The 144,179-nt window shown below is 43.4% G+C and overlaps 2 protein-coding genes across 2 annotated transcripts; both read right to left on the bottom strand.

Moving 5' to 3' along the window:
- Nucleotides 1–25,330: 25,330 nt before the first annotated feature.
- TTC17 (tetratricopeptide repeat domain 17) lies at nt 25,331–75,955 on the bottom strand (the record flags this gene model as incomplete). Its single annotated transcript, XM_088525929.1, is given in 26 exon segments — nt 25,331–26,373; nt 28,935–29,078; nt 31,245–31,364; nt 33,135–33,218; nt 33,696–33,855; nt 34,193–34,313; nt 34,966–35,128; nt 35,887–36,140; nt 37,368–37,541; nt 48,347–48,533; nt 50,735–50,959; nt 53,146–53,223; nt 53,760–53,934; nt 54,398–54,513; nt 54,949–55,089; nt 56,280–56,392; nt 56,684–56,844; nt 57,051–57,190; nt 57,570–57,714; nt 59,233–59,342; nt 59,997–60,128; nt 61,274–61,385; nt 62,297–62,466; nt 63,627–63,716; nt 75,661–75,877; nt 75,879–75,955. Coding segments are annotated over 26 exon segments (3,741 nt in total), but the record flags the coding sequence as incomplete, so codon positions are not given.
- A 1,099-nt stretch (nt 75,956–77,054) lies between these two features.
- On the bottom strand, nt 77,055–89,713 carry API5 (apoptosis inhibitor 5). The gene is made up of 14 exons (XM_088525716.1): nt 89,612–89,713; nt 86,714–86,875; nt 85,678–85,771; nt 84,744–84,809; nt 84,262–84,413; nt 83,943–84,149; nt 83,328–83,432; nt 82,560–82,649; nt 81,917–82,098; nt 81,615–81,708; nt 80,166–80,222; nt 79,339–79,415; nt 78,857–78,993; nt 77,055–78,169 (listed from the first exon to the last, which is right to left on the bottom strand). The coding sequence occupies exons 1-14, from the start codon at nt 89,678–89,680 to the stop codon at nt 78,090–78,092; spliced, it is 1,572 nt and encodes a 523-aa protein (XP_088381842.1). The 5' UTR covers nt 89,681–89,713; the 3' UTR covers nt 77,055–78,089.
- Nucleotides 89,714–144,179: the final 54,466 nt, after the last annotated feature.

The raw sequence follows: 144,179 nt of genomic DNA on the forward strand, positions 1-144,179 counted from the left end.
GACACACACCCATGTCGAGACACAGCTATATCTGCCTATGACCTACACAGTGCAGAGCCATGCACGCTTACTGTACAGCAGACCTAATCCTGCAATGTTCATATTTCAGGAGAATGTTTAAGGCTTTTTGTTTTGTTTTGTTTTCTCTTTTTTTTGGGGGGGTGGGTGGGTGGGGGTTTTTTTGCATGAAAGAAACTATTCAGGAACAGAGGCACTGTGCTAGACAATAATAATTTGCAAGATCAGGCCATAAATAGGGCTCTCACCCTGCAAACATTTCTTCACGTGCCAAGTGTTAAGACTGTGACTAATCTAATTTGAAATCAAGGGGATTACTCATAGTAGTAACATTAAACTCATGCATGTTTGCAGGATCAGGGCCTAAATGATTAATCACCACTGCAGCTAGGCACTATTGGGTGCACCATCTATTACTTAGAAGACTTCAGCACTGTGTGCATTCAGAGCCACCCCAAGGAGTGTGGATCACTGCCACAGTGAACATGGAGCACGAGATGCTGCTTAAAGATGAAGTATGCAACACACCTCAATATTAGCGTTTGTTTTTTGAGGCTGATGAGCCTTGCAGAGGTAATACCACTTGGTGCAAATCCTGGGCGAGCAGGTTGGGGTACTCGGCCCACCTCCCACGAGCGTTTCCTGCTCACCTGGCACTCGGCACAGACGTGTGCAGAGCCTCCACCCTTAGCTCCGAGGGGAAAATCTGCAGGAAGAACCCAAGCACGGCCTTTATATGAATAATTCATTAATTCCTCCACATATTATTGTCACTGATATTGTTTTGCAAAAGACAGGCTGACACTGTTCAGACTGGCCTGGGGTCTGGTTTCCTCCCTTGCTTGTCCCAGTGAGGACATGCTGCAGCTTTCCTATATAGAGTGTTTCCATTCAACTAGGGACGAAGCCTCAAGTCTCCCGGTCTGTTGAGCCCTTTCCCAATGCACAGGACCCAGCTGGGGTTGGAGTTTGGCTCTCATGCCTTGTCCCTCCAGGCTGTGGTGGTACAAAAGTGCCATGCTCCTCTTTCCCCACAGGTCTCTACAGCTACTTTGAGTATGAGGGAAGGAGGAGATGCCCGTGGGGGAGCGTAAGAGAGCTACAAACAGAATGTGTACAGAGAGGAAGAGGAGGGTGTTCAAAGACACAAAGATACAAAGAAAAGGCGGTGAAATAGAGGGAATCTCAGAGGAGTTGGAGCACCATAAAGGAGTGAAAAGAGCTGGAAAAAAATCTGGATAAAAGCAGTGAAGGGGAATGGGAAAAGCTGAGCAATTGGGCCCCACAGATTTCACAACCAACACCCATACCTCACAGGGCTCTGGGGTGCTTGTCTCCAGGTCCCCAACACGTCCTCCATGGCCCCTTCATGTCAGTCCTCTTCACCTGGTGACGTGTGCTTGGTGGCTTCAGACTGCCCTGGAGCTGCTCTCATGGGCTGGTGCCTGCAAATGCAGGAAGATGGAGGAGGGGGAAGCAACATAGCAAACAAAATGCACAGAGGCGAGATGAGCTCTGGACTGCCGGGGGAACCAAATAAGATTGAATGCTCCAAAACTGTGCTGGTAGGGGATTTAATTTGCTCCTTTTCCTTTCAGGAAGTAAAGAAGCAGGGAAGGGCTGAAAGAAGGTGAGGAACCCCAGGAGAGGCAGACCTGGGCTTACAATGCAACTTCAACCCTGCCCCGAGCGCTATAGCACAAGGTGCCACCAACGGCCCCGTGCCAGCTCACCCGCTGCCGTGCAGCGCTCTGGGGACGAACACACACAGTGCCTGGACAGAGCCCAAGGCCTTCCCTCACCCCGGCGAAACGCAGGCCATGGTCCCACACGGCAAAGAGGAGAAAACTAGGTGTTGGGCCTGCTCCGTGCTCAACACCCTAAAAGTTCCCTGGACTTCTCCCTGTCTACACAGACTGCTTTTGCAAGATGGTTTTCCTCACCTCTTCCGACGTCAGGAGATGACGGTGACATAAAACCCCGGGCTGCTGCTGGTGCTCACAGCAGGCGATTGCTGTGGGCCCACCGGGTAAACCTCTGCCCACAAACCAAAGAGCACGTACTCCATCTCACCACCTAGACCTCGCACCGTAGCATGATATCAGCTTCTCCAAACTGCTCCAGCTGATAATCAATACAGCTACAGACAAGGCAGTTAATACACCTAGAATAGATGCAGATAAACGCTGGGTTTCCAGCCTGTTGTCTGTGATTCTAATAATAGCACATCCAAAGACAGTGTCTCAGGTCTATTCATTAGGCTCCTCACTTTTTGCTGTGCCGTTCCCAGGAGCTAATGCCAGCAGGACACAGTTAAGGTTGTGCTGGGGAGTGATATTTCATTTAGCATTTAATTCCTGGCTTCTCAGACATTACAGTTCTGCAACCATCAGACTTTTCTAGAAAAGCAGGGAGACACCACACTAACTGCACAGCAACAACTGCTCTGAGCACTAAATAACACTTAGGGAAGACAGTTCAGTACACCTGGTGCTTTATGGTCAAATAGAGGAGACCATCCTGGACATGGAAAGACTAAGGTCTAAAGGAGACCTACCAGAGATAAGAGTGACCCAAAGAGGGGAGGGAGGATGGCCAACACGAGTGCTAATCCACAGGGAACGTGCAGATCCTGTTGTTTTCTGCTTCCTTGTCTGGAGACCACCAGGAATCCCTTCAGAAGGTTCAGCCCTGGGGGAAGCTGCTGCAGAAGTGAGACCTATCAAGCCCTGGCACGTGGGTGACACGGTGGGAAGTGGCCATCCTGCACTCTCGTCATCCACACGTCCCAAGAATGAGTTGTGCTTCCTAGGTTCCCGCCCAAACCTCTGACCATGCTGCACATGTAATGTCTAATGCAATGAGCGCCATGAGACAGGAATATAATTTCTCACAAAAGAGCCTTATGCAGCAGCCTTAGATACAACATCCCAAGCCTGAGCTTATTCCAGGCCGGATTTATTTCTGCTGATCTCCCCAATATTTTATAATGCAGAAGCATCGCTGTTGCATCAGAGCATTTTTTCAGGCTAGAAAGCCCTTTGCAGGTTTATTTCTACCTCTGCCACTTAGCAGCTCAGAGTCACGGACAGGCCATTTTGGGCAAACTCGTTCAAGAAGTCTATCTGTTTGGTACTGCTGGTGCAGCCTTACCCCTCTTGCCCTTCAGATACAACACTACGGTGCCTATAGAGAGAGAGGGCGAGATTACCTTCCCATGGCCTGACCCACATGGCTGGGGCTAATTATCCTACAAGCAGGATGAAGGGGTTTGAACCCTGAAGTTTGGAAGCTCCAGCAGGTGCCCGTAGGCCCAGCGCTGCCCTGCTCGCTGCAGGCAGGCCCCTTGTCCCAGCGCGGGCGGAAGGCCGCGTGCACGTGCCTGGTACCGCTTCGGGCCGTGCCGACCACCCTCTTTGCCGAATTCCCCCGGGCAGGCTCCACGTGGCTGCTGGAGCGGCAGGCAGTGAGTGGCGAGTTTGATTCACATCCTGCGGAGCTGGAAAGCGCCTTCCTGCACATCTGGCTCCATTTTGGATCAGCAGGAGAGGACTCTGGAAAAAGCCAATAAAACAACCCTTTACCGAGAGGCTCTGCCCTCCAGCAGAGCACCCATGTCCCCAAGGCCCGTTTCACCAAGGGATAGCAGGCACCAGGGAACTTACCACTATGAGGAAGAGAAGGAGCAGAGCGGGTACGAGAGAGACACACTCCCAGTGAGGTTGCTTTAGTCTGTGCAGGCAGCTCACTGGCCCTTTTGGAAAATTTTCAAGCCTCGTGAGCTTTTATGGCACCCTCTTTTACAAAACGGGTGGTGGTGCAGCAGAGTTGGTCCTGGGCATGGCAGCTCTAGTGCACCTTGCAGGGAGATAGGAGGAATTGCCTTGCTTGCTTAGAAATAAATATCCTGCGCGTAAATATTCCCCTTGGCCGTTAATCTCTCCTCCCATCTTCTTCAGAGGAGAATTAAAAGAATAAAGGCAGAGGAATTAAAAATGTTTGGTATCTGAGCACACTTGCTACAAATAAATAAAAATAAATAAATAAAATAAAACAAAACCCAAAGCATATCCAGAGCCACCGACGGCTCCAGCCCGTGCCTGTCGCTACCCACCCCAGCGCTGCTGCCGCTGGCACTTGCAGGGGAGTTTGGAGGCAGCGTTAGCATCTCTGCTCTCCCCCCGCCATGCTCCAGCAGCGACAGCGAGTGGGCACGGGAGCATTTGAGGACATCGCTGCCTGGCACGGCGCTGCGCCTCGCTCCGTGCAAGCCCCTCCACCACGTTGCACTGTTGCTCGCGGTGTGCTCCCCGGCAGCGTTAACTTATGCGCGCACCATTCACCAATTGTTCAGCATTTTTGTCAATGAATCCACATTTTATGAATTAGAATGGAACATGCCCCCTTGTGGCTCGACTCAGCTCCCTTCCCTGCGCCGCAAGCCCCCTCGGCGCCCGCACTGGGGCAGCTCTCGTGGGGAGTGCGTCTGCTGTAACCCACACATCCCTTAAAAATATTGCGGAGCACAAAGAGAGATGTCCAGGGTGCTTGAATGAGGTGGTGAAAGGACAGCATGCAGGGAAGGGGAAAAAAAAAAAAGCTGCTGTATGTGGAGAGAAGGGATATTTATTTCTAAATGTCTTTAAGAAAGGTTTAGCTAATTTAATCAAGCCGAGGAGCAATGTTGCCAGTGCGTGCAGGGTGCAGTGCCTGCCCGCACGTGGAGCAGACTGGGCAGAGCCAAGGGCTCCTCCGGACACGTGCTGCTGCTGCTGCTGCTGCTGCTGCTGCGCGGCCTCGTCCCTCCTCACCCCGTCTAGTCCCAGCGAGGGGTTTTCTAGGGTCGCTGGTGGTGACCGCTTAATTGCGTGCGCTTTGTTTTGCTGGGAACTGACATGACCCCACGGCTCCATCCGCAGAGAAGATCCCACAAGAGAGCCCGCAACGGCGCTCTGATCCGGGGAGCGAAAGCACGAGGGGCACCCGCCGGGGGAATCCAGCACTGCCACCACCGCACAGCCCGCGGGTGAAGCCGATGTACGGCCAGGGCCGCGTCCTGCGGTCCCTATTCGCAGCAAAAACCAAGGCAGCAAAAGCAAGGGCTGAGCTCCAGAGGCAGCAAGGGCTCTGGTGTCGGAGCTGCGTGACAGCCGCCCCGGGCAGGCGGCCGGCAGGCCGGGGCGCTCGCCTTGGCCACCCACCGCTCCTGTCCTGGGCAAGGCTCCGTAAAATGAGTGGTTAGCTCTCCACCTCCTGGGGGCTGTGTGGCTGAATTATTGATGGTAGAAGGTGAAAAGCAATAAACCAGAAATCAGCCAAATTGCTAGCATGAGGGAAGAATAGGTATTAATATAATTACAAAAAAAAAAAACCACCCAAAGTCTCAGTTCCTACGAATGCAGGAAGGAGTGCAGTCTAATGGCTAAAGCAGAAAGGAAGAGGCAGGACCTCTGGGTCCCTTGCTGGGGTCTGGTGGAGGCATTTGGTGGGTCTTTAGGTTGGCTGTTCTTGGGTCAGAGACCTCCCCATTGCTTTCCCCAGAGCACCTAGAGCCTGCAGGCAATGTTAGGGAGAGAGATGATTCCAGACATAAAATACCTCCATACACATGTGTTTGTATCTATTACCCATTGCTCATCCCTTCCCTGCACCACTGTCTACATCATTAAAAGCACTTCGGGTGGCACCTTACCCCAGTGCCTGTACATGCAAGGATGTTGATCCTTTGTAGGGCCTCTAAAAGAGGACATAATGGGAACTTAAAAATACATATGGCAGTAGATGTTACAAGTGACCCTTATTTCTTCTGCCTTAGACAGAAAGCCTTGTTTTCCAGTAAGCCTTGCACAGTCTCATGTAGCTTGTGGGATTTTTTACTTTATAAGGCCATTTAAAACACTTGGGAGGAATATTTAACTTTAATGCTTTCTACTTTCTTCTCTTGCTCTTTGCATGAACCAACACAGGCTTCTTCCAGCTGAGCAGAGTGTCTCTCATAAGGAGTATGGCAACTGGTTCTTTTGAGTTCTTCTCAGGTTTTGGTTCAAAATATTCAGCCTTACTGAGAAAGCCCTATCTAGATCTATAGGAAGATGCAGAGCAGTCAGGTAACTTGATCATTTCTCTTTCCCCTTCAGAAAAGCAAAAGAAAGCAAGCAGCTTCCCAAGATGTCTCTCTCTCGACCAGGAATAAGCTCTGCTTGCTCCTAATAAGAAATGAGTAGTCCTTGGAGAAAAATGGAGGAAATTACCAAGATTCCAACCCGGAGCCTCAAATGTCTTGAAGGTGCAATACAAGGTGCTCTCCAGGAGAAGGGAAAGATGATCGTGCCCTGCTGGTTCGTTGCTCCTGATGGAGCTGTCTGGAGAGCAACTTCATTTAACGAAAGCATCCTGAAGCCGTGCTATAGCCCCAAACATCTTTGGTGCATCATGCTATAAAGCTATCAGCTCTCAAAAGCCCCTTCTCTCATGCCAAGTAGTGAAGAAATTGTAAGTTGCCTCTGCTGAGACACAGCTCTGCCCTGATGTTGCCAATAACTGAACCTGCCCTGTTTGCTGGAAGAAATGGGAGCACAGGAGAAAGCTCAAGGGACTTTCCTAGAGCCCAATTTAACCTAGAGCTCATTTTCTTACTTCTTTGGAGGAGGGAGCATCTTTCCACCTGGATTTCCTGCTTCCCAGGCCTGAGCCCCATAGGATGGATTGCTGCAGCGCGTCTGCAGCAGACTTAGGATTACCCCAGAGGGCACAGGGAGCACCATCAACACTGCTTGTTCGCTTGGTGCTGTCCCTGGGCAAGGGGTCAAACTCCAACACCGGTGGCCACCACCAGTTACTTCCAAGAGCCATGCAAAGGTTGCTCGGGCTGGCTAACCATGTTCGTTTTGGTGTGAACACTGTGTGGGCATCAGGGCACCCCGCTCGCTCTTTGTGTGCATCAGTAGGGAGGGCTGAGGTGAGGGTCTTTGCCAAGTGCCCTTGAGCCGGCCTTTTGCTTCACCCTGTCCCACGGCACCTGCGGAGGTGGTGGAGCTCTCCAGGTCTTTGCACTGATGCAGATCTCAGCCAGGAATGGAGGGAGCTGTAGGCTGTGCAGCTCTTCTCAGTGCTGTTACTCCTGCATCATGGACATTATGAACCCGGACAGTTCATATGTCTTGGACACAGAGCGGATGATGAGAAACCACTGCATAAACTGGAGTGAGGAGAGAGGAGAAAAGCTGCATGGCCCATTGCCTCAATGGGGCCAGCTGTGGGCTGGGGGCCCGACTGAGCCAGCGTTTCAGGTTCCCCCTGCTCCTGCTCAGCTCCCCATTGCTGCAGTGCCGACCCTGCCAGGCTGAGCACAGCGCGTGTCCTTTGGTACCCAGGTGCCGGGTGGCAGTACCCCAGGGAGCCGGTCTGCCCCACAGCAAGCAGCATTTCTGTGCCCCGAGCGGGGAAAGCCCCCGCTCCGTGCAGCAGGGCGCCCAGGCCTGCGCCGGCAGCCCGCGTGCCCAGGCCGAGCAGGGCGCTCCTGCTCGCGAGTCACACGTGGGCGCTCGGCGGCGGCGCGTGGGCGTGCGGGGGTGGCCAGGCCCCCCGCGCGGAGCGGGGCCGCCGCTCGTGCCCCTGCCGAAAGCAGCTGCAGCGCTGCGCCGGCCTTCCCTGGGTTTTGTTTCTCTCCTCCGTCCTCCGCTCGCCCCGAGTTGTGTAGTAGCCCTGAATTAGCATGTCACGTGTACGGCATGTGGAAATGAATCAGGCGCATGTGAGGAGGAGGAGGAGGAGGAGGAGGACGCCCGTGTCTGTGTTTGCATCCAAGGATCTCCTCTCGCTCGGTGTTTGCGTAGGTGTCTCGCTCCCTTCTCCCCCCTCCCTCTCATCCCTCCATCTGGCCAGCCCCGCGCTCCCTGCCAGCTCCAGCGCTGCCTCCAGCACCAACTGCGGCTTTTTCCCCGCACCCCCTCGGTAACCAGGAGGGCCCCGGCCCCGGGGGGAGCACAGGCAGCCCCGCTCCCCACCACACCTCCCCACAGAGAGGCCCCCAGCTCGGGCACGGCTCTCCCTGCACCCTCCAGCACTGCCTTTTATTATTATTTTTCTTTTTCCTTTTCAGCTCTGGCTCCACTGGGACACCTCTGTACCCCCTAGGCCCCGTTTGCGCCGTCCCAAACACTGCCCCACTCTCCAGGGCCCCCAGCACGGGCTGTCCTGAGGCACTCTCGTCCAAGCCCCACCGCTGCCACCTCCTCCTCCCTCCCTGCCCCACAGCCTCTTCCCACCTCAAACACCCCCATTCTCCTTCCCCAAGCAGCCTTTCCTCCAAGGGCAGGAGGGAGATCCCCTCTATTCATCCGTTCATCCATCCGCCCTTCATCCCCCTCCCTCCACGTGTCCTGCTTTCCCGCCCTGCCCTCATCCCCTTGGCTTGCTGGACACCCGGGCAGCCCCATGGGGTAGCCCGGCCACCATCTCCATGTCCCCCCCAGGGGCTGCTGCTGCCAGCAAGGTGCAGCAGGAGCCTATAAATAGCAGCATCGACCCCGCTCGGACGGAGCATGGAAAAACAAACAAAGGAAACTCCGGCTGAGCGGCAGCCGCATTCCTTGCGCTAAATAATAGCAGATTTTCCACACGCCAAGGTGTGTGGGCAATGCACAGATTGGCATAGGAGGGAGAGCAGGAGGGAGGCAGGGAGAGGAGAGAGCAGGAATTATACACACCCAGTGCACGTCAATATTTTGGTCCCTCTGATTCTGCCCTGTAGTAGTTAAGCACACACAGACTGACTATATTTAGAAAGCAGCATATTTTTAAATACTCCGAGATGGAGATTGTTTCCATTAATAATGGTGGAGCACACAGGCAAGGCAGCGGACCTGGTTAAGAGCTGTCGGATGTTGCTTTAGTGACATATAGAGGCCTGAGAGATAAAGGACAGGGCAGGAACAGAACAAATATTTTGAAATCAGGCAGCAATTACCCTGAAGTTTGCAGTTGCGTTGCTATTTTTACACAGGGGGCTGTTTGCACTGGGAGATTATTCACAGTTCCCTGGTGCACAGACTCTGGCGGTGGGAGAAGCATTATATTATCAGGGGGTTATTTTATTTTGCATTTTGCTTTCCCTAACCGAGGACAGAGCGTGTTCCGCAGTAGAAAGGCTCAGCTCAGAATCACTAAGAACAGGGATGGACATAGCAAGAAAAGAGAAGCAGCATTTGTTACCGGATGCTCCAACGCTAGCCCAGCCCTACCTGGAGAAGGCAGTGTCTGCATTTTAGGAAAATCCCCCCTCCCTTCTGTCCTTCCCAAAATAACCTCTCCCAAACCCAGTATTCCTACAGGAAATTTAATGCTGATTTTTGCTTTATATGAGGGGAAGAGGTAAACAATTAAGGAAAGAGCTCTACCGTATCACACTAGGAGCTGGATATGGCCAGCAGTCAAAGACTGCCCCAGAAGCTTCACACCTGGGTGGAGGAGAAAAAGAGGAAAAACAAGGATAAAGAGCACTGAAAGACTCCACACACATTTAGATTTGGGCGAGTGCAATAGAGGTGACTCACCCCAGGCTACAGAGCCCGTCCACGGCATCGCGAGGAGCCCACGCCAGCTCTCCTCCCTTAGAACAACTCTCACTGTATGATCAAGAAGATGCTTGTTTTCCTGCTTGCCTCATACGTTTCTGTTTGGAGACTTTGCAGGCAGGGGGCTTTTCAGAAGCAGAAATTCCAGTAGTTTCCCTACTACCAGGCCCTCCTAGCCCTGGGCAAGCAAGCGCCTTGCTGCTCCGCTGGCCCCAAAGGCGCTTTTGGCTTTTGCTCTCCCTGCCCAGCCCAGGCAGGAACTGTCTTCCCCTCCTCGGAGGGAGCCAGCCCTCCCCGGCCTGGGCAGGTGCCTAATGATCAGATTTGCATATGCAAACGTGCCCCTGCTCCCCAGCAAAGTCCGTTTGGGCACCAGGCTTTACTCGCACTTGTGTAAACAGAGGAGAGACATTGCCTCGTAGGTAGGAAAGTCTCGGGAAGCGGCACTGCCGGGGCTTTTCCTGCCAGCCTGACCCAGCTAAGCCATGCTGCCTTAACCAGTAGGATAGAGCGGGAAGAGCCGGGGAAGCCACAGGCTAAGGTTAATTAATATCTCGTAAATGCTTTTGAACTCCGGGACAGAAGATGCTGGAAAGCTTGGGAACGTGGGGGAGCTCCAGACTGGAGGCAGCTCTGCACATGCAGCCCATGCTGGGCCCCAAGTGCACAGCCGTTCCCTCGCCTGAAATTTGGCCTTATTAATATAGGAGTGGACCTCAAGATAAGAGTTCACTTGTGAGGACCTTGGCTTTTCTTTGTATTCTTTTAATTTTTTTCATAGGAAGAAAAGTGGTAGATAATGCTTACCATTTCAAGCAAAGCCTACTATGCTTACTAAAACAAAAAAAAAGCCTTCCTTTAAATATATACGTGTACTTAAAATATATCTCCAGCTAAATGTTAGAATGAAAAATAAGTCAGCAGCCTCATTTGGACCCACCGCATCATTCCCTTGCTTGTGTGGGAGCTCCTGCATTACTGCCATGCGAAGCCACCAAGAGCAGCCCCCATCGGCTGCTGGCGACTTCGTTTCACACCACGGAATGGGCTCAGCTCTGTTCTGTCCACCTCATGCCAAACGGTTCTCCCTCCCACACTTTCCTTCTCAAAGGAACGGGCTGGTTCTCCTTGGCTTGGAGATGGGGGTGACTTAGCGCGCATGCTGTGTCAGCCGCTTGCAGGCTGGCACCACGAAGCGGGAATTGAATGAATTTGACCTTTTAATGCAATACAGCTGCAACATCAGAGTGCTGGTAAAGAACAACATCGAATAGGAGACCAGCTACAACTGGAAAACTGAGCTTGCCCTCCGAGCCTCCCACCAGTCTGCTCTTCTTCAGTGATACATGGTGGGATCAGATGGACCCTGGTTTTGGTTGCAGCAGGGCACCGACTGCTGCATTTCTGTTAGAGCTCCATCTACACAAGCAGAGGCTTGGAAGCACACCAGTTTACTACAAGCTCTCTTCTCAAAATGCCAACAGCTCTTGCCTCCATTTTAGGTTGTGGTTAAGATGTCTCATCCACCTAGCGGTAGTGGGGGCTGCTCTAAGGGGGCTGTCACGGAGCCACAGAGCAGAGGGCACCTGTACTGCTTGCCCCATCTCCCCCGCTAGCCAGAGCGGGACCAGCTGTGACCAGCGCCATTCCTGGCAGACGTCACCTCAAACTTTCTCCAGCTGGCCTATCTTCACACCACTTAATTGGGAATTCTTGACCACATATTGGATGGTTAAACCCTGGCAATCTGCAACCAGCTCCTTCAGGAGAGTAGAGAAACACGAAGCCAAGAGCAGGAGGACCCTACACCACTGAGCTCTTAGATCTGGGGGCGATACAACTGTAGGAGGAAGAGAACCAAGTACTTAATCTGACTATTTTCAAAATCTGTTTGGATCATGAAAGTAAAATTGTGGCAGGATATAAAGGCAACCAAGAGACATAAGCTATGGAAGAAGGTTCTGAGCAAGAGAGTCATCCTAGGAGGCTGCAGTGTAGGGTGACTCTTATCTGAACACCAGGACTAAGATTTCTATTGGCCTTAATGACAAAAAGGCGCTAGCTGACAATGCAGGCTGCTGTTATGCTCTGATATATCTACAGGGACAGTGGCAGCATGCCAGCCATGTGTTTTATTCATACTTTGCTACTCTTATAAAGATAGGCTCAAGTGACTCATATGTCAGTGGCCACACACCATACATTTAAACTCATTGTCATGGATTTGATTTCTGGGGGATAGGTCATCTTTTTTTTTTTTAATCTTAATTTCTTTCCCTCTACTCCTCTCAATTTAATCATGATTCTATAATCTGAAGATCGGTAAGGCTCTGTTGTGACGTCTCTGACTATCAAGTTTCTATATTCATAATTAACAAAAGGAGACAACAAGAGGAGCCGTTGGAAAAAAACAGGTTTAACTTAAGATCCTTGAGAGAATCTGTGATGCTGTGATCTCATCACTAACATGAGGGACAGAGGAGAAAGCTTCTAGGTTTCAAGACAGTCACTTGAGAAAATTTGAAAACCAGTCTTCGCTGGACTTTCTAGAAACATATAAATATTAAGCACTGAAGGGATTTTAAACCTTCCTCTACATTGTTCAGGAAGCACTGACCTACCACGATGTCTGTTCGATCTTAGCTGAGGAGCTCTCAGCTCTGGTCAAGCACCTCTGGGCACTGGTTTTTGAGCAGCACAATCCCAAATTAGTTTTTATTTCCATGTTTTGATTGTTGGCCACGGCTCCCCCCGTCAACCCCCTCATGCTGCAGTGAGTCACTGAAATCAGCCAGAAACTTCCCGGCACCATACTCCATATATGATAGTGATTTTACACCATACAACACCTTAATATCACATTCCTGACACCCCAACTAGGCATCTTCAACCTAGTCTTAGCCTATTTTGGGATGAACTCCAAATGTAGATTGAAAACTGGATCACCCCAGAATGAAGGAAAGCAAGAAGCAGTTTTTTGGGGACAGATGTCAATGAGGTGACTGGATACAGATCATCAACATTTCCCATTTCTGGAACAGATATACAGACATAAGGTACTGTCCACAACAACTCCTGTCTTTCTAAGGACCCATTTTTCCCTCTTTCTTTTGAGGGAGAAATTTAATTTGTGATTTCTTTAAAATCCATTAGGGTGAAAACAGGCAGATACCTTACACTTGAATTTCTCCAAGAAAACGTTGTAGCTGTTATGACCTCCCTGTATCCAAGGATAGCCCCTCTGCCATAGAGGTTTTGCTGCCATCTCAGATGCCATCAGGTCCCTCAGGTTCTGTTCTATGCCATGGTGGCTGGTGATCATGGAAAGAGGAGTCCACATGTCTGCCACACAGTTAGGTGTTTTGAGATACTCATCATACCTAGGCAGAACTGAAATCAAAAGAAGAAAGAGAACTCAGACCTTGTTGATTATGGTGAGAAGGAGAAGCTTCTTTAGGTGATGCCTCGCCATAATTACTGGGGCAATGGAAAAGCTCTCATGTGCTGCCCGCAGCTTTCCTTACTGCAGCCACAGCTGAGACCTTCTAGGTGGGGGGCCTGTGGTGAGAGTTTTAATTGCCTACAGGTGCAAAAGAAATGTGAGTAAGACCATGTGGCACATCAGGAAAATCATCAGACCTTCTCATGGCATTTAAGCAAGGGATAGATGCAGGGACACAGTACCTGAAACAAGTCTTCTCTGAAAATTTTTCTCCACAGCATCGTTGCTGCATTACACAAGTGAAGTATAAAGCAGATAAGCAAAAATGTGAATCTTCTGGTCCAACTTCTGGCAACAGCAGCCTCCTGGAAAGGCAGGCGAGGCTGGGGAGGCTTGCAGCATCCACATCCCTCTATTTGATGGGGTACCAAAGAGGGCAAGAAAATTGAGGTGTCCATCGAGCACTTGGTGCTGCTGTGATCTGGGTATGAGCAGGAGGGAGGCTGGCTTGAAGGATAAAGTCAAACCAGAGCATCCCACCACTTAATTTCTCCTCCAGGCATTACCTGGTGGGTGAATTTGCATGAGTGTCCTCTGTGGCTCGCTGCACTTGTTGGTGTAGCAGGGTTAGCACCACCAGCCATCCCCAGGCAGGGTGTACGGTGTGACAGAGTGAAGCAAAGTGCTTTAGGAACCTTTGCTAGGGGTGAGGACAGCAAAATATCAGATGGTTGAGAGCAGACATGCAGCATCTTCCCTTCTGCCTATTCAGTACAGGGAGGCAAAGGGAGCAAATGACTTTGAGAGCCTCTCCTTTTCATTTTGCTTTAGACTTTTGCTGCCTCTTTCTTGTGTCTGCTTCACGGGGGAGCTTTCTTTGCCTTTGTCACATAGGCAAAAAAAATCCTTGATGGGGGTTCTTATGGGTGCAGGCAAGTGTACACAGGTGCAGAGCTGATACCTACCAATCCCTCTATCTGGCCAGATTAAATACATTTATAGCACACAAAATGCACTGCAAAGTACAACTAGAGGGCTATCTTTGCTGGGCAGGAGAGAGTTAATCCCTATGGGGTGCTCATGTACGTCAGAGCAGGTTCCTGTCTGTGCAGTGCTCAGCTAGGATTGAGAGCTTTTGTTCCTTGTTGTTTTTCATGATTTCTTTGCATTTAATAGTGTTTTTTTAAATGCATTTTAAGAGCATTTCAAGCTAGCAAATGGAGGGCAGAGTGAGAGCCCCACAGACCATGCCCCCCTCAGTGTCCCCAAGATATTTAAAGGTGGTTGTGGACACAGGCAGGACAAGTGCCCAGTGTGGCCCTGGGTGCTGGAGCCTCCAGGCTGTCCTCACACGCTGCAGGGGCAAAATCCACTGCGGCGCCTGCCACTTGCCTGGGTGCAGAGCGGGGACACACAAAAGCTGGCAGGATGCAGGGGCTGGTGCGGGCCCCACCGCTGCCTCCCTGTGCCCCAAGGGCCCCTCCAGGCAGAGTATGGCAGGAGGTTGCAATGGATGGAGGGCTTCGCCGCAGCCCCGGAGCCGGGAGAGGAGAGCAAGGAGCTGCCGGAGGCAGCCCCGAGCTCTAGAGATGTTGCTGCCAACCATGGGAATGGCCTGCGGAGGTGAGACCCTGGCCTTGGGAATGAGCCGAGGAGGAGCGCCTTAGGAGGGAGGATCACCCAAATCCATGAAAGATGCATGGCTTAGGCTAGCGGTGCTTACTGCAGGGGCCAACATACCAGTCAGTGTAACAGTAGGGAGAGGCAAGGGAGACCCCCAAGGGCAAGAACTGGCGAGAGCAGCCCACCTTCGGCTGGGCTGGCTAGATCAGCAGGGGAAAACTCCCAGTGCAGAAAACGTGAAAAGTGCAGACCTTTCACTTGGAGAACGCAGTGCTGAGCCACATAAAACCCCTGTGACATGATGTCGTGCTGGGAACAGCCTGCCTGGAAACAACCTGCCCAGAACAAGCGTGTCCGCAACACCCGACTGCCGTCCACATCACTGGGTCTCCACGGGCCACCTCACACCTCAGTTTTTAGAGGACCTGGGCGTTCCCACTTCAGGAGAGCCCCCCATGGAAACTGGGCTTTGCTCTGCCGGGGCTCCTGGCTGCCCAGCAGCTCCCAACCCTAGTTTGGAGAGTCCCTTTCACCGGATGCCCTCCCGCGCGCTCCGCTGGCTCCTGGGCACAGGGCAAGGGCCCCGGCCCACACACACCTTCCCCCCACGCTTTGCAGGGGTTCGTCAGTAAGGGATGGGAAAATGATCAACATCACAGTGATGCTGGCAAGATAGGGACACAGCAACCTGCAAAGACAATAGCCACTTAGAGAAAAGCCCAGTGATTTCTCCCAGTGCCAGGGAGAGCATCCGGGTGGGAAAAAAAATCAGAGATTCCCCAATGCTGCTGCCAGCTCCCTTGCTTGCCTTCACCTACTCTTCCTCCCTCCCCACAGATGGTCGAGAGTCCGAGGCAAGGACGGGCTGCTCTGCTTCACTGAACACTAAGCAAACAGCAAGGCTCTGCCTTAGCGAGTGGGGCTGCAGGGTTTTACATACTCCAGAGCTAATATGTAGATTCATAGCGTATATGCTCTCCCATCACGGTGGAGAGTGGAGCGTGTTAGAGCTGACACACGCATGGAGGCTGTTTCTGCTCCACCTGAAACACAGCTATTCCTGGAGGGGGACGAAACAAATGCAGCTTGCAGGAGCACCCAGAAAGGGGAAAGTCGTCCCTCAGAAACACCAAGCAGAGCCTAGCTCTTCACAAGGATGCCATGGAGTCTTGGTACCAACAGAATAGTTAGCAACAAACCAGAAACCCTGACCTAAACAGCCCTGAAATTCAAGGGGGCTGAGCCTGAACTGAGACTGGCATGGTCTGGTGTGCACACAGAGCAACCACCATTGTGTTTTTTCCCACTTTCCCCATGGAAGGAGCCACTTAAGAACCTGTGATAGGAGCAGAGCGAGGAGAGCTGGCAAAGCCAGAGAAGGAAACAGTGGGAAATGGCTCTCCCCAGAAGACGTTTGGGGCCAGCGATGGAGACCAATGGCAAACTCCATAGCTGAAGGTGCATTCCCGATGGACGGCTTAGATTTATTTCTCTCTTTTCTCCTCCTCTGCCCAGGCGTGTGGAAACCAGGCGCTCCTTCCTGCGGCAGTCGCGCCTCTCCACACGCGTGACCCCGGGAGCAGGGGGAGCACCGGGCTCCTCTCCTGGTTACCACCTGAACCCCACGGGGACACGGGAGCTGCAAGGCGGCCTCCCCAGCGCTCCTGCGCTCCCTCCTGCCCCGGGGCACAGAGCCCGGCCATGCCTGAGCCTGCCTGGGGCAAGGCTCGCCCACAGCGGCAGCCCTGGGCACCGGGCAGGAGAAGGAGCGACGCCGGCCTAGACCCCAGAGCCCTCACAGCACTTGGGGAGCGGCGCTCAGCCCCTCGCTTTGGGACGGGGTAGCGGGAATTCAGAGGACACAACCCTACATCACCCCGCGTTGCTGGAGCTGCGTGCGGGGGCGCCGCAGGGCGGCGGGCAGCGCTGGGCGCCCCGCGGGAGCCCGGCCCGGCCCGGCCCGGCCCGCAGCAGCGGCGATGGCGGCAGCGCGGGCTCCGGCCGCCACCTGCCGGCCGCGCGCGGGCACGGCCTCCCCTGCCGCCCCTGCCCCGAGCGCGCCGGGCACCCCGCGCGGGCACGGCCTCCCCTGCCGGCCCGGGGGTTCCTGGCGGGCACCCAAGGAGCGGAGCGGGCTCAGGCCCCGCGCCGGGCCTCGCCGCGCCGGGTGGGAGAGACGGTGCTGCGGGGCCGCGGAGGGGGGTCCGCGTGGGAGCCCTGTGGGGAAAGGGAGGGTCCCTGAGGGTGCAGCTACCTCTAGAGCTGCACGTGTGCTGGTGCAAAGGTGTTGGCCAAAGCTTGCCGAGAGAGGCTGACGGGCCAAAAAGTGGGATATGGAAACCTAAGCTGGTGGAGAAGGAGCCCAGGCAGTGCCAGGGCAGGAAACATGGTACCCAGAAACCTGCTGCTCCCGCCAGCACTGATGGACAGCAGATCTGCCAGGGTTCATGGCACATGGGATAGGCCACAGCATGGCACAGGTGCTGGGATAACACAGTCCTTACCTGCTCCTGGAAGGACAGACCCTCACTCCAAATCCAAAGCTGGCCAGTTTGGCCGGGAGACACAATAGTTTTGTCCTTGTCTGCTCCTCATTTACACTTCAGCTGCCCACTCAGTAGCTCAGAGGTATCAGGAATAAGGCAATTGACAGGAGTGGAGTGCTTGTCATCAGTAACTTCTCTTTTCCTGGCATAGGAAAAAAAGGTGGAAACACAGAACAAGGTAGGGGAAACAGGGATGGGGGGGCTGCCGCCCCGGCCAGCTACCTGCACCTCAGCCCTGTGGGCCCCCAGAGAGGCGGCGGCGGCAGCAGGACGGCTGGAGGGGCCGCGACGGGAGCAGGCAGCGAGGATGGGCTCAGCCCCAGGTGCTCCCTCCGCCCCCGCCTCCCTCCAGCTGCTGGAGCTGCTCTTTCCTCCCACACAGCTGCAATAACAGGCTGGAGGAGACAGTAGGGAGAGGGGGAAGCGCTTCGAGGATGACGGCTGCTGCTGCCTGGTTTATTTCCCGAACTCCAACTTCCCTTGCCTTCCCCATCTCCCGCTTTTGCCTGGACCTGGCACAGGGGCCACGAGGGTGGGCAGAGCAAGGTGCAGGTGCCCCAGGGCCACAGTTTGACCATACGTCTCTGGAAATAAGTGATTTTCCTGTAAGGGAGGACCAAGAGCAAGAGTCACTGCTAACTCTTCCAAAAAACGAGATGTGCCGCCGAGGATCTGTTGCTGGACACCTCAGGAGTGATCTGTAAGACTGTGAGATTACTCGTGTATAGTAATCAAGGACTGCCAGAGGAGCTTCAAAAATAAAAGAGCCACAAGGATGAAATCATTCCCATCATGTCCCCTGCGCCCACGTGGTTTTGTTCTACTAAATATCAGCCCTTTGCTAATACAGTAAATTCATGGGCACTTCTGACTCTCTTCTCAACCTTCCCAGTACCACACTGACAATATTAGGAAGACTCATTCTCCTTGCTCGCTACTAGAACAGTTAAAAGTCAAAGCCTTGGAGGGCTGCATGTTGAACAGACAAATCACTGCAACCTGATATGCTGGGACATGCTACCCAGACTGAAAGAGCTATAACTGCCACTCAGTTACGGCAAAAAGTGAGGCAAGGAGCTCAGGGCTAAGCCAATAAATAAAAAGTCAGAAAACAAAAGCCTTCTACCCAGATTCAGAGAGCTAATGGGCAGACTCTTCTCTGCCTAGCACTGAGAAAGGCTTGAAGCACAATTAGCTCAGAAGGGATTTGTCCAGGCTGCTCTTTGGAAGAGTTTCTAAGGAAACTCCCCATCTTTTTTTTTTTTTTTTTTTTTTTTTTTTTTTTCCCCCACCGCTTGCAGGTCCTCCAGTTTTAAGAAAACCCTGCCTGTACTAAAACGTGTCCAGTTGTTTGTTCCTCCGGTCAAAGTGTCTTTAATACATTTCAGGGGGGAGTGGTTCATAAGACAAAACACTCACGGTTTTTGGAAAACACAGAATATCCTATTCATGAAAGAGGGCATGGGGATCTTGGTCAGGCTGCCGGCACCTATGCAACACTTACCTGCTGCGCTCTGAGGAAACACGCTGAGCTGATGAAGCTGGAGAGGACTTTGGTCAGGTTGTAACCACCCCATCATGTAAGAACTTTCAATGGTTTATTCAGTGATTCTCTTTAGAATAATTATTTTATGTGTAGGGGGTCACTACAAAAATTCAAAGGACGGCCCATGCAAACTTACACGGGACTAGAGCACCCTTGTAGAGCTCTTGGAACTCCATGCTGACCGAGCTGCTGCAAATAATTCCAATTCCCTGTGATGACAATGATGACAACCAAGGATTAATTAATGAAGGTTTGGAAGCTCCTTCAAATCACCTTTACTTGCTTATTGAAAAAGACTACAAGACACTACAGTAATCAACAGGTAACGTATAGATTATAGAGGTTGTAGTTCCCAAATTTGTTATGGTGCTCCGGTAGTTAATCAAACAAGCTCAGTGAACAGGCCTGTGTGATAATTTTATACCCCATGGTCACAACCAACCACTGGACTGTTTTTCTCAGTAGCAGCTTAATGAATTCCCATGCTGGGATGCAGAAATGCTGATGCGCTAGGGCAGGAAGATGAGCCTAGTGTTAAGCTTTTCAAGGAGCATGAACTGTGATTCTGCTGAGCTTATATGCGTGATCCACAACCTGGCATCCATAGCCTGGTTGCATAGGGCAAATCTCACACCATCCTTGTTGTGTGAACGTGTGTGTCCCTCCATGGGTAGATACTTCCATGCCATTATTCCATCAGTTCGCATAGGGAACTCTTCCTTGAGTGACCGACACACAAGCATGTCCCTGTGTCACGACTAGATAGAGCCCTTCTTGTGGCTGCAGGACCCTGAGAAATGGGGTGAAATTTAGTAGGCCAGAAGATGCCTCCTGCATGGAGGCTGCCAACTGGCTATCCCTGTGTTAACACCTCAGTTACCTGAGTCACGTCTTGATCTTTTCCAGCAGTACTTGGCAATCCAAACGCAGAACCAGGGAGAGGAAAAAAAAAAAAAAAAAAAAAAAGGCAGACTGCAGATGCTGTAAAGTTTCATTATAAGAAGTTAGTTTCTTACCAAGCATTCTATACTCCCAAACAAGAGTCACCAGGCTAAAAGCCAAAACAAGTCTAGTCAGGCCTCAGCTTAGTCAACAAGGTAGGTCTTACATAAGCACATAACAGAAAAGGAGAAAAAGGAACAGTTTGTTCACAGTCTCTTCTAACACAAGATCTAGAGGGTATCACATAAAACTAGCAAGTTTTTTTTTTTTTTTTTAAAAAAAGCTATTAGGTCTTCACACCACATGGAAATAAACTTTGGAATTCCTTGCAGTGGGTCTTTACACCAAAGTGTTGGTGAGTTACTAAATGGACTGACAAGTTCTCGGGAGCCAAGCAGTACGCAGCGGCACTCGAGCAGGTCGATACAGCGACGCGCTGGTACGGGAGGGCAGCCGAGGCGCTGAACGCGCCAGCCTCGGCTTGGAAGTTTCCTCAGAACCAGCAGGCAGAGGGTGTCCTGGGGATGTTTCTGTGCTTGTGCCTCTTCCCTCAGCATCTGCTCCTGAGCTGACTAGGGACGGCAGCTTTCCCAGGACTAGGAGGCTGGGTGGCACATCCCAACAAGCAAGTGACCACCTGCCAGTGCCCAGTCCCTCCTTCTCCCGCAATTCCCTCCCAGCACCAGCTCACAGCTTCTCAGACATCTTTCTGCTTCGCCTCTGGCTGCTCCAGACAACTACCTGGAAGATGCCATCTATTCCATCCATCTTTACCATGTTTCAGTCCTTCTTACCTCACTTCTGGCTGCAGGATCAAAAAAATACTCCTGCTACAAGAGCAGGCTCTTGGGGTTTCTCACTAACATGTGGAATTCTCTCTCCTATGCTCTGCGGAATGCCACTACTGGAACCCAGTTACCTTTTTCTCTTGAGCACTGTTTCATAGCTTAGCTTCTGGTGTGGCAGTTGGATAAAACTGACTTCTGGACCTCTGCCATCCTTTTATTTTGTCTGGAATGTATCTGCCCACAAGTTGGTATCTCTTAACTACTTTTAATTATCACTCCTCTGTTCTTCAGCACATGGATCACAAAGCAATGTACAGTAAAAGGCACTCATAAGACATAATGATAGCTCACGCTCGCATACTGCAATTTGTAGCTCTAGCAGCTCTGGGAAATAAAAAAAAATAAACCAACAGTAGAATTTGATAATTATAGCATGCGGACAAGGTTGAATTTAAATCAAAAAGAAGAATGGTCAAAAAGGTAGGCTGAAAGTTTTCCATTATTGTATTAGAATGATTGCTTGACTTGGCAGAGTACTGTCTTCTGTTCAGATAAGTGTGGATTGCCGGAATTTAAAAAATAGCAGTGATGCTCATGTGAAAGGGCTACCCCTGGAACACCTGAACCAAGAGCCATTTAATGCGTGACCATGGGACAAACTCCACAGACGCAAGCCTGGAACCATTCCAAAGTTCCTGCAGGCTCATGCCTCTAGCTGTTCACTCTTCACAACAGACACTGTCTTTTCCATGAAACATCAGGCATGGTATGGGCACAAATAAATATGAATAGCAAAACTCTATCAAACTACTACTAACATGACTCTGAAGGCCTGAACATGGAAGGAATAGTCTGAAACCAAATAACAATAATAATATCAAAATATCAATCTTAAAAAATGTCTCTAGGTGGGATATACCTCAAAGCTAATTCATGATCATTCTATTTGAATCTGCTCCTTTTGTAGCATTCTTATGATATTATGCAACTTAGATACAACTGTTCTTTTTCTAGAACCCAGAAGCAGATAACTAGGATAAAGGGTGAAAAATCAAAACTTTATAAAAGCTTATTCTAATCAGTCCTGATCCTATCAATACATTAAAAAATTGAGAAAAGCTTTAAGTATGAGAAGTCACTCTTAACTCAGCAAGACCCCTCACTTTCTTAACCTTACATGCATGCAGTATTGGTTGAATCAACCTTGGTCCGATTTCCTGCAGAAATACAGCATGCAAGCTCCCTGTCCTCTCCTCTTAGCCATTTGCAGGGATGACCCACCACCACAGACTTCAGCTACAAGACCACGTTGGAAGTAAGGTCTCACAAGTTCCAGTGTCCAGCAAACCATGTTCTTTTTTTTGAGTCATATCTGGGACACCTGAGTATGTGCAGAAAATGAAAACAGAAACAACACAAGCAGCCTCTCAAGTGAGAAACCTTAAGTTTTTGGGACAACTGGCTTTCAAAAGCTTCACTGACCAGCAAAGCAAAGCATGGCCAGCTGTTCGTGTAAGAAATCAAGGTAACCTGCAACACTCCAAAAGGACATCTCTAGTGATGCTTGAGAATGGAGGATCATCTTGAACCTTCCACACAACATCTAGTAATTATGAAGAAGAAAAAGAGCTTGCATTTTTCCAAATGCCAAGGGAAGTTCTTTAAAAGCATTTTTGCTCTGAATGTTGATAGAGTGACTATTAAACTCTTCCCATTCCCTGCTTCATAAGTCTCCACACAGTTGTTTTTAATTTGTGCTGTTACTGTTTGTATTTTCTGGCACTACAACTGTTTCTCATATGAAGACATAAACAGCAATGATTCCAGCTCCAAAAAACCCATATGTTCTAAAAAGACATCAGACAAAGCGTAGGAGGAAAAGAGGTACGGATAGAAGGGGAAATGTCTTCCCTTAAGTCATGCAGAAAGGACAGCAGCGGGGCTAGGAATGTTACTATTAATTAAACAGGCCTAAAACTAAGAGGTCCTGAATTGCTAATTTCTACAATTACATTGCAAAATCTGTTGTTTGAATCCTATGTTATGGTCCCAGTGAGTGCCAACATGCCATATGAGGGTAATTTTTTTGGTATCAGTTGTGCTGGTCAGGACGACACTATTTGATCAATGATGAATCGAAGCCACCATTACTTAGGCAGAAATATCCGATTCTCTTCCATAAGTTTTGCCTTCAGACAAAAGCCAAAGGGACATGTGGACACGAGGACCAGAACACTACCTGAAAACAAACGGACTTTTCTCCACTTGCACTTCATTTAAATAGCAGTATTTCTAGGTACATTTGAAGAACAGCAGAGATGTCCCTCATTCTTTGGTGGCAAAACAAAGCAGGCTATTGGCAGCTGAGGCTGTGGCTTGTATTTCTCTGAGAGGACAATATGCTGATGCCTCTTGAAAGTCCAAATGTCTAATGCTGCATCCTTGAGAGCTTGCAAGTTCCTTTCTTAGGAAAGACAGGATTTTGCTACAGTTACTTTTGCTTCCATCCCAGATTAGGCTACCTCAGTGATTAATACGAATTCCTAAGCCTCATTATTAGAAATCACATTTGCATTTGTGGGCCCTTAGTACAATACCTTAGTAGCCAATGTGCAGGAACTGGCAATTCCAACAGGCAATTTCTCATGTTCTGCAAGAAGGAGGGTGGGTCACCCTATGGAAATACCATCTTTTTCATTTACTAAAAATGAAGCCAGACAACCAGCTTAGAAAAACAAAACAAAATACTTATTTTAAAACAGCTTAACTGAAATGAATTTAACCCTCATCTAGCTAGCTCATCTCACAAAGAATATCACACCTTTGCTCCATAACATACAGATGTCCTGTTCGACACGCTGCCCAGCTAGTGTAAGATCAGTGTGATTCACTGATCTCAACCCTAGCACTACAACACAGTCAAACCATTTTTTTAAAAAAACATTTACACAAAAGGTTTTAAAACACAGAAGACAATTATTCCATTTGTTCATCCCCTCCTTGGATTCAACAACAGATGAAATCTTTAGGCTCTATTGCTGGCTTTGGGCAACCTGCTTTGATTTCATGCACCGCTCTTTACAGCAGTAGCTTATGGAAATCACAGCACTTAGAGGCAGTACCCAAGATTTATGAAAAAAGACAGTTGAGAAGGAAGGATGGGTTATTCCAAAACTAGTTACGTGGCAGATACAGCATACAATATCTGAACAAACGAACAACTGCACATACAAATTTGATGAGAGTACAGCAGAACGAGTTTCATTAAAGTACTGAATGAAGCTTCAGAAAAGATTACAAGAAGCCAGACTTCCACAGAATGGCTTGGAGGGAGCGTTTACAAGGTATGAGCTCTCTGAAAATGCAGACTGACTGAGAAGAGCTATAGCTCTGCTCTCTGCTTGATGGTGATACCAATTTAGGGCATGCACACAAGACTTACTTTTCCAGCCTTTTGTAAGATGTCTCTGTACTGTGTGGTTTGCTGCGTTTCTTCAAATTACTCGTTAATACTCATGTCAGTTTACATCTTGCCTATCAGCTTTTTTTTTTCCGTCTTTTTTCTCCCCTCTCAAGTGCCCATCCATATCTATGAGCATAATACTTGGTGAACCAGAAAAGGTCTATTTTAATTCCATCTTCGTCAAAGCCAAGACTGACCATCTGTGCTCCACATATTGCTGCTTTAGGTTCTTATGGACCTGCCTTACTCTTCACTTAAACCCCAACATCCCTCATCAGCAGTGAAACAGATGCAGCACAAAGAATTCTACATGTGACAATCTCTTTGTTTGACTTAGACATGAGGAAGATCAGAAATAAGCAGGATCTCCTATCCTAAGTTTTAACATTTTACATTTAACACAAAAAACAGAAGATTCACCCATGTATTTAAACAACTCTCAAGAATTTATCATTCATTAAAAAGGCAGGGTAGCTCAGTACAGAAGTCACTGAAGGCAGCCTCTCTGCATGTTGTTTTAGTTCAAGACTTCTGCTATTTCTCCAGCAGAATCCTTCCATGTACTTCCATTTGCCTTACTGGGCTCCCCACCCAAACTAGACCACTACGTGAGAAGTTTCTTGAATTCACTACCCCAGTCCTTCATCTTAGCGATGTATTGGACCTTCTAGGAAATTACCTTTTTCTCAACTTAGAGATTACTGTATATGTAGTTTCCTATCTTCATGCAACAACTGCCAACTTCCAAGGAGCCTCAGGAAGAGAATAAAATCTGACATGCTGCTGGTTGACAATCAAAAATTAAAAACATTCACCCATTTTTTTTAAAAAATCATCTACCCAAGCGTAGCACTTGTTCATACTTCTATCAGGCTTTCTAGATGAATAAAAATTACTTCCAGTAAAACAGAAGTAGGCATTCGTATTAGAACCGCTCATCTTCAGTTCTATATAAAAGCATTCAGGGATCCTTTTATGAAGTAAATAGCTACAGTATTAAAAAAATGCGTTAATGTCACCATTTCCATCACTGCCATCCTTACTCTTAATTTGTGTCACTGAAAAGGGAAAAGATTAAAAGGAAAGAGGTAAGTTCATAAACATTTTTAGTTCTTAAAAAAGAATTGCTAAGCAATACGTTTGACATGGAAAGCTGGAGGGCAGGTTACATGACAGCCAACTGATGTAGTTAACTTCCCGCTATTTCCCTCTGCCACAGAAATGGAGTTGGGCACAGACGTGTGGGTAATTTTCCATGGACACGCAGACAGTCATCACCTAATCAGGAGCATTAAAGGCTTTCCCAGCTCTGCTCCTAAGGCGAGGCTGTAGCTCCCTCAGCCCAGGCTCTTTCAAACAGCGCAAGACAGAGACATGAGAGGCTGTGTTTTGTTCATAAACAATTTATTTTGTTTCCAATATGTGCCCTTGTTGATTCAACAATGATGTCTGGAGAATCACGTCCTCCACCAGCCAAAGAGAACTGATTTGGAAATATTCCACCCAACTCATTTGTTGTGATACCTTGACACCACCTCTCCTCCTCAGCAGCTGAAAGTCCTTATGGCTCAGAGAGAGCATAAACTTGCACCTTATTCTGAAATGGCTAGAAATACAGTGAAGAAAGAATTAGTAAAACGACGACTCAGGGAGGCAGAGGGCTATGAATATACAAATATAAAATAGCTTATTGGAATTTTTGCTTTGACTTTAGTGTCCTGGTATTCCCTTTCCTTGATCCTCCTTCATCCTCCAACAGAAATAAACAATTGCAAAAATGTGATGTTCCTAAAATACATTTTATAAACATTTGAAATCCTGTCTCCCTCCTTCCAAAGCTAACTTGGAGCAGGTAATATGTATGGACTGAACAATACTGGACAAAGCATGAGTTTCTCATGGAGGAATTACTGATTATATCTTCTTGCTATCTGGTAAGGTGTGTGCTTTGCATTTCCACTGACTTAGACTATAAAACATGAAGTTATTTTGGATGCTGATGCCAATCTGAGCATTATGGAAAACCAGAGGTGCCTGAGACTTGGTACAGGTGGTCATGGACTCATGGAAGTTTCTTGGTTTAATATTTACAGAGATGTTTTAAAATTATGGTCTGTGAAATGTGTTTCCCAAGATTCTCCCATATCTGAGAAAAATAAAAAGAACCTTTGATCCAATTCCTTTTTAAGACTTTTAACAGTCTTTTAAAAATTGATTCATCAATTTATCTTAGCACACTTAAAAGCAGAATAGTGAATAATGACTTTAAAAAAAAAGAAAAGAGAAAGATGCTGATCTCTAAGGAGACCGTCGCTCTTTTTTCATAAGTAAATGACACTGGATGGTGCGGATTCGATTCTTGGCTGGGGCAAACTCCGGCTGAAGTTTTAATGTTGACTCATACCATTTCATGGCCTTCTCAAACTCCTCCTATAAAAAAAAAGGATAAGATCACTTGAAATCAGTTTCTAAAAGCACTGAACACTAACATTTTCTATTCCTTTCCTGGCCTTAGCAGTCAGTTGCATGGTATAGTGTGTACAGAAGTAACTGAACCAAGTCTTATTATTTTTACTTTCTCCCAAATATATTGACAATACACTGTCCCAAGTCTGAACAATATATGAAAGGAATCAAATCATGGATAAGCATCATTAACCAATTCTCCTTTTTTTTTTTCCTTCTAATTAGTACATCTTAGCATTCTTGATTTAAAAATAACTTTGAAAAAAATGATTTCAGTCAGAATTTACATAAATCTTTAAAGCTTTAAAATCTTGGACACCACAAAAAATGTCAACCTTGCTGAACAGCCACTTTTACAAACAACTTAAAAGTAGCATTAGAAGATTATTCAAAGTTAAAGGAAGTCTAAGTAGTAATACTTTTAGAGCGTACAGCAGCCAGACAATTTCAGCTGACAAGCTGGACTCTGGAATGGCATAAAGAAGCATTCACACTGAAATATCATCTTTTTTTTTACTACTGAAATCTATGCAGTTATACTACTCCACTTTTTATTAACCAGAATGTGCACTGACATGCAGTAATATATTAGAATGAAACATGGGTATTTTGAGGGATTTTGAGGTTGCTTTTTCTTTTCTTTTCTCCTGGTAAGAACAAAGGTACTTTTATGATATATTTTGGAATTCTGAAGATACAATGTAAAGTACCCTCACCCCAAATACACTAAAATGAACCACTAAAAGATCTTTAAAATCTAAGGGTGGATTTAGGCATCTTCTCTTTCAAGCAGCAGTGGTTCCTAGGGCATGCCTGTGATGAATTATTGTTAACAAGCTAATATCTTTATGTGAAAGCAGACTGCATGCTACAGTACTTCATTTATGGACTCTTGATTTTTGAGCAAATAAGACAGATCTTTGGACAGATCTAACAGGATCTCATTCCGGCATTACCTCAACTTCAGCTCCTTTTCTCCGTATCTTTGTTTGTGCAATATAGATATCTACTCTTAGTCACATTGTTGACACTAACTAGATCAATGCTCAAGTCCTTGAGTCTTGAGTTCTAAAAACTATATTTGAATACAGTTCCAACAAATTATACAGGTAATCTTGGATTAGTCTGTGGAACAAACAAAAGCATGAATAATACTGTTTTCAGATATAATCATTTACATTTATATTTTCAGCGATCTGATTTTACCTTGATGTTCTTTCCAGTTTCCTCCTCACAGCAGTAGTTTCTACAGAATCCATACAGAATTCTCACTCTAAAATTACTGCTTTCATTTATAGGGCAACTGGCTGCTAATCCTTACAAATAAAAAAAAAAGTTGGCCTCTATGATGCTATAGTATTAATTAGAATGACATCATCTACAACTTACTGGTCAGATTTAGCTCTCAAATATAGCAGATGAAATATGAAATAAATTAGCCACTTTTAGTATAATTTGATTCAGAAGATGAATTTTGTCCTATTGCTACACACATTTCAAATAATGAATATATGGTTTCCTTGAGAAATCTCTCAGATCTGGGGAAAAGGAAGTTATCCATAGACAGACTTAAAAAAAAAAAAAAAAAAAAAAAAACACACACACTGGTAACTCAACCATCCAGCTTCTACTTCATTTCTTTCAAGCTACTGCCACAAGAAATACGTTAATAGAATGAAGTCATGCCTGCCTTCAGTTCCCATTGTGCATCTGACAGCACTGCACATTTTACTCTTTTCAACCCTACTCCAATAGCCATAATACACAATTACCTGCTCAACCTCCCCTGTAATCATTGCGATCCCCTCTACAAGAGGAGCAAAACATTAAGCACAAATCTATAACAAGTGCTAAAAGAAGAACAGAGGTGCAAAGGAACAGCTACAACTGAAAATACTTTTGACGTACAAATATATCAACTATGTCTCAGTTTAATGGTGTCTCTTTTATCCTCCCAATATATTGGACCTGGCCTTGCTAGTGTTAAGAACGAAACAAGCAGGAGCCTGTCCAGCATTAGTTAGATAAAAGGAATGAACATCGTGGGCTCAGAGTAAGTAACTGAAAACTATATTGTAGATTAAAATACATAGACAGTAGGAAGAAATTTGAATCTGACCTGTAAATTTTGGGTGTTGAGCAATCAGATATTAAAACTAAACTAAACTTGTGTTTGTTCATGGTAATTGTGAACTGTTTTACTCATTATGCTAAATTAAGCTCTATAGGCCAGATACTCAGTTTACCATCAGTTTTCCAGTATTATAAAAGTATCCTGTGTTTAGACAGGTAGCCAACCAAAATTATCAATTGTCTGCTACTGTCTTAAACAAAGCTCTGCTGACAGCGTTGTGAAGCCAGCTTATAAAAAAAATACTGCCCTTCAAATATTAAATGAGTAATAAGAATTGACACTCTCCAAAAAGCACATTCAGAAGAAAATTCTTGCTTGGTGACCTTACCTCTATTTCTTGAATGCTGCTTGTACCTAAAGACAGCACATGACTGGGTGACAGCATACTCACCATTGCTACATAGACATTTGCCAGGGTGAAATGATTAACCACGAAGTGTGGGGCTATTTCCACTGCCATGGTAGCCACGATGATGGCATCATTCCAGAGTTTTGCATTGTGAAAGATGTTTGCGAGGCTGATTAGTGGCACATCCTAGAAGAGAAGAGCAATAAACACAGTGTAAGTTCTTTCCTTTGAAACTATTTCATGGTCAGGAAGACTGCCAGAAGACTCCACCATCTGGTCACTCCACTCGATCTCTGGTCACTTGGAAAGCAATGAGTCAGACTTTTTATTTTTATTTAATTTTTAATAATAAAATGATGTTTGGACCCAAGTCATAAATAAAAAATCTCCTATACATGCATCTGCTCACAAGAGACATCTATTACTCAACTGATTGTCTTGCAGAGATAATAATTTAAAAGTTAACTCACTAGTGTCCTAGCGCATACATTTATTTTAGGTATTATTATATTAGTTTACCCTCCTTAAAAAAAAATAATAAAAATAAAAAAAAAAAAAGAGAGAGAGAGAGAGGGAGACGAGATGTTTCCTAAGAAGAGATAAGACAAGCTGCTTGTATAACCCACCCTCCCTTGGCTATTCCATAAAAGTAGAAAAGTGGAAAAAGAGGGCCTAACCATTAGCACAACCGATGCACAGTTTTTTATCCTGCCTCTGCCACAGAATCCCTATATGATGTTGGCCAACGCTTCTTAATCAAATTTTCCCAAGTTGCCCTGATGGTAGTTCTTTATTTTCTGGATTTCCAGTCTGTATCCGTGTCAGACTGACTAAGCCCTGACACTTGTAAAAAAGCCTCTGGGAGCTGGACTTTACACCTACAGAGGACAACATATTGTTTAGTATCAAGTCTTAGATGCCTCAAATGGGACAATTTTGGATGCATTTGATCCCTGACTTGCTGATATCTACAAGGCAAGGAGTCCCTTTAGAATGCAAGTCATTCAGGGTTTATAAGGCAAATATTGTGAAAGTCAGAAAGACAAAAACAGCCCACAAGAAAATTAATTCTCTCTTATCCAGATGAGAAAAGGTAAGAGAAAGTAGAGAGAGTGGATAAGCCATAGAGGAGGATAAAGAATAATATAAAACAGCTGTTCAGAAAGTGCTAACTAAGTTCAAGTTGCAGCTGCATCTTTACAAACAAGATGTACAGGTTTTCTTTGGTGGCCACATGGTTGCAACATGGACGACAAAAACAAGGCACGAGTTTGGAGCACAAGCCAGCAGCACTACACCAAATTGCCAGATAACAGCACCACAGTACCATCATTTTAACAAACTGTAGTTTCCAATCCATACTGCGGCACCTACCAGTCCTACAGCTAAGGGCCCCATTTCTGAGGAGCCATAACCCTGTTAAACAGGAATACAGCAAAAGAAGCCAAAGGTGGCTGTACTCAACTTGCACGCCAATCCCTATCCTGCTTTAAAGGACAAGGGCAAAGAGACAGGACTACAGGACATGGACACAGAAAATGTGGAGTGGAATACATAAACATGCCTTAGTTGAGGCTCTTACAGAGTTAATGGCTAAATACTCCTAATAATATCCTGACAGTGTAAACTATGTTGTCTCCCATTTTTCTGATAAAGATTTAAGACACTGACCCAAAAAGTGGTTTAGTGCTACCCATTTTGGCTCTCTGGTATCAAAATGAGATTTGCAGTGTGGAGTCAGAAGTCTATACCCCAATCACCATATGCTGCAGGGGGAAGCTTTGTATCTAACACAGATATTATAATGGCCAGCGTACCACATGGCAAAGTGCAGGCCACTACACACTTCAGTCAGCTGCAACAGTCAACGGAAGGATTAGATTCAAAATATTGTGCCTTCCACTAAACTGATGCACAACATCAGGCACTAGAGTGCATGTAAGATTCGCAGCTCAAAACCGTTTTTTAGCATTTAAGTTACTCCTTTAGATATTGCTCTTTGAAAGCATAACAAGAAGACATCCCCCCTTCTTACCCCCTCCATTTTAGATCGAAGACCTGTCCAGACAAAGGCTGACTAAGACTGAAAGCCCCATGCGGTGAAGGAAAATTCAAGCCTGCATTATGCAGAGAGGTGTCAAACCCACTGAAACATTTTGCAGAATTTCTTAAGAAACGGCCCACACCAAACAGGTAGCGAAGAACTCCAAGTCCCACCACAACCAGTGAGCACCTGGTGCATTACACACACTCGTCACACACCACGGCTGGCTTTAATGGTACCTGTGCCACCGTGTGCCGCGGTACCCGGGGCAATCGGCCCGCGCGCGCGGCGAGCGGATGCGCACGCACCTTCATGTGGTGGGGGGCGTAGTGCAGCGCCTGCCGCAAGCAGTCGATCGCCCGCTTGCCCTGGCCCTTCACCCTCCAGTACAGAGCTGCCATGCTGGAGAGCACCCACGACGTCTGGTTCTGGCAAGAGAAGGCGAGCAGGAAAATCAGGCGGGCAGACCTGTAGTGAACAGACTTCCTGTCTTCCACTCTCTTTCAGCTTACTCCACAGTTTGGTTAGAGAATGTTACATTTAAAAATAGCATTAGACTACTCCAAAACAGTGAAAGTAGTTTCTTATCCAACAGCATATATGTAATACCAGCCCAGTGAGATTGCCAAGTGAAACACAAGTCTCAAATGCAAACACCATCTTCTGAAGAAGAGAATAGCAGCTAAAAAGCTTTACACAGTAATGACAGTTCCAGCAGCCCCAACAGTTTCTAACCAGCTGCCAGCTGCTGAACATCTGGGTGTGTACACACACTAGCCAACTAAGGCACCAAATTTAGCTAGCTAAGCTAGAAGCCTGGCCTCCTTAGGCTCGCTGTAGTCACTGTAAAGAGAGGATTCTCTGGGAGGGAGCTCACAGCAGAAGCCTGGAACGTCTAGCTGATTAAGCTCGGTGTCTCTAGTTGGCTGACTCCATGCCATGTACATATGGTGTACAGCTGGAGCAAAATTCAAATGGAAGATACTACATGTTTCAATTCTGTGGACTCAGATAAAGTAAATGAATGTTTACACTCACATATGCAATTAGATAAGTAGCCATCTTGATTTGTTTGATTAACTCTTGTGACTAATGAATGAAATTGGTATACTGAAGAACTGCATTTTATTTCCAACAAATTCTCCTTATTGGGAAATCTGTTTCTGGTCTCTTAGTACCAGATTTTCAGCTCATGTGAATAAAGCCTGCTGACTGTCTCCAGTGAAAACAGTAGCATTCAAGAAGGAAAAAGTTACTGTATTATATGGAGGCAAAATATACTACATCTTACGAAGTAAGTATAATGGTAACAGCATTTCTTTACAGGAATGACAAAGCTATATCGCCTTAAGTGCCAAAGCTCGGTGAGTTCTTCAGAAAGCTTCACAATAGGCCCATGGTACCAAGCTAATTTGCTTGAATCCTCTTTTCTCTAATAGTATGGAATATCCTTCTCACTCTTGGTAAGCATGTAACATACAATCCCTCCATCTTATCTACCTAGATCAATCCTGGGAAAAAATGTGTCCCTCTACCCTTGTCTCCAGCTCCAGGCTTCACTGGCCTCAATCTAGCCAGGAGGTCTGGTTTTCTGTGGGCAGAGCAGGTGAGCCTTGCACATGGTGTCCTACAGCTGCCCAAATGGACATGCCCCTTCAGCTCAGCACTGCGCATGGTAAAAGGAGGTAGGTAGAAAAGAGGCAGCTGTTGCCCACCTGACTGCTGCACACTGAGACCACAGCCACTGGCTTGAGCTACAGCTCAACTCTCACTACCCATAAGATCAAAATCAATGTTCAAGTCTGTGCTGCTTTGAGAGATACCACAACAAGGAATAGAAGAGCAGAAAGGTAAAACAGTGCTGGATTTCAAGTTTTTTGGGAAACTATTACAATAGTTGAATACATATCAACACGTGTATTCAAAACCCTGCTTACTATAGGGGTGATGCCATAAGGCTAGAAGTATGAGAAAATTGGAGAAGCTTTGATTTTAGTAAAGAGGTATGCAAGATATTTGACAGACGAGACTCCCATCCATAGGCACAAGACATAGTCCAATGGCCTGCAAATCTCAAATCCAAATACTAACACAATTCTAGACAAGAATTTCAGACAGACAGTTTGAGATGGGATTGACTCTCAAGTCAGGTATGAGCACTAACTCCAGACATCATTCTTTTCCTCATTCACACATACCTTTTCCAAAGCTTTGGCTATTCGAGTACCAACTTGTTCTAATGACTGTGGCGAGTATCGGTCTTTGCCAAGGTTCTGTAGCACCTAGTGAAGAGGAAAAACAAGAGCTCAGAGGATGGAACCTGGTAAGAAACACCATTTTCTTGACTGCCTTTTTCCTCAGCTTTTTAAGAGATACTCCAAGCCATTCCAACATAAACATGACTGTGTTTCTTGGGCCAGTATCATCTTCACATATTGCATCTCCATGCCACAGGATACTGTGAACATCGAAAGCTTGTGTATGTTCAAACTTCTCTTTCACCAACTCCTCCATTAAAGGCTGTATCTACAAAGATACTAACACTATCTTAGGATTTCCTTCAGACAAAATCACAGAAGTCTGGGAAAACATCCTGGAAGCTTTCAAATTTACAGTTACAGTTTCCACTGTTCTTACAATTTTCTCTAGGTGTCCACTCACTGAAGGTCACTTTTGGAGACAGGGCAATGAGCTAAATGCACTTTTAACTTGCTGTGGTAGGAGCATTTTTTGTGTGACAGCCTTTAATTGTGGCATACCTCTTTCAGCTGACTCTCTCCAGTGTAATGCAGGCTTGCCCGACCTGAGACGCCTTGCAGGTGGTCCAAAGTGTGCATACTGGCAGGGAGGTTGGGGTTGCAAAGGGGCTCCACAGCTGGTTCTTGCAGCTGAGTGGCAAAATCGATGTGTTCTGTAATGCTAGAAAGGTAATAAAAGCAATTGAATCAGCCAGGAAAAGGAAAGGGAAGAGTCATTTCAAAATTGCCTAGTGAGGAATTTGCCCAGAACCTGTTGGAATCTCATGTGAGTAGCTTGAGAAGCCCAAGAAACTGGATCTTCAGTCTAGAGTTGCACTCTTCTTGGCAAGCCACTGATTCAATGCCACATAATGGTTTCAAAATTCCTTAAAATCCTTGCAGAGTTCCTACTTACTTTAATAGAGCACTAAAATTTTCAGTTTACACACACCCAAAACCACACAACTGCCTTCCTTTTTGTGAGTGATTTAGTTAAGGTTCACATACATAATACTTACTCAATATTTTTAGCAGAAACAGCGAGCCATGTGCTTGCTACAGTTGTAAGCTCCACTCTACGGAGTTTCAGACATTCATCAGGACTAGGCCAGCCCAGGCTACGATAATCATGCCTTTTTCCTGGAGCAAAAAAAAAAAGTTGTCTAGAAGCAAAAGACATTGCACTTTATAGTGATTTACAAAACACCTTATGCTAGCAGATACATTTCCTAGATTATAAAAGGTTTGCTGAGCCAGGCTAGAAATCAGAGTATTAAAGTCTTTTTCATTATCTCTTCTGGAAATCCAGTCTTCTGGAAGTCAGTCTCTAAACTTTCTTTTATAATGTCATCAAATCAATTACAGCAGTATACATGCCTTTTTTATTATTATTAAACCATCTCAAATTTACTACTCTTATTTCTAAATTATGTCTTTTATTTGTGTCAAAGACCACCTTCTCATCTGATAAATTTCTCTGCTTATCCAGTTTTAAAGAAATATAACTTAAGAAAATCTCTCCTTTACTACTTGCTCTGCACAATGTCGGTCACGCTTGCTCTATTCTTATCACTTAATCACCAGAAGTTCTAGGAATTAATTACAAATTCTTTATTCAACATATAAAGTCATGCCTTTTTTCATGAGGAAGGTGTTGATGGAAGAGAATCCTATTTTTTTCAAATAGTCATCTAGAGGGCCTATTTCATTATGTAGACATGTTATGTATATTATAAAACAGTGCCAAATAAAAGCTGCAGAGAATCTGTTTTTTCTAGAAGCAGCAGTTTACCTATTGGTCCTGGAGCAGGTATCTTTGGTCCACTGATCTCCAAGGCAGTTCGGTAAAAGTTCTCATTTTCTCCATTAGTTCCTTCTCCACTTCTCCCAACAGGCTCCTGTAAATCCACGCTTTCAGCTTTTGGTTTCTTTAAACGTTTAACCTGGAAAGTGATCTAGACAAGAACCATACCAGCAAGGTTATCAGTAAGAACCATCACAAATACAATCAATTTCAATACATAACTTGTTCTACCCCAAAGAACCAGTTTCAGAGCTGTTACAGATCAGCTCAAACCTCTCCCTCCTGCTTTCCTCCTGGCCCCCTCCCAAGCCATTCTCTAAGCCTGCTCAGTCTCTCTACATCACACCATGCAAACACAACGATTTAACTGCTGGAGAACTGAAGTCTATTTTGCACCATATGTTTTGTTGTTAACATGATGACAATAAATAATTCGTTATTTTTCAGGTAACAAACTTTGGGATAAATGCTTTCCCCCCCCTCTGTATATAACTGCATGCTACTAGAAGAAAAATGCAAGGTCAGTTAAAGAATAACAACGATTATTTTAATTTTTTAAAAATTAGACTGTCAGATGTGGAGGTCCTAACAAAGCAAGCTGTGCTTACACAACATGCAAAGATTTGGAAAACATACTGAAGCTCTGCTTGCTTCCTAGCTATAAAATCAACTCCTTTACTGTCGGCCAGAAGTTTGGAGGCACCCAGCATCATTCAGCACCTAAACTCTCTTGCTACTTCGGTGATGTGGAAGCCTTTCCATTAGGGGGTGGAAAGTACCCAAGCCATTACCTAGTTCTTTTAGGGAGACACCCCTACATATTCCCACACGAAACCCACTAACTGTCCTAGTCTTTCCCTCCATAAAAACAAGGTGGTACAAGATTTAGGTAAACTGAGCCAAGCTTACCCATTCAGCTTCATCATCATCATCACCGCAGTCTCCAAAACAGGAGCTAGCCAGTCCATCTGGAGACCCCTTCTTTAGGACCCGGATTCCCTGCAAGTCCATCCGACGGCCTTTTACCTCCAGTGCCCCCTCAAAAGCTTCCTGAGGCCAAGAGTTTTCAAATTCATCCACCAAAGCCAACATCTCTTCAGACATCTGGTTGCCTTCTAAACCTTCCACTCCTTCTGAGCCATTGCTTTCTGCAACAACTGTGTCTAAAAGGAAATACCATAAAACCTCACCAAAAATTCATATCTTGTTGCATCCACAAACCATATACCATTTTTTTTTGAGTCTTAACTTTTCCACTTGCACAAATCAGTCCTCACCAACTACTCACTGCACACTGCAAATAAGAGAGGGAAGCTGGAGTCTTTGCAAGAATGCGGACTTCCCCACTGCAAAGAAGCATCAGCTGTTTGTTCAGAAATGAATACCTCCAGACCCTTGTCAAGAGTTTTCTTTCCACAAAAATGTTCTGCCTGTTTGAGAAAGTAAACAGGTGCTGTCTCTTCTTTACATATGAGCACTACAAATGCCATAAAGCTCCCTGAACCTTAATCACAGAAGCTGCTTTTCTCACTGTGCTGTCTGGCTCAGTTACTATAGAAATTTTCAAGGTACTTGCAACATGCATTTGTAAAGTTTTGCAGGAAGAACTACAACCTTTAGCCTGGCAAGTGCCTTAAACTTTCCTTTCATGTGTTGGTTTTATACATCTTGATGTTAAGCTTGGAATAAAACAGTGAACTGGATACAATCTGTTTTAAGGGTTACTTGTTGCTTTACAGGCAGATGGAAAGAATGTCGCATCTTGGAAGGAAACAATGCTAACCTTTCAACCTGCAAAATAAATTCAAGATCCCTTTTGGCACTTACCTGTCTACTATTAATATTTCATTATTTTAAGAAAAAGAGGAAAACTCCTCACCTTTACTATATGAAGGGCTCAAGCCTAAGGAACATTAAAAGTTAACAGTTATAGCTCTAATACCTAAAGCAACTTGCATATCATTCCGTTAAAGCCCATTTATATTTTATCCCAGCACCAAAGAAGTGGCAAAACTTTTCAAAGCTTTTATTATTTAATTTGGGAGAGCAAAAATGGTAAACAAAATATTCTGTTGAGCTGCATAACAATAGGTGACTGGACCAAGGACAACCTCCTTCTCTGTCCATACATATTAAGATACATGAAAGGTAGCCAATTTACTCAAATATTTGGGCTACTGAGCAAACCTGTAGCAAACCTGCAGGCTCCTTTCAATTGTCTGACAGAAAAGTGACCTAGTGGCATCAAAAGAATTATTATTTTCTGTTTTGTTAGAATTTTCTGTCCCCCCAGCAAAACTGTGAAGTACTCAGCAAGGAGGAAGACTACTCTTCTGAAAAACCTAGAAACCAACCCATCTGGCAACACTTACATTGCAGGGCTAACTTACTTTCCAGCTTTGAGAAGGAAGAATCCCTCACGGAACTCTGCGTCAGGGCCTCTGGATCTTCCTCTGTATCTCCCTCAGGGTGTTCTCCAGCCACTGCTGTGACTGAGTCATGGGGGTCACTGAAGTACTTCTCCTTATCGTGACCGTCATCTGGATTCTTCTCATGACAGTGGCCTGAAGGAGAGAGATTGACCAAGACATACCACATAAGACACTTGCTTCTGAACGCAAGACCATCTCCTTGTTTTTCTAAATGCAGATTAATATAGCAATTCTGTAAGACATCAAACATATTGTTCAATGATAAATAAAATAAAATAAAATACTTAGTGCTCCTTGACCAGGCAGATCAGAAACAGGTACAGGAAACACTCTGAACTACTAACAAAAGAAAAATCAAACATCTTTTGAGGGAAGGTTACACAGTACCTACAAAAATCTCCCCATATTGGTCACAACTCCAGGGAGCATTCCCAAAGCATGCTTATAACAACACTACACCACCCCTGGTCTTGCTGGCCAGATGAACCACGCTTCAGCACTATAAGCATCATGGCACCTACGATGAAAAGACGAACGACCGAGCCACGCTGACAGAAGATTGCCAGGCTCTGACCCTACATGTCAGCAATAAACAGGTTATAAGTAGGTAACTCTCTCATTAAACAGAAAAAAAAACCACTGAGAATAATCTATGCTGAGAATCAGAAATTTATTCACTTGAAAATTTAACTCCTCAATATTTTGGTCCCAGTAGCCAAGTTAGATGTTCAGATTCTACTGAACACAAAAATCTAGGAATAATGTCGGAAGATTTTAAATGTAGACCCAGCAATGAGCAGATACAAAAATACATCAGACTTGCAATACAACAACACTACCCTTTGAGATCCTTTAGTGACCCTCTTGGTTAAGCTTTCAGATAACAACCAGCCACCTAAATCAGCTGCAAATCTGTAACAAGATTTTTGATCTCAAATACATTTTCACTCAAGATCTCAGACTTTACTAATAATTAATTGTCAGTCTTCTATGGCAAGACTTGGTTTAAATACATGTTCTCTGCCATCTACCCTCAAGCTATATTGGTAAAGAAACATGGCACATGTGAGGCTGGGAGGTGCTGCTAAGTTCACTGTACAGCTGCAGAACTGAGACACAGACCAAGAACACTCCTCTGGTCACAGAGGAAGTCTGCTGTGAAAGAGAAAAATAGACACCCAGAGCACTAAGCTGCTACTCTAAATTCTTCCCCTCTTGATCACTCATAAGTGAAAACAGCTTACAAACACAAATGCATTAAGACACATGTAGCAAATCAAAGAAAGCCAAAATTAAACGCATGATGCTGAAGTATGTTCCCCATTCTACCCTCATGAATGCTAATGGCTTCGCTCACTGAATACAGAAAACACTTCTTCCAATAAAACGTGAAGAATACGAACACGGTAGATCACTGACTCCTCTTTTTTGCCACATAATGATCCCATCCTGAAAAAAAAAAAGAAAAAAAAAGAAAAAGAAAAAAAAAACCCTTACTTTCTGTAAAGCCAGCAGGAAGAAAAGGTGGCTGTAACTCTCATGTAAGTATAATCCGTTCTACCAATTCTCACTGAAGTGAAATTGTAGCTTTTTGTTCTATATTCTGCACTTTTGCATATAGAACTGATTTTTCAGCAGTGCTGAATATCTCAAGTCCCCCATATATGTCAACAGTCAAAATGACATCTTGAAAGGAAAACAAGACCTGCGCGTCACCAAAACCAAACAAAAAATCCTGCAGTTATAAAGCCTCTATAACAACTATTTCCTGTTTTCTTCTTTTTTGTGTCCAGGTGTGCTCATGCATGCAAGACAAACAACCTTCCCCAAAAGGTGGTAAGTAAATAACAAAACAGAATTAAACTTCATCAACTGCTCTGCCATCAGCTATAACATTATATTTAGCTTTCCCTGCTTCTTCCACCATTCACTCTCTCTTTAATTTTCTCCTCATCCCACCCACTGCTGCCAGTTTCATTAACACTTCCTTCTACAATATATGGAGATCTTTATTTTGATGTTTGTAAGAGATGGTGTGTACAGAACGCAAAAGCTGAAATTAGTTCCCTTGCCCGACCTCAAAACCAAGATGATTTTGAAGCAACTCTGGCACAGCTTTAGCATGCAATGACCTTCCAAGGGAATGGTGGCCAACTCATCATTAGTATAAGGGAAAACAAAAAAAAAGTGGTTGCAATACAAATGACTTCTTAATTTAAGTTTAGGATGAAATACTAAAAGGAGAAATAGCTAGACATAATGAGCAGAAGAAAAGATAAAGGCATTTAAGATATTACTTAAGACTAACCTTGTTAATATTAATTTACAAACACTGACAGATAAAAACAGACTAGATGAGAGTACTGGCTTTCTTGGGAGGCAAGAGCTGCTAAACAGAAACCTGAGTGCCCTCATATTTTCAAATTATTGCTTCCAGTTGCCCGATGTTGCACAAAAAAAAAAAAAAAAAAAAAGACATTTTAAGATCTTTGATGAGAGGATCATGAAGCTGGTTGCATTGAAACATGGCAAGCCAGAGTTTATAGGTTGTATCTGCTGGATGCCTGAAGAACAACTAGCAAGAATGCAACATGGGAGTGTAAGACTAGGATGCAAGGAGCAAGGCCCCAAGCCCCAGGAACATTCACTGCAGGACATGACCTGTATCACTGCAGCACTCGCACACAGTAAGTTGTGTGCGGAACAAAAGATACAGTCCCCATACAAATGCTCAGTTATATAATATTTATTAGCTTTTCACACACATCCTGGCTGTCCAGACCTGCATACCTGTATTTTGGGTGCAAAGGCCTGACACAACGATACGACAACTAACAAAAATTTAAGTCTAGAACTGCTTCACGGTACTTTCAGCCATTCAGCTCACTCTACCACGAAAATTTAAGATGGTTCACTATTTTTTGTGAGCAGCTGCTGCCACTTTTTCCTGTTGATTCTCTGAGCTTTCTCAGCTCTGCAGAAAAGTGAACTAGATACTGTCCTATCCTGTGTATTATCAGACTCGGTCATTATGCTCCAGTCAGGGAAACTCAAAGGTGCATCTCAAAGAGAAGATACTGCATACATGTGGTAATCTGCATCCCTACTTGTGTGATGGAAATGAATTTTATGAATATGCATAAATAGCCTGGCTGCACCTGACTAATGCAGAAACCAGGAGGGGAAAAAAATAAAGAGTTCCTAACTTGCAAAGTAAGCCCAATGGATAGGAAAAGCAAACACAAATTCTACTGCATTTCTAAGAATGGAGGCCTTAAAGATTAAAAGCAAACACTATTGTATATTTAAATCTTTTGCATTTTGGCAGGCCAGTGTGTTTGCACTTGTACAATACTAGTGCAACATATACTTTAAATGAAAAAAAAAATCTGCTAGTTTACCCATTCCATCTATTATTCATCTTTTTGCTTGATATTCAGGACTCCTCTTGAACTTTCTCTGGAGGTGCAGTACCTAGCATCGTCAGTAAAGTTAAAAAACAAAAAAGTTATTATACGGGCATTTGGATGGTTCCAAAAAGTGTTAAGTTGGAAGATGATTAATAGAAAAAAAAGTGTACAGTGTTGATTTTTGTGGTAAATAAGGACAAATAATAGAAAAGTCAAGAAGAAATCAAAGTCCAAGACTTGTCCCATCACTGAAGGGGTAACTATACTTATTCTGAACCATATTTTATATTGCTGCGCTTTCCAGAAAGGTCACACTTGGATATGATGATTATAGCCCTTTGTTACACTTAAATGCTTTTAATATTACACAAGTCTGACCAGAATGACAGCTCTGTAAAGCTTTTGGGGATAGATTTGTCTTTATTTAGTTTTTAAAGAGCAATTTTTTTTTAATCAATTTATGTAAATCTACACCCTTGGGCAGAAAACTTATCCAGGGGAAGGAAAGAAATGCAAAAAATATGGAAAAAGCAAAGAGAATAAATTATGCGCCCAGGGCACAGAGTTTGTCCTGACTTTTATTCTCTGACTGCCAGTGCAGTGCTGGCAAGCCAAAGTACTCCCAAACCCTAATCTCTATCCTCATGTTCCAACGTGTTAAGAACAAACAAAACTGGCTCTTAGTTTCATATAATGAGACAAACTCATTTCCTTAATTTGGAAGGCATATATTTAGAAGTTACAAGAGCAAAAAAACTACTTCGAAACAAAAATTTACTTCTTGTCATCCTTTGGAATAAGCAAAGCTGGATTATCTCTTCATCGATTACAGAAGCTTTGCTGTCAGTGACTTAAAATAGTGCATGCAAAAAGCAAATTATCTAGAAACAAGTGTCACTTAATGATGTGTGAACAGAGCCCTACCTACCTACCTGAATTGGAAGTCAGCATAATACCTGAATTATGAGAGTATGGAACAAGCTGAAACCAAGGAGCTAAATGTTAATTAACTTTTTTTTTTTTAATCCATTTTCAGAAATCAGTATTCTTCACAGTAATGTTTAGTAAAGGCAGTTCTTTCTTTTACAGCAATAATGACATATCCTGGAGCTCTATGGAAATAGTTCTATTGCCTGTATGCAGGTGGCTAGTCTCACCTGTAGACATTTCAGGAGCAGCGTATCAACAGTCACCTGCTCATCCTCACTAGCCACTGTTTATACAGAGGCAGTGAGACACAAGATTCACACAACTAAAGGAGGTGACAAGTTTTCACATGATCCAAGAAGTTTATGAACTGTTATTTATATTCACCTGTAAAGCAGTAAGTCTTCCTTCCTCACAAGCCCTATACCTTCTACCTCACAAGCCCTATACCTTCTACCTCACAAGCCCTAAATATTTTGCAGTCCTGCCTGTTGGATCCTATGACGCCTATGCACAAGGTTAAAAGGGACCAAGTATAAGAGTAACCCATCCAAGGGTAAGGGCATTGTGTGGCTGAACCCTAAAAAAATTAATTAATGCCCTGATGAGCTACTAATAACCTTTTATACTTCTGCTTATATACAGGATGGCACTGCAATGCCACGTAATGTTTCTATGTGTGCACGGCTGAACTATCACCCTGCTTGTTTGCACCTACAGTACTCCACAATGACCTGATTTCATACAGATTCTTTTTTAAAGAAAATATTTTTGATGGCTTGTATTTATGTTTACCTGTCTATAGCACTTCTCTTTCCTAGGTGACACTGCTCAATGAGACTGGATGAACATCTAAACCACAACAGATTATTGATTTGTCTGCGATAGATATCTGTGTAGTTTCCTTGCTAACTGATGATCAAAGCAGATTCAAACATTCAAACACCAAAATCAGGCCTTGACTACTCAAGCAGTAGGCCCTATATTAGACTATGCCAGCTTTTACATACGTAGCATTTTGTCTGACAGACAAGTCCAAGAAGGAACAGAATTTCCACTGTTAGAAAAACACAGTCAAAAGCAGTCATTGTTTTGAGGGAGTAATAAACAACAAGCAGACTTGGATTATCCTCCTCTAGAGTCCAAGAAAGGAACTACTGCAGAAAGCAGAAGATGACAATAATGCAAGTCGCCCTAGTTTAACATTCATAAGGAAAACATTTTCCTGCTAGTACTATAATAGCAACAAAGCTATAAAACAGTACCTACAGAAAGACTACATATTTTTACAAGAATTCTTGGTTTCCCCAAAACTGCTAGTTTTAAGAAGCATCAATTTCTTTCTCTAGGGAAACTTCAAACTGTCCTAGTTTCAGTCACTAGTACCGGAAAGTATGATAGATATAAAGCTTTGAGGACACTCAAAACACAGCGCAAACGAATCTCACCTGAACTAGACAACCAAGCTTAGAAGGGAAAACAAATCGATAAAGCAGACAGACCAGGGGTAGTTAAGTGCCTGGCACTCCATGGCTCAGCATGCAGTGCTCATTTCAATCCAAGTACATGGCACCGCATGCTGCGTTGAGGCAAACTCAACATGACTCATAACAGAATGAGGCTACACAAGGATGAGGCTACACATCACCACTTTACAAGTTCTCAAATTCAAGCCAAGTGAATACAGCTTTCAAGATGCTGGTAAGTTGTTAATGAGACTAAACTATGCATCAGCAGTTCTCTCATTCATGGCCACATGTTCCTCTCTTCCATGTTCTTCTCTTTCAGCAAGTCACCAATTCCATCTGCTCAACTCTACTAAGAAGTTGTTTATGAAATTACATCTTTCTAGGGATGCAGTTGGGAAACTATTAATTCCTGGAAAAAGGCTATTGAACTCATGCAGCCTTTTGGCCTTTCTGAAAAGCTCCAGCTCTTAGCAGTGCACACAATTTGGATTCAGCAAGAAATTTTAGTAACTTAATGTAGGAAATAATCACTGGCAAAAGCAGCCTCCTAAAAAGAGATAAAAACCAAATCAGCAGAAAGCATGTCTCTCTCTCCCATCTTCCTATTACAGAAAACACCAAAAAATACTGCAGAAAAATGCTAATACACCTGATGACTGAAGGTATCGGCTTTCTCTTCCAGTCTAACCATCATGATCCTCCTCTTATTACACAAGCATGTATATCCTCTTCAAGTAACTGAATGTTCCAGCTAATGTATCATGAAGAACCATTTGCACTAGTTTATGGCAGATAAACAATGGGAAATTGTCCTGTCATGCTGTAAATAAGCAGGATGTAAGCATATAAAGGTAGCAAGACAGACTTCACATAATATAAAGAAATCACCTAATGTTAGCATCAGAACAGGCTGCAAACAAAATTTACTCATGCCATGAGCATGCTCAAATACAAAAAAAAAAAATGACCTTTGAGTAATAGTTGTTCTTAAAATAGCATGTTTTGTCTGCCAGTTACAGAAAACTCTGAGAGGTATAACAGTTGCTGCAGAAGCTTGAAAGGTATGTGTATAAACAGTGGGCTGTAAAGCCTCTACAACACTGAAGCACATTCTTGAATGTAAGAATCTCTAAATCTAGACACTGCTACACAGTTTTCAGTGCAAAAAATACATGGAAGGTGAAAAAAGGAAGACATCTTTCAAAGTGATCTCAGAATGGCTTTTTACTTTCCTATTGGGGCAAGTTAAGGTTCTGCAAGGTTCTGCACTTTCAGCTGCCTACAGCAACACAAGCGACACTAGACAAAGATTTTTCATGGAAAGATTTGATTAACATAGCAGGCACCAGATCAAGAGTGTTATTCTGTGACAAGGATGTAGTCAACTACCCCCAGATCAGAGCCTGAACTACTGCAGGGATGTCATGGTTACTGCAGCAGAGCAATATGGTAGGAACTGCTTCTTCTCTCCCAGGGCTAGTAGTGCTGACACTATAGCACAAAGCTGAAAGAGCAAATGGGTCAACCCGCCTCCCATCAAGCACACACTCTCACAACACTCCTCTATGAGCTCCAGAGGTGTCTCCAGAGGTTTCAGACACCTCCACTACCCAGGGAGGTCCAAGTTCAGCAAGAGAAAAAGCAGTCCTCACCCTCTGCATCTCCCCACTGCCTGCATTGAATAAGACGCAGCCTCCTCATTCTCCTTTGGCACTGCAGAGAGCAACACACCTTAAACAAGGTGACCCAGATTCTGCTTGTGCAGCATGAACAGAGCTTTCAGCAGGACTGACACTGCATGAGCCCTGCTGCCAGGGATGCCTGAGGGAGAGAAAATCCAGCTTGATTTTCAGATCCCAGGTGAAACTTGCAGGGTAGACAGCAGAGGGAGCAAGAATAACCACCTGAACATATCACTTGGAATGAGAGCAGTGATTTCATAATTGCTACTACTTAAGGCAGAACACACTTTAGTCGTGCTACTGTCTGGTTAGTAGATGACAACATGCAAAGCTTTGCCATGATGCGTTTCTGCAAGCTTTGAGGGACAGTTCACACGCTCGATACAGTCCTGCTTGTTTAAAACCCCTGCTCTGGTTCACTACTCCTTTTATACAGCTTAGCCTTCCTCTAAAGCAAAGGGAAAAAGAACCTAACAAGAATGAATGACTGCAAACCCAAACGGGGTCACGAAGGTACTCAAGATAAATAACGGTGCTAACGTTCCTGGTAGTCCAAGCAAGACTCATGCGCACTCTAGAATTCTGTCTTTACTCGAGAAGACAGTCGAATGAGGAAAAAAAATGATTTTTAAACATGTAGTGCTATTCAGTTTAGAATCCCATATAACTGATACAGATTCTGGCCTTTTCCCCACCTAAAACAAGATTAAACTCTGCTAAATTCAACAGCCTCCACTCAAGAGTAAAAAAAAAAACCCTCTTTCCATCTATTAACACTGTAAATGATGAGTATTCCTTGGAGATACAGTCCCTTGATAAGGGCGAAACTAAAATACTAGTAGGAGAAGGACCTTATGCTACAGCAAATGGAAACAACATCCAGCAGCTCCTCACCGGCGACTATGGAACCAGCCATAGCTTGTCAGGATCACCAAGTAAGTGAAATCCTCTTAAAGCTATGAGCCCAAGTATTTCATATTTCTGCGTTTTAACACATCCTGTTGTAAATAAAATGTTTGCTCTGGTGTATGCAGTGCTTTTGGTTAGCTATATGACATTAAAAGAGATTGAAACTATCAAGTAAAGTGTCAGAGGTTTAACTGTATGTTGATTTAATCAATTTCTTTAATCTATCCTTAAGTTATTATCAAGAGTTTCCAGCACAGATTCTCCTTTCTCTCTTCAAGTCAATTTTCTTAAAAGTCTTAACTTACTATCTTTGTAAACATGTTAGTGATAGGGAATGACAAAAGAAAACGCATTCACTTCAGTATTCACCTTTTCCTGATGTTTTATTGTAAGAGGAAGCACTCTAAGATTAGATTTCATATGGTACACAGTATTTGTACCACAAGAGGGCACTAAAAGCCTTTTTCAAGTCAATCATTAAACTATCACTGTGCAAAGATACATCACAGAGCAAAGCCACAATGCAAGGAAGCGCACATTGCTTTTGCCAACACACATACTCACTATATAAGTGGTCAGAGATTTGGAAGTATGAAAGTACATTCATAGTGTACTCACACTGCCTCTGCTTGCAACAGAGCAGCATGTTTTTTTTTCTGTAAAAGCACTGCTCTGCCAAATAACCATAAGGTCATGAGACACTCAAAGATTAAAACAGGTTATGTTTCATGTTTTGAATTCCTTCAATCAATTAATTCAAGTTTGACATTTTGGATTTTGATCTCGTCTGCAAGAATATGAAGGACATGAGCTCATAAAGAATTGGTATTACCAGTCAGAGGAAGATATGTACAGTTGGAGAAAAATATTTCAGGTACAAGAGAGTTCTGCCTGTCTAAATTGCACTTTTATTTGCGCACAGATAAGAAAAGTCCTATGCAACAGCACGCTCCAGCAGCATATTCATCAGCAGTCAGCTAACCACAGCACTAAAAAGTGTCTACTGCACTGGATTTTTTACTTTAACTGACAAATATCTGAATGTCCAGGTCAACCAAAGTGGTCCAGGAACAACACTTCAGACACTAGTTGAATATTCCTCTCTGAAGTGAACTACACGATAAAAGTCACTGACAATTACTTGTGTAGTAAAAATGTATAATATCAACACTGCAAGGTAGCATTTCAAGATCAGATTAAAATTCTGTTAGCTTTCTCTGCTCCCTTGATAAGCAGCACAAACGCCAAGTATTTCATTTCTGCAGTTCTAGGAGTTTACCATATTTTTTCCCATTAATTTTAACCCTGTTATATGAGGTCTCTTTGCTCCTGTTACTTGTGCACCAAATAGGATTGCTTAGATATGTCAGACAAATCTACATGCAGTTAAGTTTTTGCTACTTAACATGCTTCAGAAATTCACTTACCAGCAATATTAGTTGATCTGAACAATAGCAACACATTTGTCACTACTAGCAAGTCACCTCTAGAAGGAAGGACCAACACAGGATTTTCCCATAACAAAGTCCTCTAACTGTTTCCCCAGTTATTTGGGAATAAGGGACTTACAGTTTGTTGGTGCAAGATATGGAGGCATACCTAGTACTACAGCACTGTTGTTGTCATAGCCATAATAAATATAACTGACTGAATTCCCAAAGGTACCTAAATGTTCTTCAAGATTGCTTGGGAGCAGAATATTAGCCATATTTACAGATAAGGACAGACAAGATAGTTGAAATATTCAGTGGGGACCCAGGGAAACAAAACCAAAACTGTCTCAAAAAGCTGTATTTTTTTCCATATTTCATTCAAATGCATTAATTTGGACATTAAATGATAGAACTCTAAGTTTTTTATTACTCTTCCAGTTTTTATTCAAATAACCCCAAAGGGCTACAAAACATTATATCCATAAATATTTTTAAATATTTTAACTGGAAGAGGATGAGTAAAGTCCATTTCCTCATAGATTTTTAGAGTTAAGAAGAGTGATCACAGATCTCATATAAGCAAAAAAATGTTGATGAAATATAGTCTATTCCATAAAAACTGAGCTCCAAAAAAGCCCTGAAATCACTGAAAAGGTTAAGAATTCAAACTACAGCTGATCTTTATTAAATTCTTCAGCTTTAAGAAAACAAACATGCCCATTTGTGAAATCTGAAGGGAAGCATACAGGGGCTGCTGAGTAGCCTGGCAGCAGCAACCATGCGCTTCCATAAAACACCAAAACTGTCACTCCTCATTCACCACTAAAAGATATGGGTGAGGCTGTTAAGGTATTACGGGCATGCTCCAGGGAAGCTGCGCTCAGTGGCAGCCCTCCAACCATTTAAGACATCTTCCTCTAGCACTTATTAACAGAGCATAACTTCACCCTTATGAGAATTGCCTCAATCTTGCTCTCTATGGGGAGAAAGCACTATAAAGCAAGGAGGATCCTTGGAAAAAGAGCATAGTAATCATGCATTTCAGGTGGGACATGAAGGCGAAGGGACATTATTTCACTTGAGGTCCACCTTTCAGCTGTTGCTTACCACTGCATACAGAAGAGGTGATGTTGTACAGAAAAGGGTAAAACTGCAAACAGCGGATCAACTTCAGGCTGCTTTCGCACTCCCGACACTTTGTCTTCAAATCCAGCGCGTGCCTGAAGGCTTGTAGGGCTCCACTTATGTTGTTCAGAGCCAGATATGCATTTCCTAGGCTCAAAAAAGTCAGAGGCTACAAAGAGAAAAGCAACACTTGTGAGTGCAAGTAGGTTCATGGTTTGAAACTGAAAGGGAAAAAACCCTGCCAACCCCTACCCCCAGACCTGGCTGGCAGGAATGCAGAAAGCTTGTTTTGTTATGGCCTACCTGTTCCTCGAATGCAGGACTAATACCTGCCTGCTGCCCTGATGCTGAAGGAGAGCTGTTTTAACATAAGGGTCATGTTTAGGATTCCCATTTTCCAAGAGGAAAACCACCACTTCTACATAAATACGCACCAAGATGAAAATCAAGTACTTATTTATAACCCATCATGAACATAACACTCACTGCACAGAGTAGTCGAGAATTAAAATGAAATGCTTAGAGATATTTTTAGTATGAGTAAAAGCAGAGAATGTAAAGGCATTACTAGCTTTCTGGCAATAGAGATGCATTGGATTTGTCTACAGTATTTAGGATTTACTCTACCAGAACGAAGCTACTCAAAATGCCAGTTTCATACCAGTTTGTGGTGTGTATTTGGGTTTATTTTCAAACCTTTGAAGTGTAAGTTTTTTCTTTGGGTAAAATTTAATGATCAGTTTAATACCAGTACAAAGCAAAGAATTACATTTTGTTTTCAAAACTGTCTTTCACTTGCACAGAGAAATTTGCTGAAATTAACAAGATAATGCCAGAAGAATGACTAAAATAATGTAACTTTTTTTTCCCCATTGAAAGAATTTTACATTCGTCATCTGAAAGTCTGGAGACCAATCAATAGCGTCAGATTTTTCAGACTGTTCTTAGGCTCTACTAAGCATGAATGAGAAAGAAGCAAAAGCTGAGCAACTGGATGATGCCACAAAATTTGCCAAATAGTAATTTCTTGTTTATAAGGCTGTTGAATTCAGTCCAATTTACATTTTGAACACTGATCAGCAGGTTTTATTTCCTTATGATCTACATTTTTTAAAGCTTTTGCTATTACAGCACATATTTCCCTATCTGCAGCTATAATCCTGTCCCATTCATATTTACTTTCCATTACATTACAGGAAATTCCATTTAAGCACAAATGCTCCTGCCAGGTTTTTTGATACAATAGGTATTAAAGGACTGGGCTGCCTGAACATAATGGGAGCAGGCATTATTGAAATGAGGTAAAATTGGCCACTGCTTTGAAAGAAAAATCCTACTCATGCAGTCTAGTCCTAAGGACCCCAAGGAAGCTTCCAGTTCTGTGCTTTCAAGTTTTCTTGTTAAGGTACATCATAGAAGAACAGTGCTTTCTATAGTTCCTTTTTGTACCTGCAAGCCAAATTGGCTAGGCTGCTTTCCAACAATAGCAAAAATTGCTCCTGGATGTTAAATTACAAAAATTTAATTCCGTTTGCTTGTTTTCCTGTAAGATTGATTACCGCCCTGGGAGTTTTTTTAGTCCTCTGTTTATTTAACCACAGAGGTATGAGCACAGAAAAATTCACTACAGTAATACCCTTCTGAAGTATTTCATAAGAAAGATCAAAATTATTTGCCAAAATGAGGATAGTGAGATATGGATAACTTTATCCTTGGGTAACTCCAGATCCCGTCTTATTTTATTCCATCTTTCCTTTCCTGTTTTGTCCAGTCTCATAATTTATATAGCTACTTCCTGCATGAGATAAGCAACAATCTGCAAAATGTTTATATTTTTGTCATTCATAAAAGAAAAAAACCCACTGTTTTGAATCTATGACTGGCAGTAAATTTGATCAATGCATTGAAAAGACAATCCTCTGGATATGTAGTTGAAATCTAGGGACAAACAGAACAGTATAGAAGCAATCCAAGTGGCGTAAAAAGAAGCCCATGAAGCCAAAGACCTTAGTGACACATGTGCTAATAAAAAAAAGGAAAAAAAATAATAAGCCAAATGGAAGACTGATAGCAGTATGGATTTCTGTTTCAGATGACAATACTACCATAACACAAGATTTGCAGTCCTTGGCACCACCTGTTGATTGTTTGGGAGGCAAAAAGTCTGTCTTCTGTGAGAAGTTTATTTGCTCAGCAATCTGCACTGACCAGCTCTAGAATTCAAGTGAAAATTACTATCCATTCCAAACCTCGAACTGGAAGCTGAAGTGCGCACAAGTAACTAACATGCAACTAGGAACTAATGAAGTAAAGGAAAGGATAGTTACTACTGAACAAATACAAAAAAGACAAGAAAAAAACCTTTCTTACCTCAGAGGTATTGATGGCCAAAGCCTCTAGCAGGAGCCTGCTGGCATCCAAATGAAGACCATAATGAATCAAGAGGTTAGCAATATTGACTAGAGGAATATCCTGGTATTCATGTGGAGCCAAATTAACTGCTTTTCTCAAACAGGCAAGAGCAAAGGTGCTGTTTCCAACCGCACGCCAGTACAATCCAGCTTCATTAAGCAAAAGCCACAGTGGATCTTCTGGCTATAGGATAGTTGGGGGAAAGAATGAAAATATACAGAGAGCTGCTTCGGGAAGACAAGTAGGCTCATCTCTTCAGTTACAAAAAGAAAAGAAAAGAAATGCCCTGCATACTATCCTATTAACTAGACATAAATTACCTTTTGACTCTAGCAGATTGCTTCCTCTATCCTGCTTGGGTAAAAATCAGACTAATGCAACTTACTATCTGATCTGTAATTTAGTAGGAGTTGCTGCTCACACACTTAACCCGTGACCCTTTTATCATGACCCCACAAAACCCCTTAAAATATTCTGGTGATAATGGTTGGCTGTCCTGTGGGAACTACATTTGCTAGTCACTCACTTCAGGCTCAAAGCAAATCAATAGAGATCTGAGTAAAAACGTTGCCAGGTTTGAAGGTCAGACAGTTTTTAATAGTAATTAGATATGCTTCTAGGTCCTATGGCAAACATCAAGATTCCCCATCAATTTAAGGTCTCAGAATTGCTTTTTTTTTCCCCCTTAAATTTAGTTTTATTTAGTTAATCTAGTTATTTGTATTATGGGCAGATGACACAGGACAATACGATAGATGTTGTTTAAAGACCAAGAAACAAACGAGGGCATATAGAAAAATGCAGAAATATATACTTTGCAGTCATATATACTTTGAATATTCTAAATTCTCTTTGACCTATCGAAGGAAGAGCACACACTCATTCTAGAAAAGAAACAGTAAATTTCCGAATTTTGACAAAGCTGCGTAGAACATCCTCCTTCAGATGGAACAATCTGAAATAATGTAGAAACACTAATGATCCAGATGTCAGTATTCTCAGCATCCTATGTTATATCAGGAACTTACAGTAAAAAAGCAACAACTGAAAATAATGTCTATTCCAGCCTCCACGTCTGAGGCCCAATTACATGCGTGTTAAGAAACATGCAGCTTGGTTGGAAGAGGCTGGGAAACAAGGGCAGCACTGCAGTAATCCACTACAGCTTTGTTACAGCAACGTTGTTGAAAATGACTAATGAGTGCAAAGACTTTCTTCAACGCTTTAAAAATAACCTTACAAAGGATAGTCTTATGTATACTTCAAGGTGCATTAGAAGATTTCAGGAAGCTATACTACTGAGATGTGAATCAGAAATTATGTACCACCTCAGTTTTGCAATGCACATATGTAACATTACTCACATGTTATCCACACTGAATTCCTCAGTGAATTGCTCTCTATACATAGGTCTCCAAACATTTTCTTAAACTAAATCCTCACAAACTATTAACACTTAGCATTTTTGATGTGGAAAAAAGACAAACTGGCAGTGCCGCACTGGAGAGTTCATTGCTCACAGATTGTGAATGACAGAACAGTATTCCTGCACCAGCATCTAAATGGCCAAGAAGTTAAGACTTCTGTCATGAAGGCAACAGAAAACTGTATTCGAAATACCTGCACACTGCAACAGTATAACATTATATATCCATAGGATTGTTCTCAACAGAATAACAGGCATTAACTCCTACTATTAATTTTTCTTCTTCTAGCTAAGACAGATGCATGTAGTAAATGGTACTGTTATAGACTAAAAACAATACATATACAACTTGTGTCAAAGCAGTGTGTGTAAGTGAGTTAATTTGAGAAATATCAGCTTGACAAATCAAAGAGTCAAGCTCTGTCTCAACGCTTCCGGTCATTTGTCTTTGCTGACACTGTGAGGCCCCGCGCAGAACGGAGGTGGCATTCTGCAGGGCCTTATACAGATTTACCCTCCTTGCCCCAGAGGGCTCATTATCCTGACAGAAAAGATTGACAGAAGGTTGGTTTTCTTGCAATGCAGGGACAGGTGAAAGAGGGAAGACAATTAAGAAACACAGAACACTGATGTAGTTCCAAGCTACTTTGCTCAGTTAAGCAAACAGCTGCCAGAATTAGCTAACACAATGCTACTCACAACCTCCTGCAACTGAAATAAGAACAAATAACTACAGGGATGTTTGGCCTACCCTGAGCTAACTGAAAGGGATGCTTCTCTAGAGTTATAATTTTTCAGTCAATCTAGATTATCAAGTTAGTTTCACCTCAGTTACATCTACCAAGTGAGCTTGTCTTGAACATCACTGAGTGGCTTCAGAAGTGTAGAAATCAGTATCAAATACAAATTGTTTATTTCCCTCATGCTACAATTTCTGACATACCTTTCTGATAGCATGACTGAGAAATGCTCCTATCTTCTCTTGTGTAATAGTTTGATTGTTGATACGAGAATGCAAGACCTGGACAACAAAGATGAAAAAAAGAACTTTTATAGCATATACGAGTATCACCCAAGTATCATTTTGCAGTCTTCCCTTTGGTAGAACTCCTAAAAAGATAGAGGAAGGAGGCAACTATTACAGCAGCCAATCTACAGAAAGCAGCATGAAGGACCAGTCTAAAGTTATCAGCTGTACAGAATACCATAGTTACTGGAAACCCCAAGACATATTGAGTCAAATGCCTGTTAGATGTTTTAGAAGAAAGCACTTTTCACAGTAATTTAAATTTCTTATTCGGTGTGCTTTTCATCAGTATTTAGGATAGATCAGTCAATAGTTTTATGCTGAGTGACAAGCTCTCCCTTTCTCCAACAGTGTTAAAAAACATTTGCCTCCCATCTCTGGGAGTTGATTGGCTTGTGATTCCAAGTCATCTTGTAAATATCAATATTTTTCAAATAATGAGTAAGATTTCTAAGGCAGTTAAAAAAAAGAAAAAAAGAAAGAAAGAAATTTAAAATGGAGAAGAATTAGGCAGAAACAGTGTCTCTTACTTGTCTTGCTCGATCGTCTGGCATCTTAGATTTCAAATCTAGATTACTGTCAAGTTCTTTGACCAGCAGATACAGAGATTCATTGTTACGAGCATCAGTGATGGAGGAACAGTCTGGCGGCTGGGTTTCTTCATCCACAACAGCTTCTTCTGGGACACTCAGGATTGAGTGGGCCCTAGCAATAAGGAGAACCAAGACAAACCAATATCACATGCTGCATGTTACTGACATATAAAAATAAGAATCTGCTACATATCAACTGACAAGTGTCACACTGGGGGCTTCCTTCAAAAGGCACTACTACACAATGTTTTTACTTTTCATTTTTAAGAACACAAGACCTGTAAAAAAAGCTCAATTTAACAGACAAAAGACCCTGCAGGTTCTTAAATTATGCTTGAATGAATCCTGACAGTTACAGTGGTAGCAAAGACCACACAGAAAGCAAAGTATTGCTTCTGTTAAGCTGACAGAGAAACAGACATATCCGTGCTGTTCATGACTAACAGCATCCATCCTCTCCAGAAAGAAAATGCTCACCTTGCATGGTTCAGACACCAGTTTGACAGCAACTACGTCAGTTGTGTCAAAACTTACAAATAAGTATCATTTTTTAAAATCAACACTTGCACACTTGCCTGAATCCTCTGTTTTCTGGAGGCAGAAAGTAAGTTGGCAGTTCTTCTGGATCAGGAATTTTTGGGAAGGATCTCATGCACTCTGATCTCTTAGGCCAAAGAATATGTTGTTTATCCTAAAGATAAAATGAATTCTTTTTCATTAGTTTCTCATCACTTTTCATCTTTTACTTATGAAGCTAATGAGAATATTAGGAATAATCTGGAAGAAAAAGCAAAGATCTTTCCTTAAAATAATTATTTTCCCTCTCCTCTGAAATAACAGCAGTTCAGTTTTCTATCTTTACTCAGCTATACTTTATTCACAGATATTTCCAAAAGTAGTTGAAGAACTCTCCCATGTAAACTGTAAGAGAATTCAAAATATTGGAAAACTGGTAGGGAGAAACGAGTAACTTGCATTTTGAATAAATTTAAAATAACAGACTCTTCACTGCTGTCACACACAAACATTAGGCTACCAACTGCTAGGAAGTTTTACCCAAGTAAGGACAAGATACACACTGTTACAACTCTTCTTTGAGAGACGAAAGCTTATCCCATTCACTCACTTGATGGGATTCTACACTCCAGAGTGAAACAACGGAACGAGCAACAGGGGAAGACTGCAAGGACTGGCTGTGGTCACTTTGGTTTGCATGAACACCCAGATTCACAGATGTCATGCTAGAAGTTGAAGAGTCCTCACCAAACTGGAAACAAAAGATAAGCAGAATAAGAATACTTCATATGGAAAAGAGATTTTGTCCCTCACCATTTACGTAGTTAAGCTGATGAGCTGAAAGACAGATAGCAGAAAAGAGGAAAAATGGGAAATTTAAGCCTCTTGATCCACTCTTAACAGAGAAAAGTAGCATTTAGTTGTGAACAAGTCAACAATGAAAATGAAGTTGTTATTCAACAAGAAAATGCTAAAATGAATTATATAAACATTTCTAATAGGCCCAGACAAAAAAAAAAGTTTCTAGACAGCATATATCTATTCAAGCCAGATTTACCAACACTCTTGGCTTGCCAAATTATCTTGATAACCACCCAAGAAAATCAAACAAAAAACCATTAAATTAAAAATAACCATTCCTACTTTCTTAAACTAGTTAATGAAAACCTCCAGAACATTTCTATACTACAAAATAAGTCAAACCATATCGTTACCTATAGTTATAAGACAGCAGTGCTGTTCAGTTGGCTTTAGCTTTGGATTTTCACTGTTAGCATACAGATCATTTTCTAAGTCTGATCACTGTATCAGACCTTCTTGATGCACTTGCTAATTTAGTATCTTCAATTAAAAAACACTCAGGAAACTACACTAAAAACTTCTCTGAGCACACAATTTGTCTACTATCTAATAGTCTATCTGCATACTGCAGATTTGTGTTCCTTCTAGCAGGGAAAAAAGAGAGATTTGATTCCTGTGTTTCCTAGAAAGAGACACTTGGTTGCTCCACAGAGTGAAAAAAAGGGGAAAAACAAACAAACAAAAAAACAGAGGACACAATACAGAAGTAGTTGGTATCACAGAGGAACCTAAGACCTGTAAAAAGTAAAGGCTTTTTAATGCAAATAAACCTTAAAACAAAACAAACAACAAAAAAACACCACTAACTCTCAAACGCCAAAAACTCCAAAGCCTTACATAGTAAGGCTCAACATTTCAATAATCCACAGTGGATCTCAGCTTGTATTGCAAGGAAAAAAAAAAAAAAAAAAAGCCAATTTGGTATTAAGCCCCTTAAACTCTGATCAAGTGACTACACCATTTCTCATCTTAATTACATCACAAACATACCTCCTTCTTCAAGCTCCAAAGAAATGAGCTGTTTTACCAAATGAGAGACAGGATGAGACTTAAAGCAATGGAAACAATTCATGGACAAACCTGAACATATTCCACATTTTCAAAAATGTCCCCACGGTGATACCGAACAGGCTGGTCCCACTGGCAGTGCAAGCTGTGCTGCTGGTTGCCCAGTCTACAAATCTGATGGTTCCCTGCAGAGCGCAAAACATTTCTTTCTGTGACATAAGTCAGGTTTTGGAGCAAGAGCAGCACACAGAAAAAAAAAAAAAAAAAAAAGAATTTTGATTTTTTTTTCCTCAATAGGCACACAGGGTAAAATCCATTTTTGAAGGAATGAAAAATATTTGTTTAAGAACATATCGTAATCACTTGTTTAATAAGCAAAATGAAACTGTACTCGGACTCAACATAATATATTAATTCTTTGCATTACTCCAAATCTGTGCAATTCTTCATTACTTTAATGAACTCGGAAGCTGTACCTATTTGAGCTTCTTTTGCCATTTGTGTCTCATGTATGATGTTCCTCAAGATTTGCTCCTCCTGGATGAGCTTATACTTGTCTAAGACATCTTGTTGTCTAAGGTAATGGTCATGTTGCTTCTGATATTCCTTCAGTTCCTTTAATGTTCGTTGAAGGGATCTTGAAAGTTAGATGATAAAAAAGTTTACTTTGGTTGTGTTTTTTCTTAAGTAACACCTTTTCCTACACTTTGTACGTTTATTTTTGATTGATTTCAGTGTTGTTATGAATGATTTTATTGCACAAAGTTATAGATCATGCTTTTTAAGAAAATGTAAGCAGTTACTGAAAAAAAAAAAAAAGAGATTGTCAGAATCTTCAATTACCTATGCTGAGCCTCCAGCTTTTGCTCAAGCTTTTGCTGACAAAGTACAGCGTGTTTCCTTTTTATAGCTTGCTCAAACCCTGGTTTGGCTTGTAAAGCATGATCGTAACACAGCACCGAGTGGTTGTATTCCCCAAGCATCTAAAAAATGATAGAAGAAAAGGAAAGAGAGATTAGCCATAAATATCTGGAATTTTCTTCTTGAAATCATTAACTGAAATTTTAATTTGCTATGATGAGCAGTCCGTCTTTTCTGAAATTCAGACCACCCTATCTCTTATGAGGAACTTTTGAGAGAATTTATCTGAGACTTATTTCAAATGGCGATTACAAGTTCTGCTTGTTGAAAGACCAACCTTTTGGAAGAAAACAAAATGAAAAAAATGCCTTAAATATTAAGCATAAAATGCATGTGGAACACAAGACACATCATAAAAGAGAAAAGCATTATAAGTTTAACCAGAATGACTAAAAATTATTTGTTTTTACACAAGTCATGGAAAATAAAGATTCTATTTACTGCATATATATTTCCCAAAGTGTAATAGCTGGTAAAGTAGTCGCTGTATTCCAGAGCAGCATGGACCACAATAGCAGCATCTGCAGAGAAGTGTGCCCGGTGTAGAATATTTGCCAAGTTTACCAATGCAATATCTTTATTTTGCCTGAAAGGAAAAAAAAAAAAAAAAGACTTTAAAAGAAGGTATGGACGTGCAAGCATCATGCATAAGAACATGTTCCAGATTCATACACTAAATATGCAATTTGAGTAGCAGTCACGTAGTTTGTCACACCTCACCCCCTCAAAACTGAGGGTCAAACAAAGGGAAACTAATATTCTTAAGTATTGATTCTCCCAGTGCTTTGTCTCCTGAAAAATGAACAGACATTTCCTTACTTTAAATATATATATCTTTTGCAATATTGTACAGGTGTCTGTCACTTTTGTTTGCTGAACTAACACTATTTCAAGCTACGCAGCAGCAACAAAAACTATTTAGAGGCCCTACAGAATCTGCTACAGAGTCACCATTAGAATCCGACTTTCCTTATAATAGTGATTGGATACTGGACAGCAGGGGCGGGGGAGCTTTCTTGTTCTATCATGGCTGATAAGCAAAAGAATAAATGCTTTAAGATCGTGGAATTCATATTTTTGGCTTGGAAGCCAAACTTAGATTGCTCATCTTATACAACACCTCAACTATATGGCCATTTGTCTGAGATGACTTTTTCTGACAGCTAAATCATAAGGCATAAGAAGTAGTGCTTAGATTCTTGCAGCTGTCAGGCAAATCATATTTACGTACAGTTGTGAAGAGAGTCACATACAGCTAATTTCCATTTATGCTTGAGAAGGTAAAAATTAAACTCAATTTATAGCTTTCTAAAGAAAACCATAATGCTGCACTTACTCCACTGCGGCACAGAAGAGGTTTTTTTGGTGCTGACTATTGGGCCAAATGCAATAGGAACGCTATGATTAATTACACAAAGCACTATATGCCCATTACTTATAGCTGAAAACAGCTAAATTAATATTTCAACTCTTATAAATGGATCTACTTTCTCATACTGCTGTCAGCGTAATTCTTAGTTAGGTTTTTCTGCAACACAAGTGTCTTTTCAAAACCGATCTTCACACAACTTTGGGCCAATCTTTCTTCACTTAAGAGCAACACATAAAAAGCATCATCATCTACATTTCTGACCACAGGTCTTAGGGATACACAGCATATTTTTTTTCTTCTGAAAGAACTGTAGTTTATGTTAAGGTAACGACTTAAACAGCTCAACTTCTGTAACAGCAGCAGCCAATGATTCCCAAAAGCTGCAATGAACCTGCCACGGCCATTGTCAGTCTTAAGACAGTTTCAAAACATATATAGTTCATCTTCTTGACATTCATAGATAAAGATACCAAACATTTGCTAGCCTATTCTGCAAAGTAACATAGTAATTGGACTATGTAACATAGGCCCCGAGTAAGAAATGGGATAGGCTATTATTCTCTCCTTATTTTCAAGTTCCTGGATTATATCCCAGAAAAGTTCTATTGCAAATAATGAATTTCTTAAAAGTATTCCCAACCAATTCTCAAAAGGGCTGCTGCCCAGTACAGCACATAAAAAGGAAAAGCAAATAACAAGAATTATTTCTTAACACCAAGTTTTAATTCTTACCTTGAAGAGAAATGAAGGGCACGCATGGCACATTCTACTACTTGATATGGTTCATTCTTTATTCGCCAGTAAAAAGAAGCCATGTTGTAGAGCACCCAGGAAGAAGAGTTCTGCAGCAAGCAAACACACAAACTGCAGTAACCACCAAGGTGTAAGCTAAAAAGCCAATCAGGGCTTTAACTACTATTGGTGGAAAATTGTGCACCAATTGGCTCCAATCATCATCTTGGGGAGAGTTACCATTTGGCAGTTCAGGAAGAACAAATCAGCGTACAAATGCATCAAAACAAAACCAAACTTAATTTCTGCTTTTCATACAAAGGTGCAAATTCCAAATGGGATGAAATGAGAAGTGATAGAAGTTTAAGCATCTGTGGCATAGTTTGGCAGTTAAATGAGAATTTACTTATTTTGCAAAAAGGCACTTAATGTATCTTTAGGTACTATTGTTTCTTCTTTGCTTGTTAAGTACCTGCATTTTTAAAGCCTTTTATTACCTTGAAAAAGCAATCAAGACAAGAGCAATTTCACCAACACATAAGCCAATTAAGATGAAATGAGATATCCATTTACTAGATTTGCTTGTGGCTTCTTATACCTCTGCTAGTGCAGTATAAAACACTATTTGAAACTCTCCCTTTTCTAATCAAAATCAAAACATACATGCAGAACTAGTATTGGAGCTGGCTGCATGAACCAGGCAGAGACTTTTGAGAGACTTTTCTAGCATTCTTCCTGTGTACAGTAAGTTTACAGCTTCGTACCTTCATTAGTCCTTCATAAATACGATGACCTATTTCCTCTATACTTCTTCCCAGCCTCTGGGATAAGTACGTGAAGATTGGATCTTCTTTAGGTAACAAGGGTGCGGAAAGATTAACTCTTTCTTGAACACCCTAAAATGAAAATCAAACATATGGATTTGTTGATACTTTTACTAAAATTACAGAAGCAATGCACAAAAGAAAATGACATTGGAGAAAATTTGCAGTACAATTACTTTATATTCCTATCTTCCCTTCCTATCAAGATTCTTGACAGGATAATGTCATCGGTGATAGTTTGACAGATGAATTATATATATGATTACAGTCAGGCAAATACTAGAAGCAGTCATTAACATCGATACTTCCAAAAGCATCTCTGACTGCAAGTGCTAAAGGTCAAGTACTGATTTACGGTGGCACTGAATGTTTGGCAGCTATTGATTTCACTTGCAAGGACTGCACCATTTAACTCATGTTACTCAGGCTGGACACTATGAAGGCACCCCTGCATCTTTTATTCCCTTTTTTCCTTCCCCAACAAAAACAAGGAACTAATTTCAAAGCTACCTGCAAACTGAAGAACACAGCCAAAGAGCTTTAGTCTCAGTTTTGCTCACTAAAAATCCTTACTTTTAGATTTAAAAAGATTTTAAAGACTTGTAATAAAATTAATACCAAGAGAAGAGCACTAAAGCAAGGCCTACATTAGAATATTTGTTCAAAGTATTCTGGGAGAAGACAATTGTTTCATTAAACTTCCATTTAACTAGTGTTAGAGCAGATTGAGTTTCTATCAGTAAAGCATATTTATTTTATCTTGCAGGTTAAAACTTGGCATTTAGATATCAAAAAGAGAGAGAAATATGTAATGAGCTGCTGATCAGCCCGCAAACAGTTTTCTGATCATTAATTTCCATGCAGTTTAAAGACCCTATTCAGCACTTGAACAGAAACGAGTTACAAAATACGAGCATTTCCCTTGAAAGCTGCCATGTATACCGACAACATTTCTGTTTTAAAAATACGGAGTTTCTAAAACGCCCTCTAACATAAGACAACCAGTAGAATGGGCAAACAAGATCTGTCTATCTGGTGTAACCATCCTCCCACAAGCAGGTACTTTAATCAGGGCACAAGTGTGTTTTTAAACAAGTCCAAAGCAATCTCAAAAGATTACAATACCTTTCTCAACCTCAACTGAGGACAGCCAACAAGAGTTTTCTGTTCCTCTTCCTGATGGGGAAAGAAGAAACATCTTGCCTTTGCTTGCTTACCCGTAAATGCTGAAAAGCATGAATGCTGTATGGAAGATCTAGAACTTTTGTACAGTCTGGCTGCTGCAGATCTGGAGGCACAGGAGACTTTGTGTCTATATAGTCTTCAGGGCTGAAAACATAACATAGCAGAATCATTAAAATGCTGCTAAAGTTCATAAAAGACATTACTGTAGTAGACAGGCAAAGAGTATTCTGGCTTGACAGCCAGCTTCAAACAAAATAATAAAAAAAAGATCTTGTTTTTGAGCACATTAGACCATTTCTGATGTCTTCCCAAATTTGAGCCATAGCTGGATGTTATTACTCCAAGATAAAGTAAATAAATTGCAAACGGTCTTACAAAAAACATTGATGTTTGGATAGTCTCCAAAATATATCACTACCAACCTAGTGTACTAGTACTATATTTAATCACCTGTCTGCAAGGCAAATGACAATGCATGCAGATTAAAAGACTCTTCATTTGGGAAAACAAAACAAAAACAAGCCAAAACAAATAAACCAAAAAACCCCACAACATCAGGGAGAAGCCCAAATGAAGGTAGTTGAAGACTACCTATCACTAAAAATAGTCTTTTCTGACCTCAAGTACTCATTCATTTAGGTGAAGAACAAAAACAACAACAAACAATCAATCAAACAAAAAACCCGCCCCAACCTCAGGCCTGAAGATCAATCACCACGAAAACTGAATGCTTAAAGAATGTCCACACATTCTTGCTAAGCCCAAGGGGTAAATCCAGTCCACTTCCACATGATGCATTTGAGGTTAATTCACATATGTGCTCCTACCCTTCCAGAGATGCGTAGGCAGAAGTGTCTGGAAGCCTGGCAGTGGAGCAGAGGTGCTTCACAGTAGCACCAACACACATGAGTTTGGGGGAGGCAGGCAACAGTATTTGCATAGAATATCCCCGCAAAATTAGTGGCAAACACATCGTTTCATTCAATACTAACACACAGAAAAGCTGTTTCTCAAGATTTCAGTAAAAAATCTTAAAATATAAAGAGTCTCATTACCGGATATCTTTGCTCTCTAAGGTGATGTATGTACCATCATACAAATCCAGGTCCCCCAAGGGCACCTTTGCTTTAATGCAGTCCGGATCCTCTTTATTATGCCTTTGCTCCAGCCCTGTGTCTCTGTCCTCATTTTCCTCTATATGAATCTTTTGAGCAACTAACTGTTTCTGTAGCAATAAAAAAAAGAAAACAGGAGAATGTATGGTGACAAGAGCAGGCTTTGCAATTGCTAGGAGCTGAACAATTCAACTTTTTCCTACATAAAATACAGTTCATTTGAAGAAAATCTGAAAGGGTCTCTTAAAACTTTGGAAGCATTTCCTTGTGTTTTAGGGATTTTTTTTTTTTTAATATTTAGAGGGAAGATAGCCCTTATTTCTCCTCCTGCTCCTAAGGGGCAAATACCACGCCAAATTCACTGTAGGCAGTTTAAAGAAGAGCAGCTGTTCAGTATGCTAAGTACAACTGAGGTTGCACAAGCCAATGCAAGATTCAAGACTGAAAATATTTCCTGTAAACCAGCCTAGGACAAGCAATACAGGCTGTACCTCATAAAGCACATGGATATTGATCACCACTAGCACTCAATGGATGAACAATCTGCTCCTGCACAGTAAGGCATATTAAATTCCCACTTAGATCTGCAGACAGAAAACCCATTAAATACCAGAAGGATTTGTATGCATGAAATAGGAAGAGAATATAGCCCTTTAACTTTGCTTTTTTTTTTTTTTAAAAAAATACACATTCTTCAGCATGCTATTATGTGATACTAGAGATGTATACAGTAATAGCATCTAAGACAAGACCTTCTGATACAAATAATTTTATGCTGCAAATTGGATATTATTCATTTACAAATTCACAGTATGTGCCCTAAGAACTTGCAATTAATTTTCTATCCATAACTAAATTACTACAGAAACATGGATATAGTCCGGTGATAAAGGCTAACCTAATACCTTCATACAAGGAGCAATTTTCCCTTCCCCATCTCCCATTTACCTAGAGGTAACTCTGCTCCTTTCCTAGCTTCTCAATTAGCTAATTCAGCTAATGTGACAAAAGCAAAACTTGCACAAGAGCAGGAGATGGCCAGGACAAGTCTGCAAGCTCTTGCCCAGCCCATACCACAATTTAACTGCATTTTAAAAGACAGTTGTTATTTTAAAGTTCATTAAAGATCTTTTCAAAAGAGTCATTCCAAAATAAAGGGGCTTGAAGAAAACAAAAGCAAAATGATCCCTCAAATGCCCTAGCCAGAGCAATAGGAGGGTGGGGGGATCTGAATCTTCAGAAATGAATAAATACTTAACGTTAGCTTTACCTCCAGTTCTTTGAGGTAGTTAACGGTTGTTTCTTGTCTCATTAGTATTACCAAATCATGTGGGTTCCTCAAGTTCATTGGTGAATCCACCTGCAAAACAAGTCAACAGTCTATCAGATTAGACAATCTCCAAATTATACCCACAATTTGGAAAGATAAGAATTTAACGTCATTCAGCTACAGTTTGTCTGTTCAGAAGTTTTCTGTCCGTTCAGCATTCACAGTATGCCCATAGTATTGCTCATTTGTATTCCTAAAAACACTCAAGTTGGAGAATCCAATACAATCCATTCTTGAGTCTCAAACCTGTTCTAGTCTATTCAAGCACACAAATTTTAAGCATAACAGACAAATACATTCATCACTCAAAAACATTAGCAGTGCTTATTAGCAAAGTACCAAGGCAGCAGATACTCTAAATCAAAACTGCAAAATGTTTTTTCTTTTACAGCTTTAAAATTCCTCTGTCAAGCCCCTCTCTAGGCATAAAGGACTTCAGCTTCAAATCAGCTTCTCCAGGGCACCAACCTAATGCACCAGCCTGCTACTAAGACTTCCAAAAAGCTATTGACTTGAGAATGGACGAGAAAGTAAATAAACTAAATGGAGAAGTAAGCAAACAGAAAGCCCTGCTGCAGCCTCCCAGCTCACCCGCAGGAGCCGGCAGCTCCATACATACCCACTGCGTGGGTAAGCTGCAGACAGAGCACCCATATGCCATACCTTTACTGGCCCCTATGTGAATTCAGTCAGCAATGGGACTGCTGCTTAAGGTGAAAAATCCCAACCTCGCCCTACTGCTAAATTAATTCTGCTGCCCGACTAGATGGGACTAAGTCACCTCGGGCAAGAAAATGCCTTTATGAAATCTGTCTGATTAGCTCACATGATCTTTTATTCACATCTGCTGTACATACATGTGCAACACATGCCACAGAACTCTTAGTTCTTTTTTCAACTTTACAAGCAACTCAGACACGTTTCTGAGACTCTCTTTTCCTACAGAGAATTGTCGTTTGCCATAGTCCTACTGAAGATGCATGAACTGCTCATTTTAACGCAACCTGCCAATAGATTTAGTCTTGGGACAAGTTCTCTTTACTGCAAGTCAAACAAGAAACTCAAAACTACCTCCTTCTGACTACTGATCATTAAGTCCACATTACTCACAAGCCTCAAGCCTTACTAAGCAAGGACTCCATCCCTTACAACAAAAGCAAGTATCTGTCCTTGCTATCTCCCCACAAACCAATATCACTTCTGCCAAATAAGTATACTGGAGTTCAAATCAAAAGCTGAATTGTTTTTCTTAGGCTGGAAACATTTTGGAAAGTGGCTATGTATAGAATCCAGATATGCACGCAAAACTCACTTTCTTCTCCAAATCAATTCCTTTGCATCACCACACAGACAAAAAAATATTAGGTACAACGGGTATCAATTGATTTTTACATTATGAATTTGGAGATTACCGATTTAACTGTTGCTAGTAAAATGTAACATCCATGCTAATTTAGAAAATGATATTGTTATTTGAAGTGTTAAAGTCTACAGCATCTTACAGTCATATTTCCTCCTATGATGCTCATCTCATTTAGAGCAGGTTGTGTAAAAAGTAGCGTTATGTAATTAAAGTAACACTTGTTCATATTTCATTTGCTAGAGAAACTACTGTGCAAGTGATCAAGATATGAATTTATAAGAAAAACACACACACAGGAAAGTCTGACTGTAGCAGGTAATTACACATTCCAACATACACCCTTCCTCTGATTGTTAAAGGCTTTTTGCATGATAATACAAAGTCACTGAAACCAAAAAGTAAGAGTTGACCTCAGCTCCACTTTCAGTGCCAAACTGCACCTGGGGAACGATTTTTTGCAGAATGCTACTCAGGCAGCACTGTTTAAAAAGCCTTGCTCTGCAAGGTAAAGGGTCTCAGCTGGCAAATCTTTCACAAACAAAATGATATTCGCAGAGAGCCTCTGTTTACAGTATAAAAGAATCTTGTACGAGGTAGTTGTGAATTTGGGTGTGTTTGGGTATTTGGGGCGGTATTTTCCAGCTGAAAATGCTGAGGTTGACAGGGAAGCAATGCAACACGTAATAAGTGGTTTCAAATTCCTATCAACTACAGTTGATGACATGATGGCATAAAAAGAAATCAAACTGATAGTGGCAAAAAAGCAGCAATGTCCTTGAGTTTATTCATAACGTTATATCAATTCACTAGGAAATTATATTAAGTTTAGTCATGAGCGCCATATTTTTCCAGTCTTCAGGTTTTCACTTCCAGATCCAACCCCAGTTTGTCCCCAGCAAATAAGCACTTCCTAAAGATTACCAAGACTCTCAACCTATTAGACAGGTGACATTACCAAATAGCCTTAGCAGCCATTACATCTCTTTTGAAGACCAAGGCAGTAGCTAAACATAAAAAGCTTCAAAATCAAAACTTTAATACTAAATCTGACCTTAGATTTACATTTGGATTTGATCACTTCTTATACCAGAAGTTCAAAACTTGCATTTTAAGAAACTATGAAAGACTTTATTATCAGCTGTTAGAAATAAAGACCATTTTAGGTGCAATAATTTCTGAAAGAGAATTTGATTGGAAACAATAAACATTTATGCTGGACAAATATATGAGGCTTACAAAAGAAACTCAATCCTTGGCACATTCAAAGCATTCTTTCTGATAGCTCATAAAAATGAGCAGGATATAATATATCCATCCTCATACACTTCAATTTATACATTTACAGTATGAAAACATTAAAGGCTGCTGACTGAGGAAATAACAATTTGCTGTAGAGCTGAATGCTTTTTACACGACACAAATCAGAACAGATTCTTAATTGAAAACCACGGGACGTCTTAGGATATCATGCCTATGAATGAAAGGGAAAAAAACAAAAGCCACATTAACCTGGCCTTCAGCACACACCATTTGGAGGATGACGGCGCTCATGATTTCATATAGTTTGAAGTGCAGTTGCCTGATCTGCTTAGCTTAATGCCAAACCACCTTACTGACAACAGTGAGAATTCTCTCTTTTCTTTCTTACTAACTGCAGTCTCATAGCTCCACTGAAAACCAGATCAGTCCAACCAGCTCCAAAAAAAAAAAAAAAAAAAAACCCACAGATAAAATATCTAACAATTAATTTTCAGCCAAATGAGCCAGCGGTTCTGAACTGACCTCAGGAGAGCATTTCATCATCTCGCTTCTCAACATTCACAATCACCTGGCTCAGGAACTGGACACGCAACCTTTCTCTCAGATCCAGCCAAAAATATTATCAAGACTTACGGTTTGTTATCCGCTTTTCACGCCATCCCTCCTCAGACCAAACATTCCCCTTGACCGCGCCAGCTGCTCCTGTGGCTGGAACAGACTCGCGGCCGACCCGCACCTGAAGAGAGGGCCAAGCTGCCTCCGCCAGCCGGGGAGCGACTCCGGCACCGCGGGGGTGGCCGCGCGGAGGTGCCCAGCCCGCAGGTGGGTGGCAGGCGGCACACACCGATAGCCAGCACTAGATAGCCAGCCTTGCTGCACCCTCACCGCGGCGCTGCGGCCGGCGCCTCGCACCTCTGCGCCCGTAAAGCACGCGGCTGCGCGGGGAACGCAGACACCCACAGGGCAGCTCTGCTCTGCGCAGGGCTGCTCAGGCAAAAAGGGAAGAAAAGATGATGGGAAGGCGCAAGCCGAAGATATAGAAGAAGCCTCAAAACTTTGCTCCTCTGCCGAAGAATTCTCTAATCGCAGAATAAAATATCAAAAATGTCAAAATAAATGTCAAATAAATGTCGAAAATGTCAAAATAAAAATATATACTAAGTATATATACATGCACACCTAGAGGTTTGTTCTGGATTATACTCTTTCTTCACGAGAAAAAAAAAACAAGTAAAAATACTACTAAAATACTGCAGAGTTTAGAAAATACCAGTTCAATTCAGTCTCACATCACGCTTATGTTCTTATATTCTGGCTGACACACAGGCTTCCTCTATTTAATAGTCACCTTGCAGACTTATCTCTGTTTGCATTGTGCGAATAGCTTCAACCTACAAAAAAAAAAAAAAAAAAAAGAAAAAATCCCAAATGAGCAGAGAGAGACTGGTTACACCAGAAACATTCTGTGTGAAGCACCAGAGGATTTCTCTTTTCTTTGTCTGTTGCCTTTGCAAAATTGATCTAAATCTTCTTGGCATCCACTAGACAAAACAGTAAGAACATGAATAGAAGAGGAATATTTTGAGGAAAAAAAAACCCTTCTATCCACATGGGTGCAGAACTCACAGCTGCCTGTTATCTCCTAGCACAAATGCGGTACATTTAGTAGTTTGCCTCCATCACAGTACAAGTATTGGCAAGTAACTGTGCAGGGAGAGCCTCCTGTTGGGAAATAAAGCGGTTGTGTGAGTCCTGTCACCTTAGCTTCACGAGGCTTCTGGAAAAAATGTTTCAGCACTACTGGAAGGAAGCGAAATTTGTATTTGTTCTGAGCCCTCTGAAAAATACGTGGGGTAGCTCTCATTTATGTCAGGTTTTAAACAATTGGCTGAAAAAAACACAACTTTGCAGTGGAAGCTGGCACAGGTCTGCCATCAGCAGTCACAAACCCTACTACAGGGCAGCTGTTATTTGAGAGGCCGTCATGTCTCCTTTAAAGTTGCAAGCAGAGCTCCGTGTGTCCCAGGGCCTTGGTGCAGGAGTCGGTCAGCGCCGGGCACGACGCACAGCCCCCCAGGAGCCCGCCGCGCCGCCCCAAAGGCGCCTGCACGCGCACGCAGCCCACGCAAGCTCCCAGCGCTTGTGCTGCTTCCCGTGCCCTGCGAGGCTCCAGCCGAGGACTTGATCAGACAGATCCCAGCTGTGTCTGAAACAGCAGCTTTGCTTCTATGCAACACAGCAAGCCGCACACTGACACTTTGCTCTCTCTTGCAGGGTCTCAGAATGGCGAAAACCAAAGGGGTGCTGGAATTTTTGGAAAGTTTTAGGAAGTCTCCATAATTTTCTTCTGGGATACAATGAAAAAAAAGTTAGCTTGCAGGTTATTTAGAGCCTCATGCTTAGCACAGACTTGTAGGCCAGAAAAAAAAAAAAAAAAAAAAAAAAAGATGCTTGTCCCAATTTATTTATTTATAGCTCTAAGTATTTGGCCTATGGCACAGCACCTTGCTCATCGACTCTTCCTCCAAAGTGCTCAAACATTGACATTCAAGATAAAATGTTTGAAATGCAAGAATCTGACTTCAAGCATAGTAAACAGGGAACAAAAAAAAAGAAGTGCTGAAAAGCCTTCATTGAAACTCAAATGGCTACTGCAGCTACACTGCAGAAAGTCTGCCAGTAAACTGCTTTTAGAATAAGTGTTCTCTGTTCAACTTTGCCTGAAGGTGAAAGTTTCTTTATAAAGCACAGGCCGAAATTATTCCTGGTTACAAAGTACACTAAAAACCTGAGTCAGCGAGAAACACACTGAATTTGTGCAACAAAGAAAGCCACAGCAGATGACTCAAACCGTTCAGCCCTGCATGATACCTAAGTGTCCCAAGGCCTTTGGATAATTAAACTTTGGAGGTTTGTGAAATCTTCTGCGATATTTTCTTTCTTGCAATTTAGTTATATTGTACTAGAATGTAACTTTTAAGAATTAGGTTTAATGAATATCTCAGTCAACTATTTTAGGTTAGGCCTTCTGGGGAAATCTCACTGTTAACTGAGAAACAGGAACACTCGAAGGGCAACAGTTGTTAGTGCCTGTGTATGTCCAAAAACTTGTGTTACACACAGAAGTAGACTGGGACAGAAAGAGACTGTTAACGACCCCACATTAACTTAAGACACAGTGCACTGTGTGCGTTTTACAGGCTTCAGATGGTGGGTTTGGCTCCATTACTTTTCTGACAATTCCCAGTCTAACAGCCTAAAACTCTTTGCAGTCTTGTGCAGGAGAAGGACCTAAAAATCACACTGGCCTGCTGGTAAATTCTGGCTAGCCTGAGAGCGCCTATGCTCCAACTGAGTGGGACACTATCATGGCAGGTCTGGAAAGGCTGCAGAAAACCCTGTATGTGCTCCAGTGCCAGACAAGCTATCAAAGTGAAATGGCCCATGTGCACTCTGGCTTAGCCATGTAACGAGCAGGGAGTGCCAGGAGACTCATCCTAGGGGCATCACAGGAAGACTGATCCAGAAAGATAGTGTTGAACTGCTTTATAACAGACAGTCATTTGAAGGCTTACAGCTGCAGAGTCTGGTTAAAAAAAAAAAAAAAAAAAAAGACATGAGTTGTTTTGTTAAAAAGAGCTGAGCTGCAGGAAAGGCAGAGATTTTAAATGCTTATAGCACTTCAGCTGTACACCTCTGTATAATTTGGCATTATACAATAGCTCTGCTCAACACACATCACATCAAGAGAGGGCATCAGCTATGAAACTGGCACACAACAGAGCTAAATACCCAAAGGAAAACACCACTCGGACCGCAACACCAACTGGCTGCAATGTATTCACAGTCATACGTACGGATGCAAAGCAAATTCCTAGTGTGTACTGTCTAGCTGGGTTTATTTTCTACAGTAGCCAGTGAGGTGCCAGTCGTGCACACTCAGCTGAATCCAAACAAGAGACATGAGATCACTCTCGCACCCGCAAACAGCAAGTGGCTGTTGCAGAACAGGAGCAGCTTGGTTCCTGATGCCTGCTCATTGCCAAATCCTAAAAATATTAAGTGTTCTCCTGTTCAAATCCCAGAAAAGAGTAAAAAAAAAATTACTATAAGATACCTAGAGAATTCAAACTTGGATAGTTATTTTTTTAGCAAATGATGACAAAAATAGAATAAACAGAAGATAAATCCATGGTTTTCTTTGTTAAACTTTAAAAGGACTGATGTTGTGATGTATTTTTAGAGCAGGAATTTTATAGGATGGTTCTCATTTCTCACCTTTTCTTTAAAAAATAACAAAAAGCCAAAACACACAAGCAACAGGCAAGGATGCAGCTTTAAACTCAAAAAAAGAAGTTCAGGTACTTGAAAGAACATTGGATTTTCCAGGCTTGCTGACTTTGCCCTTCCTGGCTTTGATGGACCCTTCATGTGAACAGATGCTTGGGCTACTTCCAGGCCATGCTTTTGCCATGAATCTCACAATATGGGGAAAACACACCAGGCCCCGAGCAAAGCCTTCACCATAGAAAAAACACTTCGGAAAAGTTGATTCCTATCTTGTCACATTTCCCAGGAAAAGGGAAGCACAAGAATACCAAAAGAACCAGTATCAGGAAACCACATGTGGCCCAGAGGACAAAGCTGCACGGACCCACAGGACAAAACCACATGGACCCACACCAGAAGCCAGAGTAAGGAACAGCCCGTGCCTAGAAAGAGCAAGGACCAGGGCTGGCACCTTCTGGATTTACAAACGTAACCATCCCAGTGCATACTGTTGGGGTTTGGCATAAACAGACCATGTTGCTATTAGGGATTTGTTGTTAGCAGTCAGACTTTGGCATGGGCTCATCTGGTAGACAGTGGCATGAGAACAGTCACTCTCCAATGGTGCCTGAGATCTGCTCCCTTCCTGCTCTGCCTCTGACAAATCTTTCCACAGCCTTTGGCTGAAAACAGCCAAAGCACTTGAGAACAGTTCTCAGTCAGAAGCATCCAACCGGGATGGTGATGCAAGCGTCTCTGGCACTCAGGGATACAACAAGAGTCAGGTTCAAGCTTGTTGGATGTGCTCATGGAAATGCAGAAAACTTGAAGATGTTTTATTATTTTTTGTTCTAAAGAAAGGGCACAACCCCACAGTCTTCCATGACCAGGAGAGAAGCTCTGAAATAAAACCAACTGCTGTCTCTCAGCAGATGAGCCAGGACACTGACCAATGCTTCAAAAACTTCCTGCTCAGCTTCTCATCCTGAGGTCAAGTGACTTCTAGTAAGCAGCCCTAGATTCATACCAACCTCCGGCCTGCTTGCACACATTCAACTAGAAACACCTTTATGGAAGGTTGTCTTGGGAAGACACACTACGCTAGCCATTTCAGTAAGGTCTTTCCTTGGTTTGGACATGCAACAGATTCTTCCTTTGGCTGCAGTAAATTTTCTACACACTTGATCTCAGAGCCCAGGTTTTTCTCTAGTCCAAGTACATGCACCATGTTTTCACCCTCACCCCGACGTGCAGCCAGATTCGAGGCACCAGTAATGCTTTACTTAGCTCTGAGGGCACCTGTGAATCACCTCGCCTCGCCTTGTTGCAGCTCGGAGCACACTCGCGCTTAAAACCTCGACCAAACCAACAACTGCCACGTCATGTTTCTTTTCTTTACTTGTACCAAGCAGGGACTAAATACCACGCTCTTCTGCATGAAACTCAGAGGCCACTGCTGTTCAGCAGCTAGTCCCCCGAGCCCAGCAGGGTAGAAGCCTTGCTCTTGCATGCTTTTCCAGATCATCTCCACCAGATTTCAAAACAAACAGCACACAAGAAACAAAACTTCTTGCCAATGCAGATCCCTTGCCAGAGCCTCTCTGCTCCTGGCAACACTTCCTCAGTCCTTCTTTAGTCATCTGGCCAGGAGTTTCTTCACTTCTTTCAGCTTAGGTTCTCGGAAGTCGCTTCTTCAGCACTTCCAGTAGCCCGGCATGCACATGGCAACCTCCAGACTCTTCCCTGCTTGCCTGGCTTCAGCTGTCTCCATCAAGTTCCAACGTGTCACCTTCAGAAGCTCTGGCAAGTCAGATCCCTCTGCTACATTACAGGAGCTGGTCCTCACTGGTAAAGCCATAAGTGACCACTGAATGTGCTCACTGTGTTGTATATAGCCTGTGTCACTTGTTCATCACCCACTTCTCCCCAGCTTTCCCTTCTCTTGAAGGGCATTGGCACTTGGGTAGAGTAGTTAGTTCCCTTACTACCACACAAGGACAATGGTAAATCAGGACCAGTGGTAAATCAGTCTGACCTTTATAGCAGGGCTGGTCAAATAAAGATGTTTTTAAACATGCACTGAGCAGATATAATCTCCTCGGAGAGACACAACCACTCTGACCCTGGCAGTGCAGGAAGTCACATTTGAAGGTGCATGGAAAACAAAAGAAGATACATTAACTGATTCACAGAGTGATAAATTTGACCTGGAAACAGCCACCAAGATAGACAAAGCTTGACAGCTTTCTTGTTACTGCGACAATGAAATGCTACATGCACAGGTGGGAATTAATTTGCTTCATCATTCAGAAATGCTCACTAGAAACTGGAGCAGCAGGACCTACTTAGCAAGCACTCCCTTTACCTGGATGAGATCTTGGTGATATACTTAAAATTGTTAGGTTTGCCTCAGCTTTGCTACCTCTGTCAGGGTGTTACAGCAGCAGGAGCTCCAGCTGAAACGCTAGTCAGGGAACTGCTGTCTCATGCCACGGGCAAATCCATCTCCCATGAGTGCAGTCTCAGGCTAGAGGCTTACGTGTGGTGCACCCTAAGGACCAAGCAGTGGACTTGTTAGTGCAAGACACAAACTCCTCTGCTTCTCGGAAACAAACTCAGGCTGTTGCACTTGGTATAGAGGTCAGGGTCTATCACTGCTGCTTTCAGCTCCTGATTCACAGCACACTTTGGAAACAAGGAATATAATTTACAGTAGTAAACTTCAACTTGAAGGAAGTCACTTGTCACTGATGCTCATCTGAGCATTCACAGTCAGTGACTCATTTAGCACAGGGAATGTCTGGCTCTCACTATCACTTAAGCTTTGCCCACATCTTAATCACCTGGGCTTCTTTCAAATATGCAGTGGTAGTCCAAGTAAAGATTAAATCCTTCCTTCTATAAAACAGGGGCAATCTCCTTCTTAGGCAAAGGCTAATATTGCTAAAATTAAATGAGTGCTACTTAATACACCGCTCTTAGTCAGCAGGTAGTGTCAGCCACTTCCGCTCGAGGCTGCTGGGCCGGAAGGGTTGTGATCAGCAGCACAAGGTCAGTCAGTGTCCCTCAGGGATCAATACTGATCATTAAACAAGTACTGCTAATGTACTTGTTAATGGTCTACCCAACAGCGGGGAGAGCCCACGCAAGCTTAGTGTCCCCTGCAGCCTGGGGGAAGAGGTGCACAAGCTGGAGGGTCAGGCTGCTGCTCGGGACACCCTGAAGAAACGCACAGGCAGGAACCTCATTAAGATCAAAGCAAGCGCAAAACCCAGCATCTGGGATGGAATAACCCCGTGCAGCAGCAAGGTTGGAGCTTGAGGGACAGGAAACAGCTTTGCAGAAAAGGGTCCAGGGCTTCCGGCAGAGGAGGAGTTAGGGATGAGTCGGCAGCGCGAGCCCTTGCAGCAAGGCAGGCTGTAGCACCAGAATTCAAACCTGGGCTGCTACTGAAGCAACAGCAACTAGGGCAATGGATTGTTATTTTAAAGTTTGAAAGAGGAGTCTGAAATACTGTGGGAGAAAAAAAAGAACCGACCAAACAACAGTTGTTCCACGAAACTGCAGTAGATTAATTATAACCAGCAAAGAAACTGTTAAGGTGACAGGCAACGCTCTGAGAGAAGCGGAAAGGCCGGACTATGCACACAAGTACTGAAAGCTGCCCAGCCACAGGGCTTGCAAGATGAATGCAGAGGAAAGCTCCACTGGGGGTGCACAGAGCTAAAGCATCTGGAAAGAACAACCAAACAAGAAGCCTTTGTGATAAATAGCAACTTCATGAAAATATGGGGGAAAAAAAATAAGGCAAAGGGATACTCTGCAAGAAAATTTTTGGTGTATGTTCTGCCAGTAAGTAATTATGTCTTGCTATCAAGAGAAGGACAGTTCAAATACTTTGAGACATTGTTTTGTTATTAGTTTAATGGTTCACAATTGCTAATCACCCCATTACTAACAAACAGATGATAATTCTTTCTTTTGCTGGACAACAGAGGTTATCTGCTGTGACTGTAAGAGTTAACAACCACCAAACAAACTAAAAAACATCCACGCTTTGGGATTTAAAACAGTGCTAAAATTAATTCTGGAAAACACTCTTCTCACTCCCCAGATTTCCAGTAAGTGAAAAAAAAAAAACAAAATTTGAAGGTGCTCTGTAGGAAACATACTGGGCAACAGTCACAGCTTTAGGCACCAAATTCTCAAAAGCCACAGAAAGAAGAATAGGTGCTGAAACAGATCCTAGTACGAAAAAGACTCTGGGCAATTAACAGCACTTCATAAAGCAGCCTCATATCCCCATCTCAAAGGTGACCCTGGCTCTTCATACAGCAGCTAACAGTGAGTTCAGAACTTGGGTCAGTTTCCAAGCAGGGAACTGATCAATTCCCTTTGACTACCTGGGAAAAAGGAAGCTAACTTGCTCCATAGGCATCATTTTATCACCTTAACTAGAGTCTGACAGCTCAACACGGGAGAGACAGGAATACCCTCACTGGAAGGGTATGTAACCAGCGTGCCGCAGATGCGCCGGCCCGCACACCAGCCAACCCACACCATGAAAAGTCGCTGCTTATAGCGAGAGCTCCTTTTTGCTCATCGGATTTTCAAGCCATTTTAGCTAATTAGAAAACATATTTTCGAGTCACAGCTGCTTTTCATGCAAAAACTGGCCGTTCACGCAGATGTGATGATACATAAAGCAGGATGCTGTTCATGGGCTCTCACCCCTCCTGCACCACTCCGGGTGGGGAGAGGGGGCCCTGGACACGCTTCCCTCATTAGTTTGCCCTTAGCTAGCCCGGGAGCGCCGGGTCCCGAACGAGAGCGGCCCTAAGGGCCGGGCACAGCACTCGACACCCGTAACGCGGCGGGGCTCGCCTCGCCCCGCGTCACCTTCCCCCGGCTGCGGGCTCACACACCACGGAAGGGGCACAAATAAAGCAAAACCAACCAAACAAACCAAAGGGGGCGGCGGAAACCGCAAACGCGCTGCCCGGCTACCACGGCCACGGTGGGCCGTTAGCCGCGGCCGTTGACGCCAGGGGCGAGCGGGGTGGCGCGGCCGCCCTCACTCACCTGCTGCTGGATCTTGCCGTCCTCCGTGACCACCCAGTGCGTGGTCGCGGCGGCGGGACGTGGGCCCAGGGCCAGCAGCGAGCACAGGCCCAGGGCCCAGCGCCAGGGCGCGCACGGCCGCCGCGACAGCGGCCCCGGCCCCAGCGCCGGTAACGGCCCCGGCCCCGGCCCGCCCCGCCCGGACGCTCCTGCTACCGCCATCTTCCCCAGCCCGGCTTCCCGCGCCCCCCGGAAGCGGAAGGGCAGCCATTCTGGGCGGGGCGGGGCGGCCCGTTGGCGGCGGCCGTTGGCGGGGAGCGACGCCTCCCGGCGGGCGGGTCAGCGAGCCCCTAAACCGGGGCACCAACCTCCACGAAACGCCGGGAGGAGCCGCGAAACAACGAGCCGGGCAAAGTTACAAAATGAATTTATTCCAAAAGGGAAAGGGAACATGTACAATTCAACAAGCTGGCAAACAGGTGTCTCCACAAGAACGCACTGCATTGAAACTAAGTTTGGAAGCGGGGGGAAAAAACAACCCTAGGTACTTGTGAGGCCTCGAGTTCTTTGCACATCACTTGTGAAGAACAGGAGTCTCCTAACCAAACTCGCTCAAAAGCCAGGGAGAAAAGCCACCAGTAGCTAGTTCTTCATCTAAATGGAGCTACAGTTGGGCTTTAAGATTAAATTTTAAAAATGTCTCAAAACACGAAGTAGAGCCACAAGTGCTAAAGGCCCATTTTTCTGACCTAAGTTTATTACCCATCTAGGACGTAGTTCCAGGGTGGTATTTTGATCACATCAGTTTGTACCTGAAAAACATTTTTTGAGTTTGTTGGTTTCGATGGCAAATTTGACTAGGGCAGCTGGCTTGTTACCAGAAATACAGAGTCAGCTCAGAGGCCCTGAAATGTCCCAGTTTTGCCTATTGCTCCAGAGTTCAGCAAAAACTGAGCTTTAGAGTAGAGCCAACAACTTAGCCAACTTTGACAGAGTTTTGGTATTCAGTCCTTCTGGCACTCTGGCAGATACCAGAGTGCTAGCGAAGACACCAAGCTCAGAGTCATAAGCTATTCTTCACAAACACAAGGAAAATAGCTAGGGAAACAGCACTCTCAGGTGTTTGTCTGTGTGTGTGGGTATTGAATGGCTGGAGAAGAAAAAAAGAAGGAAAAGAAAAATCTTCCATCCTCTAAAGTGTAAGCTATTTTATTTTACATGAGCGTGCCCTGGAACACTTATTAAAATTGTTTTCCTTTGCCCCCACTTCTATCAGTTAACTCTTTACAATGTTCAATGACCTGAGAAGTAAGAATTCTAAGTAGCAAGAACACATATTAAAAAAAAAAGCATTGTGCTCTTACATTGTATTTTCTGGGTGTATACCAGTAAATACGAATCCCAATTTGCTATGAAGAAAGAAATAGCATGGAATCTTTAATTTTTCACCTGAATTAAACTACATAGTGGGATTTTTTCAATGTTACCCAAAATACAGTTTTATTTATATATTTTTAAATGCAATTGTATTTGTTAAAAAAAAAAGCCTCTAGTGCCAACAAACTCAGAAATCTGCAATACACAGGAAAGAGCCAGGTACTGCTATGGTCCAGCTCCGGTTTATGAAGCTTAATCACTGCATCAGTCTTTTCCCATTCCTAGAATATTTCTAGTCATTTATTGTCATGTTTTTCCTGTTCATTTACTTAAATTTCACGGCCTAAGTATATGCACATATTCATATTAAACATTAAAAACGCATTTGCAAAACATCACTTTTGCATTACAATGCACGGAGAAGAGTAAGATGTGCAAAACAAAAAACACCACAATCTCCACATCTCTAAGTAAAAGGACTGCTTCATGCTACAAGCAAAAAAAAATTCCACTCGTTGCAAACTGTAGAAATCCAGCATTTGCCTCCGTCAATTTCTTTATAAAAAGTAAATAAAAGCTAATTTAACAGCGATACTCTTCTCCACATATTGCAAAATATGGTTACAGATGAGGAAAGGATTACTTCAGCTGCTAAGCTTATCTGACATGTATCTCTGCAATCATGCCTTTCCTGTCCATTATTTAATACATAAACTCAATTACATAGTTTCTGCTATGCAGTAGCTGATTTTTAGTTTAATATGCAAACTGTCAAGATGCAGCTGTTGATAAAACATCTACGCTGTTTTCCAATTTTGAATAAATCCTGAAGACACTTCAAAAATAAGAACCCAAAACTGCTGACTGTAAGCATCCAAAAATACAATCGTAGTTTCACTATGGACAAGTTGTAGTCCGTTAGAAAAGTAGATCATACATACAAAGGTATAAAGAACATTTAAGTCAGTCTTAGTGGAAGGCAGTCCACGAAGGGAGCGATCCTCCAGGCAATCCTTTGCTGAGCAGGACTTTCATGTCAGCCGCTCAAGCCCACAGAAAATGTCACGGTCTGTTCAGTAGATTCTTCCTCTGCTACGATTGCCACGTCCTCCCCAGCCTCTTCCTCGTCCACCTCGGAAACCACCTCTTTGCTCTGAAAACAAAAGCCAAGACATTTATAGACTTTATGCTGCATACAGATTAAAACTGATTCACTGTAACTGTACTGATGGCCAACTTAAACCTCTGAGGGCGATACTCCTTACTTACCATTAGAAAACTCTCACTTAGGTTTTAATGACCAAGAGACCCCATGGACCTGTTGGTCAGGAAAATCAAGGTCTCTAATCTAAGCTTAGTCTTCCCAAATACTATCACACACAACAGCCCCATTACTTTAAAACTGTATCTGGGCTAATGTATTATGTCAGAGTTGAAAATCATCCTTCTGTCTGATAACACAATAGACCGTGCTTACCTCAATCCTGACATGCTTGTTTAAACTGCTCCTAATTAATTTTCAAGTGATAGAAAACCACAACTCTGCCACCCTATCTATCCTAACCATTAAGTTATCCCAGGCATACCTAAGGTTTTTCTTCTAGACTAGTATTTCACTGTATCCAAATTAAGGATCCTATGCTTAGCTGGATATCTCCCGAATTATCTGTGTGCTCTAGGAAGTTTTTCGTTTCCTTCCATTAAGGAGAAATCCAATCACACTGGAAGACACTAGAAATCTTCGATCTTTGGAGAACCTGATAATAAGGCTGCTTAATTTGCTTATTTACTTTTTTCCCATTTGTCACCAAACAAAACTTTCCCAAACAGCCTGACTTACCATAGGAAAAACTACCCAGGTTGCTACTGTATTTTCCACTGGGAGGGTTATATATTTGCCTGGCATCCCGTTTTGGTCCTGCTGGAGATTTCTTCGGGGGTGAACTTGAGGTTGTATCTTCAGTTGTTCTTTTTTGCCTGGGAGAAGAAAACAGAGAGAGATAATTTCACCCCTGCAGTGACAAGTATAGTAGTTCAGCCTCAAATAATAACAGTTATAAGCTAGCAGCAGCTAATAAAGATGCCTTGAAGAGGAAAAGCAAACTATTCTCCAGGTAAATTAATATACTGAATCTCCAAAGCAAGAATATGACTCCACAGCCTTAACTCCTATCAGGAGAGGTGTTACTTTTGCCTGTGAAACTCATGTGCTGTGTATATTATATATACATGCACAGTTTGGGATCTCAATTTTGCAGAGTGTTTTGAAAGATGGGTGGGGTTTTTTGTTCTTTTTTAGTTTGTTTTATAGAAAACTCTTACCCTGCATCTGCCTTCTGTACAGGTTTCCAGGACAGTGTAACTGTACTTTTATAGGAAGGAGGAATGTGGAAGAGATCCTACAAGAGATAAAATCAGACAGTTCATTCTATGATTAAATCCATGTCAATTATACCTCAAAATTTAACTACGAAGTTTCCAGAATAACAGTTATCTTAAAACAACTTTAAACCCCATACTTTTTAAGCCTGATGGCAGAGGGATAGGAAGGCAGCAGGTAACCTAGTTCATATACTTTACCTGGAAAAATGAGAGATATATATATTAACAGAATAGCCTCTCATTCTAAAATGACACACTTCCCGCCCCCCCCCCCCTCACTTAGGCACATAGAACATCTTTTAGTGAAGGGGAGATGGAAAGCGAGGGAAGAGAGGCCAGCTGAGGAAGTCAGCAGACTCCCAGGAAGGCTGTTAAAAGGAATCAGGGTGGTTTAAGGGCTCTGCATGGTAGTCTCTTCACCCTATGGAGAGAAAGGGCCTACACAGTGAGCAGCTTACTTTGCCTCCTCCTTCCTTTATCCTTCCTTCAATCTCTTACTTACCCTTCCTATGCCTACACGGGCAATGAGAAGGGGACAAGGCTCATCCTTAATCCATGGACCCTTCTGCAACATTTCCTGCTGGCACTGAAGGTAGAAGGCTGGGCAACTGCTGCTGCTGGAAAGGGCCTTCAACACCCCTTCCTAGCAGCAGCTGCTACAGCAGCAATCAACAGCTTACAGCTTAGTTCACATCTTTTCATTCCCATTTTCTCCTCAGATTACCCTAATGCATGGATTTACACTCCTTCACTACACTGAGACTTACCTTGATTAAAACATTAATGTTATTGGTTATTTTCAAGGCAACCACTTTAATCTTGTTCTGTAAAAGAGAAGAAACAACCCTGAATGCCAGCTCTTCTGGTAGCCTAAATTACATCAACTGCATTTGATGAAGTCACAATATTATACTGATTGCTCTCCCTAGCAAATTGTTGTGGCAACAGTGAAAGATGTCTGCACTGCTGAGATTTAATTAGTTTTTTGGCTTTTAGAAGTTTTACATCTACTGAAAAAAAGCTGATTGTAACACTCCCCTGTACCTCCCACCTACAGTTTCTTTTTCATAACATAATACACAGCACATTTAAGCCAAAGAGATGGGCACGCACACAGCATCTTAACAAAATTATCAGAAACTAAAAGCCCCTCCTAGATTGCAAGACCAGCACCAGGCAAGATATGGTGGCACACTAATAATTTTTCCCATTCCCTCCTCTGGAGGTGGCATATGTACAGTGATGCTCCTGGTGATGTGTCCACAGCACACACAGCTCGACACCCACTCAAGTCTGTAACAACTGACAGGTAACAGATACAATGAGCATAAACATGGTATCAGCGTGAAGAACATCTGCCGGGGGGAATTTATTATTTTGTAGGCTGAACGCATGGGGCAGTCTGGCAACACTACAACGTCTTGCACAGGAGGCTAACGCTCTGAGTCTGCTTCACGTGCAGGTCAACACTGTTTAAGAAATCTGTACCTGATACCACAACCTTCCTAGCTGGAAACCTGAAAGATGCCCTATGACATCAGGAATAACAAGCACGTCCTTCTGCCATCACACTGTAGCTGCATCTCTATGCAGTATTTTCAAATAATGCAGGAGTAAAGCTCTGAAACATACTGACCACAGAGGATAAGCCATGACCAGCCAGGTTCACTAAAGCTTTAACAGAGCTTCCATATAGCATTTTCTCTTATAGCATTTTTGATGACCTTGAACCTGGCCAATCTGCTGTCCCCAGAATCTATGAACCCTTTTTTCCTCACCTTCTTTGGATAATAATCTGTGGTGTTATCTTTTATTGCAGGCCTGATAGCACCCAACAACACAGAGTTCAGCACTAATGACAATCAAATATTAATACTTAACCACAAACCCATTTGCAGAGAAATACAACCAAGTCTTTATGAAGTTATGGTGCACAAGTGTAAAATGCCAACTAATTCTACTGTCATTCTGCACATCTGCCTAACAGTAACTTTTACATGAGGTGAGGCTGAGGTTGAGGTGACCAAGTTCACACTGGTCACCTAAAATACTCTGACAATTTCAACACGTTTAAAGGGAAAATGGCAACAGCCGTTAGGATTATTTTCCCCTTAACCTACTTGCACCATTAAAAGAGATGGCACACCATTAATGTGTTTCATTGGTTATTTTAGCAGGCTCAGTTAGAAAAATCAGAATTCCTGAGAAATACTTACCTCCTCCGTTTTCAAGGCTTCTCCAGTTTTTCCTTGGAGCGCTAGACGAAGCTGTCGAATGTATACCTGTAATCCTCGAGCGAAGTACTGTAGCCTAAAAAGTATAAAATTAAGTGCTTAATACATTTTACAAATTTCTATAAAAAGAAAAGCATAAGCAAAGGAATTAGTAATTTTATTTTCCTTTAAGAAAAATGCTCCAAGCAATTCTTCCACAAGTCTGACTTGTTTTTATGCACTATCCTAATAATAGTAATTCTGTCACCCTGCCCTTTTCACAACACCAGCACCTAAAGAATTACCTGATTTTAAAATCTTTCAATTTCTCCGCGTTCAGCTTGCCTGTGAGGAAGTCTGGAAGTTTGCGCCCCAGCTGGTGGAAGCTGTACAACAAACACTCCACGTAGCTGAACTGCAACTTGGGCTCTTCGTTGCCAGCATTCTCCCCATTCTCTGCTTCCTCTGGAGGAAGTGGCATGTACTCCTAACGCAGGAAAAGCAAAACAGATACACGAGGCACTGTGACATATTCTGACAGTTCTCTTCCAGTCTTTGTGCTGGTGGTTTTTTTTATTGCACTAGTGCTGCTGAATCAGTGATGCACTTGCTTAAAGCTGACAGAGACACAGCCTTGGATGCTATTCAACAAGAGTCACTCATGACTATAAAATCTAAAAAGAACAAAGTCATTTGAGTTCACTGTATTAAAAACATTCTGCAGCTAATGTCTCTCTTAATATCAAGAAGTGCTTTGAATTGCAAAATAATGTTTGCCTTTATATCTTGGACAAAGCTATTTCTGAAACAAGAAAGGATAAAGGACCCTCTAGTGGAGAATAGATTAATGGTTAAAACAAAAACAAACCAAAAACCCCACACACTTAATTTGATGAAATGCCTTCTTTAAAAAGTGTTTTATAAGAATAAAAATTGAATTAGTCTTACCAGTAATTTATCAAACAGCTTCTTCAAGTTTGATTCAAGCTTTTCCATATCACCACAAAATGAACTCATTTCAGCAAGAAGCTTCAAAACCTACATATAAGGATAGCTGGGTTTTTGTGTGTTAACTGAGAAGTACAAACCTTAACTTCCAAATCAAGAGATTATCACATCATCATGGCTTCTTCAGTAGAGGTCAACTATTACAACTAAAACCAAAAACAAACACCCAACAACAACAACAAACCCTAACACCAGGAAGACCTGCAAGGAGGAACATGCCTGGCCTGTTCTTTACATCCTCAAGCACAAACACTTATTTCTAGGCTTACAGAACAGGCATCATTATTCAACAAGCAAACAAAAGGTTTTTCTTCCATTCTTGCAGTCCAGCTCATCTTCAAAGTGAGATTCACAAAGATCTAACTTAAGCTGCATTGATTAATGTAAGCAAAATTACACAGACATTAAACCACTCCCTTAGGAGACTAATTAGCACAAGCCATGCAGTAATCACTTCACTAAATGCACGGTGCTTAAAAAAATTAACAGCAATATACAAATGATTACACTGATCTAGTTACTCTATCCTTGTCTCAAAAGCCCAAAGGACAAATGACATATGCTTTAAAGAATAACACTCAGTCATCTCTCAAGATGATAAAATATTTTTTCTTCATATAGCTATTTCGCTATATGAAAAAAAAACACAACACTTGTCTCCAAGATGCATGTTTTTAGAATTTATAGGACATTAAAATTTTGGCTTACCTCTAACTGGATATCAAGACCCTCCACCGGCGTAGTCAAAGAACTGAGGTTTGGCAGCACATGCTCACAGAAGTAAGTAACAAATTTTGTGGAATGAACATTTTTCTGCAAAACATCCACACATTACTCAGGTTCCTTTGAGTTGGAACGAGTTAAATGTTTTTCCCACCCCACCCTGCTTCCCATACAAATGTCTATCACAGAGCTATACTTAATGCTTCACTTAGCTTCAGCTTCCACGATGCAGAGTCCCTTCTAGGTAGCTTAAACTGAGAGGAAGTCTGTAACATTGGCTGGGATTGCCAGTAAACAGGCCCTCAAGTGCTGCAGCTGCCTGGCACAAGACTTGAGTTTAATCAAGCCACATACATGAACGTAATTTGAGAATCTTGTCATTCCTTTTACACTTGAGACCCAAAGTTGAAGAGAGAATACACAAAACTGCTTTGTATTTAGAGGCTATGTGGATGCCCTCCAATGCTCCAGCACACCAAAAGCCAAAGGTGGGGAAGCACTGTTGTGAGCCGTGCCAATATCATCACCCAGAACCCCCAGCCGACGCTGCAGCTATTAACTTGGCACCATGTTCCTCACACAGAGCAGATGAAGACCTACCGAGAAGAGCGGCACCGCCTGCCGCGTGCACTGCAGAAGCCTGTCCACGCAGTCCGGATCGCTCGGATTGAACGTTTGCTCCAGGTCCGCCTGTTCGGCTACAAGTTCCACCAGCTGCTGCCTCCCACTCACTGTCTGCAAGCTTTTTAATCCCGACAATATTTTCATGAATAGAACGAATTCCTCGCCTGTTACGTCCTCCAGGACCTTAACAAAACACCAGAAATGGTATTTTCATCGTGCTACCTTGCAAACCTCCAAGTCAAACCCACTTCATAGGAAGATTAAAAATTTACACTGAAAAAATATACACCCTCACCTTCTTGGATTCAGTTAATATGAACTCTTCTACCTCCTTTGTCATCACCTCCTCAGGCAGGGTTTTAAGTTTTGTAGAGAGGAACTTGATGGCCCTCTCTCTCACAATATCTTCTCCTTGAAGGATTTGACTGAATAAGCCTCCCAAAGTCCCTGAATGGAGAATAAGTCAGTTAACACAAATTATTCTAAAACTGAGGAGCTAAACTATCTATGTAAAAGAGAAATTTCACACTGTAAAACTCCATGACATACTTAAGCACATTAATATGGCAGTTTTTAAGAACACAACTTTCATGTAGCATTCTTTTATTGGTCTGTATAAATGTAGATCCACAGTTATTGAACTGGATTGTCCTGAACACAAAACTGTCTCCAACTTCCACACTGTACTAAGATGATGTAATTTCAGGCTCGGTTCTCCTCTCACTAGGCCCCGGGAAATATTAATAAAAGACATTTAGAGAAAAGTTGGTCCTTTACCTTTAGCATCCATTTTAAATATGCTGAGCAAAGCATTGTTCACCAAATTGAATTCTGCAGAATCATCTGTGGAAAGGAAAAAAAAAAAAAAAAAAAAGAAAAAACCCCTCTTATATCCTTGACATGCAAGCATAAGCACAGAAAAACAAAGAAGTCTAAGATCATAAAATGAGGATTCTATTCTTGGCATTTAACTATAAACAGCAACACAACTCTCATTTTTAATGACTATTAGACAAAGGAAGTAGCAAGTCATGATTATGATAGCTGGAGGAATCAAAGCCATCCTTCCTCCTTCTTTCCTTCCCCTTGTAAAAGCTTGAACTTTGCAGATTGATGCAAGGAAAATTCTAACTCGGTAGTTAAGACATTTTAAGGAGCAGTTGAGTAGACAAGCTGACCTTTATTAAATGAAGGTAAAATAAGTGATTTTTTTAAAACATAAGTGGATACACAATATTTATAGATGGGGGAAACAAGTTTTTTTCCTCTTGACCTAAATGGAGACCTATATTAAATATTTTGAACAAAAAAATACACTGTATCAAAAAACGCTTTTAGATTTTTTTTTAAAGTTCCAGAGCACCAAGATTATAAAACCCGGTAGCTCTTGCTCAGAAGGCAATCAGCAACAGGCTGTAACTAGAGCGCTTTTGTTGACGTTTTTTTCTCTAAAGACACTTTCAGAGAAGGCAAAATGAAAAATTGTGAGGTTTTCCAGTTTATATTAGGATAATTAGCAACCATCCAAGACAAGCAGCCACATACCTTTTTAAAGCAGGACACAAATAACACTGGACAAACTTTTCTGATACAAACTGAAGAAAGAAAACTTTTTACAGAACAGTTTCTCTCATACAACAGATCCCACCATCACATATATTTTCAGGTGTGCCACAAGCAGATGAGCAGAGGAACGACCAACACCACCTACCTGACTGTAGGAGCTGGGTCAGTATGTCTGCTACTCGAGGAAGATTGTCCCCAGTGGCAAACTGCGGCAATTCCTTGATTGCTTGGCGTCGGATCTGTCAAAATTGTCATTGTTGAGAGAAGAAAACTCAAAAATAATGATAAAAAAAATAAGGCAGTTCAGCTGCTACACAAAGTTTGACAGAAAAATCACTGAAATCTGAGATTTTTTTTTAAATAAAAGCATCATACTTGTAAATTGATATTCAACTGTCAAACATTAATGGCAAGTCAAATGTTATATTTGCTATGGGAGTACTATGATGTATTCGTGTAGAAAAAAACTGTTTTTGTCTTAGAACTAAGCAGTACTGGAGGAAAGTGAATTCAAATGACACATCCATTCACAAAATCCATTACTTGATCACCATCATCCCAAATAATAAACAAAAAGTGATGTAACGTATTATTGGTGTCTTATTTGCTAACACAAAAAATAATTTTACAGGAGTGCACACGGCAGAAATAAACTCTAAGTTTTGCTCCTAGCCTTGCCAAAACCCTTTGAATAACTTCTGCAAATCATCAAAATCTGACCACCAGGGGTACAGATTCCTTCAGAACAGAGGCAGCCGCACGAAGCATCTCAAGACTTCTGCAGCAACAATATATGCAGAAGCAAATCCTCACAGTTCTCAAGCGCAAATGAAATTTTCTTGCCTTCCAGCAGGTTTTATTAGAATCAATTCCCATAAAGCCCTTTGAAAGGAAAAATGCAATAGATATTCTAAGAATCTGCATCTAAGCTCCTTGCTAGAGAGCTATTCCTTTGATCAATAAGGGAAGTGAAAAGACAAACGAAAACTGATTTATCTTCCCGTACCATCTCACAGCAGAATTTTCTATTTCAGGAATATAACTACACACTCTTTGGTCTTTCAGGTCTTACACAGACCAACTCTCCTCTCCCTTCCCGAAAGATATATTTTACAAGAACGGGGAAAATATATAAACCAACATATCAACTTGCTACTACAAGATTCTAGCCTCATCCTTACAGAAACATCTTCATCCTCACAGAGGTCCAACTGGGCATTGATAGCAGAGTCAGCCAACTCAGGAAAATGCTTGAAGAATTTAGGAATAAACTGGGCTGCAAGTCTCTTCTCCTTGGCACCTCCTTTCACACCATCCAAGATGGCCTGGTAAGCATCCTTATGCTACAAGAGAAAGGATAAACAACATAAACAAAATATAGTGGAGTATTCCTATACCAAAAGGAGGATTTTTTTCTCTCCCATATATTACTGGTTACCAATGGAATGAAGTAACTGTAAAAATATTCAAACATGAGGATGACACAGTCAGCAGGCAGTCTCTCCATTCTCTAATCTCACATTCGGTGAAAAGTTCACAAATGGCACACACGCATTTACTTAAGCATGGCATTACCACCTATTTAAGTGAACTACATTACATAAGCTTTATACCAAGAAGTGAAATTCTCTCTTTACCCAATATAACCTCACAAATTTAGCAATATTTGCCTCGACTGACTGTTTGCACTGTTATTTGGTTTCCTCTATTTGTTCAAAAAGTCAGCCCTAAGGCTAGCAGCTTTTGTGCACTCCCTGCAATTAGACTCAGCCCTAGTGCTGAAAGCTACACAACCACCTTCACTGAACTGAGGCAGTTTTCCGGAGGAGTTTCTGTCTTCTGGCTGCCTCTTGAGCAGAGGTTACCTGTCCCAAGGGCTGTGCCACTGCAGTGGATCATGAGAGCTTTTTAACCTACATTGCTGTAAAGCATCTTTGGCAGCTATTCAAGCAGTTGACTTGGTACTGAGGTAAAGAGTTCTTAAGCGACGTGTTAAGAGACTGGATGAAAGAAATTCCTCTCCAGACGAAATACAGAAATAAACACTTCAGGGACAGAACATGAACCTCTAGCTCCAGCTAGAATCACACAGGCATTTCTGATTTTGTGCCCGCAGCACCACAACTTAAGAATAAACACAAGGGGTTTGCTGGGGTTAGCTCTGTGTTTTGAGAAATAAAAGGTAGCCTTATAAAGACGCTACCATAAAGCAGAATCTTGCATAATTTGTTTTCCTCACACATCCTGCCTTGGACAGTAAATTCAACAGCACATAAATTTACTGCAAGTTGTAAAAGAAAATGTTTCCAGAGCCATGAGTATCATCACCCCTGCCCCACAAGAAGCACATCCACAGTGAAAAGAGATACAAACTTTTGAAATAAGTCTGTATTAATCCCCCCCGAAGCAAGCCGTGTTAAACACTCAGTACCAGTGTTGCTTATACAATCCCTACACCAAGTTGGTGATTACTTAACGTGGCCAGATTCTCAACTGAACTGGGAAGAAAAATAGTCCAAGAAATCAAAACAATTGCTTTTCAGCTGATCAACACCCCCAAGAAAAGCACTCCTTTCTCTTTATTTTGAACCTTCTTCCTCCTCATTTAATCTCCCACGTGATTTCTACACGTGAGGACTTACCATACCCTACACTCTTTCTTCATCTGACATGTTTCTTTCTGCAAGCTGAGTACATCTAGTCTTTTTAATTATTTCTCTAATGCCAACCAAAGTTGTTCCCATTGTTTTTCCCCTCCCAAATTTTACTTTCCTTTTATAAGGAGAGATCCCTTTTTAAGGGTATTATAGAGATAGTAAATTGTAAATGGCATAAAACTGACAAATAAAGAGCAACTACTCACAGTTTTTAAGAATGCAAAAGTTAAGAAATCAAGTAAGATTATAAAGGGTCAAGTTTAAAGGGGATGCTTCTTCCCAAAGGTCAGTGAAGTAATGGAACGTTATGCCACAGACCACTTGGAGATCAGAAACACAGTCAGTGTGAAACACAGCACCCATCAGTCCACTGAAGACGAATCCAGCAAGACCCACGGGTTGCAGGGGCCCTGTGTGTGTGAGGCGGCCCCTGCGCTGCAGGGAGCGCCAGGGCCCTCGTGCTGCTCACACGGGGCATCTGCTACGGATCGCAGCCGCACGCAGCACGCCCAACGACACAGGCCTTTTTCCAGCTAATGCAACCATTCCTACCCATGGGAGCTAACCACTTGTCAAAACGATAACAGACTATGCATTCGCACAGTGGCACACTAACACCACCTGTTTTATTCTACATCTCTACCAGAAGTTCTCAGAAATTTTAGTTGCCTTTGTTGGCTACCTCAAGGTAATGCTTTCATAGCAGTAGGTGCAATGGTATTTTCTCTCACAAAGGTTACCTACAGCGTACTTATTTGTACAAGCCCCATGAAAAGATCTGAAATAAAAACAAAACAAACTTCTTTAACCATCACTGGTTGTCCTAAAGATCTGTGGAAATAACCTCACATAGAAGTTTCTAGTCAAAAATCCCTTGCTAGGTAAGTGGGTGTAGTAATTTTCTTACTTATGTACATTCTCTCACACACAGGGCTCCACTGCCCCCCCCCTTTTTTTTTTTTTTAAGATAACCATAATAACATGAAAGCCCCATGCAATTCTGAAACTTTGGCTTTAATTAATCACCGTATTAGCTATAAATACATATTTTTTTTTCCTCTAATAATTAAGAAAGGGCTCAAGGGGTCCCTTGCCATAATTTCACTGGCAAAAGCCTCCTGTTATGCTAACCTACCTTTCCTTCGTTATCCATTTCGCTTTAGGAGGCCCTCGGCCGCCTACCAGCGCCGCGAGGCTCCTCCCCAGCCGCCCGGCTTCCCGAGAGCGCTCTGGGCCGCGGCTCCCCGGGCCGCTCCCGCGCCCCGGGACCACCCTCCCCTCTCCCGCGAGCGCCCGCTGGGCCCTGCCGGGAGCTGCCCCGGAGGCTGCCCCGGAGGCTGCCCCGGGCCCGTCCCGGCGCGTCGCGCGGCGCCGCTCGCGGCCGAGGCCTGCGGGGCCCGGCAGGCCGCAGCCAGGCCGCACCTGGCCCGCCGTCTCGGTGGCGTCCGCCAGGATGCCGTAGTTGCGGTAGAGCTCCTCCACGCTGGGCATGGTGGCCGCGCGCCGGGCCACGAGCCGGAGCCGCCGCTGCAACCGGGGCCGCCGCCGCTGCCGTCCTGGGGCCGCCGCCGCTGCCGTCAGCACCAGCGAGGCGGTCGCGCCGGAGCGGAGCGGCCGGCGGCGCCCCCGCGCGGCCGGGAGGGCTGCGCAGCGCGGCCGGGGCGCCGCGAAATGGCGGCGCGTTCCGGCGTTGCCTGGCGCGGCCGCGCGCGGCGCAGAGCCCCGCGCCACAGGGAGGCCTCCGCCCGCTCTCGCTCGCGGCGGCCCGCTTGTGTCCGCAGCCTGTTTAAAAACAAAGTCTTTATTTTCTTTTTCCTTTTTCTTTCTTTCTTTCTTTCTTTCTTTCTTTCTTTCTTTCTTTCTTTCTTTCTTTCTTTCTTTCTTTCTTTTTTTTCTAACATAACTCCCCCGAACTGTGTGGCAGTAGAATACCTCAAAATCAGGTGGGGTTCATCTGCGTGTCCCCGACCCCATCCTGCAGGCCTAGAGCTTGGTGGCTTTTCCATCTCCTTCTGAGGAAGAACTTCTTTACTGTGAGGGTGACAGAGCCCTGGAACAGGCTGCCCAGAGAGGCTGTGGAGTCTCCTTCTCTGGAGATCTTCCAAACCCACCTGGATGCCACCCTGTGCCACGTGCTCTAGGTGTCCCTGCTCCCCTGCTGGAGCAGGGGGTTGGACTAGATGGTTTCTAGAGGTCCCTTCCAGCCTCAACCATCCTGTGATTCTGTGATGGCGGTTTGCCGAACCCCCATTACACAAATGTGTAATGTCATGTACCTTTTAATGCCTGTCTCTGTGCCTTGCTGCTTTTCTCCTTACTTCTCCTCATCTTACCCATTTCTCTCTTCCCTCAGTTGCTCTTTTCTCACTGCCTCTTGTTTCTACATCTTTTTTCTCTCTGAACTTGCACATACGGAATGCCACCAGTGACTTTGGGAAGTGCCTGTATTGCACACTGCATTACTGGTGCGGGAAGGATTTCCCCCAATCTTCATCTTTTACTTCAGAGAAAAGCAGCCCCCTAACTTTCCAGCACACAGAAACACAGGTCTCTGCAGCTGATGCCTGTGCAGGCCGCGGCGGGTGCACACGATGGGCACCAGTACCCTCTGAACTGCAGCAAGAGGCAGCAGCAGCAAAATGAAATTTTCCCCTTGCCGTGCCGGCCTGTGGCTGAGCTAGGTGAAGCACTGGGCGTTTCCTTCACATCCTCTCCGGTTGGATGAAGCCTGCGTTCCGAAGGGTGGGAAGTGCTGGTGTCTTTCCAGAGCTGATGAGGGTGGAATGCACACAGCAGGAATGTGCAAGAGCGTAACTCATCTAACTCCATTTTTTTTTGGTCCTGTGCTCTGGCAGGGTTTTAGTAAGCCGTGGCAATGACCACATCACTTACCTTCCTCTAGGTTTTCCGTTTCCTAGTTCTCTTTGAACTGAGGACTGATCCCAGTACATCTCCTCAAAGGATTAATGTGGAGCAAAACCTTGTAGGTCCAGAAGTCACCAGCTGTGGTGTGACCTCAGGTATGTTTGTGACCATCCTATTTATGCAAAGTAATCTTCTTAAAAGAATACATCTTAAAAGAATATGTTAACCTTACCATGGGAGCAAAATGGAGCACAAGAGAAAATATGTTTTAAAACATCAAAAGAGCTACAGACATGAGTAGCTTACCTGAGCCTTTCATTTTCTAAGAAGGGGCAGTTTCCTCAGGCAGCCCTGCGGATATTAAGAGATGTCAATCTCTTGCCCTCAAACATCTTTCAGACAGCATCTCCTCTGAATGTTGATTCTTAAACTCTTTATAGTCATCTTTATCAGCACTGCCATAGCAAGCTTTACAGCTTGGCTGGAAAGAAGGAATGAGAAACCTCTCATTTATTTAATTCTTACCCCTCTGAACTGTTTATCTAGATGAAGGTGCCTTATTTGAAGCCATTATCTTCTCTTGTTCGTTTCCCCAGCAGCAGGCTATTAAACTGTGATTATATTCTGTAGTAAACATATTGATAATCAGATCAATATGTAGCATTTGCACACTGTTCCATGAGAGCTGTGGAGAAAAAAAAATGGAGAAAGAAGAGAACAAGCTGGCATAAATGAAAGTGGATGTGAAAGCTGTTGTGTGCATTCCGGGAAAGAGTGACATGCTGTAGCAAAACATTAAGAAAATGTTTTCTCTGGGGCTCATACTATTTCTGTCCTTTGTCCTTTTTGTCCTCCATGCTTCTTATATTTATTTTCCAGCCTAGTTCCTTCTTTTCTTCTATTTTTTTTTCTGGTCTTACAACAATTTCCATTTCCAGTCTCCAGTTTTTACCTCACTCATAATCCAATACTTTAAAAATGAAACAATGTTTAAAATGAATTCCCACTAGTCTTTAGCATTAGTCTGAATTCTTCAAAGGAAAAATAATTAACTTGTGAAAACATTGAATTTTGCTTTTGCTGCAGAGGGAGAAATTAGTATTCCTATCCCCCAGTTACCCTGGTCATTGGTGGAGGATAGACCTTAGACAAAGCTGCACATAGTGCCAGTTAGACGCTTATATTATGAGCATGTGGGGTGAGGAAAAGGGAAAATTTCACACAGGATCCCAGTGGTAAGATCACAGGGATCCTGAGCTATCGCACCTGAAACTCTATGAATATATGAATATATGGAAAGGCTGTTTTCCATCATTTTAAGCTGTGGCTGGACTGCAGTGTGGGTGCATAATGCATTCCACCTGCAGTTTCCACGTCCCTAGTCTTGGCTATCGAGGGCGCTCGGTAGCTTCTTCCCACCGATCTTGCCTTGCTTTGCTTGTGTGCAGGGCTCTGGAGACGGCGCCCGTGCATGCACAGCCTGCCACGCAGCGGGGCGCTGCATGCGCCCGCCTCCGAAAGGTTTGCAGTTCCCCTGAGCCCCTCGCTTGGGATACAGTCGTGGAGGCTTCTGGGGGTCAGATCCCAGTGGATAAAAAGTAGCTAAAATTTGTCAGCTTGCATCAGAGGAACAACTGGTTCTAAATTCTTCATATTTTCTGTTCCCCGTTTACTCTGGAGCATTGGGCTCAGGTCCCTAAGTGGGTTTTGTTTGGGAACTGAACAGATACAGCAATGAACCCCAATCTGTCTTTTTAAAATGTCTTCTTGGAAAAAGGTCCCCGGTTATCAGGATATGTAGGGAATGTGCAAAAATGTTCAGAGCGGTAGGCCTTTTATCAGCACACATTAAAGGTATCTTGCATAATTATAACCATCTGTTACCCTCAACTGCTCTCCTCTGACATACGCTTTGCCCTTATCTGGTTCTTTATTATTTATATTGTCTTTCTCAATATACTGTGGCCAACAGCGCATGCATTATTCAGGCTGAAGCTGTATCACGTCAAGGCACTTCTCTCTTCTGTTCGCTTCTCCCGGATTCCTTCTGGTACCACCTGACTCGTCTTGCATGAGGAACACCGTTCCTCCCTGACGCGGATGCCTTTTCCCCTTTTCCTCCTTTCCTGCTGGCAGCCCGTCAGCCCCGGGCAGGCCGCGGCCGCGGCGCGCAGCCCGGCAGATGGCACTCCGAGACCGCCGCGCGCCCCGCAGCCCGGCCACCATCGCTCGACTGCGGCGTGCCGCTCCGCAAGGAGAGCTGTTTCATCAAGTTACGTGCGCTTTCATAAATAAAGCAGCACTATGTATTTATTAAATGATTTCTCGGCAGTACTGAGAACCATGTCTCATTTCTGTCCAAAAAAACTCGGTTACACCTAGGCTGTTTTGAGTGATGTCTCTAAATTCAGCTCTTTAGAGAGATTAGAGGAAGAAAATCTTTATTTCTGTTTTCTCAGGTTGCTCCCTTTGTACATATAATAGCAGCCTGATTTTATCAGTCTGGCTGTTTACCCTGCAATGGTGCGTGGGAACTGTGGAGTAGCCTTTTAAATGGTTTGTGAGCCTGTTAGTAATCTTCACTGTTTCTATATTTGAGAAGCTACTAGGGCCCTGTGACAAAGCATCTGTGCTTTGCATGTTAACTATAGCTAATTGGCACCATTACTTGGAGCCCATAATGTTGTGTGGCTTCCCATACAGACAAGGTTGTGTAAAGATTGAAAACTCAACCCTTGCCAGAGTCAATTAGATTCTCTTGTTTGTGTGGAACATTAACACAGCAATAAGGGAGAGGAAACATCTCAAAGAGTACAAAAACATGACTGTAAAATAAAATATTTGGCAAGAAGATTTGAGAGTGGAGGTAGCATCAATAAATTGTTCAACTGAAAGGGCATCTACAGAAGGGGGACAGACAATTTATACTGAGTTTGTTTTATCTTTGTTGAGAAGATCCAGATGCCTACAGCACTGTGGTTAGGGCAAATTAATGGGCCAGATAATGAGTACTCCATCCTCCTTTGGAAAGGGTATAAAATTACGAGTGTGCTGATCTTCTGCAGGCTGATGTGTGTCCGCATGCGCGGCTCCTCTCCGCCGCTGTGGCCGTTACCCGCCCGCCGCAGCACCGGCCTGTGTGGTGCGGGTCGCGCCGCAGCGCAGGCCCCGTGTCGCCGTCTCGGTTCGGCCTCCCTGCGCTGGCTCCTGGCGCCGGGGCAGCGAGCGGGCTGAGGAAGCGGCAGGGCCGAGCGGGCTGAGGAAGCGGCAGGGCCGCTGCTCGCCCTGCTGCCTGCCAGGAGCCAAGGCCAGGGCCGGGGCGCCCGGCTCGTCTGTCGGGGAGAGGAGGGGGTGCACAAGGCCCTGGAGAAGGCAGCCTGGAGGAGGGGTTTGGAGAGTGCTAAAGCAGTGACCAGGAGAACTTATTCCTGTAAAAAAATCCTTTCACTTGTACACGATCATTAAAGAAGAAAGTTACTGCTTTCTTTTTTTTTTTTTTCCTCACATAAAACATTAGCACAGTTGAAAAGGGGCAGTCAGATTTTTAGGAAAGTTTCAAAGGAAAGTTGCATAAAACCAGTGTGACTAGACAGGAAACTTTTGTGCAGTTTAATATGAATATTTCTAAAATATTTAATGAACCTCCCATTCTAATGAAATGTTTTCACAACTTGAATAAAATAGCATTCTGGAATCACACACATGAGACCATATAAAATGTTAATATCAACTTCTTAACATTTTTGCTACCCTCTGATAAGTATTCTCTCCCCATACCTTGTTCAATCCTTGAAATTTTGTAGTAGTACTCATGAACTGTTATGCAAAGGAAAAAAATCACAGCTCCAAGTTTAATTAGATGTAAGTATAAAATCACTAAAGCCAGCACGATTTTAGTGATAAGCACATACGAGGACATAAGAGATCTTATCTCCTCAATGCAGAAACATAAGTCATGCTTGAGCGCGTGTCCCAGGCAGCTCTCCTTTGGAGAAGGACAGACTTGGTGCTGCCTCCTCCCAGCGCCGAGGCTTCCCGCTTGTGCTCACAAGCGCTGGGCAGAGCTCAGTGCTCACCACAGCAGCACAGGTGCCGCTGCCATGGCCTTTAGCTCTACTGTGATGCAGGGACATTCCTCCTTTTGATCCTCGGAAATGCTTTCTAAGGTCATCCTCTAGTTTAAAATAATTAATTCCTTTCTAGCACCAATGTTATCAAGTGAAAGATTAAATCAGAGATTTGGGACGAGCAGGTTTTCCAGAGTTACAGGGAGAGTAATCAACAGTGTTAATGTCTGTGATGATCATGGGGAGAAATCTCTTCTTTTCATTGAATATGACCCTGCGAGTGCCCTACAAACAAGAATCATGGCTTTCTAGACCATCTGTATTCATATTAGTCTGTCATTGTGCCCAACCAGCTATTGCAGCCCAGTGTGATGGTCCTCATTTCTGCTCGTCTGACACCTTGACTCTAAAACCACTAAGACTCTGCTAAGTCGGACACCTTGTAGAGAGGCTGGAGAATAACCAAATTTTTTTTTTTTTTTCCTCTGAACCATGAAATAAGCTCAGAACTTTGGCAACTCTTACAATATCTGATGGCACTACCTCTGTCATGTTGCTCTTCCCTTCTGGCATGGAAGCCCAGCGTCAACCTGTCTGCACCAAAGGAGCTCATCACCAAGCTGGGGCCATTGAGGATGGTATGTGTCCTCACAGGAATGCTGGTGCTGGGGGGAGAAACAGTGACTTCGAGGGAATCTGCAAAGACATCCAGAAATTTGGCTTGCCTCACCCTGAAACTGAGTTCATCCTCAGTCTTTCTCCACTGCTTGACTTGTTTTGTGACTTGAGACGGAGCTCCGCAGCCAGGGAAGCTGAGCCCAGCAAAGAGCTCCTCAGATGAGCTGCCCGATGTCCTTTGCCTCATCCTTCTCCCAAGGCAGCCAGTGGAGCGGCAGCTGTTGCTGCAGCTTCCAAAGCTGTTGTGAGAGCTGCTGCACAGCACGGTGGCAGACTGGCAGTGCTAAGGCCACGTGGCAACAAGCTGCGAAAACATCTCCACAGCTTCTGCCTATTTGCAGTGGCGTTTGTAATGGCGTGGAGGACAGTTTCATCTCTGCTGGCTGATAGTGTAAAAATAGTACGGACTACACAAAGGGGGATAGATGGTGATAAAAGAGAGAGAAGACTCAAAAGGATTTGAGTTGTTTCTAGCTGGCTTGGGCAGTGTTTCCCTGCTAGAGGAACTTCATAAAAATCCCAGCAGTGGGGCTGCAATACCTGGAATACATGGAATATCTGTTCAGAATTATTCTTAAAACTTAATCAGAGGTCCCTGACAACAGCAGGCTGTGTAAACATGACTATGGAAACCAAGAACTGCAGCAGTTCTTGTGCCCCAAATCATAGTTTGAAATAGGATGTCTGAGTAGCCAAGCCCTTTCTGGTTTAATCTTGACAAGATTTAAATTGGATAATCTCCCTTTAACACTCTGAGCCACTCTAATCAGAAAAATCTTCCTAAATAGATTCAGGCTGTTATTCCACTGGAGGAAGTTCGATAGCAGAGCTGTTCTATTATATTTGCACTGGCAGACACTGGAGATACAAATTACCCTGAAAAAGAAGGAAAATATTCTTCTGCTTTTTCTCTTTCCTTGAACTAGGAAATTAAACTGCCAAAGAGGTTTCTTGGTTTTAGGTTTTTTTTTTCTTTTTTATTTTTTTGGGGGCATAGCTCTCATTTTTGTTGTCATGGGGATATCAATTAATGAAGTAGTTTGTTATGTTCTTAACCTAGCTAAACTTCTCCATAACAGTGAAACTTTGCATGCAGGCTATATCTTACACTAATCTGAAAGTTCATAAAATGGGAACTGCGTTTTCTGTTTAATGTTGTCTTTTTGAATACGTCAGCTTACCCCTCTTTATAATGTTCTTTTTTTCTTCTATACCATACTATACATGAACGTAAATTGAAGTATTGCACAGATACAGATAGGAAGATGTAGTAAAACACACAAGTTTTGTTAGTGCATGTGGGTCTAAGTGATTTGAACTTTATTGGAGTGGCTGGCAGTGTGCAGATCCTGCAGGGTCATGTTGTAAGGCCCGTGCCGCTCGCTAGCCTTGTATGATCCGCACAGTCACTCACGTATAAGGCAGCACACATATACGTGCATACACAAAGTGCCTGGCACGTAAATGGCAGACATACAGGCATGTTTGTAAAGATGTCTGAGTGCATGATTTCATACTCTCTTGCATAAATTCAAAGTGATTTATACTTTGTATGCTTTTTCTGTCAGACTCCGCAGAAGTGTACATGTAACTTAAAAGTCCAGAAAGCATTAGTGTGAGCAGATCTACCTATATTGCATTGGTCATCCTACCTTTCCCATTAAATAAATTTTTAATATACTTAGTAGAGTTCTCCTGCGCTTACCTGGAAGTGAGGATTCCTCGGGGAGTGCAAAATACCCTGGAGAGGAGCAGCTTTTACAGCATTTTCCTGGATGTTTTGTGCTGGTGCCCCAAAAACCAGTGCTCCTGAGTGCACATGAATATTCTGTGCTGAGAAGGAACTCTTGCTGTCTGCCAGCAAAATGTTGACAGTGCCCTTTGCTGGCTTCCCCAAGGAGTTCATGCAAAGCACTTCAGCAATACAACAAACCATAGGATCCCTAAATGCTTCTAAACAAGACCAAATTAGAAAAAGGCTTCACATTGAAAACATAATTTTCAATTAGTGTCTATTCAGTGGGAATGGGAATGGGGCGGGGGAGAGCTGGCATGTGAGATAAGCTGGATTTGTTAACACGCTTTGAAAATGCTTGCTGGCTAGCATGCCTTTTTTCCCCTTGTAAATGCTCACCTTGGTGTAATTTGGTGACATTTCCCAGCAGTTGCTGCGCTGCGCTCCGGTCGTGCAGCTCCAAAGGCTCTGCCCAGCGGGCGGCAGGCTGGGGCACCCCTCGGCACGCGCAGGTGAGCGCTGCTGCCAGGATGAAAGCTGGGAGAGAAACGACTCATCTCGCCCCTCGGTCCGTCCCCATTAGTATCAACGAGTGCGTTTATGAGAGCGTTGAACAGGGAGGCTGATGACTGAATGGGCCAGAGACCAAAGTGACAGCTCATTCCCTGCAGAGCAGCACAGCGTGTCATTGCTGTGACTGATGTGGGATGTGTTTTTTTGTGGATGGAGGATGCCGGTCTGCAAGAAAGGCACTAGGGACCCTACACTACCTGAGTGCTTTTTGTCAGGATTCCTCTCTCCTGGCTGAGGAAGAGGAGAGTTAGTTACTTCTCCAGCAATGACTATTAGAAAGGGGGGTATAAAACATATTCCTCCATTGTTAGCTACTATTTCTTTTACCCCTTTTTCTTTTACTCTCTCTGCTCCCCAAATGTGGCAACGTCGAGCATGTGCCCTAATTTTTTGAATGTTTCAACATACTTGATCCTTTTCTCCCTGCTTTCATTTGCTTACTTACATTATTCAAGCTTAAACCTTCTTTCAAGTATCTCCTTGTCCTCTCTCTTACTGTCTCTTTTGTTCCTCACTTTTTTTTTTTGTTTTATTTTGTTGTTGTTGCTGTTAGAAATTACCTTTCCCCAGCCTTAGATCTCAGGAGGAATTGGCCTTGGCTTCAAGAAGCGGCAGCCTTGCCGTGCCTCAGCAGGACTATGCCATGGTACTCGTCCAGGGTATGGCGTGTCCCCTGCTGAAGCTGTGTGGGCCGTCTGCCCTCTTTCCTATTAGAAGATATGACATTGAGGTGTTCCTCCACATCGCTCTTCTTCTCTGGAGATCTTCAAAACCCTCCTGGATGCCACCCTGTGCCGCATGCTCTAGGTGTCCCTGCTGGAGCAGGAGGGGTTGGGCTAGATGATCTCTAGAGGTCCCTTCCAGCCTCAACCATCCTGTGATTCTGTATATCCCCAGGACTGGGCTCCCCAGGCCCATCAGCCCGGCCAGTCCCTGCCCGCCTCGCACAGCACATCCCTGAACACTCCGGCCCCGCCGCCCTGTCCCTGCTTTCCCTCGCCACTCTGACGTTAGGGGGGAGACATTAAGGGCATCTGTAATACCCAGGAGAATCAGCACAGCATTCCTAGGAAACCTGAAAAACTCCTGTGTTAAAGATAAGGCCAATTAGCATCTAGACAGGTATCGCTGGGTATTTCTGTAAAGACGTCGCTGTTCCAGGACACTCACTTATTAGTTACACCTGCTGTGTTATATGTGAGGTCTTTGTGATACTATTATGAACACTGTACACGCCTGAACTTTCCTGCTTTTAGCAGAAAAGGGATTTTACTTTATCAAGTAATAGGGAAATGTACATACATACTGTATGTATAGGGAATACACATTCAGTGTTTATCTGGGAGTGAAAAGACTTTTGCGGGCTAGCTGATGAATGCATCTTGGTGCAGACGAGGGGGGATGACTTAACTTTTAATAGCAAACCTTTGGAAGGGAGAACAAAAGTCCTTGTACTGAAAACATTTTATGAGGAAACTCTTCGTGGATTTCTTAAAGAAATGGAACTATTTAACAGCTTTGCCTGCCAAGAAAGCCTTTCCTAAACTTCCCCTATGCACTTGCACTCAGGACTTTTCTTTCTGCAACCTCTTTGACAAAAACATGCTGTTTTATTTTTAAAAATACTTGCCTCTTACTTACACCTATACATTTCTTGATCTCCCTTAAAAGAGTATGTCTCTGCATGTATCATTTGGGTCTGTTTTGTGTGGGCCATGGAAGCACACACAGAAACTGCTACCTATCAGTCCAGTTCACTCCCAGGAGAAACTGCACTACAATTCAGCATTCAGCAGTAGTCAGGGCTGGAGCAGAAAGGCTGATCTACGGAATATAAATATCAACAAATGATCGTGTCACTCATACACAGAGATACCAGAATTCTATAAAGAAATACCAGTAATCTGTAAATTGATCAAGATGAATATGTGGGCTTTCCCTAGTAGGTCATGCTGTTACTGGAGCACTCCAGATAGATAAGCTTAGCAGTAAACCACACTTGCCTTTTATTCCATTAGATTTTCATTTCCATCATTATGCTTGGGATATCTGCCTTGTAAAAGCTGCTGAAACCAGGCTTGAAGTAGTTCGGCTACTATTCTTTACCGAAGCTTCAGCTGTTAATTTACTCCTCACGTTCCTGCTTTGTTTCCCACACTTCTTTTCTGCAGCTTAGAGGCTCAAGGAACTCATTTTTACAAATCCTTTTGTTATCTTCAGCATCCCTGACAGAACGGTACCTCAACACCATAAACTGTCATTTTTTTCTCTCTCTCTCCTGATATTTCATGTGTAACATACTCAACACCAGCACCTCTTGTCTCTCTGCATCCTTTAGGGAGTTAGCAAGCAATGGGTTGTGCAGTATAATTATATCCTTTCATAACAGAAATCTGCAATTATGACATAATCTTGCATACAATTTAGAAGACTTCATATAATATACAGTAGTACAGTATTTCCTTTAGAACAACATTACAGGCATCCTGTTATCTTCCAGCAGCTTGGAACAGGCTCAGAGGATTAGTCTCCATCCATCTATGTGTTTTAAAGAAGCTACTAATGGGGGCTAGTGCACAGAAACCGCTATGAGCTTCTGCTTCTGGCATGGATTCAAATGTCTGGATTATTTACTGCTTGTATTTCAGCTAATAATACATCCTGGTGCACGAAGAGCTCTGAAAGGGAGGCCTATGCTTCCTTTGCTAAGATACAGACACAAATATCAGCTACTGGCAAGGAAATAGCAAAAGGTTAAACTGCTTAGCATGCACTCTATAGACATCAACCACACAGACTGTTTCCTCATTAGCTGTACTGGTCCCAGTGAGATGTTCCAGCTAATTCCTTTCTTTTGCCTTCGAATTTGGCCCATCTGGTATTGGGTTATTTTTAGGTAGCTTGCAAAGAAGCAAAGCAAAAGTAAATGTCTGAATCGTGACTACAACAGAAATGTCCAAGTTTCTAGGAAAGACCTGTGGTTTCCCCAGCACTCAACATGCAATTGATGAATTCCTCTGATCGTCCACACAAACAGGAATTAAACACCTGGCCTTTTTTCCCTTTGGGATTTGTTTAACCTTTCCTGAAGCCAGCAGGCAACTTAGTCAAGCGTCATGTTGAATATGCCTCACATGATGCATACAGTGGATTTTTCAACAAGTCCTGAGCTTTCAAGATCCAGTGGCATTTTTGACAATCCCAGTGCTGAAATTAATCTCAGTTCTCATACTTTCTTTAACTGTGAAGGAGGGAATCTCTTGCATCAGAAATTCACACGCAATCCCTTCCCACCTGGAAAGCCAAAAAAGTTTGGAGTCAGAGATGGATGCTAACCAAATATTTTAGTTCATCCCAGTTAAACTGCTGTGTAACATCAACTGAGTGTTTTATCGTAAACAGGCTGTGGGTTTTTCTGTGCTCTTCTGAACAGCTGCAGTGGTCTCCCCAGTGTTTGCTGCATTTCATTGGCAAGGCAAAGGATTTATGAGAGGGATTATATGACATGGTTGCCTACGATAGCAGGGGACTCGACTCATTGACCCAGGCGGACCCTGCCAAGGCTGTATCCCTATTTTCCTATGATTCCTGTAGACAATGTAAATTATATTAGGAATGCTGGCATGAAAAAACACACCGCTAATCTCTTTTATTATTGCTTCATCCACTTTGAGCTGGCATTTCCATACCACAGTGTCTGGTTCTGTGTTGTCTTGCTGCTTATGCTGTCATTTAAACTAGCCTATAAAAGGGTGTGAAACTCAACTGGATCAGAATGGAGAAGCCTCAAGTTTGTTCTGCACAGATGTAAAATGATTACTCAGGCAGGGGGCAATCAATCTCCAGTGGATATTCTGATACACCAGAGCTGCAAAGCTATTTGTGGGCTGGTGCTCTAAGTGTCCTCTTTTAAAGGTTTCATGCTTCAAAATATAGACATCCCTTTGACAAACAGAGGATTAGGATGTTCCAAGTAGAGGATCATGACTGCGGGAGAACTTTCATGCAGTGAAGATCTTCTTTGGAAGAAAATTATCATAGTAAATAAACAAGTAGTTCTGGGAGCAGAGGAGCTAATAAAGTCTGGTTTCCCATGGATTTGCGCAGTGTGGTTGCATTTTCTAGTATCTAATGAGGTACAAGTTGCAGGTGAGACTTTTCTGACAGCTTGGTAAGTCCATGCGGCTTACCTGATGTTGAGTGAAGATGAGTTACATTTCGAAATTTCCCATTTTCTCAGAAGGGTAAAATACTGTTTTAGAGTGAACTTTACTTCCCAGCACTCCCCCAGGGCAAAGTCACCAGCAGAAAGAAGCTGTTAGCTCTCCTACCTGCCTCTTGCTATTGCCCGGAGCCCTGCAGTCTCTGGGAACAAGCGTGCTGCTGTGCTCGCCAGGTATCCCCGTCACAACCGCAATCAGCTCTGCAGCTCTTAGCTGGGAGGGAAAATCAGACACAGGCCTGCACCTTCTTTCCGTGAGATGTCACTGCTTTTAGAGATGCTTTATAAAGCATGCTCTGGTTGCTTTCTGTAACCCTGAACTCACCTGGCCTTACAGAATAAGTATGTTTTGTGAGGATGAGGGTGTAAGAAAGCACCTATTACCTACTCAGACATGTGACTCCTCAGCACAAGCAACTCTTCTGCTCTTCAATTATGTCAGGGCCCCAGAGCGGACATTCTGTGGGCCTTTGTGGGGTAGTGGGAATTAGATTGCTTCAGACTGCTCAGCTATTTTATTATAAGAATGAATTGGAGTTTGAGCTCTTTTAATTAGTATCTGGAACAGAAAGAGAAGCATCTACTGCTGAAGCCCTTGGGCCATTTCAAGGAGAGGGTGAGAGTTAGAATGAGCTGGAGAAAAAGAAATAAAGCAGCTTCTTGAAAGACTTCCTCCTTAATGCTTGTCTTAGTCTAAACACCATGGGGAGCAGGATGTTTTTTCAATGGAGGATGTGTCCCAAGACCACCTGGGAGAGAAAACAGTGGTGCTGTTGCAACCATCATCAGATTTTGTCTTGAAAAGTTCCCAAAGTGTCTGACAAGGGTCAGCTTAGCCCTCCTGCCCTCTGCCAAAGGAGGTAAATGTTGTGGACTGCATTTCCTGTGTGGCAAAGGGAAGCACTTCCAGGCGGCAGCAAAGAGGTCAACAGCCTCTGAAAATGGCGCTCTGGTGCCCTTTCTGCGGCCTGCTCTGGGGTAAGAGCAGCCTGCCAGTTACATGTCTTAGAAAGCCACTACTTTTTTGTGGCCAGGGTGGGAGGGGGGAAAGGTTATTATTGATCCACTGGACCAGAAGAGCCCACCTCTGCCTCACTGTCTCCGTAAGTGTCCCCACGCCAACTCGAGAGAGGTTTCACCTACCCTAATTCTTGGTGCTTTCAGCTGCAGTGACTGCTGGATGTCACTGTGAAAAGTAGTGGTAGGGGTGAGAATCCTGCAAACTTTTCATGTTTGTGTATGCTTGATCTTTAGCCCATAGCAATCAGACAGGACAGCTCTGGTGCTTCTGGTTTTGCTGCTAGCTGAGCTGGAGTAAATGGAGGTCCCTGCACAAACCTGCACTGGGCAGGCAGAGACGCTTCAGTCATTCTCATTCTTAACACCTGTGGGCTGTGAAGGAGCTGTTTCAGCCTGTGCACATTTAGGGTAGAATTAATCAAAAATGTTCATGTTACAAAGCTGAGTGAAGCTGAGAGGGCCACGGTCCAGCCCCAGAAGTCTAATTCAGATGAGCTGTCCCAAGGACAGCCCTTGGGAGCGTCGGCTGGCATCTCCACTGCAGATGCTGCAGGGAAATGGCACAACTGCTGCTACTTGTCTTTTTTTTTTTTTTCTTCGACATGCTCCAGAGAGGTTTGAGAAGACTCAGGATACTCAAAGTAGCTTCCTTTGGTAATTAAGATGTTACTGGCCGAATGGCTGTGTGGGATTTCTGAAGTGCTGAACTGCAGCTTCTCTTCTGTCATGCTAGTACAAGGCTGGGCTCCGAGTGGCTCCAAAGAACCGTGTAAATGCAAATGAACCAAAAGATGAGTTTATGGAACAAATATCAAGTTTGTCACTCATCCTCTTTGCTTTGATCTCTGCTACCAATTAAAAGATAAAAAATTTTACAGCACATATAAGTCCAATTAGATCCTGTAGTGAAATCCTCAAGTGCTACCGAGGTGGAACTTGCAATAATTAGTTTTGATACATAAATAAAATTTCCAGATGCAATTTGTTCTTTTAAGCTCATGTTCCTCTTTCAGTTCATAGTGTTTTATTATTTCACTGAGGTGTGCCTCCAAATGTTTCTGTTCCCTTGGTTTGCACAGTCTCTATGCTAATGAACTAAAAAGAACTAGAATTAATGACAAATCTAATAAGTAATTACCCTAGTGGTAATGCTGTGGACTGTATTTCTAACTTCAGGAACATGTGAAAATACATGTGTAGCCTCTTAGTTCCACATCTTCATCTATCCAGGGGAGGGCAAAGAAATCCCTATTCCATGACAGTAAGAAGCAAGGCCAGATAAAACACTTTGCTTATTATGGGAGTGTTACAAGCAGCTAGTAATTTCCTGGGTCACAGTAGGAACCCTCTGCTTTGTGAGGCTATTCCTGTAAAAGCACAAATGTTAGTCCTCTATCACCTTTTTGGGAAAAGATGTAATGATTTTATGCCAGTCTTAAGCCAGACTAATTAAGTGGAACTTTTTTCACTTGCTGTTTGTGATGCTCCTTTAAGACTTATTTTCATTTAAACAAAATCAGATACTGTTTCTTAGTTTGCCCTGGGACCGCAACAGAGAGGATGGTCTTTTGGCTACAGTATGGCACAGGAAGGTGAGATTGTGCAAACCCCCTTTACAATACCACACATTTCTGAGTTAATATAGACCACAGTTTAGGCTGAAATTTTTGGACAATAACCTCTTTGTTCATGGGTGTAATACTCTGTGCTTGCAGGTTAAGTCATTCAGGTGCTTAAACCCCTGTTTTGAGGAAGCAATACAGGATTTAGACATCTGTGTGACTGAAGCTGCAAGCACAAAAATTGTATCTACTGAAAGACTCCTTATTCCCTTAGCATGGGAATAATACTTATGCACCTTATAACTGTGCTGTGATACTAAATACATGAATATTTATAGGGAATTTACGAGAATCCAAGAGCCAATTTAGCCATTGCTAAATAGTAATGTTTCATTACAACTGCAGTGTTGCACGTACCATGGTGTTGGGAACGATGACCAAATGCGAGAGCGCCTGGCACTCGGGTCTGGGCTGCTCAGGGTCCTGCAGAATCTGGGGTCCAGTAGAGCAGATGCTACCTGGCCTTCTCCAAAAACCTCTCTGTCCAGGCTGCTGCTTTTCCACCTCAAAAGATGCTTCCCTGCACTCCAGCTTTGGCTGTCTTATCAGTGTACTTCTCATGCTGTCTTCTTGCCTGCTCCTGACTGATACTCTGGGCAAGTAATCTTAGCTCTGTCAAAATAATTTAATGCAGTGTCCTTGCTGCATGTCTCCAGTTTTATTGTTGCTACTGTAAAGGGAAACTCAGGTTAGTTTTGGGCATGTACATGCAGAGTTAAGGCGGTGCAGACAACAGGAGAGGGAAAGGCCAGATTTATCAGCCTCCAGCACAGCCTATGGCCACCGACACCATTTTGAGGAGCAATCCATCACCTGCCAGGGCTGGGAGCTGCTGAGGTGATTCGACAGCGTGGCATATATTCCACAATAACCTCTGCTGATTAAAACACCTTGCTGCCCCGAGTACCACGAGTCGGTGCAAAGGACTGCTCACTGGATTTGCTTCTATATTTAAGAACAATACAGGAGAGTTAAGTCACTTCTGGCCCAGCAATAGCATTTGTCCAAATTCAACATTTTCAGCTTCCTAAATTGTGGATGCAGCATGATAGATGCTGCCTGCTTTAGGAATCCTACTGATATTGCATAGGCTCAATCTTTTTGACTGCCTCAGGGTATCAACAATTTCCAAGGCTCTCAGTGGTGAATGGGGATGCAAGCAACTGGCTTCATCCCATCCATTCCAAGATGTTTAAGTCAAGCTCTTCAATGAGGGATCAGATGTATTTAGACATCTATAACCAGGGGAAAGAAAGTGAGGCACCTCCAAAGGACAGCTCAGATTCAGCTAGTGAGAGAAGGTTTTGTAGGAATATCCCCCACATAACTGGAATGTGGCAGCTACCTGAACTAACACCTGTACTGCAGCAGTCACACAACTTCATTACCACAGCTCTATACCCCAGATTGCCAGCAAAAGCACATCCCTGAAATCTGTGTGCTTGGGGTGTCTGAATGGGTTGCACTGTTGATGCACTCCCTCCAAACCAGAGCTAATTCCCAGTGCTGTTTCAGGACCTTGCAAATAACGGGCCATGAGTTCCCCCATATTCAGAATACAACTGATAGCACCATGGCTACTGAAGTCTGTCTCAGTTCCTCACAGCTAGCAGGCAGCAAGTATTTTTCACTGCAGAGCTGTTTAGGCATTGAAAATATCGACCCTTCAATGAGATGCTCCTTAGTGTAACTTGCAATCAATTAGTGAAAACAAACAAAAAAATCTTTCTTTCAATCACTCGCAGCATTCATGACCATAATAAAAGGCCATTTATAGAACAAATCAATTGAAATCTCATTTCTTAAAGGGCAAAGGAAATAACCAAGTGCAAAAGCTACTGAATCCTGTAAAAAACACGTGCCAAGTACATGTTACAGGTACAACCATTTATAGAATAAGCAAATTCAGTTAACCTAATAATTTCAGATGGCTGAGTATTCACTGCATGTTATCGTAAAATAATAACTTTCCTTTAGCAAAAACAGCTGAAATGTCATTTCAATCCCCCCTTGAGGGGCCAGGCTCTGTCTAGCGACACAGCACTAGCAGTTCAAGGTTTACCATCCCCGTGCTCGTTCACAGATCTGCAAGAAGGAATCAGCATGTGCCTGAAGCCCCAGTGCTCAGACGCAAGGCAGGGGCCGCAGCTCCGGCTGTGCCGAGCCCTGGCGGCCGGCAGGGATGCTGAGGCTGTGAATTCCCGAGCCAGGGCCTTCCTGAGCCTGCAGCAGGGCACGAGCGAGCACAGCGCGTCTCCAGGGCTCTCAAGGAGAAAAAGGGAACCGGGTCACAAAGCGCCAGAGCAGAAAGAAGCTTTTTCTTTCTTGCAACTTCTTTAAAATGGCGCAGACCTGTGGTGCTGCGCTGCTTCCCAGGTTTTGTCCTTCGCCTCAGCGGGCGGGTGGGCGGGCGGGCGGTGCTGGAGCCGAGCACGGGGAGGCCGCCGTGCGCGGGCCCTGTGTGACGGCAGCCCCGGCTCCCTGTGTGACGGCAGCCCCGGCTCCCTGCATGACTGCGGCCCCGGCTCCCTGCGTGTCGGCAGCCCCGGCTCCCTGCGTGACGGCAGCCCCGGCTCCCTGTGTGACGGCGGCCCCGGCTCCCTGCGCTCGCAGGCAGGGGCAGAGCCCCCAGCTCACGTCTCCTGATGTCCTTGGCAGGGAGGTGCGAACGCCGGGCTGGAAAGGAGCCGCGTGTCACGGTTGCAGGCAGTGACAGTCTGCGGCGGTGCTTTACCCCCTTGGTCACACAGTGACAGAATCAGAGCAGGAGAGGAGGCTTTAACACACACACAAGATAAGACTTTCTCCTTTACGCACAGACAGCTCTTCCTTCTGCTCCCTCATCACAGGGATTTGCTCAGACATACAAACGCGCTCTTAATTGAAGAGTCTAAACCATCAATCACAGAAAGAGAGCTTGCCACGCTCTGTGCTGCCTACCACCTGCTTATGAGGGGAAAAACAGAAAGTACCAAAGAAGAATATGAATTGAATTGTATTGAAATTTACTCAGTCAATCTTTCGGGACCAATTCTTGTCTCTCAGAACTGATTTCACTGCAGTATTTGTCTTGGTAATATAACCAGAAGTGCTTTCTTCCTTCTGGGAATTCAAACGCCTATTGCTTTAACCTCTCCTGAGCAGCAGCTGAAAACGCAGGGGCTGTACTGCCTACTGGGAATTAAAACCTTCTCCTTTCCTGCCGTGGTCCACTCGAAGGCTCTCTCTGTGCACAAGAGAAAAGATATCTGCCCAGCCCATTAAACCTTTCCTTCCGAGATGCTAAATTCAGTGTATGCTAGAACTAATGTGCACTGTTGTTGAGCAGTGGAAAGGCAGAAGATTCTGATGGGCCATATAATAATATTCTTTGCAGGGAGTTTGAACACCACAGCCAATTAAATATTGCTGATATTTTCCTTTGTTCCTGAAGAAAATCCAATTTATTTGTTGTCAGAATATATGTAGCCCTGAAACTCCAGAGTATTGATTCCTTTTCACAGCGAACTAGCAGCATGGTGGGAACTTCCCACTTGCTGTGAAATTCTAGTGTGATGCCTCAGCCAGGGTGAACCCAGCTCTGCAGATGCACATAGACGTACCTTGGAGATCCCATTCCTCTAGCTGGGCTGTAAAGGAGCAGTAAAGGAGCAAAGCCACCCAGGCACCTCCTGGAAAGTGGGGCTGCTCTCAGGGGCTCTTGTGTGTGTAGCAACTGCTTTGCCCGTTCCGGAGTGCAGAAGGGAGGCTGGCTCAGCATGAATGGTACTCAGGGATTTTTCTGCATGAAAAAAGTCAGCCATTACTCACTAGTACAGGCTTGGTGTGGCAAAGAGAGTGGAGAGAGGAGAAAGGGGCAAGAAGGAGGTGGTCAGAACAGAGAACAGCATTGACATATGTGCCCTGTGAGGACCAGCGGGTGCTGGTGCTCGAGGAGCTCCCAAGAAGGAGCCATTAAGACAAGTTGGAGAGTTTTAGCAGTGCAGGCATGTGACACCAGTTAGCTCTCAGCTACCAATCATTTTGCCAAGAGCTATCTTCTAAAGTATTTGTATTGATTTTTATAGTGCAAGAAAACTCTTATGACAAGATTCAGACTTTCTTCCTGTCATAAATATCCCACCCTCCACCAAAAAAAGGTCTTTTTCCAAAGATCCTTGGTATCATCTCTTGCTTTTTCCTGATACTTGCTTTCAAGCCTTATTCTACAAGATTGATTTGTTTGTAGTGTGAATGGGAAATCCTCACATGTCCACTCCACACCAGTCTCTAGTCCAGGCAATTTCTCACCTGCTGCTGCTGTGATCTATGGGAACAATATATATTGATTAGTGGCTGGACAAGAAACCGTGCAAGGCTGAAGGACGTGTCTTTTATTGAGAACCAATTCCCTCCTTGCTCCATTTTCCTGTTATGAGCTCCAGAAGCAAAGATTAATGACAGCCGTTCCGCTTGTTTAAACAGCTGATGTCTTAGCCCTAGATCCCACCTGGGGCTCCCTCCTGGACAATAACAGCCGACCATTACTGAGCTAAGCAAAAAAAAAAAAAAAAAACCACCATAAAAAATAGCAAAGTTTTGGCTTCCAAAGCAAAGAAAACAATTTCTTCAGGAGCAGAAAACCACTGAAGGACAGAAAATAAAGCCCACTACAGCAACACACTTTTTATAACTGTCCATCACTACTGTATTTCCATAGATGCAGATTGCAGAAGTGCAGGCATTGCTAGGGTGAGATGCAGCTGTTGAATATGAAGAGGCTTGGCTGCCATAACTGTATGATGGATGTGCTCACAGTGAATGAAATGTAGAAGATAACAAGGTCCATGACAAAAGATGCATAGATAAAGAGGAAGAAGATGGAAACCAACAAGTGTAGGAAAAAATGCATATGGAGCTATTTCATTCACCTATAGCAAGTGGTTTTAGCATGGAAACTCAAGAGGAGGCAGACTACAGGGCAGCAACCAGCATTTCAAAGAGAGGCAACCTGCAGAAAGGAGCAAGTCTGGCATTAGTCACCATACGCCCAAAGACCGGTCTGAAGATATGTATGGCCCAAAGGACACAAGCTGCTTTACTGCTTCCCTGGCAGCAAGAGATGCAAGGTGGAGGGATTATTTTGCTGCTGATGTGCTATAGCGGTTCCATGATTAGTGGATTTCTGGTTCCAAGATTCTCACTTTGGTATTTTTTCCAGTACCAAATTGCTAATTGCAAGAAGGCCTTGCAGCACTCTTACAAGTGCGTACTGGGAGCTCACTGTTTTCTGTATCATCAAAAGCTCCATGGTCAAGTTTCTTGGGCTGTTTCTATAACATAACTTAAGAACCGTAATGCAAAACTGCACACAACTCACAGGTACAACTGAAGAGACAAGAAATAGGGCTCAGTCAGCCACCAAGCCTTCCATTAACATTTTCTTGCCTCATCCTACTGGAAAAATACCAGCTGAGCCTTGAGCTACACTGCAAACCATTGAATTATGAATGTTACATCTTGTAGCTGCCACAAACTTGCGAGATGGGGGAGTCTGGAGGGTGTGATTAGGCTGCCATTTGTTTGACTGAGGAACAAAAAAGGAAAGGAAATACTGTAGCCTCCACCCCTGCCATCACCACTCTGTCTGCCTCCATCTGTCAGCCACGTAGGCTGTGCATGATGAAGTTTCCAAGCACTTCCAGGAACATGAAGGGAACAGTCCTGAATCAGGAGAATCACAGTCTGGTCTCAGCAATGAATTAATGTTTTAAGCCTCACATAGTTAAAAGGGCTTTTAGCAGCCCTGGAAAGAACCCAGTAAGTGGTTACCTTTGGAGAACTGGGAGCAGAGGACCTAGATGTGAGGTCCCAGTTCCTGCACTCTGGGCTTCTGGGCAGGGGAGAAGGAGCAAGTGCAATTGCACTGCAAGGATCTCCTCCTCCTCCCTTTCCTTGTCATGGGCCAGGGCGGAGCTGTCGAACCTCACAGAATCACAGAATGGTTGAGGTTGGAAGGGACCTCTAGAGATCATCAAGTCCAACCCCCCTGCTCCAGCAGGGACACCTAGAGCACGTGGCACAGGGTGGCATCCAGGTGGGTTTGGAAGATCTCCAGAGAAGGAGACTCCACAGCCTCTCTGGGCAGCCTGTTCCAGGGCTCTGTCACCCTCACAGGAAAGAAGTTCCTCCTCATATGGAGATTAAACTTCCTGTGTTTCAACTTACACCCATTACTCCTCGTCCTGTCACTGGCCACCACGGAGAAGAGCCTGGCCCCATCCTCCCTACAGTTACCTCACAGGTACTTGAACATGTTGATCAATCTTCTCTCAGCCTTCTCCTCCCCAGAGTAAACAGGCCCAGCTTGCTTAATCTTTCCTCATGCAACAGATGCTGCAGTCCTTTAATGATCTTCGTGTCCCTATGCTGGACCCTCTCTAGAAGCGTCACGTCCCCCTTGTCCTGAGGAGCCCAGACCTGCACACAATACTCCAGCTGCGGCCTCACCAGAGCTGAGTAGAGAGGCAGGATCCCCTCCCTCAACCTGCTGGCAACGCTCCTCCTGATGCAGCCAGGAGCCCATTGGCCTTGTTGGCCACAAGGGCACACTGCTGCCTCATGGTTAACTTGTTATCAACCAGAACTCTCAAATCCCTCTCTGCAGAGCTGCTTTCCAGCAGGTCAACCCCTAATCTGTACTGGTGCCTGGGAACCTCAATGACGAGATGTGCAGGCCGGGCTGACATTGTGCTGCAAATGACGGGATGCCACATCCCTTTGGGCTGAAGAGTCGGGAGGAGTTTATCCAGCAAGCTGCAGAGCGGCCTCGCAGAGCTCCTGCCCTACCTGAACTAGCAGCCTTTGCCTGCCGACTTGCTGGGGCTCTGCTCCAGTGGCGGCCTCATGTGACTCTGTTATCCCTCGTACTGTGAAATGCCACAGTGATTTGGTAAGGGCTGCCACTGCTCACACTGTTTGGCAGCCAAATAAAGGCGGTGATGTCTCTCAGGAGACTGTGTAGCTTCTATTTATATGCCAAAGAAAATCCTGGGTTTCGTGCTTATTTAATCCCACTGCTTTGAAGCTTTTTTTGCAACCATCAGACTCCTGTGTGTACCCCAAGGCATCAAAGAGGAGGCCTTATAAAGCCAAACAACAGCCTCAAAGGCTGAAATTTTGAGACATCAGCAGAATAGTTTTAAGGAGAGAAAATGGTGGCAAATTACATAAAATCCACATGTATTCTGCTGAGAAACAGCTTGAGAGAAATTTGAGGTAAAGCAGTCCTGCTCTTGAAGTTGGGACTAGATGAAATAAAGCTCCGTTGATCCCTCCTGAACCATCTTGCTAAATCTAGTCTGACTCTTCAAACAGCGCTCTTCAAAAAGCTCCTGATAAAATGGAGACTTAGCCTCCAATGTGAGTCCCTCACCCATCCCTTTCCTTCTGCAAACACCACATAAATGTCAGAGTGGTTTTACTGACCTCAGTAAATGCTTGTGGGCAGGCAGGGATGATCCCAGATACCAGCGACAGGAGACCATGAAGATTCAGGCTGTTTCCACGGCCCCTTACAGCAAGGAGGGCCTCAAAGATTTTACAGTCTCCAGGCAGGACGCAGTCTGGCGGTGGGCAGGTGTGACAGGGCTGGGGCATGCAGGGAGATAAGGAGATTTCCGCCCTGTTTCCCGTGTTTAGGAAGGGCTGAGCAGCACTGGGCAGGCAGCTCCCGTGCCCTCAGGATGGCGGCTAGAGAAAAGCCAGGTGAGAGGGAGAAGAGGCAGAGATGTTGTCCTGCTGACAGGCAGCACTGCGGCCTGCGTGGCTGAGAAGACTCTGCTCTGCCCCAGGAGGGAGGTTCGGAGCAGCCGCGTCTCCTTGCTTGCCAGAATGCTCCGACTGCTTCCTGGCGAGTCCTGAGGGGCAAATCTCTCTCTATTTTGAGTCAATGGATTTTCACAAGGGCTGAATAAATTCCACTCTAATTTATGAGGAATGAGAATGTCTTCAGCAAGCAAGCGAAAATCAAACAAAAAAGGCGCATGTTAGCTCTGGAATGAAGCAAGCACCTGGTAAATTGTTTAAGACTGGCAGAGGCAGCAAGATGCATCCTCTCCAGCAGCTTCTTACCCAGAGGCCGTGCTAGCTCTGCCACTTCGCTCTCCTAGTCTGTTTAGTTCTGCTCCCTCGCTTTGGATCCACACAGATAACCAGAAGAGAAGATGAGGAGGAGGTGAGGAAATAGGTCGCTGGCTCACAGCTGTTTGTGGAAGGGAAAGTGTGGCCTCAGTGGGAGCGCAGTGACCACTGCAGAGGGGTGGGCTACGAGCACAGGCTCCAAAGGCCTCTCAGGGGGGCTCCTCCTGACTTTGTTGTCCTGAGAGAGGTGCCCCCAGGGCATGCGGAGGCTTGCAGAAGTGACCCACACCTTTAAAAGGGACAAGTTTTGACCGACGCTGGACAAGGTGGCATTTTGCTCTCGGTCACAGCAGCGCACACTGAAATAGTCAACACTCTGATGCCCATGGCATAATTTTGGATTGTTTCTTGAGCACTGAGCCAGTATCTGGTTCCCTTTACATTTGTGAGAACCTACTTTGCATTAGTTTGTATGTCTTTTTATCATCTTCCTTTCAGCATCTAAAGTATTAGCCCAGAAGTAACAACTTGTCTTCAGATTCAGCATTCAAGAAGCAGATGGATCCAAAGGAGGAACAGAACCTGCAGGCAGATTTTGTCTACGCAGATCTCAGTGTACAGCTTCTACTAAACTTGCTGAGCGTCTTTTTTTTTTTTCCAAGTTTATTTCCAGGGCTTCCAGTACTGTGGGGGAACTCTGGCTTTGGGCATCCCTCTCTTCTCGATCAAAGGATCGCCCTTGCTGTCCTTTGAAATCCTGGGCTGTTTCACTGGAGCTAAGCCACTGTCTTTGCAGTTTTGAACAACCTGGATAAAACAGATATAACTCAAGCCCCTTCTTTTAGTATCAGAATGGAAGTCACTTTTCAAGCAGCACCTGTGCTTTGGTGGCCAGGCCTCCCTGGAGAGTGCAGTTCTAAGTTAAGCAGGAAAACTTCCCCAGAGAAATTTTCTCTCACCATATCCCATCTTTTGGGAGGCGGAGGTGATCCCAACACATGAATGCTATTATGTTTGGTGCACACTTTGAAACTCGTGTTGTAGCTGTATCTTCTTTCCTATCATTTTCCTTAACACTTTTCCTGTCTCTACCATCCCAGTGTGCCGTGCCTGAATCCCCTTTGGATTGCTCCAGTCTGAAACATTGCTTTGGAGACCACAGGTGTCAAATCCCATGTTCATCTTGGTTTTATTCTGCACCTTGCTTCAGCCACACTGGCCCTGTTTCAATGCCTTTGATACAGTAGGTGTACACAGACTCTACCAGCAGATTTATCTCAGCAGCATTATGCAACTGCAGCAGTTCCTGCCTTCCCCTCTAAGAGTCCCCAGCCAGCAACCCCAGGAGGGCTGCAGACAACCAGATAAATAAAGCCGGATCCTGGGGGCCTGAGAGTGCATGGAATTTTATGAGCATCTGCCTCGTGGGGAATGTTGCTGGGACTTTGGGATCTGTTTATATTTTAATTAATATGGCTGTCCTACATTCTCTTTTGGGAAGAAGGGCAGAAGGAAGGAATTATAATGAGATCCCATAGGTTTTTACCAGGTAAGTGATAATATCCAGAAATGAAATTAAATGAATTAAGGCAAGAGAATCACAAGAAAATGGCTGGTTGATGGAGCTGGTATAACAGAGAAGACAGTCACAGCTGGTGTGTTTGGGATATACTGGCCTGGAGATACTGTGCAGCCCTAAACCTAAAATGCTGCTTTTTGTCTGTATTGAAACACGGTCAGGCTCTACTGGGTAGAAGGCAAGAGGCAGCAACACGACACTAGGAGATGCATGTGAACGGAAAGGTGAGAGAGTTTTCAGTGGTGAGACCAAGGAGCAGTGACACCAAGGAGCGGTGAGACCAAGTCATGAGTAGAGGATGGTGCTACATCTTGAGTGACCTTACAGAGAGCTCTGAAGATGGATGCATGAGTGAAATTGATGTAAAGGAAGGGAATTGAGGTTGATGAAAAGCAACATCTACTTTTTTTTTTTTTTTTTTTTTCCCCTTCATGTGAGGCATATTTTTCCTGGGTTTTTGGTTTGTGTTTTGCTCTGATTTTCTGAGGTAAAATACTTTTCAACAGAATTTGGAACAGGAAGATATTCTCAAAAGATTTTTTTTTAGCTAAAAATACTTTAATGTAAACATTTTAAATGAAAACAATATTGACATAATTTTACAACCTGTTTGAGTCGAAAGAATTGAGAAAAAATGGGTTTTAAACACAGGAATAAAGAAACTTTCCAAGGGAGTAAAGAAGCCATGCAAGGGAACAGAGGAACTGGAATGCCTGGAGTGGGCTTTGGACTGGATAGTGTGCATATGTATGTGGCCTCTGCTGACTGGAATCAAGCATTCAAAAGTTGGGAAGGTCCCTGTGGCAAACTAATAATCCTTTCAAATCAGTTTGTTGGACCTAGGTGAAGGATCAAGATCATAATTCGTTCAGTTTGGTTGTTTTTTTTTTTCAAGAACTGCCCTATTTTAACATGTACGGTTCTGTACAAAATGTGTGAGAGATTCTGGAGCCAACTCTGCTTTGCTCTTCATTGCTGCTTATTAGATCTACCATGGACAAAAATTTCTGCGAATCATTCAGAGAAAATCTCAGGATTATTAGTGCAGCCAATGAAACTAGTTTCATTCCAGGAATACCACTTGACAAAGCTACAGCTGGAAAGCAAGGCTGAATAGCATTTTCTGCTTCCAGACAAGATCTTGTGATAACAGGAAAACAAATTTCACCTTTGTCCTCTCTGCTCTGGATAACATCACTGCACCTGGCATGTCCCTGTTCTCCTGAAAAAAAGGAAGGGCAATGGATGCAAAACGCAGGGTGTTCTCAGCCCTGGAAGTGAAGACAAGGGGCTGTTGTTCCAGACAGCAAGTAGGGAACACGGGGGTCTCCATCAGCATCTTCTTTCTCTCTCTCCCCCACCTTTTTTTCTTTTCTTCCCAACTAAAATCTAGGACACAGTATTTCTGAAGCAAACTCTTGGAAGATTCCCAATGCTATCAATTAAGAGCATAATTTGCAATTTGGTATCTGAATTTCTTTTTCCTACAAATGATATAAAGTATTTCAAAAGTCGAAAGCTTCAGAACTTAACTGCTGCTGCCTATTCCTTGCTCCACTTCTGAATAGCCTGATTTTTCTTTCCCCTTTCTGACCTTCTTTCCTCCATCTGCTTCTATAATTCCTACAGCTGTTGTGATTTGTTTTATAAACTGCCTCCGTCTGGGCTGCTTCTGTCCTGAGTGCATTTTGTTTGGGGCTGATGCATCGCCTAAACCCTTCCCTGTTCTTTGATGATATTAACAAATCGAGTTGTCTCACTGGATTGACTTTTCCCCTCGTTTATTTCAGAGCCTTTTTGGACTGAAATCTCCAAACTCGTCACAAGTGCCATTGTAAATCAAACTGACAGTCAATTACAAAATGGACAATGTATTTGAACAAGCCCAGCTTTGAAAGCCCAGCCATCCCTAATATACTTACAGCCCTGCAAACGCGTGTTGTTTGCAGGACACAGGGGTGCCCACTGCCTATGAACCACCGGCACTGTGATATGGGGGAAAAATCAGCAGAACTGTGACAGAAATCGAGAAGCTGAGGTAAAATGCTTAGAAAACACCATATTCTGCCTCCCAATGAGGGGATGCTCTTTTTCCTGAAGCTTTACTGCAGCTGACGCGTTAACACTTCCGCTGCTGATGGATCAGCTGGATTCTGCCATACCAGCATGCTTTTCAGTGGAAAAACAGCAGGGCACATATCACGGGGAAAGGGGCATTTAAATACATGGGAAGCCTGCAGCCGGTGTGGAAATGCACAATAGTGCATCTAACACCATTTTTAGTTCTAGTGGAAAAAATACCGCAGGGAGACAGTTAGTTATGCGGGCGTATGTGTCTGTGAGTAAACTCCAGATAGCACTCGGCATGGTTTCATTCCTCTCCATTTGGCAAATCATCTGGTGTTCTCCCTTCTGTTGCATATCCCAGAATAAGACAGAAGAAGCTGTCTCCAAGTGCGCGAAAGGAGTGAGCTTAGGCAGCAAAACTCTCGTGTTTCTAATGCATCAGAAGCTAAGGTAGTGGCATTTGATTTACCATCTTGTTGTCACCAAAAAAGTGCAGAGATGTGGAAATAGCACCAATTTTTGCTGCAGATACCATGCCATGATATGTAACAGGGGCTTTCCTCATGAGAACGATGGCAACAGGGTGGCGTGTGCCACTTGGTACAATGTGGCACTGAAGAAGGTCTGAAAAAGGCAAGAAACCCGGCTTTTCTTCCCAGGAGGCTGCAGCCAGTCCAGCCCGTCTCTGCAGAGCATACGACCTGCATACGCCGTGTGAGTCTGCCTGTCCATCTTCCTTTCTATGATGCGAATAAATCTGATGCCTTGATGAGAACAGTAACCTGAATGCTGGAAAAACTGAGAATAAAAGATTCATTTTTCACAAGTGCGACCGTCGAAGCAGTTGAGGAATATCTTCTTGTTTTGGAACTAACCCATACTCTGTCATTCCGTGACCTGGGCTGGAAGCAGAGAGGGAAGCTGCAGCTCGCATGCTGTGCTCCCGTCACGAGCCGTCCTCTCTCCCTTGCCTGCAGGACTGTTCAGAGCACGCGGCAAAGCGCACGAGATGATTTCGTGCAGGGGATAGCAGGGCTAGCAAGGAACAGGCCTGCTCCCCATCTGCTGCTTTGCCCCCCACTGGTTTGCAGGAACCTCCTGTTTCTGCACTGGCTCCATCTGGGCAGAAAAAGAGGAAAAAAGCCATGATGCTGAAACCCGATTTACTGCGGCCGCTGCCACTAGCCGGGGTGCTTGGCTGCCTTTTGGTTAACGTGATGACACCATGTTGGATCGATGGGCGCAGGAACGGGGCGCTCTGCGCGGTGGACTGGCAGAGCTCTGCACTTGTACTTGCTTGTTCTGTTTAATCTCCCTCGCCTTCTCCTTCGTGCTCTGCCTTGCTCCCAACCCATCACTTTCCGCCTGTTCTTTCATTAAGTTAGTAAGTGGCCTCCTTCACAGCCTAGAATAATGTGACATTTAGCAGGGAGGTTGTTCCTCTCCTACACAAACCGTGCTTCATGTGGCAGCCAAGCCCACTCCATCTTCAGTTACATCCTTAAGGGAGACTTCGGCAAGCCTTCCATTACTCGACCCTTTAAGGGGACCTCATTCTTTACTTGCTCCAGTGCTAGCCAAAGACAGCAAGGGTCCAGGCAGCGAACGGCACCGTGCTATGGGTGCACATTTGTTCCTGCACGGCCAACGTGCCCGCAGAGCACGGGGCTGGCAAACACACTGCTTTTCCGACCTCCACCCTTCTGGCTGCTGATTAGATGAGACTGAGGTGAGAAAGACGCCCTCACTATTCCTCAGCTAGAGGCAGAAAAGCCATGGAAACGCACTGTCCCTGCCAGCTGGTCTGCACAAAGCACCGACCACGGGTGCTTCTCCCTTTTGAGCCCAGATTTAGGATGTTTGTCCTGCCATGTGAACCAAAGGAAGACTCAGTCCCCTGGGACCAACCGCGGTTGTTCCGGGTTGCCACAGGTGGGCGCTGGGTGTTAGGTGCTTTGCTCTGCCCGGCGGAGCTGGGCCTCATCACCCGCAGCGCCTCCACGTATCCGTCAGCCCTCCTGAGAGGGGCTCCTCAGCGCTTCAGGCTGGTCCGTAGCTCACCCACAGCCTCCGCAGCAGGAGCCAAAGTTTGGAGAACAAATACTGTAAGGAGCAGTAGTTGTTTGATGCGTCTCTCTGGGGTTAAAGTATGAGATGCAAGTTTCGGATGCAGTGCAAAAGCGCCTGTCGCTCTGGGGCTATTGGAGGCTGTGCAATACGCTTTATGCAGCCATGAGGACCTAGTGATTCTTCTATTACAGCACAACTTTTTTTTTCTTTTTTTTTATTGTTACATGGCTCATGCGACAAACTTAGCACCTATCCAAGTAGATCAGAAGACCTGGCTTTGGAAGGGGGTGCAGAACTCTGCAAGAGCTCTGCAGATATCTCTTTCGCAGTTTGGCATCCCAGGAAGAGATGATGCAGATAAATCAGACTAAGACTGGACAATAAAGGGACGGAGAAACCAATTTATTTATGGAGAAGGAAGTAAATATATACAGACTCATTCTGAAACCTTTTCGTAGCTGTAAATTATTGCAGTTAAAAATGAGGAATGTAAGAAATATACGTGTCTTTTATATGGAGTGCACATTGTTTGGACCTTTTGCCTCACATTTTGTTTTTCTCCCTTATAGGTTTTAGGTAAAACTCACGAATTTCACCTTTCCTTTATTTTCCTTATCTGAGTATTTTATGGCTACAGGCCTGCTTTCTGTCCTCACCTTAAATTTAGGTCAGCTTTTTCTTCCTTTGTTCATTTGTATAAAATCACACATAGGGGATTGTGCAGCAATTCCTACACACTGTTCCTTTGACCCTTGCTCTGCTGTTTCTTTTTTTTTTTCTGATGCTTTTCCTATGCCCATATTTCCATTCCTAGCTCACTCATACCAATATTATTATTTCCAGTATTAATATTTCCATTGCAAATCTCGTAGATTAATGGTAGAATCAGCCACTGCAAAAGCGATAGTGCCAAAGAGTGAGATCTGTTCCTTTACAGAGAACCACTACAAGTATTATATACCACTCAAGTCCCACTTGACACAACTGAAGAATTAGCCGAGGCTTAAGCAGACAGAGAAGCGAAATGCACCCGATGATAACGCTTCCTGGATGGTAGATCTCAGCCTGCAAAATCAAAAGCTGTAGGAGCAGCCATAAGCAGGATGAAGAATTCAGGAAGAAAAGATCCTCCAGGTTTAGCTGATGCCACTCCCAATGACCAGCTGAGGCTGGGACGTGGCTGCCGCCGGCGGCGCTCTCAGGTGGGACACAAAGATGCTCCAGGCTTCCTTCACGTTGGCTTCTCGGCTGCGGGAAGCCTCCCCTGGAGCTGCCTTTGTATGACAGCCTGTATTCTAACTGCATTGCTGATTTTAATGGGTATCTCTTATTATCATGCTGGAGAAGGCTATTCTGTGAAATCAGTGATAGGTTTGCAAATTTGATTTAAGGTTTCAGTTGGTTTGTAATTGGACCATCTGAGATGTGTGCTAGGGAATTATCTCATGAAGTGTTTTCACGTGAGTAATAATAACCAAGACAAAACCAATATCCTTTCATAAATCATGACATTTTTAAGCAACCCTCATGAAATAGTGACCTCGGTTCATATTAGATTGCGTTTTCTCCCTTCCTTTCATATGCATGAGGTTGTTTGACAGAAGACGTGTGCCTGGTGGTTAAAGCATGGGTGCAGCCCGTGCTGCTGGGATAAGGAAGCCAGTGGGAAATGAGGTGCTCACACGAAGGCGCATTTGCTCATCCCCATTTGTAAGGGAATATATGTGATATAGGATAGGGACTAGGTGCTCTCCCATAATTTTGCATCTTTGCCTATTCTTGAAGAGAGATTTCAGTAGCACTGCCACTAATTCGCAACAACCATTTTTCTTTCCATGTGTGACAAGTCAAAATGGATTATGACTCTTGATACCATATCTCCTATTCCCTCATTCAGGCTCCGGACCAGATAAAAATTACTTCTAAATTTGCCTTTAAATTTTAGGCAGGATCAACTGATTTGTAACCCCTTAAACTTTACAGATCTTAAATGGATTTGCCATTAGCCCAGTAGATTATTTGCTTTTAGAAAATGCTCAATAAATAAAATGAGCAGCAGTTCAGCTGGGTACATCAAGACCTCTAACCCATTGTAAAACTCATTGGAGGACTTAAGCAATACAAAGGTGTTGAGCTCAATGCCTGAACGAGATGAATCCAGCTCTAAATAATGACCCTTTAGCTCCGATGGATTCCAAGTTGTGAAGTATGTGTCCCACAATCTGCTTCACTCATTTTCACCTAGGGAAGCCCATATCCATTCATCTCAGGAGCTGCTCTGGCTATTGGGTGCATTTTCATTGCTATTAACTTTACCTGAAACACCAGCAGGAGTGTGGAGAGAATGAGGGGAAAAAAGAGAAAATGAAAAATCAGAGAAACTGATATTCCAAACATTTTGAAAGTAGATCTTCTGAAAAACGATGAGCCGCTTCTTGATGACGCTGCTCTCTTTTTCTAATTATTCTGTTTCAGAGGTTTGGCAGGATCAAAAATTTCTGTTGTAATCTTCAGCTTTCATGCCTAATGGAAGTAAGGCCTGTTTTTCTTTTATACTTTGTACAGAGCCATTTCCGCTAGAAGTGAGATATGCTATGCTTTGATAGTAAGTATCCCTTGAAGGACTTGGCTACTCTAAAGATCAGGAAGTTAATCATTTTTTGTCTCACAGCAGGGTGACTTTTTTAATGTATACTTTAGGTAATATAACAGTTCAGTGATAATATGGGAGATTATTGCATTTCCTTCCTGAGGGTTTATATTAAATGGCTAAACGTTTCTGGCCAAGCAAAGCCTTCATTTTCATTTTTACCCCTTCTCCTTTATGACAATATATTTCTGTTCAAAGGGCTTTTATGATTGTGTTTTCTTCCTCATGGCTTTTGTTGTCGGGAATTTTTCCCCGTGGAGATAACTGGCATAAAACCTGTGTCCCATTTTGAAAAATGAAGTAAGACATAGGCCTTGAGCTCTGCAGTAGAGCCATGGAAGCATGAACTGAAGCCCCTCATTCCCCAGAACAGCAAAATCTCGACTTCATCGACTGTGTTAAACAACTGCTTTGCAAGCCAGAACCCGGCAGTTGCTTGTGCAAAGCAGTTACACCAGTGCATCCGTCATTTAACATGGAGCTTCTTCCCCATGTGCTGGTGCCGCAAAAAGGACGCAGCAGTACACAGTGCAACTCCTATTTGGAACCTGATTCAGCTTTTTCTGTAACATCTCCTTCAAGATTCAGCACTTGACAGCAATAAGAAGCCAGGGCAGTCACTGCAGTCTGACCTTGCAGACTTTGAATCTGAAATGACTTTGTCCGGAGGGCCAAAAGAGAGATGCACTATAAGTAGTCTATGTTGCCAGAGTTCGCTTTGGCTGAAAACTGACTCCTTTGCTGTGCTTTATAAATGCTTTTCGCTGAGAACATACACAACACAAGGCTCATGTACACTGAACGGAGCACAGGGCCAAATCCCTGCATTTCCCCAGCATAAGTGGGTTCGTATACGTAGCGGGGTTCATCCCTGTGTGCAGATGCTGGCTTTTGTCCTAAAAGCAGCGTAAGCAGCTTAGCAAGAAGCTCACTATGACTTGTTGCTAATCCTCCCTGGAGCAGAGCCGGGCTGTCCTGCCTGGGGGAGCTCTTTGCAAGTGTTTGCTCTAATGTATGGTGAAATGCGGTCATGGTGACGAGCTGTCGAATAAATGAATAAAACCTTCTACCCTGTGCTCAGAGGTAATTTGATCTATTATAGAGTTAGCCTGCTTGTGAAATTCCTGCTATTCTTGCCAAACTTCTGAAGTGTTGTATTGGATGCTGATTGATGGGCATGGCAGAGAAGTTAGGTGCCACCTGGTATATACAGACCAAAGCCTTTGATGAGCAGGAGACCCCAGAGGTGGGGAACTTGCAGTGTCTTCTTGGGTCCTGCACCTGGTGTCCTACCAGCCCTAGGGCATATAGGGAGCTGGGCAGAAGCGAGGGCACTCTCACTGTATTAGGCACCTGGCACACGCTCTCATAAAGACCACAGAAATTATCCTCTGCTTTGGAAGGATACTTGCTGACAGTCTGCATTAAAAAAGATGATTTACCTATCTGAGCGGATAACAGTAAATGCCTGGCCCATAGCCTCACAGCTCCATGTCTAAAGATGCAGCAACTGTAGTAGAGGGCTGAAAATGCACATGATACATTAATTAAGCAATAACTGAAATGTATGATTAAATGAAGAGGTAACCTCTCTTAATACATGTTGCTCTGCATTAGGCCTTAGCTGGGCTAGAGGAATGAGCACAAGTAAGGTCATGTTGTGTTGAGTTCACGCCGACACAAAGACGCCCGCTTCACTCGTGCGGTTGTGTTGCAAGGTTTTTTACCTCAGCAGAGCAGGTCAAGAGGTAGCCGGATTCCCTGCAGACTCAGAGTTCATTCCAGCAGTGTTTACTGCTACTGGCACTCCTGCCTTACCATGACTGCACGTAGCACCACCGCATGCAGAGCAGGAAGGGTGTCAGGCCCTTGGGGGCCTGTGAGCAAGAACAGCAGCTGGTTAATTCCCCCTAGACTCCTCCCGTGGGATTTGGGGCATGTCTTGGGTCCCTGTAAGGAAATCCCTGATCTCTTTCACCCCACTGAAGAGCAAATACAGTTTATGAAAACTGCCAACCGTAAAGCTATACACATCCAGAGTATACGCTACTGAAGAGCAGGAGGTTGGCTAGGCGTTTTTTTTTCCATTCTTGAAAATGGTCTGATCATGAAGGTTTATTTTTTGGCAGACTGTTGTCTTGTGGGGTTTTGAGGCCGCCTCACCTTTTTTTTTTTTTTTTTTTCTTCTTCCTGATTCTGAAGGGATTTTTTGCCGTTTGTTGTTTGGGTTTAATTAGGACAATTCATCGCTCATCTGGTACCACATGTAGGTCTCCCTAATTCACAAAATACTTGTCTTCTTTCGTCTGATGAGCCCTTCTCAAATTTTCTGGTTCATGTGTGCTTCCTGTGCCCAAATAATGGGTTAATTGATGGGATTACTTGATTATCACTGCTATTAATCCAGACTATCCTGCTCTTCTCTGGTTAACTAACACCACCTATTCCTACTAAAGCTCTGCTCTTGGCCGTACAGGATGGTGAGTCAGTGGCTGTCACCTGATGACTTACCTGCTGCAGGCTACAGGGGCCCATTTTCTGTCTGGCAGAGCTAATTCTTTCTAAGTGTTTCTGTTGATATGCTACAGAGAAGCTCCATGGCAAGACTGAGGAGGACTGAAGTAATGCAACCGGTAGATCTGGCTGGGATGCTGAGGAGTCGAGCCACATAAGCACTGCACTGCACTGCAGGGTCTCCACTGCTTTGTGCGTGCACCCTTTGCAGTGTGTTTTAAAAGGCAGTGGTTGTGCTGAGATGATGGGGCCATCATCTCTTACAGATACTCAAGTCCTGCCAATGACTAAGGACTTGTACACGATGTCTTGCTTCATGCCCCACAGTTGCACGCAGCCTGCTGTGCCTTTGCTGTTACACAGCCAGGCATTCCTTTTTAGCCCTTCCTCGTGCGGATCCACTTGGTGGCAGAGCACAGGGGAGCTCAGAGCACCAGGAAGATGATAAATTCTGGCTTGGCTGGCAGTGTGAACCTTACTGACTTCTACTGACTGCTGAGCTTCACTTGTGCTGCACCATGTCAGTCACGATAGCACAGCTGGAGGGTGAGGGATACCAGGCTGAAGGTAGTAAAATCATTTGGGAGATGCCCTTTGCCTGTATATAAGAACTTGCATTTACAGCCAGTATGTGGAGCTAGAGCTCCATGAAAGGTTATTTCTTTAGAAAACATATGGTTAAAAAATGCTGATGGAACTATTTCTTCCCATTTCCTTGTATTTATTTAGTCCTTTTGTTGCACATAAACTGTCATGCTGCTGGGAGCTCATAGTGTGAGCTCTTAACTTTTCCATTTTGTTCCTTGAGTCATAGACAGAACATGGGATCTTTGCTGCACTGACTGTGCAGTTAGCACTTTCCCATGCTATTTATTTATTTATTTTGCAGTAGTTCTCTTCCTGATAATTTCAAGCATAAATTCCTCCTGTCTGTTAAACACAATATAATTGAATTTGTATGTATATAAGCAGTTATGTTTGCAAAGGGAACTTTCATATTCTTATTGATCTATTTGAATTAATTTCCTCAGTGGCAGCGTCACGGCCAAGCATTTGGGGAAAGTTGTCTTTTTGATGCGTTATCACTCAATATTACAATTCATGTACAATATCTGATGTATATATCTAGAGCTGCATCCTGTATCACTTAAATCTATACCTGTTTTCCTCTTTAACTGCAAAAGCTTTGGAATTGCATTTACCGGTCTTCATTTTTGTCTGCCCTGGATCACTCTCTGCTTTTATTCAGGTTTGTCTCCTGTTTATACATCTTAGCTTTTCATTTAGAAGACTTTGTCAGGAAAGCACTTAGACATGCCTCTACCTTTAAGCATTTGAGCCATGCAATTAACTCCAATGAGACTAGTTACAGTCTCAAAGATGGGGATGTGACTGAGTGTTTCCTTTAACTGAGAGCATTAATACTTCACCTAGACCTGTATGGCTAATAACCTGGCTCAGTAGTGGATAATCAGAGAGAGTCAGACAAATTCTCGGTCAGTGTTTATTTTTTGGAAATCCACTGTCCATACTACAAGTGCTTTCTTGAGTAACAACTTTTTTTTTTTTTTTTTTTTTTGGTAAATTGGACTATCTGTGTCAATTATTTTACTGACCTTGGCTTGCAAATGTTGCACTTTCTGTATTGGTATTGACAAATTCTCATTTCGGTGTTGGCATGGCTGGTTATTTAATCTGAGTTCCTGGCCTACTCTAACGAAAAGATCACAGTACAGCTCCGCTCTAGTATGTGTTTTTGGAGCAGTTCATATCTGGCACTAACAGACATATCCCATTGAATCTGGCCTTTAATTTCTTAAATGTGTAAAATGAGCAGCTGCTATTCTGCAAAGGTTCAGTAGGATCCATTAAGCACATTTTGCTGACATGGGATGGGAAGGAGAAGGCTGCAGAGCGTAAAAGAATAGAATTTCTGGCAGATACATTTCTTCTTTGAAGATGATTAAATCACCAGTTCTTGCAGATATTCTGCATCCTTCCCTTTCTGGTGCCTTTCCATCGAGAGGAGGGGAGATAATCCAGGAATTGTTTGTTATAAACACACACAGACACACACACATGCACACACAGGCTTTTTTTCTCTTTTTCTCTGCAACGTGAGCAGGCTCTTTGGCCTGAGAGGGACACTGCAGAGAGCACCACAGCCAATTGAGGTTGTGAGGGATGGAAGGGGAGATCGTCGCTACAGAGTGGGGTCCTGCTGGAGAGATTTTTTACTGAGATATTTTTCTGGCCAGTAAAATGCACTATTAAATGAAGTCAGAGCATCCTCATGCCTGCTGTGTGCTCCACGCACAGCTGTGCCTACAGCAACACGGCTCTTCTCTCAGACAGAGGAAGGATCTGTGTGGGCATCTTTTCCTTTGCCATAAACTGCAGAAGGCTCCACTGTGGCAACTGGAGGAGTTTGGTGGAGACGGCAACAATTCCAGGAATACCGTGCAGGATTCAAGGAAGTGCTGAAATAGCTGTAAAAGGCCTTGATTTGACAAGACTTGCTCAAGAAGTAGCCTCTCAGGATAACCAGGTCAAATGATGAGTTGTTCAAGAACAACTAGTAGTAACAACAGTAACTGGAGCATCCTACTCTGCAAGTTCCAGAGGCTGATCAGAAAGCATCGTCTTATTTTAGGAGTAAATAGTTATTTCTCTTATCCAGTCCTGGAGTCTGGGATAACCAACATGATTTAATGGCTGGATTGCATGAAAAGATAGAATTATATTAGGTATGAAAATCTTTAAATGCTTATTTTATTCCCCCAATAGAGATTTTCAATTCATGTCTCTGTTTTAATGCCTTACCAATGCCTTCATTTTTCTATAGAAATTTTTAATTAAAGCTTTGGTTATGATTAAAAGTGAGTTTTGACTTGTTTAGTACCCCCTCAGGCTCTCAGGCAGATTTTTTTTTTCCATAGGATAGTTTTATCTTCTAGAGAATAACTGTTCATTTGAGCTTTCTGCCTGTAAGAAACCATAATCTGTGCAGCATCTGACTGTCACTTCTATCCGGCGGCCATGGGCATTCGAAGCACTCTGCCAGGTCAGGACTGGCATTTCTCTTGCTTCTAATAGCTATTTGGGCAGACATCAAAAGCACTTCTTAAGCTGCTGCTCCCATGCCATGAACCTTTGTTCCTTTCAGACCATTTCGCTGAAATCCAAGTGAAGGGATGATGAGCACAAAGCATGAGACAAGTGCAACATGCACTTGTAACAAGTGAGCATCTGTACCTAGTGCAGGCAAATGCCACTACCCTCCAATGACGGGCATTTTCCCGGCCAAGTCATGCCACATACAGCCAAGTTTATCTGCTGTGTTACAAGCAAAGGTTATGTTTTTGCATGTGCTGGGCTTACACGGGAACATTTGCTCTCAGTCTAACCATGGATGTCAGTAGCCTAAGACTGGGGAGTCACAGCACCTCTGCGCTCAGCCCACGAGGAAATGCACACAGCAGTAGAGCTACGAAGGTGATGGGATCTGGCAGCAGAGTTTGGGCAGAGCAGCTGGTCATGGCCCAAATGCTTCTGAGCGTAGGAGCGTTGCTATATTTTACCAGTAGCAAGCTGAATGGCAGGTCAATGCCTGAGCCCAGCGTCTGGAAAAATGATGCTGTCTCTGCCCTCTCATTTGGTACAAACAGCCTCTCTCCTAAATGTTTCTAAGGCGCAGCCACTGTGCTACAAAACTCTCCACGGGGTGCTGCAAAACATTTTCTCTTCTTTCTGCTTGGATGGACCTCCTGGGCTCAGCTGCCCCCGCGATACAGGGGTGTAAATGTACCTGCTACTTCTGTGATGAGAACTGGGAGACACCTCAGGCTGGTCGCAGGCCATTTTGTGCTCCCTCCTCTATGGATGCACTGACACATTCCAAAGAAGGAAAACAAGTGACAGAGAGTAGGAGAAACAGGAACCTCTGAATCTGTCTACTAGCAGCAAGCCTTTATTTTTCGAGATAATTTAAAAAACAAAAATTCAAGCAAGTAAGTTTTTATTCAGCATCCTATACTGTGTAAAATGATGATCCAAGAGGCATCTTAAGGAGACCAGAGTAATGACTCTGGATCAAGGTGCATGCTCCATATCTTAGGAGCAGGTTAGCAGGCTTGATGGCTCATCAGTCTCAACTAAAGACTTCACAGAAATCAACAAGAATTTGGTTTTCAGCTGACACACTTGGGTAACAATTTTCTGAGAAAGGCCAGAGATTTTATATAAAACAGGGAAAAAGATCAAGAATGTGAATGCAACTCGCCAAAGAACAGTAAGTAGTGTATTAAGAAAGGTTATGTTCCTATGTTACATCAGGGTCTAGATCACAGTCCTGGCTAAACCAGTTGATTTCCATGTTGTGTTGCGTTCACTGACTCCCTTATTCAAATTCATTAAACTACCTGGCAATTCTAGCTTGGTTAATGGTGTCTTGTCCTCTAAAAGCAATGTGGACGCAACCAAAGTCGCCCTTGAAATCTTAGCTGCCCATTTACATTTTACAACGGACGTCCTGATGATGCAGTTGCATATCTTTTCCTCTTGTAATTGAGCCTCATTCACAGTGTGAAAGCCCTGCTTGGTAACTGCATCAGGGCTAGACGGGAATTTGAAACCATTTCCTATCTTGGAGTCAAAAAGAAAAGGAGTATCAGAAGAGAAGAAATTTTTTATGAATTGCTGCTGACAGACATAGTGAAGAGGTAAATTTTAGGCTTGTTTCTGCATTTCTTCATCTATTGTGAAAAGATCATAAGAGATTTCTATTATGAAGCTGACAAGTCATTTAAACAATTTTTTTCAAGCACAGCATGCATGTGTTTCTCATTTTCTGGCTGCCTAGCTTCTAGCTTATTCTGGGCTCAAGCCACTGAACATCTTGTAGATAGAGACTGAGACTAAGATCTTAATTCCATGTCCTCTGGGATGCAGGGTACAGAGCTGAAAACTCGTGGACGCACTTGCCACGGTCCCGGTAGCTGAGGTAATGTATTGTAACTTTCTTCACCAACCAGATATTCCCGAGGAGCACAGCAGAGTCAGAGTTTGGCATCTAGGACTGAGGAACTCCCTTTATCTATGCACAGCACTGACCAAATATGCTTTTATATCAACAGCCTAAGGAGCCTGCACCATAACTGTGAGCTCCGTGAGCAGCAGTGTGTGCCAGTTGGACTCATTTGCTTGAGTCCAGTTTCAACCACCTGTTTTTCATCCATGAGCTTTAGTTGGACAAGGCAAGGAGAGAATAAAGCTGGTCTTCTGATTACTACTGACAGCAACTGCTCTTCACGTGTTGTCTAATCTCTCCTCGAAGCACTTGAGCAAATGAAATAAACATGCCGCATACTTTGAAACAAGTAGTGCAGCACTCATTAGTGCTGTGCCCAGCTTTTCCTAATCCCTGGAAAGAAGAGGAGGCTTTATTTTAGTATGAGCTGATGGGCAGTGGACTGCTCATTCTCATTCACGCAATGCAAGTGGCTTCTCTCTTGCGACTGAAAAGGGAAGCTTTGTGCAATACAGCCCGGGGGGCTCTATCTGTACTTGGGGCCCTAAAGGCACAAAATAGAAGAAGGACTCTGCTTCGAAATGGCTTTACCCATACTGAGTCTGGCTTCACTTCAAATTTCACATCACCACATTATCTTCACATGATATAGACTACACACAGTTGCTTGCTCATGTTAAGTAAACACCTATAAATATTTAGTATTTCAATACTGTACAGTAGTTTCTCATTTAAGTGAAATGAAATATGAAATACAGCGTAGACATCTATGGACGATACTGAAATATTTGCCACAAGCATAATTAAACTGCTCTGGCCTGCTTTTCCACCACCTAGTCAAATACACTTGAGCAAGAGAGCAAGTACTCTTAGCTCCCCCAGTCAGTTAATATTATTACATTTAATTCCTTTGCATCCCCAGGACTGAGCAGCTTTTTGTGTAACACGGTGAATGTTCCTTACATAATCTTTGAGACAGCCTGTGGTAAGCTGGGTTTTATTTGCATGGCCTATCACTTGGGGTTTGGTTCACAACCAGCAGCTGGGTGTTTTTTTTGTGCATCATATTATCACTCCAGGCTGTTCAGCGGCCAATATTTCAACCTCATAAATGCGGCTCCCTCTCCAGTCTTTCCCTTACACACAGCTGAAGCATTCCTTTCGCTCGTAGTGAACCACAGTTACAGCTCCTGCTTGTGCTCATCGCAGGGCCAGGGGCAGCTGGCACACAGAGAGCTCCCGTGTATGTCCTGGGATCGAGAGCGCAGTGGAGCTGCACACCTGCCTCTGATGAACGCTTTCCTTTGAATTGCTATGGAGCAGAAAGGGGGAAAAGGGCCAGGAGGGAAAGCTCCCTGCTGCAAGAAGCCCACCCTTGGCTCCAGTAAGGCAAGAGCTCTGGGTTGAGAGAGATGGCACCGTAGTTGCATCAGCTTCTTGACTGTGGTTAGGCTTGAAAGTGAGACTGGAGTGGTCTCTGACATGTCCTGCATGTCACCACGGGTCTCTCCGATGCTCCTAAGGAAGGCAAATCCCCTCAGCGAGCTCCTGGCAGCACCCCCAGCAGCTGCGGGAGCAGTGCTGTGGACACACAAGGACAGTCAGAGACTGCTCCCTTTCTGGGGACCCAGGCCAGGGAGCAGGGCTGCGTTCTGGGTCTGCTGTTGATTCTGTCATTATCAGGATGAGGTTCATACCCAGAGAGGTATGAGCGATGTTAGTTACCTTTTAGATAGCTTGTGCGGATAGCTTGGTAGGTGCAAGATAACTTGGGATGTTAGTGATGTTCTACAAGGTCTCGGAGGACAGACGAAGGTATACAGGGAGCGTCTGCTTTGCACTAATCCAAAGTGTCTGGCACCTAGTCCAGGCACTGGATCACGCAGGTGCTCATCAGTCTGGGCTGACTGGTCTATCCCTCCTCTTAAGGATCATGCTGTAGGGGCAAAGGCAAGAGCTGAAGGTAAGAGTGAGCCAGTTTCTGTACTCCTCTCACAAAGATGGGAGCTTGAAGGTTCATCACATTGGGGAAGTAAAGGCACACTAAATATTTAATGCCAAAAAGTTAAATATTATCACAGAAGTAATTTAATATAAATGGCTTTCAGCAAATCCTTATCCATATTTCATGCGTGAAATGGGTGGCTGGTTTCTAATGTTTGCATGCAATTAATTTTAATGGGTGCAGCACATTAATTCCAATCCTTTGTCCCTAGAGACCTCGGCCCTATCAAAAAAAGGCAAACAGCAGGACATGAAATGTCAGTGGCACAGCGGGTGCAGCACCCTGTGTATAAAGCTGGAAATGACAAGTTAATAGGCTACTGATAGTTCCTGAAGTGTATCGAGAGTAATTATTCTAGGTATCTTGGAGTAAATGAGAAGTGGCAGGAACTCCATAAGGTAAAGAGATCTCAAAATATGAATATACATTAGGGACACATCAAACTTCCCTTTTTCCTGGCTTTCAAAGATGTGATCCAGAGTCTGTTTAAAAGGGTAGAAGTTTTCCCGGTGATTTCACAGGATTTAGAAGAGGCCTTTGGAGAATCTGCTCTGTGTACATGAGGTATCATTGCAACTTTCAGGCGTGAGGCAAAAGAAGAGTTTTCTGATCCTCCAAATGCACTCATGCCAACTCAGATGGCTTCTAAAGGGAGAAGCTGCAAGAGCAAAAAATATGAGCGTGTCTTGGATGCTTTATGACATGGAAATTGCAGAGTGCTCACAAATTTGCCTCTGCATTGCATGAAGGGAAAGATGCAAAGGTATCTGATGACCTTTGAAACAACTAAAGTCAACCAAACGTGGCTCAGAGCATTGAAGTCCATAAAGTCTGGCACATTTGATTCCAGAAGAAATTTCTAAAATGGTGAAAGGTAATAGAAATGTCTATTTCCTAACACTAAAACTGACTTCATTGTGGGTTCCTGGGGATGAAAGGCTCCAGCTTTAATTAGCATCAAGCTTAACTGGCTTCTATTTCAACCCTGAGTATTAATTAATGATGCCCTTGGGGTAATCGACCCTTGTGGATCTCAGAGAAAAATAAACTGATTAGTAGATTGACCTTGATAGTTCCTAGTGAAGAAGCTGAAAATAAAGACTGTTCAACTATGCTGTACTGTAAACTTAGGGTGATCTTGAATGCCCAAAGGAAGAATGGAGAAAACTCAATCAGGTTAGTTACAAAGGGCACCATTCACTTTCATATTTAAAAATAGGACTTTTTTGTTCTTTCTTTTTTTTCCATCTTAGACAAGAATGGAAGTTTAAGGGCTGTCTATCTAAGTTTTTCAGTACCTACTGCCTTTATTTAACCAACATTCACCACCTAATATCTTAACTCTGGCATCTCAGTTTAATAGTGTCTGCAAACATTCTCAGGAGAATCTCACCCTGCTTAGGAGTTGTTTCTTTGAAACATGTCTCAGTTGTCTCTAGCTTACTTGTTGCTGCTTACCAAAAGCAGCTATGTTTTTCAGGGAACAGAGGAGTTTGGGGAACAAAGTACAACGCACTTTAAAAGTCTGGGAATTCTGCACCTAGCTCACGCTTTGCTATAGATTCTCCTTTGATGAGGGTTTTTTTTTTTCCTATTGCTTTGTCTGGCAAACTTGATCAAAATAAATTTGCCTACTTGCCCTTTCTGAGTATAAGTAAAGAATAATAATCTCCATCATCTGAAATACTTCGGGATTTGTTGATCTGAGATGTTCAGAATGCAAAGGATAAGAACATTAAGAATCTTCTTTCATAACCTTCTATATTAAACACTGCTGCTTCTTCTTCCTATAGCCTTTCTTACCAGTTTCCCTCGGATAAATGTGTAAGGCCAATCCCTACTTTCTTGTTCTCCAAGTGCATCTTACATGATGGAGCAGCTCACATGTGTTTCCTGTCCCATTCAAACCTCCTGATGACCCAGTTAGGAATTCCACTAACTGGAATGGGTGCGGGCACGAGACCCAAAGATGTAATTCAAAAATATCAGTGATTTTCAGCTTTGATTTCCCCAAAGTAATCAGAATATGTGACAGAGTCATTACTGTGACACTGTAAGTTTGTATTTCAAGGCATATTTGAAGCTAGATAAGCTGCAAAAGTACTTAAGGCAATGAAGGAATGCCAGTCTTATGCTGAGGAATAGAAAAGATAAGTGACGATGTGCTCTTGGCACGCAGCTAGGTGGTTTGGATTTTTATTTATTATTACAATTGTAGAGAAAAAAAAATCAGATAACATCAGAATGTACCTTCCGTAATGGAAACTGCTAATATAGGTCACACAGAGATGCTGAAGGGTAGATAGCGGAATTCTAAACTCTGTAAAACTCACTGATGTTATCTTACCCTTAAGAATAAATCCTACAAAAGACATCTACTGTATACTGCTCTGAGCAACTGTGATGCTAATTGAAGGTGCTAGCTTATTTGATTTCCCTGAAGACTCACACTTGTGGTTTTTCAGAGTGTGAATAAAGCAGAGCTGGCAGCGGTCACGGGAACTGGAATGACCGGAGCAGGGAGGCTGTTTGTGCTCCATGGCCCGCTCCAAAGCAGAGAGCTCCAGCACAACTGCCAGCAAGGGAATCAACCGGTGTCACCTTGTTTTGATGATTCAATGCAAACATCAAATATTTTCCAGATGATACTTGCTGGCAGCAATGTCAGGAAGGCTATGTTTGGTACCTAATGGAGATTTTTTAGAGCCATCTCAGGTTTCTGTATGCTACACTGAATTTTGTAGACTGCAAATATCCCTGCCATGTAATTAAAACTAGATTCAGCAAATCAAAATGTACTGAACATTCTGGGATGTTGGTTTTTGTCCACTGTATCACTGAATGTCTGCCAAATTTAAACTTAATGTTAGTCCACTCCATTGCACAGAGTGAGTAAGTAGAAATAATCTAAATAGGCTGGTGGAGAGAATGTAATTAACATTTCAGATCATATTCTAAATATCCTTTGCTTCTCAGTGACAAACATCTTTCTGCTTGTAAGGATTTTGGGAGAGAAGTTATATTTTTTTGTGTGACATAAATGCAGGGACTCTAGAACCACCGGAATCCCTCAAGGAAGTGTCCAAGTGCTATTGGCATAGAAATAAGTAAACCCTTTCAGGCAGAGTCTTCCAGACTGTTAAAACTGACAGCCTTCTGGGAGGCATGTGGGGCCCAGAGCTGTGGAGGCTGCTGTGAGGAGATTAGCAGAGCAGTGAGGTTGTTTCAGGATTAAAAAGCCAAGTTGTGGAGGGCAGGATTTGGGTCATTGACTGACTTGTGTGCCCAAGAAAAATGTAAGGAAAAATTGTTTAGGGACTGAAGGAAAAATGTCTAACTCTAGCTGCTAATATTGTACTTCCTCTCTTCTACCAGTGCTTTATGATTTACTCATTCAGAAACAAACGTTCATTTTGCTAAAAATCTGAAGGAAATAAGGTGCAAGCCCTAATGATTTTCTCATAAAGTGCTGTCTCCTTTAATTTCTCCATGGCAAAGGTCCAGATTCCTACATATTGCGGCAATTGCCACGGGAAAATTTACTTGTGCTTAGCTGTAGTTAAAGTAAACCCATCTGTTACAAGAACATTGGAGAACATTTACATTTACAATGCATTTATAAAGTTTGGTCTTGGTCTAAGAAGCAACAAGCACCCAAGGGCCTGGGAGATTCCCCCGGACTCCGGAGGGCTGCAGTGGGTTGCCAGGAGCAAGCGGCTCTCAGTGGTGTGGCAGTAGCGGGGGCTGAGCACCCCGCTGCCCTTAGCCCTCACCAGCACCCTCCAAGGGATCGCAGGCTCTTGCAGCAGTTTCGTGGGTGACCTGCAGGTGGGAGCTTCCCTCTGTGTGCCCTGGGCACATTATAATTTCTTATCAGCTAGGACTGCCTAACAATTTGTTGCTTCTACAAGACATTATCACTTTCAGCTTCCTGGAAGCTCCACCTGGACCAGCCTTTCTAAAATTTCTTCTTCATCTAAAGTGACCCTCAGGATCTCAATTTATTGGGATCTCAACTTTTCCTTCCTTCCTTCCTTCCTTCCTTCCTTCCTTCCTTCCTTCCTTCCTTCCTTCCTTCCTTCCTTCCTTCCTTCCTTCCTTCCTTCCTTCCTTCCTTCCTTCCTTCCTTCCTTCCTTCCTTCCTTCCTTCCTTCCTTCCTTCCTTCCTTCCTTCCTTCCTTCCTTCCTTCCTTCCTTCCTTCCTTCCTTCCTTCCTTCCTTCCTTCCTTCCTTCCTTCCTTCCTTCCTTCCTTCCTTCCTTCCTTCCTTCCTTTTTCTCTCTGGAAAAGTTTGGAAGAAAAATGTCAAGCTGAATCAGAAGTGTCATCAGGGTTGGTAAATTGACAACTTCAGATCAACAATTTCTTCTCTGGGCACAGCAGTGCTGCTCTGACACTAGGGAGATGGGGATTTGGTACTGGACTGGTACTCAGTTAAGAACAGATGTGTTAGGGAAAACAAGCCATAAGTTTCACATCATAAAGTAAAGAAGTCCTAACGCTTAGGCTGGAAGATCCCCCCAGCTTCAAAATGTCATCTGGGACAACACGGGCAAGCTGGTTGGCTGCTTCTGCATTGTCTCCTGACAAGTTAACAATTAGTTAATTGGTGATGCTAATTGCAACACTCATTAAGCGGTCCCGGGTGGCAGGTTTACCCTTCCTAACCATATCACTGAAACATTCTGGATAGGATTTCATGCCCAAGTGGAGATAATGGCATTTTCTGTCTGTCTTGCTCACAGACATTGTGTGGTAGCACAAGTGATATTCACCCTCCCATGTCATGTACTTCAGCTCCATCTGGGATGACTTCCTGGCCTCATTTCAAAGAGAGAGAACTGTGCTGCTGTGTTATGGAAATGTGACCTCCTTTGGTTTTTAATTCCCACATATTTTGCCTAGTATAATGACGATGTTTGGTTTCATGAGATGAGACCATTAATAATTCATGATATTTATAGAGGAACAGTGATTCACATTTCCCAAGCACTGAACAAATATTAAGTTGTAAGAGTTTGTATCATCATCACCTCAGAAATCAACCCGAGGAAGGGTGTGTTAGGGTCTGTGTAAGCAGTCCTATCCATGCTGCTTTCTGGTAGCTCTAACTACTGGTTCACAGGGAAAGATTTACCTGAGCAGTTGGAGGCTGCTGCAGGGGTGTCCTGCTCGCTCCTGCTCTTCAAGTTACCAAATGAGTTCTGGGTTTCTCATACACTATTATCGCATCTTCTCTCCCCCAAAGCCAAATATATTAGGCTTTTTCTATTTCTATGCTTTATTTCTCTTTCCTGCTCCAGCTTTAAGGCAATAAAATACACTGCTTAGAAGCACAGGCTGCATTTGGTAATGTGGATTATATTTCTCACTCAGTTATTTTCGACTGAAAGCAGTTAAGAGTCCAGGCCTCAGTTTCCCAGTCCATACAAAGGTGCAGTTGTTGGGGAAAAAGACACGGTGCACATAGCGAGTAGCATTATCCATAGCTCTGCTAGAGGACTCTGTAAATATTCAGTTGACTTGTTCCCGTTACCATGAGCACGATTTATTTAATTCTCTAGACATTCCTCAGTCTGTGAAGCTTTTTGTGATACACTGACATAAGTGATGCTACACAAAATTTATGAAGATGATTTCAATAAAATTGCGACACACACATGGTCATGGCCCAGACTGTGAGGATCTTTACACTACTTTTTGTTTCATATATGTGCGTACTTTTTTTTTTTTACAGAGGAAAAGCCACACATTTTCCATCAGTTTTCACTCTTCAGTCTCTGAAGGCCCAGATTACTACCTCAACAAAATAATAATGCAAGAAAGGTGAAGACTGTGGAGCCAAAGCTCCTTTTGATCACAGTGCAGAAAGAACTTTTCACAAAGCCTCTCAGATGAGCCCTAGAAGAGTTTGTGCACAAAGCTATTTCATTTAGAAGATGTACAAAACCATGGCTGATCTGAGGCAAGTGTGTCATATGAATACTTATACAGATAAGGCTGGAAGTGTGATCAAAATTTAACTCTACTGAAAATTAGTGCATTAATCAAAATGTGAAACCTCATTTTCGCTTTGGTTTCTTGCGTCACACTCCTACAACAATTTTGTCTCTTTTCAACTGCTTTTGTAGCCTGTCAAAAAGCCCTTGAAGGATCTTATCAGGAAAGGATGATGCCTCTTGCCAGCTAATTTTAGTATGTTCTTTATAAGGCATTGACTAGAGTAGCTAATTTAGAGCCTCAGTGTGCTCCTGGGCAGTTGCAGAGAATTACACACCAGCGGCAGCTGGAATCGGTCGGTGTGTGGTGCAGCATCTGGTGCTATAAAGTCCTGAACACTTCGAGTTCAGCAAATGAGTAGACCAGACCCTTGTTATATGCTGGGGTCTAACCTGCCTCTGAGCCAGGTGAGATGCTGAATGCTCCCAGCATGTCAACTTCCAGAGGAGACTGAGGGTTTGGCCAGCACATTTTCTCTTGATGAAAGGAGATTTTTTTTCCTAGAGTTTCAAAGTCCTTTCCCTCACAGTCCTTTTCCTTTTCAATGGCTTTTTTTTTTTCTTTAGTGTTTCAGATGAACTTTCATTTCTCTTTTAACAGATTTTTAATTATCCTGGTGCCATACTGAGATGTGCCTGGGATGGAGACTCCAGTTGTTTTTGAGTCACATCTGCTGATCATGTAGGTATAATCTCTATGGTAACTGACCCCTGTTGAGTGGAAGAAAACAAGCTCAGAACTAAAGGTTAATTGCTGTTTCATTTATACATGTTTTGTGCAATTCCAGTGTTGCAAATTGAGTGCCTAATTAGAATCAGATTATTAACAGAAAGAGCATCTTCTTTTTGTTCCTTGGATTTCTGAAGAACTACTTGAAATGTTTCAGAAACACGGACTTTTTTTGTATACTCTCATATTCTCTCACATATGGGAAATCCCAACCAGCGTGTATTTTTTTTTTTTTTAAAGGGGAGAAGGAATGTTGCCACTGCAGAAGGAAAGTACTTTCTTCTTGTATAATAAGAAAAGACCTAATTGTCAATCTTTCCCTCTTCAGGATAGGAAGAGGGAACTAGGAATAGCTTGTGTGAATGTCACCCTGAGAGGTCACATAAATTATAGGAGTGACAAATGTTTAATTCTTCAACACAGGGAAAAAGAAATTAAACGAAACCATCTAAACAAATCAGGGCCCTTTTTTTTTCTCACTTCATCCAAGGCAAGTAGTAATTTATAACAACCTGTACAAGAGATTAGAAATTCCTTTGGTGACTGATCTCTACCCTACATACGTGAGATCTGATTATCTGCAATGTGTTGATCTACAAATGACCGAGCCAATAATGATTGAAATCAAGTCTTTTGAAATGCACCGCCAAAGTGTCTGATTTCCTGTCAAGCGTTTTCCCAGATTCATTTAAGAGAGAAATCCAAGAGATTTTCAATGATGATAAAATGAAATACATGTTGACTATTTTTTTTCCTTAAGATATTTACTAGTTCTGGGAAAATCTTTTAAAAGTACAATAAAGGGTAACTCTCTAAATGAAAAAAAATTTTTTGTATTTTCTTCTTACTTTTCATAGTCAAATGTTAGAGACTTCATTCATAGACGCAGATATATCTGTGATAAAATTATTTATTCTAATTCACTGAAATCAGAGAACTGTTTCCCAGGTAATTATGAAAAGAACCCAAAGATGGGATTACTTGGTCTGAATCTTCATTTTAACTTCCCAAGTATGCACATTTGTGTTGGACTGCTCATTAGAACAGCTTTTTTTTTTCTTTTTCCCTTTTTTTCTTTTCTCCTAATTGATCAATCTATCTACTTGTTTATACTTAAGTTATGTAAGGTTCATCTTTTTGGCTTTACATGTACCCAACAACCTACTTAGAAAACCTTTTTTTTTTTTTTTTTTTTTTTTTGCATTTATAACAAGGAAAGTGACTCTCTTGGGGTAAACCTTCATATCCTTCTAAACGAGCATGAAAATTTGTACTAACTCTTCACTTTTATTTATTCTGCGGGAAGAAAACTCTCCACATGATCTGTTGCAATTAAAATTCTTCCAACATTTTTTAAAGAACTCCAGGGATCTCTCTTCTCATGGATCTCAATAGAGCGAATTAATCTACATTCAAATAAAACTAGAGTTGTAATTACTTGATAACCTTTAAAAGGATAATTATGTTCCTAACACAATCACCCATGTTTCAGGAACCCTCTTGCTTAGACTCTCTTGTAGACTTGCCTCTCACAGACTTACTCCTTCTTGTCATATTCCTTTATTTTGTGAACTGAACTGAGAAGTTAGACTTTTGGGAGAAATTCAGGAAATGTGAGATTAAACTGTAACATGTGATATTTCCGGCTGTGCTTTCTTTTAGAACCTATAGGTGACACTTCTAGATGTACCAGCTCTGCATGAACTGAACATAGAAAAAGTTCAGTTGCTGGGGCTGCTCAAGACTAATACTTTGCTAAGCAGCAAAATATTTGCTCTTTGTCTGTAACTCGGTAAAAAAAAAAAAGAAATATTATGATACACTCAGGCACTTACTTAGAAAACATTCTCTTCTAGCATAAAGTCTTGAAAAGGATCATAAAACATCACTTCGTAGTCCTATATTTATTAAATCTCTCTAACTGCAAATTAAATCTTCTCAGCTGACAAAACATACATTATTATTTTAAAATTCTCTGCTTTAAAACTAAGTCTTAGATGTGATAGTCAAGCTGGTGCTTGCCTGCATACTGCTGACCAGAAGACTTCTACTGTCTATGTACAGCGCTGCTAGTACTTATCTTCACAAACTCCTTTGGTCCTGCATGATTACCAAGAATAAAATATAACCAACTTCTCAGTTTGCAAAATCAGCAGAATGATACATATACATGTTGAAGGTACAGAAATGTGAAACTCTAATGCAGATGATGGCTGCCCCGATTTGCATAGCAATGAATATTCATTATCTCTTTTACATAATGTCAGCAAATGTTCTGATTATCAAAACACAAGTCTAACAAGTGTGATGTGGAATAAGTTTTACGAGTAATGTCAAATCCGTCCTACCTGATTTTGGTATCTCCACGTGTTGGTGTCTGGAGTACAGATATTTAAATGCCTAAAGATGTACATGAGTACTAACTGGGATTTTTTTAAAATATCAAAATCTCAATATAAGATATTTTTAGTCTATCTTAATAGATATATATAATACATATTTACATACAATGAGAATATAATATATGGTAAAATGCTTGATTGTCGAGTTACCAGGAAAAAGCCTTTCAACCCAAACCAAATAACAGGGTGGTCACAGAGGTATCAGTGGGATAAGTGACATGATATGGGAGAACTGGCTGACTCATGTCCCTGGTATCTGTGATGCCATTTAGGGCACTCCAAGGGGAATCAGAGGGGAGGTCCCTGAACTGAGATCCAGCTAGAAACTAGATTATTCTATAAGACGGGCCCATGTGGTTTAATAAGTACTTAACACGATGCCTATTTCTACTACCAGCTGATCAAGTTAAAGAAATTTACCCTTGTACAAAGACCTACATCCACATTTACTGTCCATCCAGGACCTACTTTACACCTCTTAGAAGTCAGAGAAGGCATTTTAATAGAAGGTTAGGTTACTTTGATAATAAAGCAACAATCAAAAGTTTCTTATGAAGATTTTGCAGAAAGCATTTCTAAACTTTTAAAGAAATAGTTAAACTGCCTAGTCACACTTGAATGGCAATTATTACAGGACACGTTTCCTGCCTTGAGCAGTCACATCATTTGTACATATTGTTTAATAGTTGCAGAATCTCACACCAAACAAAGATGCATTTGGAAAGATGCAAAAATTTCTGCAGCTGGACATGCCTTTGAAGATCATTTGGGATGAAAGATATCATAAAAACTAAAACACAGCTATTTTGAAATATTCAACAGGATTACTGAAAAGAAAGAAGTGAAATGTATCATGTAATGTGGACTTCATTGAGGAAAGTAAGCAATGTTACCTCTGTAGTTCAACATTAGCTGACTTCTAAACGCTCACTGTTCCCCATGTGGCTTTATGCAATACCTACCAGGCTGGTACCAGACTACCTACCTAGTGCTCTGCACACAGCAGGAAGAGAAAGGAAGGAAGGTGTTTGCACCGTATACCTAGCTGTTCCCCTCTTGGCATAAAAATGTTGCCCAAGTGTGTGTGGTGCGTTATGAATTGGCTAGTTTTCTATTCCTAACCTTTGTAAATGTCCACTGGAAAAGTCTTTTCCTACATATCAGGAGCTGCAGGAGAGATCTTTAAAGTTATATAAAGATCAAAGAAGAGGCTGTTCAGGTATCCCTGCCACACATTCTCCGAGCTGATGGTTTATGTTATTGAAGCATTTTGTAGGAAGCCTAAATTTGAAGTAATTTAATACGGAAAAAGATTTTGTTGCTAGTGCATATCCTAGGAAATGGAGTCTAATACATGCCTGCTAAGTGCGTTAATTCCAGATGAAGACAGGCCAGGCCACCATAATAGATATGAACGTGTCTCTTTCTTTCCTTCTCTGTTTTCTTTCATGGTTTTCCTAGTCTTGTGGCTGTGTTATTCTTCCACAACGAACTTAGTTTTTGTTCAGTCCCTCTCCATTTCCCAAACTGTATTAACAGCACTACCTCTCTAGAGTACTTTTATTTAAGGGTATGAATGCGCTAGATATTTATTATGGTTTCTGATATGAAATAGGAATGTGTTAGGTTGATGACACATGTGAAGCACAGCCTAAGAAGATGAGTGGGAACTCCTTGCCTCACAGAGAAGTCTTAGACTTCAGGGAAAGACTTATGTTTGGTCCTGGACTACCACTGATGGCGTAAGACGAATGGCCTCTTCTAAGAAGCTTCATGCTCACAGTCTTCTCTGATATGAGTTACTCTGTTTAACTTTGGTGCTCTGCAACTCCAAACGCTTCTTAGTTTGACAGGAACTGACATCCCACTTGGTGTTCTGAGACAGCCTTTATTCTTCTCTTAGAGCATACAGAGAAGGGAGTGAGATAGACATAGGTGATTTACTTCTTACAGGGTGCCATGGTCCCCTCACATAAATACAGCCACAGAAGCATTTATCTGGCAATAAAACACTTTCTTCTGTTAGTATGCAGGTTGGCAGTGACAGCTCTGGATAGTTCAGCCTTTTTGTAATTTATTAAGGGTTGCCGTTAACGTGGACATTTTAAAATACTGGTCTGTGAAGGATTTACAGTGAGATTTTCATGTGGTACTCGTTCCAGATCCATTCACCAATATTTAGAGCCCCCTTGACTCTCGAATCAAGTAAGAAAATATTGTTTCTCCAGGGAACCAAGTATAAAAGGCAGCCATCCACTGATGTCTAACTCCCACAGAGGGGGCACATGTGTCCACAAGCCAAGGAGATTATCACTACAGGCCTTAGGTGCTAGAAAGCTAGCACCATGGGGTCCTCATCTATGGCAACAGCTCCTGAAAGCAACAGCTCTACAAACAAATAGGATTTCATTTGATAACAACAACAACAGCAACAACAGTTTACTCCTTTGCAGGTACCACAACATGCAAGGCAAGTCAAGACCAAGGGCCGAAGACCACTCGCTACATTTTGAACAGGGTTTGACTGGCAGAATGTGCAAGTCAAGACAGATGAGCCTGTCGAGGAAGGAAGTGGAGAAGTTGCAGAAGTGAGATGCCAGATTTGTTCTCTCTTCTTTACAAATTGCACAGAGCCAGATGTTTTTTCTTCACTGATTGGCTTTTGTTCTTTTCAGCTGTTCTTTCTGAGGAAGAGTTGTCTTAATGGACATAATTCAGCTGGCGAGCTGCTTAGGTTGTTCATAACAAGTGCTCCTTAGAGTATTCACTACAGAGAGCTCACAATTTCCACTGCCTGACTGGTCAGCTGAGTTATGTGATATAGTTTCTATTTTCTATGGGAGATCCAGAACAAGAAATTGTTTTACAGCTGCAGCTTTTCACATATCAGTATTTTCATTCATGCAAAATTGTCCATATTTAGAAAAAAATATAAACTCCTAACCAGGCAAATAAAATTCAGCTGTTCAAGTCTTCATAGGAGTGACGCTGAACAAATGCTCAGAACAACTCACACGTCCTCACAATTCTCTCAGGTACGTCTGTAGCACTGACTGTCCTGTGGGGTTGCTGCAGGGTTGGGACAGCAAAGGGACAGCAAGATCAAGGACAGATGCTTTGTAAGAGCTGTGCAGGGGTCTGCGGGAGACCAAGGTGTCTCAGACGCATGTGGAGAGTTGAATACGAGCCCTGATGACTCGTATGAAGATGTCACCTACACTGTGACGCTCTTTGCTGCACAGCCCTAATCTGGTCCCCTCTGCAGTTACAGCCTCTCTGCCTGCCAGGGAGAGACAGGGACATGGGCCTGCCCTGGAACCTTGTTTTCTTGGAAGCAAACTCGTGCCCAAAGGCAAAGAAAACTCTTCAGGGTACTCCAAAATGATCCTTTGCCTGGTCATTCACACTACTACACAGCAACCTACCCTTCAATGCAGATACAATCGTGAAAATTAAGACACAACAGCGGAACAGCAGTGGGAGCAACAGAGGAAACCCAGGAACTGGATAGACTACGTGCGCAAACACTCGGAACCGACCTACTCTAAACAGGCTGTTACACAGCAACACACAGAGTCGATCGAGGTACAATACCAATGCTGGAAATATGCACAACAGTTAAAGTCAAAATATATAGTGCATATATATTCCAGTATATTTAGTGCTGGAAGTAGGAACATAAAAACCATGAGTATGTGGGGGATCATTCACTAATCATGACAAAAGACAGATAAGTTTTGACATTGGTAGTTAAATACCCCATGTGGACAGAGAGAGCATTAGTATGCTTTTCATTACTGTTGTACTAAATGTGCAGTGCTTGGCACTTTCTGGCCATAAAGTTAATTCTGTGTTTACTGAAACAGATGGATAGATAAACTTCCAGATGCAGAGCACTCATCTAGAGGAAGAGATGAAAGGGACGCAAACCCGTATATAGATCAAATAAGACTACAAAAGATTTCTAATCATAGCATCCTTTCAGTTGCAAGGTTTATCTCATGGGTCTCTTCCCACACATGAGGACTATTGATCTGAAGCTT

This window comes from Tinamus guttatus, unplaced genomic scaffold (assembly GCF_059628265.1).
Source record: "Tinamus guttatus ecotype Peru unplaced genomic scaffold, ASM5962826v1 Tinamus_guttatus_pri_ptg000240l, whole genome shotgun sequence".
NCBI classification, from domain to species: Eukaryota; Metazoa; Chordata; class Aves; order Tinamiformes; family Tinamidae; genus Tinamus; species Tinamus guttatus.

Bases quoted from the DNA above. Each gene is read 5' to 3' on its own strand.
- API5 (XM_088525716.1), bottom strand. From the start codon at position 89,680: ATGCCCAGCGTGGAGGAGCTCTACCGCAACTACGGCATCCTGGCGGAC. The intron at 85,772-86,713 runs GTAAGGATGAGG...CAATTTTGACAG, and splicing joins GTGAGGATGAAGATGTTTCT to ATCCGACGCCAAGCAATCAA. The intron at 78,994-79,338 runs GTAAGAGTTTTC...TTCTTCTCCCAG, and splicing joins GTACAGAAGGCAGATGCAGG to GCAAAAAAGAACAACTGAAG.